The 144,179-nt window shown below is 38.2% G+C and overlaps 3 protein-coding genes and 1 long non-coding RNA gene across 8 annotated transcripts in view; 1 reads left to right on the forward strand and 3 right to left on the reverse strand.

Annotated features, from left to right (window-relative positions):
- Positions 1-3,151: 3,151 nt before the first annotated feature.
- On the reverse strand, positions 3,152-6,150 carry LOC308683582. Its single transcript, XR_014029263.1, has 5 exons — positions 6,029-6,150; positions 5,207-5,301; positions 5,075-5,123; positions 4,804-4,954; positions 3,152-4,163 (listed from the first exon to the last, which is right to left on the reverse strand). It is a non-coding gene; the product is annotated as an uncharacterized lncRNA (long non-coding RNA).
- A 9,305-nt stretch (positions 6,151-15,455) lies between these two features.
- On the reverse strand, positions 15,456-60,612 carry gnaz (guanine nucleotide binding protein (G protein), alpha z polypeptide). Of its 2 annotated transcripts, none has more exons than XM_081354078.1 (3): positions 60,311-60,612; positions 34,123-35,430; positions 15,456-20,307 (listed from the first exon to the last, which is right to left on the reverse strand). In XM_081354078.1, exons 2-3 carry the CDS (start codon positions 34,843-34,845, stop codon positions 19,963-19,965), a joined length of 1,068 nt encoding a protein of 355 aa, XP_081210204.1. In that variant the 5' UTR covers positions 34,846-35,430; positions 60,311-60,612; the 3' UTR covers positions 15,456-19,962. The 2 variants fall into 2 exon arrangements, with proteins under 2 accessions (XP_081210204.1, XP_081210205.1); XM_081354079.1 differs by lacking the exon at positions 60,311-60,612 and adding an exon at positions 36,404-36,569.
- Positions 60,613-78,496: 17,884 nt separating this feature from the next.
- Positions 78,497-117,452, forward strand: sppl3 (signal peptide peptidase 3). The gene is made up of 10 exons (XM_081354077.1): positions 78,497-79,049; positions 98,646-98,723; positions 100,438-100,529; positions 105,534-105,653; positions 105,787-105,865; positions 108,060-108,172; positions 108,321-108,427; positions 109,501-109,855; positions 110,484-110,593; positions 114,306-117,452. Exons 1-10 carry the CDS (start codon positions 79,027-79,029, stop codon positions 114,375-114,377), a joined length of 1,149 nt encoding a protein of 382 aa, XP_081210203.1. The 5' UTR covers positions 78,497-79,026; the 3' UTR covers positions 114,378-117,452.
- A 16,673-nt stretch (positions 117,453-134,125) lies between these two features.
- The window catches only part of LOC308683576 (cytosolic purine 5'-nucleotidase-like), an 18,940-nt gene continuing 8,886 nt past the window's right edge, over positions 134,126-144,179 (reverse strand). For 2 of the 4 annotated variants that reach the window (XM_081354074.1, XM_081354076.1), the window contains 12 exons: positions 143,715-143,808; positions 143,335-143,388; positions 143,114-143,197; positions 142,944-142,985; positions 142,724-142,825; positions 141,526-141,592; positions 141,241-141,411; positions 141,091-141,142; positions 135,852-135,912; positions 135,505-135,681; positions 135,191-135,277; positions 134,163-135,026 (listed from right to left, as the gene is read on the reverse strand). In XM_081354074.1, coding sequence (XP_081210200.1) covers positions 134,943-135,026; positions 135,191-135,277; positions 135,505-135,681; positions 135,852-135,912; positions 141,091-141,142; positions 141,241-141,411; positions 141,526-141,592; positions 142,724-142,825; positions 142,944-142,985; positions 143,114-143,197; positions 143,335-143,388; positions 143,715-143,808 — 1,075 coding nt within the window. In that variant the 3' untranslated portion in view covers positions 134,163-134,942. Of the gene's footprint in view, positions 135,027-135,190; positions 135,278-135,504; positions 135,682-135,851; positions 135,913-136,262; positions 136,332-141,090; positions 141,143-141,240; positions 141,412-141,525; positions 141,593-142,723; positions 142,826-142,943; positions 142,986-143,113; positions 143,198-143,334; positions 143,389-143,714; positions 143,809-144,179 lie in introns of all 4 variants that reach the window. The other 2 variants (XM_081354073.1, XM_081354075.1) reach the window with 2 other exon arrangements.

The following is a 144,179-nucleotide window of genomic DNA, read 5'->3' on the forward strand; positions in this document are numbered from 1 at the left end:
ATGATAATATCAGAAACTCTCAGTAATGGTGTTCAGTTCGAGTCGGACAATAATGCCTACAGAGTCAGAGTGCTGTATAGAGATGAAACGGGTATAGTTTAGTAGTTTAATTACGGTTATTATAACGTATTTGTCATCTGCTTGTATGTAGGCTATCCATTATTTATTAATAGCCTACAAGTCTGCTGTCTGAATGATGATCAAACATATACTGATGAGTTTAATAAAGTTTATTGTACATCACACAAAAGATGAAGCGTCAGTTTTACTTCAGAAAATCACCGTAACAGCTGAGTAAACACAGTAAGTTATTAGAAGTGCGCAAGTACATAAACGAATTTCGGGAATTCGGGAATTACGAGTTGAGGGAGCATTCCTGTGGGCGGAGGTTAGTCAAAACACGGTTTTAATGACGTCATTAAAGAAGGAAGTAGAGGGACGTAGTCCAAACGGGCCGTTCGATGTAGTCAACTTCTGTTAAATAAAATATCTCGCTTGGCATTGAACTTTGAGCTTTATAATTTTACAGATATTATTTATACTCTCACAACAACATTGCACACTAACTAAAGTTTGAAACATGGGATCACGAAGAACGGGACCTTTAAACATTTCTTTTGGAATGTTATTTTTAATGTTAATGTTAAAAATGTTATTTTTAAATTTAGAGTTTACACTTTTCACCGGACAAGTCACAGAAAACACACAACAGTAGGATTCAGTTTATGGCACTTCTCATTCATTTTTGTATCTCCAAACAGTGGCTGTCCGAAATTGCCTTCTTAAATATGGAACTATTTGAGGGGTCAGCCATTTGAAGTGGTGTCCGAAACCAGTGGATGTTATCGAGTGCACTCATTCAAACCAATATAACGACTGCACAACCGTTACTGTACCAGAACAGCACGCTCAACGGCTTGAGAATACCCATAATGCACTGTGAGAGTCGAGCCAAATGAATTCCCGCGTCTGACCAGAAGATGGCGCCCGCAGATGAATCAGCTGCCTATCATCCTCTATCACCACGGTTGTCAAACTGGGGTACGCGTACCCCCAGGGGTACGTGGACTGATTTCAGGGGGTACGCGATATAGGGCTGTGCCGGTAATCTTGACAAACGCGCCACCGCGGTGGCTGAGTATTAAGTAGAAATAGAACCGACGCCTATTTTTCACGCGACACGCAAGCGTCTTGGAAGCGTTTCCAAGCAAAATTGAATAGGAAAAGGAACATTTTGACACGAATACATATTAATAAATGTCATGTTGATGTTTGAAAGTGTCTGGGGTTTGACAAAAATGCAAATATAAATGCAATTTAAAAAGATACTACCGGCGGTGGTTTGCCAAAAATATGAATGCTGTTTTACATTAATATTATGACACACAAAGCTTTGTTTACAAAAGAAATAATAGGTTAGCATTAGCAATTAAATGTTATATCGCAGCCATGGAAAAGTTTGAATTCATGACGAATGAGAGAGTTGTGCGTGAGCCCATAAACTTAAGCTTTTTCGGCTTTGAATTCTGGTTTGCGATCTGGTCACCCGATTATTAGTGAATTTAAAAATATTCCATTAGTTATTCCTTATAGAAAGCTTGAATTGTCTACTTTTAAACAAAACAATTCAAAACGAAAATAAACCGACTACATATCCGTATGAAGTGCATTTCTCTCTATAGGCGCGTTCACTGTGCGAAGATAACGAGTCAGCATCGTCAACTTCATCTTTGCAGCCCGACACTGACACAAAAAAATAAACACTTTATTAATAACTATTCAAATGTCTCATTCCTATATTTGACACATTCATAATCATTACTTTTGCCGGCTCTTTGTGAGAGCTGTTATGTGCGTTATTGGCAGCGTCACCCTCTGGTTACATGAACGCATCTCCACCGCATCAGCACCAGAACATGGAGATTTTATTTTAGAGAATGATCGCACAACAGACATTAGAACATTAGATATTCTATAATTAAATCAACTAATCGAATATTCAAAAATCGTGACTCAACCCTGCATGGAATCTCTTGTTTCTTTTCCCATATCTTCACTCGCGTCTCACCCATTTCCAAAGGGGATGAGGCATAAAGTTTCTTCCTTTGTTCGCTTTTAGGTCAATTATTTTCGTATTCTTTACTGTGTTAAAGTAGAAAAACGCTGTAGGACAGATAGCCTACATTTTTACTTGTACGTCAAATTCTTTTTAACTCAGTTTAATTGGTAAGGCGCGTCAAGTTCATTTGTAAAGCGCGTTTCACACGCGCGGGTGATTTTAGTTTGGCTTTCTCTGGCAGCGCGCAAACATAGCCTAAATGCCTTGCCCTTGTGGAAGATAGAATTCGCTCTTCATACCTTTTACAAGTAGAAAACATGAAGATATCAGAAAATAGATCGATGGTCTCTTTCCTGCTCGTGTCCCACATCCCTCTCAAAGAGCTGAGCGTTAGGCTGTATCACGCGTCTTTGTGTGGAAATTTTAACGAAAGTTTTTATTTATTTATATATATTTTTTAAAATAGATTCAACTTTATTATATTATGTAAGTTACCAGTATTTACTGATATGTATTTCAATGCTTTACAGGCTTTAGTGTGTTGTTTCTTCGTTTTTTTTTATTTATTTTTTTTTATTTCAAAACAACGTCCTGCGACCACCGCAACACCGCCGGTATTTGGGTCCATACCGCGGTGGTAAAAAAACTGCCACCGTCACAGCCCTAGGCTATATCATATGTTGACTTTTGATTAGATTTGTATCATTTGTTTATGATTCTATTCACTGTTCTCGACAAAATTGATAAAAAAATAAATATAATAATAATAAAAAAAACTTGTTGTTAACAATTGGTGGTGTTGGGGGTACTCCGGAAGATCTATAATGTCTCAGGGGGTACATGCACTCAAAAAAAAAATTCATTGGATGAACATGATTTTATCATGCCACCTATATTCCATCTAAACAAACCAAGTTAAGTCAACCAACCTTTATCATATTATTTGAACACAAAATAGATGTGTTGGTTAAACATGATATTAACATTTCCATTAAACTCATTTTAATCTTTTTTGAGTTACATGTTCATTCTTAGTTAATTTAGTGAGATTACTTTGAGTGTACAAAAAAAACACAGAAAACATGCAAACAATTTAAAAAAAAAATTTTTTTAATTGGGCTTTAACATGCACCAGTTAAGTCTGAACTGCTTTCTTCACTTTAAGTATCCCATTCATCTGAGTGTTTGTAACATGATATATAAGAAACATTTAGCTAACAAAATCTTGGCTCTTGAGAAAACTGATCCCCAAGCAACGCTTGCAGGACTTTAACGCCCCTTTTTTCTTAACACTTCTAAAAATTAAGCAATTTTAACACTTTCCTTTTTGGGAATTTGTAAGGTAGACCACGGCCTGATACAGAAAAATGTTACATTTGAAAATAAACATGAATTTAACAAACAATTGTGAGTAACAATTTGAGCTGTAAAATAATAATAAAAAAAGATTGTCTGATGAAATACTGGTGTATATATAAAACATAAAAATAAATAAATACATACCTTAAAAAAATAAAAACCTTACAGCAGCTTGCTGTGATGAAATCACATGAAAATTATTTTGATAATTCTAAATTACCAGTGTAGCTTATGTTCCTTCACATCTTAAAAATTAAGCCATTTTAATAATACCCATTTTGGGAATTTGTAAGTGTAAACCTTGGCCTTGACACACACACACAAAAAAAGTAAAATTTTAACAAACATGAATTTATAGCAAGTGTGTAACAACTGCTCCAGTCAGTTGTCCCTTTGTTAAAACACTGTTGTAGTCTCAGTCCATCTTTTTCAAGCTCACTTACTCCAAAAGCTTGTTTTTGAGGAACTGTGCCTTGGATGATAACATCTGTCCATTTAGATTTAGAAAGATCTTCTGCAAGACTTCAAAAGTGCATTTGAGCTCTGGTGGGTAACTCAGGTTCAAACAGTATATCAGTCCAAATAACAGAGCACAAGCCTGACTATTCAAGTCACTGAGCACTTCCACACCTTCAAGGACACCAATGTCTGCTGGGTCATCGTTAGGCAGCGCTCCCTCCTTCAGTATGACATACACTCCTATCACAGTTTGCTCCATGGTACTTTGTGACTCAAATTCTGAATCCTGTGGGATAAGAGCACAAGCAAAAATTAGCTCAAATATTTATTACAAGAAATGCACACTTAAACACTCACTGGCCACTTTATTAGGTAAACCTGTAAAGTAAACTTCAATCCAATACAGGAGCTCTGCTGTGAATCCTACATTTACAAGGTTATAATTATTCAGTTTTTAAGATGAAACTGTCAGAAAGGTGATAATTCTACTGTTTATTATTGAGGTCACAGTGGGTGCTGGAGTATAATGTGGTGCATTATATTATAAGATTGTAATAATTTATTTGGCCACCATATTTAAAATAAATTAGGTGGCTAAAACATTAGAACCACTTTGGAATATAATGCACTGCAATAAAACAAAAGCATACATGTACAGTTTCTGATGCCATTTTTTTTAAATGCAAATTAGGCCCCTTGAGAGCTCAACCGATTTGAATAAAAAAATATTTGTTTTCGTGCATCAACCAATTCACATATGAACTGTGTACCATCAGTTTCCTATAAATAAACAATTTGTCCAGCTCAGTTATTTGACAAAGTTAAGTGTTCTCTCAAGTCACATGTTTGTTGTAGCAAATAGGGGAAAACACGGCCCAAGTACAGATTCAATGGGCTTTTAAAACTGTATTTTCTTATCAACTCACCAAATATGCCTTCACTAGTTTTTCAGGGTCTTCATTCAAGTAGGTGCACAGAGACTTGATGACACAGGCTCTTCGGGTATGTATAGTGTCATTCTGTGGGGTGGGGACAAGATTAACTCAAACTTCAGTGGCGGCACAGCTTAAGAGTACTCTTTGGGAAGAAAATGCATTGAGAATGACTATTAAATATACACAATTTAAATATACACAAACATAATGATTGTCGTTTCCAAAACAATGGTGTAGTTTATAATGCTTAAGCAATTTGTACCTACAACTCTCCTTTGTAACACACTGCCTGCACTGCCAAATAAACGTCACTGAAAGAGAAAGAAAAGGAAAGGTCAGTAATCAAGGATAGTTAGTTATACATTATATGTGAGTGTTAAGAAAAACTACTTACATGTAATTAAGGTGAGGTTCACACCAGAAGAGCATGGGGACAGCTTTATATTGTGATGTATTTCATCTTTTGTATGAAGAAAAGAATAATTTTCGCTGTAAAAAAAGTAAAGAAAAAAAGTGTATAAGACTGACTTCAAAAAATGGGCCAAAGAAAATACCACTACTGGCTGCTGTTACTAAATATAAAGTTTTACTTATATTAATAAGTATATTCCATAAATAAAACATGTATACCTATTCAATCATAACTTTAACTGCCATTTATTAGGACACTTCAAATATGGTCGACTGCATCATAGATTTTACTTGACAATTTTTGCACACTGTAATCAATAAGCTGGGTAGCATTAAGTAACATGTTTGAAAAGACAGAAATGGCTAGATACAGAACGTTTAAATTAATATTTTGCTGATATACATACATGAAGGCCAGGCCAACATAAAAATGGCACATTACGCTAACGTTAACGTTAGCTAACGTTACATTAACTTACAAACAGAAAAAAAAAACGGGGAAAAAACGGGTGTATGATGTTTTCGACTCTGACGTCTGCATTCAATTTATCTCCTGTTTTACCCTCCCATTGTTGGGGTAGAGTTATATTTGCTGAAAATCAGCGAAAAAAATTGCTAGAGTTGCCATGATATTCCCCTTTAACGTTAAGGTGAAACTCGTATCGACAAAGACACAGAATTGAACCAACACATGTGCTTCAAGTCTGGGAAAATAGGCCTGCTTAGAAACATCGCAACAGTGTCTAATAACTTAGTTTTATCCCACAGTAATAATTACAAATAGGTACATATATCAGGTACTTACCCTCAATATCAAGGATGCAGAACGATTAACGTTAGACCGCTCACAAAACGTCAGGAATTTCAGCCTTCTCCACAGTACATTTGAGCCCGGCCGCGTGTCCCCGAACTTCCCGCCGCAGTACTGAGCATGCGCAGTGTGACTCACCAGAGAGAATTGTTGATATGAAGCGCCTCAATCTCATTGAATCAACAAGTGCAGATCTATTTCATTCAATTATTTCTTAATTTAGTTCCAACTAACAAGAATGAATCATTTAACACAAGTAAACTCGTTATATTCTTATTAATCAGACATATTTTTATTTAGCAAATCAAGCAAGTGGCTAGTTGAGTTTTTTGAGTGTGCCTGTTAAAAGTTTGGGAACCACTGCTCTATCAGAATCATCCATCCATTTTCCAAACTGTATAAAAAACATAATAAATAACTTTTTAATTGATTATTAAATTGTTTGATTAAGTTTCGTACATAGTTTCCATGACAGAGCTAATATAAATCTATTAATTTTACTACTGGAGCTGCCAGTTTGCTAAGTTTCAAATACCTATTAAACAGCAAGCACAAAGCGGCACTCAGTGTGCGAATTCACTTACTCGTTTTCATTCACTCCTTCGGGTGGACTATATTAGTGGAGTAATGTAGGGAACAGTGAATGGGGTTATAGGGGGCGATTTCAAGCACAGCCAGTGATTGACTGTTGCAACAGCTCCGAATGAATTAACTTCAATGATATCAAGGCTGTAATGTGATTGGTTAGTCTTTCTCCAATGGTAGAGCTGTGGACCCTGCTATCTCCCAATAATAAGACTCTGTTAGAACAACACCAGAGTAAATAATGTCACCTTTATTTATAAAAAGCTTTATACAATACAGATTGTTTCAAGGCAGCTTACAGTAATAACAGGAAAGTAATGATTCATCTGATGCAAACACAAGTTAATTTCGGCTGTAAAGCAGTTCTAAAAGAAACAGTGTCATTGTTCAGCTTGAAGTCAGTTCAGAGTTGATTCGGTTCCGTTGTAAAGATCATCAATTGTTAAATTAGTTCATTTAATCTAAAGCAGTTCTGCAGAACAACAATGATGCCATCGTTCAGTTCAGCTCTCAACTTCTCATCCAATAGTGTCAGTCAAATCAATAATATTGTTGAGTATAAGAACCAGCCAACATCAGGATAGTCGCACTACATTTGTACACTAGGGGAGCTTTACACCGTGTCCAGACGTGAATAAGTCGAAGTAGGCTACATTGAAAAGTGTCATGATATTTCTGTCTTGACAGTTCTAGCTTTTTAACATTTGAAATGAAAAGCTTTTGTGGATCGTACCAAATTAAACAGAACAATCTGCTGATTCATGATAGTCTTGACATTTTTGGTTTATGGCCAGTAGGGGAGAGCAGGGTCAAAAGTAGCCTACCATTTTTGATGGAGATGATGTTTTAGACAGAGATATATTTTTGCTGTGGTCAGTCACTCACAAGTGTGGTCTATCAGTACCAGGTGGTATTTTGTAAAGAACGACTTTAGTATAATTTCACTTTTATTTGAACTTAAGACTGCTCATGTTACTTCCGACCCCGTCAGTTGGGACGAAAGTAACACAACAATATACAAGCCAGATTTGTTATTGGCCTAAATATACCCGAGTATGACCTTGTTAACATGTAACTGCAAACATATTTTGGCCTTTATCTTTGCAAAAAAATTCTTAGTTTACATTTTCAGTTAAATTTCAGTTTCATCAAATGTTTCAAAAGTAGCCAAACCTAACAGTACAAACTTGAATTGTTTAGAATATTTTTTTATTGGCAATGTCAATCCATTTTATAAAACTTATTTTTTAACAGTATGAAAAATAAAATTAAACATACGCTACTATAAACATCTCAACATAATGTAACAATAGTCATGTTTCCATCCAGCTGTTTTTATGCATAAATTTAAAATGTGCTTAAAAACATCTGGATGGAAACCCTGCAAATTCACAGGTGGAGGAGGAAAAGCTAAGGCATGGCTAAAACCTAAATGTGACTAGGGTAAATGGAAACAGTTTGAGTGAAAGAAATGGTGACACAGAAATCAGCTGATTTAAATGTGACTTCTTAAAGGAACACTCCACCGTTTTTTGAAATAGGGCTTATTCACCTTCTTTCCTACATTTAGATAGGTGGGCAAATGCATTTTTGTCTCAGTGCATGCATTGTTTTAGTTTGACGAGGGTCGGCGCTAGCTTAGCTTAGCATAATGAATGGAATCCTTTGTTGCCAGCTAGCATGTCCTGAAGCCGCCTTTCCACTGCAAACGACAAACGACAGCCGTCGGACCGGAAGTCATTCATTTCCAATGGAGAGTCGTACGGGAGCTGCGGGGAGTTCCGATCATATGCGTATGCGGAAAATTCGGATCCGATTTGAGCTTCGGATGCGTTGAAATATCTGAACTTCTGCGGCTAGACCGTATGCGACCGGTCGACCGGATGTGATATATTATAATCAAAACTATGAGCGCGAAGCTAGAATTACCAATATTTTAATACTTTAATGTAAACGCTATTCCTGCAAAATGACGGTTATTAATAATTATGGCTGAAAAAATATTTGTATAATTATTAAATCAATATTTATATTGATTAGCTCTATAAAATCGACTGTTTTTTATATTAGATGCATTGAGGGTCATTCGTTTTGTGTGGATATATTCATGCATGCATTACATTCATTAACATCATTCATTGTGAATAGCCGAGGGTAACGGTTGCTTCACGACCAATTTCAAAGTTCCGTGCGACTGACACCAGGGGGCGAAATGCGACAATCGAATGCGAATGTCGTGCGCAGTGGAAAGGCGGCTTTGCGAAAGGCTACGGACGGTTTCTATCCGAAAATCCCAACGGAAGTTAGCGTTGCTATGGTACTGATAAACAAACCTGGATTCTTAACTTTTAATAAAATAAATAATGATTTTATAACGATTAGTTGTCATGTAATTTTTTTATTTTCATGATGTTTTAACGTTATTAGGGCAGTTAATACAATTAAATAATTCAATATTTAAATATACTCGCTTCCGAGGCTTCCGCCCACTGATCTATATAATGACATATATATATATCTATCTATCTATACGTGTCCCAAGTTTAGTATAATATATATATAATGTGATTCTATATAGATCAGTGCTTCCGACGCTTTTCACCGTTGTGTACGACATCCGCTGGGGGCGTATTGCGTATTACGGAGCTGATTTCAACTGCCAATGTGAAGGCGGCGTTATCAACGCGATACCACACTTCCGCAGAACCGGTTAGTACAGCTTATGTAGGTGTTAAATAAACAGTTATGGAAACTTAGATATTAAAGTTTAAGACATTACTACAGTACAGTCCATGTTTGTGTGTGCGAGAGAGGGGGTATGATTAATTAATAGTCTGATTTTCTATAGGCTATCATAATATAGGATATATATATATATATATATATATATATATAAATATATATATATGTGTAAAAAGTTTGGAAACATTACGATTTTTTTATATTTTTGTAAGAAGTCTCTAATGCTTATAAAGGCTGTGTTTATTTGATCAAAAATACAGAAAACAAAAACAGTAATGTTGTGAAATGTTATTACAACTTAAAATAATAGTTTTCTATTTGAATATACTTTATTCCTGTGATGCAAAGCTGAATTTTCAGCATCATTACTCCAGTCTTCAGTGTCACATGTGACATCCAGTCTATCACATCTTTAGAAATCATTCTAATATTCTGATTTATTATGAGTGTTGGAAACAGTTCTGCTGCCTAATATATTTGAGATGAATAAAAGGTTAAAAAGAACTGCATTTATTCAAAATAAAAAAATATTTTCTAATAATATAAATCTTCTTTACTATCACTTTTTATCAATTTAACACAGCCTTGCTGAATAAAGGTATTGATTTATTTAAAAAAAAGAAAGAAAAAATATTATTAACCCCAAATTACTGACCAGTAGTGTATATTGTTGTTACAAAAGATTTCTATTTTTAAAACATTTGCTTCTTTTTTTTTCTTTTCTTTTTTTTACTTTTTATTTATCAAAGTATCCTAAAAAAGTATCACAGGCTATGAAAAAATATTAAGCAGCAGAACTGTTTCCAACTTTGATAATGAATCATCATATTAGAATGATTTCTAAAGGATCATGTGATAGACTGGAGTTATGATCCTGAAAATTCAGCTTTGCATCACAGAAATAAATGATAATTTAAAGTATAATAAATTGAAAACTAATTATTTTAAATTGTAATAATCACAATATTACATTTTTTTTTTCAGTATTTTTGATCAAATAAATGCAGGCTTGATGAGAAGAAGAAACTTTTTTCAAAAACATTAAAAATAGTAATGTTTCCAAACTTTTGACCTGTACTGTATATATATATATATATAGGGGAGACTGGGGATGGTTGGGCATGATATCTCTGCGCCCAAGTAGCAGTGCTTCGACCGTGCTTCCCCCTAATATAGTCCCAAGTCAATATCTGCATAGGAAATCGCCTAGTGTTAATCTGCATAGCTATTTGTACTTGTTGTGAATACGCAGGCCACAAGAAGTAATTAGGTGGTTTTTTTTATTTTTTATATCACTTTTACTCAGGCGGCGTAAGGCCTTGATATCGCGGCGCCACTTCGCGGTCACTACCGTGGAGGCTCGAGGCTCAAGACGTCGGCGCCATATTGAGAGTGGGACACTGGTGGTTTCACTACAATGGAAGAGGGTGAAGGTGCGTCGTCCATCTTTTTTCACAGTCTATGGTATGGACACACGCTCGCACACAAACATGTTGTCAACGCTGCTCTGACGATTTTATAATTAAAATAATTTAACAAATTAAAAGCTTGGCCTACATGACATTTCTCACTAGCGAGGTAGATAAACTCGAGCTTTATTAGCATGACTGTGTATCACAATGTAGCCAAAAATGTAACATTAACATATTAATAAAACAAACAAACAAAATATATATGTAGCTAGTAAATAAAATCCATCTTAATAAATTAATAAAGCGGGTCTCTCTAGAGAGTTAACCGTCTCTGACATTGTGAATGGCTTAGGCTACATATATTTTGCAGCTGTGCTATCATCTTCTCCAAGTGTGAAGGGCATTTTATTTTAGGCTACATATATTTTGCAGCTGTGCTATCATCTTCTCCAAGTGTGAAGGGCATTTTCTCAGTATCACTCAGTTCAATGAATGATGGAATTTCAAATCTGGGCAGAAAAATTTCTTTTACATTGATATATTTAGTACAGATGAGTTACAGATAAGTTACAGACCATCAGTACAGATAAGGGACCGCATTGTGAGTTTATAGCATAACAACCTCCAAGCCTTTTCGCTCAGTGTTATGACAGCCAGACCTAAGTGTCCCAAAGCACTGCTGTCGATGCCCAGATAACTGTAGCTAGTGCTGTGCTGCAGGACCTGGTCTTTATAAGTGAACTGGTGTTTGTTTCCCTGAGATCTGGCCTTCTTCTGGAACACCATGACTCTGTTTTTTTCCAGATTGACTGTCAGGGCCCAGTCCTGACAGTACTCTTCCAGCAGGGACAGGCTCTGCTGAAGGCCCTCAGGTGTGCGGGACTGGACAGCAGGACCAGATCATCCGCGTACAGCAGACCCCTGACCTCTGACCTGTGTGTGGTGTAGAGTGAGGCCGGGGACAGTAGAGCGCTCCAGCGCTGAAGCCAGATCATTGATGTAGATGTTGAATAGAGTCGGACTCAAACTGCAGCCCTGCCTCACTCCACGTCCCTCCTCTCTCTAACTGCATTAGGCCCTGATCACACAGAACGTGTTTTTCAGGTTTGAAAACGCGAGGCGCACCACACTGCCTTTTTTTGTTGAATTGTTTTAATTTAGAAAAGAGCAGTGTGCGGAGATGTTATGTTGCTACGCAACCACCGAAACAGCTGTCCTGTCAGTCTAATCAATGATTATAGCGCGAGCGCTGTTGTATTTTTTTTTCCAACTTCAGGCGCTCAGAGCGCTCCTACAAAACACGAGGCGCAGCAGGCGGTTAAAACGTGAGACGCCCGGGGCGCATAAACAGCACGCAAAACACTCACTGCCAATTGAAAACTATTTTAAAAAGGTGCCTCTCACTGCAAAAAAAACGTGTTCTGTGTGATCAGGGCCTTAAGTCTGCTATCAATAGCTCAAGCCTCCATTACTAGCTCTAAAATGCCTTGAAATACATCATCTGAACAATGTTTTGAGGTGTGATGACCGTAGGATAAGTGGAATAATTGATTCCGGGCCATTGAATTAATGAAAAATAATGCACACCTGAGGTGTAACGGCATCACCACTCCGGGTGTGCATTATTTTTCGACCCGTCGTCAATTATTCCTTATATAGAATGCAATGTAGCCTATAATGCTATTGGTTTGTCCCATTGCATAATGCATTCAGTACTCATCGGTGTGAATGTGTGTGTAGGTAGGCTATATTTGACCTTAAGCTTTGACCTGGTAGTGGCGCGCGTTACGCTGAATGTCCTCAGGGTGGCAGCAAATCCCCTTCAGCGAGCCGAGCCCGAGCGAGAGTGCTGTGTCATGCCAAGCAAGTTAGATTGCGCTCTTCGTCCATGGTGGCTCAGGGATGGATTTGTGATATACTTGAAGAGATTTCCCCCTAGTAACCCCTTTTTTTTCACGTGTCATTTTAAAACAAGAATGAGCATTGTAGTTTTTAACACATTTAGACCAGCTGGAGAGAGTCGCAGTGTCAGTAGGCCAGGCTACTGAAGCCAAAGGTGACTAGGTTAAAAAGCTCAGTCTGGCCTGGGGTCTTATTCCATTTCACAGTCATCAATAATGATGGACAGCTTGAAAGTATGCAAAGCTAAATTGATTCATTTCTAATTTATCCTATTTGTGTCCATGCTGTGATGTAGGCTGTATTAAGATGTATTGTTAGAAAAGGCTTTGGGTTTGGATGTGCCTATATAGGCAATAAAGTGTTCAATGAACTCCCAGTTGAACGCTTTGACAACTGCAATTAACCAAGAATGCAGGCTCCGCTCAATTAAACTTGTTAGCTGGTTTGTTCACATGTTTGTTGTTACCTAAACAGACAACTGCCAACAAATACAATAGAGTAGTAATTCATGCATCTGGGAGGTTCAATGGAGTAAAAAAAGACAATCAGATGTCTTGAACATATTAATAACACCCTTGTGGACTTGTTGGAGACAGAAATTGTCTGTTTTTCTCTCACAGCCTTTTATACATACGGCAAACAAATGTGAGAGAACATTAGGGTCACTGTCTTTAATAGATTAATTACACATATCAAACTATCTTTTGTGATTAATTTATTAATGACCTGAATTTGAATCTATATTTATTATAAAATGAATTCAAAACAGATGAATCTTACTATGGGAGGACTATTTATATACTGTACTTTATTGGACATGTTCATGAGATTCATCTGTTTTGAATTCATATATATATATATACATATATATATTCGATATTGATTAATAGCGATTAACTGCATCTAATATTAAAGTTTGTAACTATATAATAGATACAGTGCGATTAAAATAACTGAGCTTTTTATTATATTTTATTTCAGTCATGTTTATATACATCATGCTAGCTGGATTGTTATGTTATCTTAAAGGTATAGCGGAGGATTTTTTACTTCCGGGTGGGTGACCTATACTATTGGTCCTCCTAATTGTCAATCATTCTGGTGAATCAATCAAACTTTTCAAAAAGTGGAGAGGGCGGGTCTTATCTAAAATTCGGAAAGATCCTCCGCTATACCTTTAATGTAGGCTGATTTTAATTGATTTTATTGACCAATAAAGTACTTTATTGACTAATAAAGTAAAACTGTATTCCAGGATTGAGAATCTAATTTGAATAATCATTGGGAATAATTTACAGAAATCCCATCTAGATGTATTACAGTAAAGGAAGATGTTAATAAAAGATGTGAACAAATCTTAATGGTCCAAAAATAGGCATCATTTCCTTTATGCAAAATATAATGAGAGCTTTGTAAACGTAAAATGTGACCTGTCTCAGTTTCAGCCAACCAGCTTTATATCAGAGTAACACATCACATATATCCCTGTGAATAATTTGAACTCTTAATCCAATTTGTTGTCAAGACTGTAAAGCTGGAAACCGATGTTTACCGTTCTGAAGAATGAGATGAAATGGAGCGCCTGGCTCCTCTGTCTCTGCAGTGTGTCCTTCCCTGCTCCTCATGACAGTCACAAGGTCTTCCATTGGCCGGCCCCCCTGCTCAGCGTTGCTGTATAGCATTCATCTGTTTATTTCTGTTTTTCAGGGCAAATGCACTCTTTCAATAATCTAGTCACATTGGTCACATGCTGTGGCATAAACCAGTATACTACAGTCTCAAGGGGGAAAACTGTCTCCTGAGTGACACGCACATTATTTCCCCCTGCCATTCTGGTTAGAAAATCATGAAATATACGTGAGTCCATCCATGTCATGCATCCTCCTTTTCAATGTTTTCATCTGCTTTAGGCTACATGTGCAATTCAAGGCCACGCCAAGAGAAACTCCAGGGCCTGAACAAGATCGGCACTTCCCACACGCCTCATAAACAATGGTGAGACATCTGATTATTATTATTATTTTTCCCAGCAAAGAAAGTGTTCAGCAGAATACAGAAATATAAATGTGTGTCTTTTAAAGCGACCTGTCCACTCCTGACAGTAACAGGTTCGTTTTCAAAAGGTTTCACAGCTGTAAGATATTCATGAAAACATTTATAAAAACAAATATTATACAAATTAGTGTTCATCCTGAAGGTCTTCTTTCCATATGCCATCTCATAGGCTATGAGTTCAACAAGTAGCATCTGAATCAGATTCCCTGAGAGTTGGTTCATGCGCGCTGGCGACCAAACCAATAACGTTTTCACAAAAGGCTGATGTTTATATGGATTTACATATCTCAGTAAATAACGAAAAACTTCAGTGGTCTTTAATCAAAGCGTGTTTCATGAAATACAGTGTTGCAAGAAAAGCGTAAATGACATTCTGGCGAATTTTGACATGTTTTGCCGATAGCCGACGAGTTTGCAACACTGATATTAATTATGAAAGGTACTTACTTTGTGGTTTATTTGTTTTTTAATCCACTTGGGACTGGTGATAAAATATGATTTTATTTATTTAAACTTTTTTGTATATTTTTTATATGACCCCTTCAGACTTTCTCCAAAGGATGGAGCTGAAGGTCAGTTTGAAACCATAGTGTATGCTCAATTCAATCTTAATCAATGTAGATTTGTAAATATATATATTTTGAGTCTGACAGTGTGAATACATCAGGAGTTGTACAGTTAGTGGCAATGAAAAACACACTTTGTGATAAAATGGAGGAGGTGGCACCCACACATGATTGAATGGCTCAGAACAACTTGAACATATTAATTCAAAATGCTTCCTTGGTACATAAACTTTTATTTTGTCAGTTCTGTATGCTGTTTTGTCCCGGTACAACAATGATAAACAATGGGCCGTGTTTGTAATGGCAACAATAAGCGGTCATCAAGGGTTTGGCCACTAATTGGGCCATTATGCCAGACCATTCCAGCCTGTCATCTTCCGTTCCGTCCATCTCTCACTCTCACAGTTCGTTTTACTACTCAGACAAACTCTCTGCAGACATAAATCAATTGAAGAATAATTTAATTGCACATTTAATTAGCATGTTGATTGCCGTGGTGCAATGCACCATAAATAAAAGCAGCGTTGAGCTTCTATTGTTGCCGGACTGATTGAGAAGACATTTCCCTGATGACCAGGGACAGTCACGCAGGAAGAAACAATTTCCTCATGGATTACATGCTATGCATCAGCCTGTAGCATATGTCATTGAATTAGAGTGATAGCACTCAAAACAATGATTTATCATGGAGGCAATATATGGCCACTCACTACAGTCATCTGAGCTGCCCCAGGTTATTGCAACATTTAATGAGGCTGATAATGTTGTTGATGCTGTGAGAACATGCATATAGAAAAAGAGGGATGCATATCGCTGACCATTTTGTTATTTTCTTGCATTAGCGGTCAGTGCTGGCAGCAAATAATTCCATGGATTATATTTTCCTACTATACGTTTTAACAGAATTAGATGCTGTTATTGTTGAAGTACAGGCAAAAAGTTAGAATTTATATAAACGGATATATATCTGCGAATATAGTGAATTTCACCACCCAAAAGAAAACCAAAAAAAAAATCAAATAAATGTTGTAAATTAAGTAATAATTAAGCATGTGTCCGGAACCTTTGATTATTATTTTTTTGTTTATGTCATAGCTTGTTTTTTTATCATGTTACTGTAAAAAAAATATATATATATATACTTTAGCGTACTACAATCATATTTATACGGACCCTTAAAAGGGACATGGTGAGGGAAAAATTATCATACATCATTGCTTTTGCATTCTCTCGCAAAAGTTTTCCTCAGTTCCTCAGAGAAATGGCAAAGTTTCTTGGGGGGAACGCAATCGTTTTTGAGAAGGAACGCAAAGTTTCTCAAGTAACAGGTTTTGTGAGGGAATGCAAAACTATTGAAATATTTTTCCTCCCATCTCATTTTTTTTTTCCAGCACCATGTCTCTTTACGTGCGTAGATTTATGTAAATACATTAGACTTTAAAATCTTTTTTATTTTTGCATTACAGTAGTATAAATTCTGAAAGGTGTTTTTAATTGTCTTAATAAATGTCAAATTTATTGTCATCAATAATAATGTCACAATGCAAAATGTCCAAATGGTTCTAAAAATAGGCTTACTTTTCTTTATTATTATTATTATTTATTTATTTTTGGGTGAAATATGACCAAGACATTTTTTGTGATTGGTTAATGCCTGTATAAAGGTTTGTATAAATATAAATATAAAATATTAGTATTACACAGAACTGTTAGATTGCATTGCAGAAAATATTATGTGTCAAACACAAGCAATTATGTGTAAGTTTGATGAGAAAGAGTTACTGAAGCCTCACTCACCCCAACACAAGAAACAAACCTACAGCACAAACAACATTTGCATAATTGTTTTTATTCACTATTATTGTTCTTTTATACTTTATTATTTATTTCTTTGTTTCTTTTTTCTTTTTTTGGTGGACATCCTGTAAAATCAATCCTGAAGCCCTTATTTGGGTTTGTTGTACATCTTCATAGCAGAACAGGAGGAGGACTGGAGTGGGTGCTGGACCCCTTTAATATGTCAATCAGCCCTACATCTTAAAAAGGGATTTCTTTTTTTTTTTCATCTTTTTTTTTCATTGTCTCACAAAGTGTACCTCATAGTATTTACACATACAGCGGACCACGTCCACTCAAAATGACACCAGGATAAAAAGATTCTGCTCTTTTATAGATATTCTTTTTCTCTTCCTCTCTTTTTCTGTTACAGACACAATTTGAGGAGTAAATCCTCTTTTAATGTTTTCGTGCTGAGTTTAGGTTGCGTTGGACATAAATGACTCGTTCTGCACATAAAACTCTCTTCAATAAATATCTCTCAGGAAGGAACAGTGAACAGTGTTTGACTTTGATATATTTTTGGAGCATGTTAGTAAAACTAAAAATATAAGAAAGCAAATTAAACTATAAATCCCAAAGTAACAAAATCATGCATATTTAATATATATATTTATATATTATATTTAATATATATATATATATATATATATACTTTTCTGTCCATAGAAACCGAAAAAGTAACATGATTGGCGGGCCTTTTTTTATTTACATTAATATTGGCACTGTTTATTTTTCTTTGAATCTGGAATGATCGTTATGAAACACGTCAATGCTCACGTCAGTGTAACACTCTCATGGAAAGAAGGACGCTTGCTATAAAAACTCTGGATTACATCCTATTTTAGGCTAAAGGAAAACAGAATAAAAAGAAACAAGAAAATAGATTGCTTCCTAGGGGTCAGACAGCCAAAAATAAACTACAGCGTGAGTGTGAGTAAAAAAGCCATTGACTCCATATTCAGATAGAGGCAGATTTCACCTTTGAAGCAAAACCAAATGACATTGTTTTGTTTTTTTGTTTTTTTCTCTCAGGATACTTTTAACCTCTCGTATACGATTATACTTTCAAATAAACGCTTTAAATCCTCCCCAAAAGCAGCATTACTTAAATCAGGCAAATCAAAGACCTTAAAAAGAAAGACAAAATTTAAAGGAATGGTTCACCTTTAAATAAAAATGTTATCGTGTACTCACCCATATGTCACTTCAAATCTATATGACTTCATATCTTCTGTGGAATTCAAATAGAGATATTTAGCAGAATGTTCATGCCGCTCTTTTCCACACAATGACAGTGAATGGTGACCAGTGGCCGTTAAGTGCCAAAAAATACCTAAAAGTACTATAAAAGCAGTCCATATAATCTGTATTCCAAGTTTTATGAAGTCATGCAATAGATTTGTGTGAGGAAAACGCTGAAATGTAAGTCGTTAATCACTGATAATCTTCTCCACTGCAGCTCTCAAATCTCATTCATGGTCACGTATATTCAAATATGGCACATCAAGACGTGTCATGACAGGTTTGACTTGCGTGTGCATCTTAACCAATTGCGATGCACCAAATTTGAGCATGTGCATATAGCTTTTATATTATATTTTATATTGAAAGTGTTACTTTTCAAAGCCATAGAAATTACAATCTTCCCTTGGTGGGCAATAAAATGGGCCAAAAATGTTATTTGCGTTGAAAGAGGAGGGACAAATAGAGACAATATAGAAACCACCAAGAAACCATTCACAATTCCCAGAATACCCTAACAACCAAATAGCAACACCTCGGCAACCACCAGGAATGAGGCAGTTTTTTGCACAAGCAAACACTCACCCATTCTTCAGATGACATAAGTTTCTCTTGTGAAAACAAAGTGCACTTAATTGTATTGAATGTGCACTTGTAGTGTACCTCAAATCTTAACTGTATATTAAAAAATATTTATGAAATTAAAGGTCACTTAAGTGCACTTTTGCATAAAGAGAGTACACTTTCATGACTAGGTTGCTTAACACACTTAAGTACACTTTTAAAAAGTACACTTTGTAATGTCAAAGTTTTACTTTAAAGTATATTTTAAATCGTGTTTAATTAATCTTTTATCTTATACTTATTTTGATGTTGATTTTAACACTAAAGCACATCTAATGCACTTGATTATTTGAACTGTAATGCGAGTGTGTATCTAGACCAGTTGCGATGCACCAAATTTTAATATGTGCATATGGTCATATTCCTTAATAATAAGCACACAAGTCATAATTTATGGTACTTTTATGGTTTCACCATTCACTGTTGTTGTATGGAAAAGAGAAGCGTGAACATTCTGCTAAACATGTGCATAGAAGAAAGTAGTAAGTCATACAGGTTGGAAATGAGAAGAGTAAGTGAAGACTTTTTGTCTTTTTTTGGGTGAACTATCCCTTTCATGTATGGTATCTTTATTCCTGCTGTTTCTAAGGGAAGAGAGGAGCAGGTATATCTTTTTCCAGTGTTTCCATGTTAAACGTGCTTAACTGATCCCAAAGTCCGTTGTGTGTGAACAAACTTAACGATGCATGTGTGTGTGTGTGTGTCTACATAGTCATACAGTATGTTCAGTGCAAACACATTTATACCGACCTTGTTAAATCCTTCTTGACCTTTACGTTTTTGACATTGATAAATCTAGCAGGATGGCAGCATGTAGCCCTTTCCTCTGGGCCTCATCTGAGTTTACAGTTTCAACAAGCGTTTTTGAGGGCGCCCGGATCGATCGACAGGTGAGCCTCATCGTTCGCCAAAGGGTTTTACTTTTGCCGCGCCTGTCGCCCCTCTCCCCCGTCCCCTCGTCCTAGCACAATCCAATGTACTTGAGATTGTTTTGGATGATCACGTCCGTCACCGCGTCAAACACAAACTGGATGTTGCTGGTGTCAGTGGCGCAAGTGAAGTGCGAGTAGATTTCCTTGGTCTCCTTGTTGCGGTTGAGGTCCTCGAACTGCCTTTGCACGTACACGGCCGCCTCCTCGTAGGTGTTCTGGCCCTTGTAGTCAGCGAAGCAGACCGTCAGCGGAATACGCTTGATCTTCTCGGCCAGCAGGTCCTTCTTGTTGAGGAAGAGGATGAGCGAGGTATTGGTGAACCAGTTGTTGTTGCAGATGGAATCGAACAAACGCAGGCTCTCCGCCATACGGCTCTGTTGGAAAACCGAAGACGAGAAATGGTTAGTTGGAGCGCTAACAAAAGGATCTGGCTCCCTCGTAGGGGAAAACCTCTGAAGTTGATGAAATCAGTGGCCTTTAACCTTGAAGAGAGCAAACAGGGTAACATATTAAGTTCCCAGAGACACTCTAGATCTAGATGAAGGGCTGAATGTCAAAAGAGATGACCCAATATTAGGACAACAAATCACTATAGCGGGGTCATTCATTGTGGCAACAGGGGACAAATGATGTGGTTTAACTCCCACAAACGCGCTTTTTACTAATGCATACTTAGGGATTTGAACATGCCTCTAACCTGAAGTATTATCTAGCACTGTTTGTGCTATACAGACATGAAGGATACCTCAAATTGCGTGGCTTGTTGAGGGAAAGTGTGCTATTACTTTACTAAGCCATCAGAATTATGCAAAAATAGTGCATTGAAAGAGAAACCTGAGGAACAATAATCTCGTATATACTCTTTTGCCAGTAAGTAACTATCCAAAACACCCCAGAAACCAACAACATTTCTGCAGGTGACCTTGGTCACACTTCAGATTAGAGTCCAATTTTCACTATTAACTAACTATTAACTACGACTTTTGCCTCATTAAACTTCTAATTTCTGCTTATTAATTATTAGTAAGGTAGTTGTTAAGTTTAGGTATTGGGTAGGATTAAGGGATGTAGAATAAGGTCATGCAGAATGAGGCATTAATATGTGCTTTATAAGTACAAATAAACAGCCAATATCCTAGTAATATGCATGCAATTAAGAAACTAGTTAATAGTGAGAATTCGACCCTAAAGTGTTACTGTTACCTTTACAAGTTCATTCATGAATCAGTGAATCATTCTTGTCTTCCCTTGTAAAAAAAGTGTGCAATTGTAATGTACAAATCTTGAACATATATAGAGTTGAAAAACTAATAAACAGATAAAATAATAATAATGACATAAGTCCATTAAACTGTACTTAAAGAGAGTACACATTCATGACTGTTTCTTGACACTCATGTACACTTTAAAAAGGGAAAACATTTGAAAACATATTCAGTTTGCACATAAATATTTATATGCATATTTTAAAGTATATTATTTCCATATAGAATTTATATGCTAAAGTGAATGCTTAAGTGCATTTTCTCAAAGTTTTTCAACTTATTTTTTTCCCATTCTAACATACATAGTAGCCTCTTATTTGAATGTTGACACATACCCTTATCTGAAACATGATTGGGTAACAAGAGAACCAGCTTTCTGAGTACTGAGTATGCTCAATCTTCTGTCAATATTTAGTTAGATAAAACAGGGCCATAACATGACTTATTGAAAATAATTGTCGCTTTCTGCAAAGATGAAACATTAACTAAACATTAAATACATTCAAAAATAAGATTAAAACCCGCGCACCACAAAATCCCTAAGAGAAACAACAAGCAAAAGCAGCTCACAGAATCATGTCGGTTTCAGCAGGCATCATATGGCCGACTGAAGTTATTAACCTCCATTTCTCTAGCCCACTCTGAGTTCCCTATCTAATTCAATTAGTCACCTGCCCATGTTCAATTACCTTGCTGTGTTTGCCAGGGTAATGCCCATAAAACAAAGGCAGAGGACAGGATGTAAATAACACCCGTGAAATGCCCAGAACCATTTTGCTGGCGACATCAGTGGAGCCTTTTACGATACCATCATCCATCCAAGTAATGCATTTTAATCCCCGAACATGTGCTTTCTGCAGATATTTCAAAGGTTATAGTGTTTACTAAACATAATTTATTGCATAATCTACTTTAGCTACATAGGTAAGACTATATGACCACATTAAGTCTACTAGAAGTCAAAGTAAGTATAATTGCAAACATATATATATACTATATATATATATATATATATATACAGTGAGGAAAATAAGTATTTGAACACCCTGCTATTTTGCAAGTTCTCCCACTTGGAAATCATGGAGGGGTCTGAAATTGTCATCGTAGGTGCATGTCTACTGTGAGAGACATAATCTAAAAAAAAAAAATCCAGAAATCACAATATATGATTTTTTAACTATTTATTTGTATGATACAGCTGCAAATAAGTATTTGAACACCTGTCTATCAGCTAGAATTCTGACCCTCAAAGACCTGTTAGTCTGCCTTTAAAATGTCCACCTCCACTCCATTTATTATCCTAAATTAGATGCACCTGTTTGAGGTCGTTAGCTGCATAAAGACACCTGTCCACCCCATACAATCAGTAAGAATCCAACTACTGACATGGCCCACACCAAAGAGCTGTCCAAAGACACTAGAGACAAAATTGTACACCTCCACAAGGCTGGAAAGGGCTACGGGGAAATTGCCAAGCAGCTTGGTGAAAAAAGGTCCACTGTTGGAGCAATCATTAGAAAATGGAAGAAGCTAAACATGACTGTCAATCTCCCTCGGACTGGGGCTCCATGCAAGATCTCACCTCGTGGGGTCTCAATGATCCTAAGAAAGGTGAGAAATCAGCCCAGAACTACACGGGAGGAGCTGGTCAATGACCTGAAAAGAGCTGGGACCACCATTTCCAAGGTTACTGTTGGTAATACACTAAGACGTCATGGTTTGAAATCATGCATGGCATGGAAGGTTCCCCTGCTTAAACCAGCACATGTCAAGGCCCGTCTTAAGTTTGCCAATGACCATTTGGATGATCCAGAGGAGTCATGGGAGAAAGTCATGTGGTCAGATGAGACCAAAATAGAACTTTTTGGTCATAATTCCACTAAACTGAATGATGAGTACCATCCCAAGAACACCATCCCTACTGTGAAGCATGGGGGTGGTAGCATCATGCTTTGTGGGTGTTTTTCTGCACATGGGACAGGGCGACTGCACTGTATTAAGGAGAGGATGATCGGGGCCATGTATTGCGAGATTTTGGGGAACAACCTCCTTCCCTCAGTTAGAGCATTGAAGATGGGTCGAGGCTGGGTCTTCCAACATGACAATGACCCGAAGCACACAGCCAGGATAACCAAGGAGTGGCTCTGTAAGAAGCATATCAAGGTTCTGGTGTGGCCTAGCCAGTCTCCAGACCTAAACCCAATAGAGAATCTTTGGAGGGAGCTCAAACTCCGTGTTTCTCAGCGACAGCCCAGAAACCTGACTGAGGAAACGTTTGACCTCTGTAATTGCAAACAAAGGCTACTGTACCAAATATTAACATTGATTTCCTCAGGTGTTCAAATACTTATTTGCAGCTGTATCATACAAATAAATAGTTAAAAAAATCATACATTGTGATTTCTGGATTTTTTTTTTGGATTATGTCTCTCACAGTGGACATGCACCTACGATGACAATTTCAGACCCCTCTGAAATTAAGGGGTCTGAATGGGAGTGGGAGAACTTGCAAAATAGCAGGGTGTTCAAATACTTATTTTCCTCACTGTATATATATATATCGATTAATTATCGATTATCCCGAGTGCATAGCGTTTACCACATTTTGTGTAAGTAGAGTGTGTGCGGGTGGATCCACCCTTCCACCCCCTCCCACAGTGCGAGCTGCAGTGGTTTCGGGCACGTGGTTAGGACAAGCAGCTTGTGACTGAGGGAGGAATCTGATATGAAGACTGGGCCGCTGTTTGAAAGGTTACACAAAACATCATCGTGCTTTGAGCAAATCACAAGATCATCAACAAGAGAGTGAAAGTGGGTTTCACAGAGAGATTAGTAAAATCTGTGAATGTGAAGACGATGGAGGAATAGTTGCTATGATGAAGAAAATAGAAAGACCTCATCACTGGGACTCTTTCATCAATTTTGTCTCCTTCTTTTGCCTTAGTGCAGCACCCAGGTTATTCCTGCTGGTCCTGGAGCAACATTCCTATTGGTGGATGGGAATGTTGGTCCAGGACCAGCAGGAAAAACGTTAGGGTTTAAGGTTTCTTTAAACTTTGTCAAGGATCCTCAAATATGGCGATTCCCTTGTGTAGGAGGACATGAAGACATAAAGAATGTTAAACTTTGGGTAAAACGCTGCGCTCATCACTGTCACTTTTTACCCTGCCGTCCAATCACAGTGGAGGAGGGGACAAATACAACGCCGACCAATTGCCACATCCTGCTTGTACAATGGCAACAGATGACAACCACAAGCATAAGAACGGAACAAAATAATTTAAAACAAGAGTCACTGCAAACTTTACATTGTATTGATTTTTTATATAGAAACAAAACGGAAATAAACTATCAGTGAAATGAGATAGTAACACTTCTGCCGATATTCCATATCTTAGCAATCAGAGTGTCTCAAATGGAAAAAAAAATGCCTACAACTAGGCGTTTTCAGCAGGGCGCCTAGCATTTTCAGCTGGCCAAAAACGCTTTGGAGTCCTTTCTTTGTGGGCTGTGCAAATTCTTCTAGCCCTCTGCCTCCCCAGCACCACCTGCCTAAATCTGCTACAGGAGGTCTCCCTCTCTCTGGCAGCAGCAGTAGCATGTGTCCCTTACTTTTATGTTCTAAGCATTTAGCAGAAGTACTTGCTCTGCTGCAGAGTAGCAGATCTAGACTGCCATGACCAAACCAACCCGCACCCCCCACCCAGAAGGCGGATTTCAACCAAGGGGATCCTGACACCCCATTTCAACCAAGGGGGACAACATCATTTTAGCTACCTGCTTTTAGGTTAGGATTAGGGTTAAGGCTTTTCTTTGACAGGAATTTTGTAGAAAAAAAAGAAAAAATGTTGCATAATTGGAAAAAGAATATCATACTCTTTCGAAATATTTCATTGGCTTTTTTGGTGACGTAGGGCAGGAAGTGACAATGGGCTGAGATATCTTGTAGTGTGAGTAATCCTCCATGACATTGTAATGTAATCTTAAAAAATAGTGCACACAAATCTGATTATATAAAAAAAAAAAAATGTTGTAAACACAGATAAACATTTGTCCGTAACGCCTAGCTGGCTGACAGACTGTGAGGGGCTGCGATTGCGCCTGAGTGTACTCATATTCCTGCAGAGAGAGGCCCTCGAATGACCAATTGCGCTCTCTGATATCAGGTCACACCATTAGCCAAGCGTCCCTGCAGATCTTAAGGTGTCCATTAAGCAATCGGGCAGCCCAGGGGATGGGGTGGAAGTGCTTTGTTAAAGCTCTGGGTGTTTCCAACTACAGCCTTCTCCAGAGCCAATTGTGGGAGCGATGGAAGGAGAAGAGAGAGAGAGAGAGAGAAAGAAAGAGAAAAGGAGGCAGGGAGCCAGCGGGAGGGGTACCCCCGCCGAGACACACGGCGCAGCGTGACGCCTGGCCTCTCCCTGCGCACTCCAGACACAAGCCTTCATTAGGCTTAAATATTAATAAGGAGGTTCAACAGTGTATTAATGCTTTGTTTCCTGTAAATAAGAACTGTTGAATTGAGACGTCTCGCTCCAGAAAATCCATTTCGTAGAAGCTGAGTGAAAACGACTCCTGTCTAGTCCTCTAATAGCCCCATCAGCAATGAGAGAGAGAGCTGTAAAGTACATTTACACCATACCTGCTCGTAATTGCCACACTTTGCATCTCACATTTGTCTCTGTTCTCTTTATCCCGCCCTGCTCCCATTTCCTTTGTTGAAGATTAGAACATTATACAAAGTTTAGTTGTATTTGAACGTAGAAGCACCCCTAGTTATCGGTTCATTTTTTAAATTATTATCAGAAATACAATCCAGGGCTCACTGGAAAAACGTGGCTGTGGCTACATCTCTGCAAAATGATACAAGTGACGCTAAAAGCATGTTCAGTTTTATCCAAAACAGATGAACGTGAAGCGCTTTGTTACGTTGGTTTTAGTACATATCGTGGCAGTTCAGAAATAAAATGTCCGGTGAGTGGCACTAAATGGTCAATGCTCTTTTGCATTTGAAGATAACACCTACACTAAACCCTACCATAAACATAACCGATAGTGTTAAGCAAAGCAAATGTAAAGAGATAAAATCGCATTTGCTGAAGCAACCATGCTATCTTAGCTTTCCTCTAAGACTTGTTTCATAGGACCTGTTGTCAACGCTCCACATTGCTATGCTGTACCTAGGGTGACCAGACGTCCCGAAATCTAAGCTGTTGTCCCGAATCCCGAATCCGGCCCTAATTGTCCCGAAAATTATACTAAAGCAAATTCTTGAGTAGTTATTGTCTGATAAAACATTAAAAACTGTCCGTGGAGGTTGAGTCGTCCTGCAGCCAGCCCCCGCCGGCTGCTCATTGGCTGCAGCATCTTTTTTTTTTTTGTCTTTTTTTGAAGTTCTACAAAGATACTGTAGGCGCGAATTATAATGCATTGATAAGCGAGCGCGAGATGTCGCAGCCGCGAGGACAGTGAATGTGCAGGCAGCCAGTAAAGGATTTATTGATTGGTCGCGGCACTGTGTGCCAAAAAAAACTTCGGCCTAATGTCTGATGTTGGGTTACACAAAGCAAATCATATACACAATTATTTAGTTTTCTTATTTAATGACCAACAATTTCGTCATAATAATAATTTTGGCATAAGGCTTATTAGACTATAGCCTGAAATGTCTGATTTACACACTGTTAAAACAGTCTCTTTTTTTTTTGGTCATAATGACATTTGAGTTCATGATTTTAATGTTGTTTTTTTGTGGCAGACTAAATATTAATGACAGACTGTTGATCTTTGAATAAAAATATGTTTGGTTCAGGTGTGAAAATTCATTTTATTATAGGCTATGTAGTCTAATATCATAGTAGGACTACCCCAAAACCTCCCCAAACTACACTACTACTACACAACTACCCCCCCCCCCCCCCCCCGTCCCGAATTTCAGCCAATCTCATCTGGTCACCCTAGCTGTACCAGATGAGATAGCAAGCCGCTACGTCATAAAAGCTGCACATATATGTGATGCAAATGCCAAAATGTATAAGTCTACAAATGATATGGTAAAAGTGTTTTGAGGTCATGACGACAGTATTGCTCAAGGAACCGTATGAAAATAAGTATTTCTTAAGGCCAATTCACACCGCACAGACAAACACCAACAAACACGATTGTTGGGTTTTGTTGGATCGGTGTGTTACCCATGTCAGCATCTGTTGGCGTTGGTCAGGATTTGTTTTCACCTGACTGAACATGTTCAGTCAGTGTTTGTTGGTGTCTGTTGGGGCAGTTTGAATTATTGAATTATTTGAGTTATTGAGTGATTTTTCATAGAATTCTAAATCCAACAGCTAACTTATTTATTGATGTTTGTTTGTGCAGTGTTAATTTGACCTTTAATAGATAATCTGCCTCTGTAATCATTATTTTTGTTGAAAGGAATAAAAGTTGTTGGTGTTTAAAGCCACTAGTGTTTATTTTTGGGTACATTTTTAGAGTGTCGCAAAAATGTAGGTAGAGGTGCGTTTTTCCAATGAGCCTATGTTATGTTGAAGAATTGTTAGCATTTTCATAAAAATGTATGAAAGTAGGAAACATGGAGCTCACTCTGAAGCTTTTTTTTTTTTTTTTAACTCAGTATCAAAACTGGTTACCAACTTCATGTTTTTCCAATCGAGTCGATTCAGCTAATGGGACTAACATGGTTAGCTTCAAAGCTTCATTTAATGCATAGCGGCTAAGCTGCCTGTGTAGCTACGAATGTTTTCACTGACATCCTTGTTTATCAGTAATTGAAAGGCATGAGTCAGTGTGTCTGAGGCATCCTTCAACATTACTGGCAATGGCTGCATTATAATGTATCAAAATTCAAATTCAGAACTAGATTTGCCCTGTGTGATTTCAGGTTGCTGTCAGAATGCTAATTAAACTCACCAAGAAATCAAAATGTACAATTCTCATTTATGACATGTATCTCAATTTATGGGATACTGCAGGATTTATTGTAAATTATTTAACTGTACACATCATTGTGTATTCATAATTTTCTTAAATTCTCTGAAGACATATTTACTGGTGTGAGGGCGAGGCAACCTGTCACTTATGAGATCGACCAATAGCAAACCACAACCACATCCAATCAACTCCACATGGACAAAATCAAAACATTTTTTGCCCTACATTTTTTTTTTTCTTGTTTGAGAAGCAGTTTCATACAGATATATGGCAAAATAGGGAAGAAACGATATGAAAACTAGTATATATATAGTATATATAGTATACTAGTATATATAACTACTATATATATTTTTTTTAGTATATTCCCATGCAGTTGCAAAGGTGTTATTTTTTGAAATTGTTAAAAAAGGAAGTTAAAACTGTAGTCTTTCCTTTACAAGTCACACATTTTAGGGTATTTTTCATGTTGCACAAACAATGTGGGACGAGTTACACACTAAAGTTTAAAGGTTTGTTCAAATCACTAGTTAACCCAAAATTCTGTCATCACTTAATAATCCTCATGTTGTTACAATCCTGTATGACCTTCTTTCTTCTGTGGAACACAGAAGATATTCATTAAGATATTTTTTCATTAAGCTATTTTGAAGAATGCTGGGAAACCAAACAATCCTTTGCTTTTCAGTGTATGGACAAAAAACACTGAGAAATCTTTCAAAATATATTTTTGTGTTCAGTAGAAAAAAGAAAGTCATACTGATTTACAATAACATCAGAGCAAATAAATGATAACAGAATAAAAAAACTGGTAAAAAAAAAAAAATCAGACCAAAAAAAGAAAAAGAAACTAATGTGCCTCAGTGGCTGGTGTCACACACATAAGGCGAGAGATGGTAGATGTCCTCCATCAATGAACTTCATCAAAGCCGATATATGGCCAAGCATCCCTCCCGTGACCCAGATCTTGAGTCTCTCTCCAACTCCTCCCAGCCAACTGGCACCGGAGCTGCATTGCTTTGACTGACTATTGCGCAATGCAGTTCCTCGCGCTGTCCTTCTCAGCACACGTTCTCCGCCGCTTGCACGAGCACACGTCTACCCTCTCTCCGGTTGCCGAGCACCATGTAAACCCCCCTCTCCCGGTCACAGCTCATTGTCAACAGCACAGGATTAGGAGCGTTTGACTGCTCTGTTGCTTGGCAATGGTTGCCATGGAAACCTTTTTTAAGGGAGGGTTGGGTCAAAAAGGAATGTAGAAAGAAATATTGAAAGGGGGAAAAGAAGATGAAATGTGTCGTGCCACAAAATTGACAACTGTTGCTTGAAGTCCCCAGCAGAATTAGATGATTGTGAATCGCAATTGAAAAGTTACATCTGCGCCGTTGAATTACTGAAAAGCTTTTGTAACAGATGTGCAGGAATATGCGTGGGGGACTGTGGGGACATTACAGCAGAAAGGATTTTTTTTAATAAAAGATAATTCAATTGTAAAATTGCTTTCATTAGGTAAAAATGGCTTGAAAGTATACTCTTGCCAGTATTTCTTGGTCAATTATGGTCTGCAAAGCTTTAGTCAGCTTTGCGAGCTTTAGCACACTAGAGACGCCAGGCATTACAGGATGGTGCAAATCATTAGGTGGGATTTTAATGTGGTAACTGAAATTTAGTAGAATTCTGGTCAACGACAATCTATAAAATATCACTCCACTAAAAGGGATAGTTCAGACAAAAATTACAATTCTTTCATTAATTACTCGCCCTCATGTCGTTTCAAATCCGTAAGACTTTCGTTCATCTTCAGAACACAAATGAAGATCTTTTTAACGAAACAGCTTTTTGCAAAGCTCATGACAGCTGGAAATGAAACTTTCAAGAGTGAGGATACATAGATAATTTATTATGTGGGGAAGGTACTGAGTGTTTGCAGTGTTATGGAAAACTTGCCTTGGAACATCTTACAAACATGTTTCATGCGGCCAGGGGCATCATGTAGCTATTTTTTAATTATTTATTTTTTGAGGGGGCAGCAGTGTTGGCTCACATCGTGCCCGAGGCAAAATAAGACATGACCAAAGACAATACTTTTATAGTAGTTTTATACTTTACTAGAATATAATAAGATAGTATAAGACCTGGGTTCAAACTTATATAAATACAGTATATATTACATTTTAAATATATAAAAAAAGGCTATTCAACAACTGTGACTTTTTTTTCCATTCAAAATCCACTTGGCTCAAAAATCTGTTTGAGTGAGCATGACACTTCTGCCTGTTGCTGTATTTTCATTCTGGTTTAATATGCTGCGTTAACCAGACGTTTTAGAGTCCTGTTTTCCTGTATAATGATTGCATTCAACAGTCCTATATACAGTACAGTAGTGTCTGTCTAGACACATTACTGTAGTGCAAAAGCTTTTAGTGTCACTAGCCCAACCCTGCCATCTTAGTCAACATTGTCTATTTAACACACAAGTCACCAAGATTTTCTCCTATTATCAACATTCAGAGCATCATCGCTCTACTTATAATGCTCGTGTTTCTCCCTATGGCTGACAACCCATTCAGACAGACTTTCTTAAGACCATGGAGCATTGCTTAAAACCCTTCTCTGCCACTCCGACTCAATCATTCGGTGACTGCGCTGATCCCACTTGCCTTATCCGACGCATGCCAGTGAGTGAATTCGCAGGGCGAGGGGTGTCATTTTAGAAATTCTGCTCTGTACTGGCAGAACCAGAGGAGATTGGCAGCACTCAAGCTGCAGCACATGTGGGCCAGTTCAGAGATGAGTGCTTATTGAGTAATCTCATTCAGAGGCTCACCCCAGACCCTGGAGCTCAAACACACACTCCTCTAGCTGTTAACGTATGTTTACGAACGTTGTCTGGGCCTGTGTAGCCCAGATTTTCCATGAGCCTTTCCTAGATGGTCAAGGAGAACAAAAAACTTATTAGCATAGCAACAACATCTGTCCTATCAGCAAGGGAAAAAAGACCTGATATATCATATTCATTCACTGTCTCTCTTAAAATCAACATTAAATGACATTAGCCAGCTATTTTACTTCCGTAATATAACGTTCCTGAAACAGGATATTCAGTATATTCAAACCCTAAAGCTAATCGATGGATCATTCAGAATACTGTAAAACCAGGAACTTGTGTTATGAAAGAACAATACATTTTGATATCATGTTGACTTTAAAGCCAAAGAAAACATTTGACATTTGATCCAAATATGGCATGAAAATGAGCAACACACTTTGTAAACAGGTGCGGCTAGAGCTAATAAATTATATTTGCAGATGACCTCAGGCTATCTCTAACTGCTGCGATGGTTTTCAACTAGATAAAATGGCAAATCTGAAAAAGCTACAGGAGGAGATCCGCCCTTCCCCCTTCAACATATTCCTTTTTGCCACTCCCCTAGCAAGTCACTAAATCCTTGCTTCACTTTCCTCACTTCCTCTTTGATTTGTTAGTTCCTTTTTGTTTCAAACTTTCCAGCAGAAGACACACAAAACTTCCCTGACCCCCATCACATCAGTGATTTTCCCCAGTGCTAAATCTGATCATTCTCGCGGGTACACCCTGACACCTTGCACTGTGAACTCAATTATCACTTCTGTACATCCCCCCCCCTCCCCTCCCCTCCCCACAAGACTCGCAGAACACTTTTATTTTTAACTCCCCAACGCTAATTGATATTCCAGGCTAATGCACTACTTGGAAGTTCTTGTTGTGAGTCGAGGGAAAAGGTTTAATGTAGCGCACATAGGTAGCCTATGCAGTTTTGGACTCACTGATAAGCAATTAGCTTAAGCACATGGAGAGAAAATATATGCAGTTAGGCGACTGTTTATAAAAGTTAATTCCAAATCTTAATCACTGATCTATATAAATGATTGGATTGCTCGTTGCGTTCTAAACTGTCATCAGGCGGTGAAGCCACCGGAAGTGTTCGAGCGGCCATCTTACGATTCCCTAACGACAGAGGGCATCATTGACTTGCAGCCAAAACATTGATCTAAAATCACCCGATTTGCAGCGTATCAGTCGCACATGATTAGTTTTAAAGATGTAGGCTATGTACAGTAATTGATACTTTGAACGTTATCTGTAATGTTTATGGTATTTTCAGGCAGGATGAGCAATATATATAAATCGTTAAGATTAGTGTGTCTACTCCACACTGCCGTCAAGTCACCTTCATTTATATAGCGCTTTTAACAATATGGACTGTTTCAAAGCAGCTTTAAAAGCCGACACAGGTAACTGAACTAACACAAAATAGATTTATTTATGCACGCATTTATGCAGGAAATATTAAGCATGAAGGGAAATTTCCGACTTTAAACCAATAACCATTTAAAAGTTTAGGCCGTTTGCGTTGTAGGAATGTACAGGGAGACTTCAGATATAAAAAACGCTGACTCGTTACTGTATGTTGTCTCATTAAAATCAGATGATTTCCTATTAATTCAATAGAATGTGATGGAACATTAGGGAATACCAATATGACGGTATGGTGGCTTCACATTTTATGATGTCATCATGAGTAATCCAGTCATTTATATAGATTAGTGGTCTTAACACAAACACACCTTTAATTAACGTCAGAGGCAATTACAATCAGGTTTACTCTGTAAATATAATTTGTAATTAATTCATGGGGAGCCTGCTGAAAAAAACCTTGCTTAGAAAAGCCTAAGCTAATTTGCCGTGGTCTCCCAGTAGTCTGGGATGCATTTCCCAAATACATTGTTAGCCAACTAATTATGGTCGCAAGTTCAGTAATTACCAAAATAGTTCAACGATTAAGTGTTTCCCAAAATCAACGAACATTTGCAAACTGCATCGCAAAGTTGTTTACAGCTCACAACCTGCAGTTAGAAGCATAGTTTCTTGTTAGTATGGTTGGAAAGATGGATGCGTGAAAAAGTTACTATGGATTTGGGAAACAGCTATGACTAGCTAGTTAATTCTCCAACTATGTAGTTGTCTCCAACTACATACTATGGTAGTTAGGCAGGGAGTTATGTCACTGAACAGGAAACGCACTACTGGTTAAGCTGGTGTTTAGTTGGGAGGCAAGGTGATCTCCCAGTCTGACCCTCTGATAAGGGCCCAAAACCCCTCTAAGACTAGCCAACAAACCAGCTTCAACAGGCTGGGAGAGCTGCTAAGACCGACAATACAGCTTAGACTGGTTAAGATGGTAAACCACCTAGCATTGTCTTTCTGATGAAGCTAGATGACCAAAGAGAGATGGTTTTTTGAACAAAAATAATTTGTTACATTTATATAGCGCTTTTCTGGGTACTCAAAGCGCTTCACATATGGAAGGGAGAATCTCCTCAACCACCACCAATGTGCAGCATCACCTGGATGATGCGACGGCAGCCATATTATGCCAGAACGCCCACCACACACCAGCTTATTGGTGTAGATAAGACAGTGAGATGAAGCCAATCAGTTTATATTGGGATGATTAGGGGGCCATGATGGACAGAGGCCAATGGGCAAATTTGGCCAGAATGCAGGGGTTAAACCCCTACTCTTTTTTCCGAAGGACATCCTGGGATTTTTAATGACCACAGAGATTTAGGACCTCGGTTTAACGTATCATCCGAAGGACGGTGCTCTTTTGACAGTACAGTGTCCCCATCAGTCTTGATGGTTAAGCTAGTTTAGTCCCCAACTGGTAAGGACATCAGTGTTTAAAACACAACAAGCTATTCTGGTCTTAAGCAGGGTGTTGTTAGTTCTCTAAATAGCTTCAATGTAACTGAAAGTTTCTGTGCTACAGGAAATGTGGAAGTGAGCTGATAAAAAGCACTTGTCTGTCAGTGCCACGGACAGGATGAATGTATTGTAAAGATGTATGCAGCCCATTGCGGATAACATTGGTTTCATGTGTTAGTGCATTATCTCGCTGCACCAATGACCCGAATACAAAATTGGGCTCTCCTTACCGTCTGGTTGTCTTCATAAAGCTTGAGGTCATAGCCACTGAGCTCCACACAGAATATAATGGCAGTCACACCCTCAAAACAGTGGATCCACTTCTTCCTTTCTGAACGCTGGCCACCCACGTCCACCATTTTGAAGGTGAGCTCCTTGAAGGTGAATTTGTTCTCAACAATGCCAGTGGTCATGTCACGAGAGCGCAGAATGTCCTCTACGGTTGGGATGTACTCTGGCGCAGAAATGCGGTCCAGGTCGTTTAGATAATAGGCTGTATTGTCCTCTAGATGGTACTCATTAGAGCGGCAGAAACACTCCTGGACCCCTGGATCGGCCCACAAGCGCTTCATCACCCCCAGGAGCTCTGGTGTGATCTCGCCCTTGCTCTCAGCAGGCCCGGTGAGGGCAAAGAGTTGCACTGCGTCGTAAGCTCGATCGGGGTTGTGGAAGTCGATCTTCAAGGTGGCGAGGGCACGGATGATACGGGTGAGTGAGTCGATGGCGTTGTAGAGGATGAGGGGCTTGTATTCCTTGCATGCCTCCAGGTTGAAGCCTCCACTGTGGATGATCTTCATCTGCTTCACAATGGTGCTCTTGCCAGAGTTGCTAGTGCCGAGCAGCAGAAGTTTGATCTCACGCCGCTGCCGCTGGCTTTCTGAGCGGAGATGTCGATCTATACGTCGTGAGCGCCGGGCGGCCTCCTTCTCCTCCGAACTCTGCCGGCACCCCATGGTTGACTGCACCTGGACTTGAGCTGGTAATCCCAGGGAGTGAGAGAGATAAAAAGTATGCAATGTAAACAATATATGTTGATATAGTTGAGCGGAGACTAGAGGAAGCTTTTTCTGGAAACCTGTGTCAGATTGGTGTTAGACAACTTGCATTGTTCAAATCTACAGTTTATGATTTTTTTCCAAGGGTTGATTTTTGGCGTACAATGCTACCATGACATGGTGGAAGACCCACTCAGGCCCTGGCATAAGGGCATTTGCCTTTGAGATCCCAAGGACTTAGGGTTCATATCAGGGGACTCTCTCCCCTGAGCACGGCGGGCTTTAAGTGGACTTGTCAATGTTCATCGAGAGAAAGTCGAAATCGTAAAATTCCTTCACTCTCCTCCCTCATGGCGTCCAGTGTGCTTCCCTGTGTTTCTGTGACTGATTCATCTGTAGACAACTCCTACCTCCTTTAATTTTCTTCAGACACTTTGCAACCGATGGAATGTCAGACCTGTGTTTTTGTGGACTGTTTTAGGCGACTGTGTACTAGATCGTCCTGCTTACATAAGCCAGTGAGGCAGCTAAAGGCCCACGTTCCTGCAGGTAAAAAAAAAAAAGAGAGACATTAGTAATCATGAAACAGAAAGGAGGGCAAGTAAATGGGAGAATTCTAAGAAGAAAGTTTCCATCAGAGAGAGATTAAACCTTCCTAAACCTTCTTGACTGGACGATGCTCTCACAAAATTAAGCATTAATCAGTTAACAGTTCTTCACTTTCTTAACTTGATGTCTAACAACATGATACATGCATTCACAAACATGTTTTACCTTCATAAATGTGACATTTCTGAGTAAATCAGAATGTACAATGAGAAAAAAGACTTTATTTTGTCCAAAAGGAATTGATTGGATTGTGAGAAGTTGTGCATTGTGCATTCCTGAATGAAACACTGCTGGCACCCACTTTTGAGGAGACTTTTTGACCAGGGCACGAAAGCTGAAGGTAAAGTTCGCTAACAAGAGCTCCTAAATGCATCCCAATGATTACACTTCTATCGTTATTTGTTATTATTGCTGTAACTTGAAATATATTAATTTTAACTGGAATAAAATTTGTTTTACCTACAGCAGTGCCCTAAAATAAAGTCTACTGTAAAAAAAGGTTACTGTGGCTACATGGCCTTGATTATGTGAGACAAAAACCTAAGTTGTTTCATACAAAGACAATCTTTTTTAGTAACCTTATTATGAAAGTAATAGGGTCAATTTTGATTTATTTTTGACTTTGACTTGTTGAAAATTTGACTTGCTGACTTGCTTTTCAACAAACAAATAGACTTGAATTACACATGCAGAATAACAAATGTACATGTGCACTCATCACAAACTCAAAAATCACACCAATTGCTTTCAAATAACTGAGTACACTCAAGCAAAAGATGAACAGACATGATAATTATCACAGTCAGCCTCTGTTAGCACTGCAATATACATTTGCTACACACTTCTGCTTTCTCATATACACTCACACACACCTCAGATCTTGGTATATATCTATCTAAAATCTAACCTCCATGGTAAACCTGTCCCATCACGCACTCCTTTGTCATCTGCATCTCTCTGCGACCATAGATTCAGGTCTGCCAAGGAGGTGATCCAGCACACAAAGCCCACAAACACATTTGTTCTCAAACAGAATCCACACATACGCACACAAGCAGAGGCAAGCAGGGTGTGAAACGGAAACAGATGTGAGATGAATGTCCTTCCCTGAAGCAAAAGGTACCGCCCATTTTACTCTCCCTTTTCCCAAGCCTCAACCACTGAGCTAACTGATAGCAGGTGGACTGCTTATTTACTGTCATGGTGGAAAATAACTGGCTCAGACCAACAGGTGCTTTACTACGACTCATTCCAGTGTACTAAATGTAACAAACTCCTTTAGGAAACGGTTTATAATTGTAAAGCAGGGCTCAACAATAAGAGTATTTTCGGCTGGTCAGTATTTTTACCTACACATTTTTACATTCACTGGCCCCACCATTTAAATTTTTTTTTAAAATGTTTTATTTCATTTAACACAGATAAAAAATCTATAAAATCTATTAATTATATTATGTTTAGCAATCCCATTAAAGGCATAGTTACCCTAAAAATGAAAAAGAAGTCATCGTTTTCTCGCCCTGGTGTTCTAATGCCGTTCTTTCCTTTTTGGACCACAAAAGGAGTATTTTTTTTAAATGTCCCGCTCACACTTGTCCGTATAATGGGAGTGAATAGTGACCAGAATTAAGCTTTTAAAAAATATGCATAAGGATCACAGAATGATCCTATGTGACACGCGTCATATATTTTAAGTGTTCTGGGGTATACAACAGGGTTTGATGGAAAAACAAACCGAAATGTAATGGATTAATTGACGAAAATCCTGACCTTTGCTGTTGGTCTTCTATGCATGTCTGCGCGTACACTCTATTAGCGCGGTAATAGAATAGACACTCTATTGCAAGTTGTGAGAAATCAAGATTAATAAAACTCCTAGAAATCTCAAAAAAGTATCTGTACTTCTTCACTGAGATAAATATCTTCGAACCAACTCCAGTTGTCTGACAGTCAGAATGGCAGTTGACAGATGTGAACATGATAACGACTTGTTGCGATGAGCACAACAGATATATTCACCTCAGAGAAGAAGGTACATGGGTTGTATTTCAAGTCGCGTTTTTATTCATCTTGATTTCTCACGACTTGTGTGCTTATTTTCTTCGCCGCTAATAGTTTAATTTTGTTTAATTGTTTAATTTTGTTTTTCCTTAAACCTTATCGGATATGCCCAGAACACTTGGAATTTGCAGCATGTCTTGCATGGGATCATTCTTTGATACTTTGGCTTCTTTTTAAAGCTTGATGCTGGTTGTATGGACGAGCGCGAACGGGACATTTTTTTTTTTTTTTTCTCATTTTGTGGTCCAAAAAAGAAAGAAGAGCATATATGGCATTAGAACAACACCGTTGGGAGTAAATGATGACATAATTTTCATTTTAGGCTATTTTTATCTTTTTTTTTAAATGGATAAAAAGTAGAAATGCAATTAATGGTGATTCTTCAAATGCTGTAAAAATAATAAATTATAAAAATAATAATACATCAAGTTTATTTTTAAAGATGCTACATTTTAAAATTCAATCCGGTTTAGTCAAACACTCACAGTTAACCACACCAAAATCCTTACCAGTCTTTTTTTTCACTTCCTTACATAACACCTCGTTCTTCTGTCTGACACCATTTCAATGTATCATGCCATCCATTATTAAAAGCATCCCAGCAAACAATATATGGATAAAAGGACTCTTAATATGATGTGACCCCTAAAACAATTCATAATGAAATATGTGCTTTCAAGGGGAGTAGATGAGCTCTAAAGGTGATCTGCTAAAACAGAAGTGCCTGAGGGACAGCATAATAAATGGATGCTCTTTGTGACAGGCCGTGTGCTATTGGCGGTGTAACAAATGTGAAATCACGCCATGGCCTAGTTTCGGCTGAGAGATTACATTTCCTAGACTGATCGCACAGAGAGAAAATACATCTCCAAGATCTGTCACAGACAGAATCCTGCTCTTAGAAAGATTATTGCACAAATATGTGTGGCAAGATTTGACAGGGAAAAGACACAGCAAAATACAACGCACACAAAGGAAGATATATGGAGGGACAGGATGATTCAAAAGATGTTTCAAAAATCACGTCAAACTAGTTCAAGTTCACCTAGTTGTTCTGAGTTTGCACTCCGAATACAGTTCACTTTTTTTTGTCCGGTGAAATTTTTTAAAGCATTAGAGACACCAACCCCTTAACTTTTTTTTGGGAGAACTATTATAATAAATGTTCGTTTAACACAGAATAACTAACAAGTTTATAAAACATCAAATATTTGCTCCGATCTCGGAGGACTTGAGGCCTTCCAACAGACTCATGACAAATCATAACTATTTTATGTTTTCACAAATTCATAAGAATTGCTACCATCTCATTCATATGTTTTTGTATGATCTGCTTATGCCCAATTTTTTCTAAATTCTAACATTTTCATACTAAAATAGTTATAGTTATGCTTTCTAATGAAATCCAGTTAGTATGTATATCCAGTCATTTAATATAAAAAAAGTTTTAACTGTAACCTATTTTGTCTTACCAAAAACATATTTTTGTTTTAGCTGGATCCGACTTCTTGTTACCACATGATTTACAAAAAATGTAACATTCCCTAACATTGTGAAACCCAAGAAGGGACATCACGTGGAAGTGATCACTTTCTGCAGCATGATGGGAAGACAAGTGAATGATCTTTCTCAATTACTACAAATATTGTATACTGCACTAATATGGCTTAACCTTTAACCCTGTTACCCAAGTTATTTGAAGAAAAATTTAAAATTTAAAATTTCTTTTTATTTATTTATGAGAGACAGTTTATCGGGGGTAAAAACTAGCTAGCCCTTATTAGGGCTTTTCACACTTGAAATAGTGTACCCTGCTTCATTCTAAACCCAGGGTAAATGGCATCCTTGGTTATTTTGCTTCACGTTTCACAATGATAATAATTTATCTGGGGTTAACAGTTAATCCTGGGATTTCATAAAATGTCATTTCACACTGTCGATTCCTAAACACAGGGTTAACATCCTTATTTGCATATTTGTGGTGTCAGTGTTACTGATTGGACGAACACCGCACGCAAGATGTTTACATAAAGGCTTTAGCATTGCACATCCTCGTATTATAGATAGCCTTTACTATCAAGTTTATACTGAATGGACATTTTGGACTATAATGGTATGAATGAAAGCTCTCTTCTTCACTCCAATTGTTACGTTTTCTGTCAGCATTTGACATTTTTTCTCTGAAGTTGCTTTTTATATACAATGTGCAGTGTTTCCGTGACCGTCTAAAGCAAGTGAATATGAGGCACGTGATTGGTTGTTGATTGCTAAGCATCTAGATGTAACATTCTAACACCCCATCATTTCATACTGTACAAGTTTGGCACCGCATTACAGGGTTAACAGCGCAAAAGCTGTTTCAGTGCAAAAAAGTTTCATAGCCCCTGGATTAAAAGCGATTCTCATTCATTTCTATGGTATCCGCAAACAGTGATTGACTGTCACAGTTTTGAAAGAACTTCAGTGACGTCAAGGCTGTAATGTGATTGATTATCAAGACACAAGTGATCCAAGATGACATTACGCTTTCTCCAATGGTTGAGCCGTGGACCCTGCTATATCCCATTAATAAAACCATCTCTGGCCAAGGTCATGGGTTTGATTCCCAGGGGATGAATTGAAGAAATGTATAGCTTGAATGTAATTTATGTCACTTCAGATAAAAGCATCTGCCAAATGCATACATGTAAATGTAAAATTAATAGAAAATAAAACAGCTCATGCAGTATTTGAAGATATTTGAAAAAAGGGCCCTATTTTGTTCCCTGTTTGTGGAAAGTGCCATAAATATTAAAAATATGCTTGATCTCATTTTTGCATTTCTTCCAATTCAGCATTGCATCAGTCAAACGGTGACGCTTTTAGAGCTAATACCATTTTAGATAATTACTTGAGGCAATTAGAGTATATTTATGATAGTTGATTATTCTGCTAAATGTAATGGCTGTTTGAGACGAAGGATGACAGCTGGAATGGTTGAGAAATAGAATGTGCCTGACCAAGTCTTGTTTCACCACTTCCGCTTCCGTAACAAGACCCTGCTTGGATGTCTAAAATAACACTGTCGCTTGACGTAAGTATCAGTCAAAACAGTAACCTAGAAACCAAACATTATGCTTGCGATGCTTGGTTCTGTGTATCAGAAATGCATTGGCAATGTGTATCAAAAATGTGTCTTAAGGCTGTGACCAAATGTGTGAGTGAATGGAGAATGACAGAGGTCTCACGGTTAAGTCAGACTCATGTTTTCTCATGAGCACTGAGGTAATCTGACCCCACCGGCTCCCTTTCGCCTCCAGAGATTAGCTGCTGTCAGCCCCACATATTTCCTGATATTAATGCACTCATAATTATATAGATTATTCAAAAATGACTCAGTGTCATACTATTGTGAAATATGTTTGAGTTTTGCAGTTTTATGAAATGAACAAGAGAAAATTAACACAACTAGTTTGAAACCCATTTTCCTATATAATCTTACACTCTTATAGGGGTGTGTGATAATGACAAAAATGATATCTCAATATTTTCTGCCATTTTGTTAATGATAGTTAGACAATGTTTATTTAGTGTGTTATTGTGCTGGTACCTTGGCAAGTTTAGTAGCGGGAAGCTTTAGCGGACGCCGTCGCCTCGGGAGGAGCTTTATCGGTTAACTTTAGCGGCGACGTCGCCTTGGGAGGAGCTTTAGCGGTCGACGTCGCCTCTGTAGGAACTTTAGCGGCGACGTCGCCTTGGGAGGAGCTTTAGTGGTCGGCGCCGCCTCTGTAGGAACTTTAGCGGCGCCGGCGACTTGGGAGGAGCTTTAGCGGTCGACGTCGCCTCTGTAGGAACTTTAGCGGCGACGTCGCCTTGGGAGGAGCTTTAGTGGTCGGCGCCGCCTCTGTAGGAACTTTAGCGGCGCCGGCGCCTTGGGAGGAGCTTTAGTGGTCGACGTCGCCTCTGGAGGAGCTTTAGCGGTCGACGTCGCCTCGGGAGGAGCTTTAGCGGTCGACGCCGCCTCGGGAGGAGCTTTAGCGGTCGACGTCGCCTCGGGAGGAGCTTTAGCGGTCGACGTCACCTCTGGAGGAGCTTTAGCGGTCGACGTCGCCTCTGGAGGAGCTTTAGCGGTCGACGTCGCCTTGGGAGGAGCTTTAGCGGTCGACGTCGCCTCTGGAGGAGCTTTAGCGGTCGACGTCGCCTTGGGAGGAGCTTTAGCGGTCGACGTCGCCTCGGGAGGAGCTTTAGCGGTCGACGTCGCCTCGGGAGGAGCTTTATCGGTCGACGTCGCCTCGGTAGGAGCTTTAGCGGTCGACGCCGCCTCTGGAGGAACTTTAGCGGACGTCGTCGCATCGGGAGGAGCTTTATCGGTCGACGTCGCCTCAGGAGGAGCTTTATCGGTCGATGTCGCCTCAGGAGGAGCTTTAGCGGCCGACGTCGCCTCGGGAGGAGCTTTAGCGGCCGACGTTGCCTCGGGAGGGGCTTTAGCATCGATGTCGCCTCTGGAGGAACTTTAGTGGCCGAGGTCGCCTCGGGAGGAGCTTTAGTGGACGCCGTCACCTCGGGAGGAGCTTTAGCGGACGTCGTCACCTCGGGAGAAGCTTTAGCGGACGTCGTCACCTCGGGAGGGGCTTTAGTGGACGCCGTCGCCTCGGGAGGAGCTTTAGTGGACGCCGTCACCTCGGGAGGAGCTTTAGCGGACGTCGTCACCTCGGGAGAAGCTTTAGCGGACGCCGTCGCCTCAGGAGGAGCTTTAGTGGACGCCGTCGCCTCGGGAGGAGCTTTAGTGGACGCCGTCACCTCGGGAGGAGCTTTAGCGGACGTCGTCACCTCGGGAGGGGCTTTAGCATCGACGTCGCCTCTGGAGGAACTTTAGTGGCCGACGTCGCCTCGGGAGAAGCTTTAGCGGACGTCGTCACCTCGGGAGGGGCTTTAGCATCGACGTCGCCTCTGGAGGATCTTTAGCGGTTGACATCGCCTCGGGAGAAGCTTTAGCGGACGTCGTCGCCTCGGGAGGAGCTTTAGCGGTCGACGTCACCTCGGGAGGGGCTTTAGCATCGACGTCGCCTCTGGAGGAACTTTAGTGGCCGGCGTCGCCTTGGGAGAAGCTTTAGCGGACGCCGTCGCCTCAGGAGAAGCTTTAGCGGACGTCGTCGCCTCGGGAGGGGCTTTAGCATCGCCGTCGCCTCTGGAGGAACTTTTGCGGACGTCGTCGCCTCGGGAGGGACTTTAGCATTGACGTCGCCTCGGGAAGAGCTTTAGCGGACGTCGTCGCCTCGGGAGGAGCTTTAGCGGTCGACGTCGCCTCGGGAGGGGCTTTAGCATCGACGTTGCCTCTGGAGGAACTTTAGTGGCCGGCGTCGGCTCGGGAGGAGCTTTAGCGGACGTCGTCGCCTCGGAAGGGGCTTTAGCATCGATGTAGCCTCTGGAGGAACTTTATCGGACATCGTCGCCTCGGAGGGGCTTTAGCGTCGACGTTGCCTCGGGAGGAGCTTTAGCTGTAGCTAGAGCTGTTTTTTTTTTTTCGTTGGGAATTGACTGAATCATAAATTGATTGACACATACTTTGTTGATACTGACTGTTCCACTGATTTCTGAAGTCTGAAACAAATGAATGTCTGTGTACCTGTCAGATGAATGCATTTCGAGGAACATTGAGGACATATTGTTTTATTGAGTTGGTCACCCATGTGACCCTGGCCACAACTGACTACTCCCTTTCCCCAGAACAAACCCAGCTTTGTGCAATAAAAATAGATTGTTATATAACACGCAATGGCATCTCTGTCTTATTGATGAATGCTTGTGCTATGTAAGGCTGCCTGCCACTTGTAACTCTCTGGGATACAATCTTGGCCCAACTCATATATGTCTGACAAATATCACATACATTTCACAGAGCAGGAAACCTGTGTCAAATTAAGTGAACTATGGTTATTGTATGATGATGCACAGATTTGAAAGAACTTCTTGGGATCTTTGTTTTTGCTCAATTCAAAGTCAAGTCACATCTATGTAGCCCTTCAGACAATACAGATAGTTTCAAAGAAGCTTCACATTAATAAACAGGAAAAACGGTTAATTCTGTAAAATGTATAAATTATAAAACAAATTCTATTTCAGTTTTAAGTATAGCTCTACAGAAAATAATAGTGTCATTTTAGTTCAACGTTGTTTAAATTCCGTTCAATAACGACATTTATGTTGCAAAGTTAATCAATTATGAACTGAGTTCAATTCAGCAGCTGTTTTCCTGTTGGTGAATCAAATCAATTGGCAAATATCAATTAATGCATTGTTTTATGAAGAGTAAACAACATTTTTTCTAATTGAATATCCTATTTCACTCAGAAATATGTCCCATTATGGAAGTAAAATGGGTTGCAAATGGAAATACGGTAGACTCTGTTACACTGTTGACTCTGTTACAGTACAATACATGCATCTGTTAGGTAAAAGTTTAAGTATCTCATTAAGTATTAAGTAACTCATGTCTAACAATTTATAATTGTTGCACTGATTTGATTTTAATTCATTGTGATTTAAAAAAAAAATTATATCATGTCTACATAAAATTATTTTTAATTCTACATATATTTCGCAATGTGAAAAAAATCTCTTTACTGTTGTTTATAAATTTAATCAATATAAATATATTTTGTTTATTTACTTTGCATTACATTCATGCATTTAGCAGATGCTTCTATCCAAAGCGACTAACATTGCATTCCATGTACACTTTTTTTTTTATCAGTTCTTGCTTTCCCTGGGAATCAAACCTATGACCTTGGCATTGCTAGTGTCATGCTCTAATGACTGAGAAGACATTATGATGATAAATGAGATTTGTTTTCACATTATGATGCACATTTTAAAGGAAAAGTGCTTAAAGTTTAAGAAAAGAAATGGGGTAAAATATAATCTTCAAAAATACACCCAACCAAGTATGCAATATTTGTTCACACAAACAATCACAAACTTATGTCCTTTCCCCTCCCCTATATAAAGTAAAATGCCCCAGAGAGTTCAGCCCTGTGTTGTGGACGGCTTGACGTCAGTCCCTTCCCCCCTCCACCCACCCTTCGTCACTTTGGTATTCTGGCACACTATTGAGGGAGGTTTGCTGTCTATATATCACACCACTGTCTTTCCTCCACAATGACTCATGCCCCAGTTACAGACACTAACTGATTACAGTGCAGAGTAATTTGAGAATAGTTATACAGAAACCATACAGTATCCCAGTTCAATGAAATAGACTCATAAATCTTAGCACATCTCATATTTCTGCATTATTAATAAGGCATCATGGAAAAGGAAACCACATTCACTAGAGAGAGCGAAGTGGCTGAGCATTCCTGAGGTAAAACGACTGCTGATATTTGTTGTGTCAAATGTAAAAGTCTAAAGAATTAATGTGTCTGATATAAATTCTACAGCTATTAATCCACTCCATGCTAAGCTACTTCTCAAATCGTGCATCAGGATAGGTGTCTTTTTGACTATTGAGTTACAACAGAAAAAGTCCTGGGTTACTGTGTCAGTGGGCAGTTGAGACCACACACCAACCAGAACAGATGCAGCCTTTGATCACGTTGACAACAGTGAACAATCATACAATTCACTGAACGATGTTAAAATCAGATACCATTTCCCTTAATTTGTCCTCTTGGTTTCAACCATCCGTCACAAGAACAATCATTGTTTCAGGAGATGTGTATCAGAGGGGAATTTGTGATGCCTCACAACCGCTGTTGCAATAGTTTTTAAGTGCCGTTGGGGAGAATTTCCTGTTGTGCTGTTCATTTTTTGCTTCTTTTGTTTCTCATCTTTGGATTGAAGACACAGGGTTTCAATTTGGCCAGCGGAGAACTCTTGAGTTGCATTGTGTGACGTCAGAGCGTTTGATGGAACACTCATGACTCAAATCAGCCATTTAATTGTTCTTGAGAATTCCAGCGCAGTTCACTTTACAAGTGAGTGCAGAAAAATAGCTTTTATAGAAAAATCACATGTACAATGTTTTTCAGTTGAATTGTTTCTCGAATAGAGTGATGGAAATAAAATGAAGAGCATATAGGCCACAAACTTACACATAACTAGGGCTGTATTTTAACTGTGATCATGATTTGCTTCTCTCGATTAATTAAGCATATAAGTCTGCAATATTGGCCCACTGGTTATAGAGAGCTCCAGGGATGATGTAGTTTTGTAGACCAACCCTGGAAGTTCACATCATCATGGTTCCCTCGACAAAAACCCAATATGATTTTTCCATTAGCTTTTGGATTATTGCAGATGACAATCTCTGTGACAAAAGTTTATGATACTTACATTTTGTTCATCATGATAATCGTCACAAATGAACAAAACTTTTATGAATTTTGAAGTGTAAATACAATCACCAAATGTATAACTAAACTATAAACGAAATACACAATAGTCGCACAACATCAACATCACCATAACTAAGTTTCTGACAACTCTTTCATTCTTTGTTTAAAAACATTTCCCGTGAAAAATTTGTTTACTATAGTTTGCAAGAGTGAGATTATAAACTGTGAAAACGGACTAGTGAGTAGATGTTTACTTGTTCAGCACGATGACGTTTAATGTTCCGCCAACCTCTGTAGTCCCATTAAGTGGCTTATCAACAAGAAAAGTTAAAGCTTTAAAACTTTAAAACCGGTGTTTAAATCCCCAATTCAGAGTCTCATTTTTTCTTTTTTTGGGGGGAATTTATACATTTTCCGAAATTCAAAATAGTAGTATGCGCAAAGAATAAACAAAAATCGGCACACTGCCACTACTGCTCCCAAAAATGTACTTATTCAAATTTGCAATGTCGAGCATTCGGGTTGAAACATTCCACATTTTAATAAATGGATTTTTGGGAGCAATAGTGGCAGTGTGCCAATTTTTGTTTATTCTTTATACATTTTCTGCTCAGTGTTTTACTTAATCTTTCCAACCTGGCAACCATGCACGCATGATCTCTTTGCTGATGATCTGAAAACACCAACAAAAATGTATGAACAATCTCCATTGTGATATTCTGTTCATACAGCCAGTATGCGTTCCTTCACGAGGCCGATTGTGCTGTTTGCTGTGATTAAATCTGTGATCAAACCTTCTTACTGACAAACTGACAAATCCAAACACGAGTCTTTTGTGATTCGCTGTGATTCGAATCTTGCTTACGATTGTAGTAAGTTGCTGCAAAGTCTTTTTGTTGTTTTAATAGAAAAACATGACCAAAATTAGGAAGGCTGAAATACACTACATTACTTTTTTACAGATTTTTGTACTGATTTGCCGTCTGGACAAGTCGACTCTAGTTGCCAAAAGAAAGAGCCAGCCTGAAGATTTTGAGTAGTCAGAGTTGACTGATATTGAAGATATTGGACATCCATCCATCATAAAAGTAATCCATATGGCCAGGGGGTTAATAAAGGCCTTCTGAAGCGAAGCAATGTGTTGTTGTAAGGAAAATTATCCATACTTATAACTTTATAAACTATTCACTGGCTTCCGGTAATGGCCGTAGGGCCATAAAAGTGACCTCTGACCCGAAGTGATATTCCTCTGACTTTTTCTCTTTTGTAATGTCTCTCAGCCATCTCTCTTTCTACAGTCTTTCTTCAAATCTCCCTCTTGCTCACTCTCTCTCCTCCCCCATCATGGAGCCCCCTACTGCTGATTGGCTACAAGTGTCTTGTGCTGCTCAGTTCAATCCACTTTCAACAGCATTTCTCAGAAATCGCTTACTGCACCTTTAACACTACAGAGCCCCTTGTGGCAAATGGCAAATGTTAGCAACAAAATACCCCTCCAGATAGTTTTGCCATAGTCTGTAGTTAGTTTTTTCTTTCCTGTAGCTCAAACAGTAGAGCATTGGCGCTTACAACGCCAAGGTCAAGGGTAGTGCTGCACAATTAATCATATCGCTGTCGCAATCGCGATGTCAAGCCTATGCGATTATATGACGCAAAATGTTGCGATTTTATGAAATAAATAAATTTGGGCTTAAATTAAATAAAGAACAAATGGAACAGAGCAAATTACTCACTGCACTTGACTAAATAACTTTTGTAGCTTTAATAAGGATTAGTGTATATTTCATTTATAAATTATGCAGTGCAGACTGTTTGATAACTTTATTCAAAACTTTATATATGTCCTAGGCCTACCTGTTAGACAGTAAGGGCACAGGTAAATATGACATTTATTTTTTACTATTGTACTATTGAGACAAATAACAAGTTTATAACAAAGATGTCAATATTTAATTTTGAAAAAAATATTTTAATTTGAAAAAAGTGCATTTAGTTGTTGTTTCTAGTTTGAGTTGAGAAATACACATTTCCACATTATCACTAATCCGTGTGTGCAATTTACTTGAGAACCAAGCAAGTTGACTCATGAAACCATTTGTTTATTATATCGCAATCGCATATCGCAATCGCAGTATGACATTTTCCCCAAATCGTGCAGCCCTAGTCATGGGTTCGATTCCCAGGGAAAGAACTGATAAGAATGTAAATGTGTTTGGATAAAAGCGTCTGCCAAATGCATATATGTTAATGTAAATCACAGAATGTGTGCCTACAGACCAACTAGCTTATCGATTTTTAATCTAATCGATAAGCTACGGTCAAAAGTTTGCGTTTTCAGGCCCCCAAAATGCTGTTGTAGTGTAAATGTATGGCCAAAATGCATACAAAGTTTTCTGTTTTGTAAACGCCCCCCTTAGTTAGAAAGCTAATGAAATCTCCTTAATGTAACTAAATCAACTAGACCACTAATTCATGCAAGAAACTTTAAGTAATATTGTGATGAAAACTGACAGAAAAGTTTTTCAAAGTGGCAGTGCAAACAATAATTTCAATGTCAGGGATGGCTCATTATGAGCAAACGGATGTCACAATATGAACTTTCAACACAGAAAGTACACTAAACCCATGAAGGCCGCTAACGCTCCAGAAGCAGCACACACACACAGCATGACTTGTCAGCTTTTAAAGATTGCCACAGTTGTAACAACAATTACAGCTAATGATTCTGATGCAACACATTCGACACTGCGCTAGTGCCAGAGCTATGAAGCAATAAAAGGACTGCTTTCTTTAATGATTTATACATAAAACATAAAATCAATCAAATAAAGAACTAGGCATGAGCTAATGCACTTGTGGAACTCTGTCACTTTAGCATGTGATTAACACTGACTGATTAACACTGTCATGGTCATTAAATCACCATGTATTGTTACACCCACTCGGACGCAACTGATCTAATCACTATTCTAGTCTGATACCACGGACATTTTGACCAAAGGGGCAAGTGAGACACAGCCTTCAAAAAAAAGTCACGTGAAAGGAGGCGTGTTGCTGTGATTGGCTAATTACCCCTTATCATGCTTGAAACTTGGTCCACTTATTGGCCTTAAGTGACAAGTCATCTAATTTTTAATTAAACCTGCTCCTTGATACATTTTAGCATCAATAGGTGTTTTTACAGAAGATTTAATGACTAACTACCCAAACAAAAGAATATGAGCAGAATTAAAATGACGTTTTAATTTAATTTTATATTGCTTGAGACTTGATGAGACTTTGATGTAACTTTGATTTAAAAAAAAAATAGTATAGTATAAAACAAAATTATAATCTTGGAAGTAAATGCTGTTCCTTTAAACCAGAAACTGTCTAAACGAATGTAACATGAATTTATACTGGACTACTAAACTAAGTGCAGACCGGGAAATCTGCCTGCTCATTTCCTAAATATGAATCCTTAATCTACGAATGATTCAAATACTCACAATTTTCCTGGAAAGTTATCGTGTCAGTCTCGTTGAACCAGGTAGATCTTCTGGTGACTTTGACGTCAGCTTCCCATATGCTAATAATTTCTGGTTTGAATGCCTCTGAAACAGCTATCAATGAACCAAAAAGGATAAACCAAACCAAACGGTGGGTTTTGAAAAACAGAAATGACAAAAACTGAAACATCAGATGGAAGTGAGATGTAACTGTCACTGGGTTTTTTCTGAGAATGTTTTCTGAGATTTGAGACGTAGATTGCAAAAATGATGGCTAACGTACAGTGTTCCAGCTCAGACAGGAATCAGCGTTCTCTTTTTGGAGTTCTGACTCATTGGTGATGTACAGGAACCTGCCTACGTCAGAAACAATTTAGATGTAGGTCGCAGACTAAGAGAAATCCAGCATGCTGCATTTAAAGCCTTGCATTATGCAAGACATCTGATGTGGCCCAAATAGCATCATTATAATATTTTGGAGTAATATTCATCCAAAAATCATATACTCACCCTAATGTTATGGTTCACTAAAAGGAGATGTTAGGCAGGATGTCTTGTCCATATAATGACAGTGAATGGTGACAAGGGGCTGTCAATGTTAAAAAAAGACCCAAAAAAACAATCATGAGTCCAGCCCAAATGACTCTATTCAAAATCTTATGAAGCCATACAATAGATTTGTGTGAGGAAAGACAGGAGTACTCAAAATAATCTTCTTTGACAGGTCTCAAATAAAAAAAAAAAATAGTCATGAAATAATTTGGGCCCATAAATTAAGATTTCAATCCCATGACTTATTCATTTGATGCAACAATATATGTGAACATTAATGAGATTTGAGAGCTGCAACAGACAAGATTATCAGTGAATAATGACTTCTATCATCTTTTTTGTCCTTTTTTTTGTGAGATAGTCTTTGGTCCCCATTCACATCATTTTATGGAAAAGAGCAACACTCTGCTAAATTTCTCCTTTTGTGCTCCATGAAGACCAACAACAACAACAACAACAACAACAAAAATACACAGGTTTGGAATGGCATGAGGGTGAGTGAATTATGATTTGTGTGTGAACTTTTTCTTTAAGGCCATGTCTGGTGGGTTACCAGTACAACCTATTATTACATTCCTTTATGCCCTTTCTATCACAGATTCTGTTTAATTTCCTTTCTTTTTGCTATGACAAGATACTAGGCCTTCCAGGGAACAATTGCTTAGACTTGAGTCACGTCCAGCCCAAGTACTGGATCAAAGAGATTGAGGCCCTTTACTGTAAGTAATAGCGCTTAGAAGATTTTAATTATGACAGGTTGTGAAGATTGTGACAGAGTGTGAGGTGAAGAAGTGAGACAAAGCTTTATGAGAATGAATTAGGAGACACAGCGTCGGGTTATCAGGTTAAAGTCGTTCTGCATTATGACTAATTACTAAATCAGTCAAGGTCAGAGTTTTTCCTCTTATCTTCGTCTGAAGTCACAGTATCTCAATAAACCACTGAGCTTCACTGAAAGCTCAATTAGTTATATGTCTATATTTAAGCAAAGCTCCTCAACTTTAGAAAGTCCAGGGGCCACGGAGCAAGAACATTTCAGCCTCAAATAAAAGTTACTTGCAAGTTAGCTCTGTGGTGTCTAACCAGAATATTATACTGTGAGTGCAGCCAGATCTCATGAGAAAATGTAACTATTTTATGAGGTGGCAACTTCATATGAATTCATACAATGTGATTCGTATGGAAACGTAACATTTTTTGAAAAAGAAATCATCTAAGCATGCATAAAGGTGTAAATAATGAATTGTGTCTCTATGACAATGGAATAATGTATTGTTTTTTTATTTTTTATTTATGTTTGCGACAAACAATGCAGTTCATTGTGTCACTCACCACTTTCTAACTATTTTATGCTTTGGCTAATTGGTGGCTAATTCATGTGAATTCTTACAATATCAGTTGTACGTTTTCTTGCGATCTGCTTACGCCCAACTGAGGGTTAAGATTAGAGGTGGACTGTCATGCTTAAGTTTTTTTTTTTCTGAAAACCGAATCGCATTGTACGAAATTACCACCTTGTAAAATAGTTCTGTTTTCTCATGAGATCGGGTTGCACCCGCAGCACAATATGCTAGATAGTTACCATGCAGCTAACTTGCAACTTTTATTTATTTGCCAAAAGCATTTGGCAATCTGTGAATGTTAATTTTGGCCTCTGGCCAAGGTCTTTAAAAAGGTTTTTATGCGCTCTACGGAAAATACAAAAAGGAGTGAAGCGTGGTGGAAAGTAGCATATTTAACATGTTTATGAAGTTCAGAGTATTCCAGGCATATGCGTTTCATCACGTCTGAATGAAGGGATCGTATGCATTGGAAATGAGTGTGGGGGCGTCACATGATGAGCTTCAAACAATCACATTTGTCTAAAGCTTTGTACACTCATGGCCCAAAACCGACCCAAGATGTCTTGCTCAAAGGACACAGCTTTGTTGTACCACAGTGCAAACATCAGGAGAAACAATGAGTGGCAGTGTTTCAGTCAATAGCGGCCCCAAAACAGAGGACTTTTGATTTGGCTGGGGCCGGCGTAGATGGTGGGCGACTGTATAGCAGATCTGTTTTTGTCATAAAGGGTCCCATGAGAGGTAGGGGCATGGCCTGGCCCCTATTAAAAGTGTTGTTTTCAGTCACATGTGCTTCTTGCCCTGACAATGCATGTCTGTGTACTGTGAATGTTTTTGCATAGCTGCTAATGGGAACCGTCTATATAGGGGAAACCAGACTGAAGAGGGAGAAATGGTGTACCAACTATTGGTTGGACTTTAAGTTCTGAGCCTAACAGTCTGTGTTTGTCCACAACCTTTTCACCTCAGCTGCTGTCAAATAAAGGAAAACAAAGAGGTCTGACCAAGCTCAAGAGCGACATGTTGCTAATCTTTCTTCGAGCACTGCTTTGGTTGTGTGTAATGTTCAAATTCAGGCTTTGATAAGATATGAGCCATTTTGAGGCACAGCAGGTTTCTGAAGGAAGGGGTCGGTTTATCTCTGTGCTAGCCCTAGCTGCTGCACTTAGCTGGGGTGTGATTTCACTACTCACTGTAAACACAGACCGTGAGGGGGAGTATCGGCACAAAACTGTCCAGAATGATGCTTATGAAAGGTTGTCAGACGAGAATGTACCTGACTTTGAAGGAACGTGCAACACTTGCCCTATCGATACAAGTTATAGCATAATGATGATTACAATCACGTTGCCAATACATTATTTTAAAGGGGATCTATAATGCAAAATTCACTTTTACATGGTGTTTGAACATAAATATGTGTCGGCAGTGTGTGTGCACAACCACCCTATAATGGTAAAAATCCACCCAAACCTCTTTTTTTAAATCCCCATAAATCATAAGCAGTGTCTCAAAACAAGGGCTGAATCCTGGCTTTCTGTTGGTCACTGCAGAAAATTCACGGGACCTCAACTCAATGCAAAAATATGTGTGGGGAAATCTTTCGTCCACACGTGAAATTCCAGATCATGTGGATTCCTATCGAAATGGCATGATTTTACCCATGAAAATTGGCCCACCAGTGGTAAATGGCTGATATGATCTTTTATTCTATATTATGATGTACATCTACAGTAAGTAAAACAGATGGTTCTATCTGGTTGTTGATTGGATGGAGGCAGATCTGAATGTGAGCTTACGGTTGATTGTAAGAAAGGGACGGGGTAAAAGTGGACTTAATAAATGGAAAAGGGCGGCATATGTCAACAAAGAGAAGTCTGAGGGTTCACCAGAAGATCCATTTATGGCATATTGATTCAAAATTACATCAAAACAAAAGAAAAATCAAAACACTTGCATGGATGAATCGTTCACAATAAGATCTAACATGCATTTAGAAAATAGGGTGGATTTCTAATTCACGCTGACTCCGGAAACCAGTGAAAAATATTGATGACTCCTCTTGCACTACACAGATTTTTATCTAATCAAATGCTCTCTAGAATGTGAATGTCCCTCCCCCAATACCACATGCAACCGACTAGCAAGCAGAAAGTCATGTTACCGCTGTGACATTGCTAAAGCCTAGGGAGAGGAGTTGTTAACATGTCCCACCACAACTTCCTGTTTCAATAGGAACATGCAACACAGGAAATATAAGACTACACATGTTAAACAATTTCATGTGGTCTTTAACTTGTATTGAACCTGGAATATTCCCCTATGCACAAAACATAACTGTAGCAGGATGCTAGCACAGCAGTTTGACTATCATCTAGCTTTAATAGTTCAGGCAGCCTATTTATTTGACAACATTGGTAAGGTTAGACTTACTCAAACCCTACGCATCCTGTGGAGCATCCTTGTATTCGTCTGCATGGTCATAACAGCGGTCATATGACTGAAGGAGAGCTCATGGGGTGGTGGCACCCCTCCACCTACCCCTCAGTCATATGACCGCTGTTACGGCCACGCAGAAGAATACAATGATGCTCTGTGCATAATGAGAACAGAAAAGATGACCCTCTTAGCTCATCTATGCTCGGTCACACACACACAAATACTGTAGGACAGTTCTTGCAGCAGTCCCAGAAGAAAATTGCATCGCTCAGAGGTGCTCTTTCATAGTCCGGGAGACTTAATGGAGTTATGATTCATTTAAGCATCAACTGCTAAGTCTATTATCCATTAAGTCGCCTTAATTTGCTTAGAAATAAGGCAGGAATAAATTAAATTTATTGGAAAATGGAATTTATGCAAATAAGATGCAAATTGTTTACACACAGTAAGAATATGATGGCACCTGCAGTGTATATAACATTACAGAAATATTTGTAAAAAAAAATGCATTAATTATGCAAGTAAAAATGGGGGGGGGGGTATTAGGAAGCAGGAGACTTAGTAAAATATTCAATATTTTCTAGAGATTTGTGATTGCTTTCCTATCAGGTGTGATGGCAATACTTAGCAATTAGATCAGGGTTTCTCAATCCATTCATACAAATGGCATAATCCCTAACTGTATAATCTGTATGAAAATACCTCTCAGCTCATCAAACTCTGACTGATACATTAAAATCTGCTTTATGTCATTGAAGTTGGATGCGGTTCACGTAAGCGGAAAATGTGATTAAATGACCGCACGTGTATAACTTCATCTAAATAAATTGAGAATAAGCCAGTTGATATGCTGGATTTTATAATCGAACATGTCATTATGATGCATTACATTATTATGTGATTTTTTGTTAAACCATTGTTTAATTCAGGTATTGTTAAAGCTTCTAAAACCACTTCCCTTGGTGGCGTGTGCACACAAAAACGATGCAAACACCTCAGAGTCCCTCTCCCCGTACCTGCTGACCTAGATAAGAGTACGTGCCTCCTCTTCCTGCCAAGTGCCATTTCCGAGTGATAGAGCCAGACAGTCGCATACAGCCACGCTTGACCAATGGCTCATCCATGCTCACCTTTACACCTTTAGTTTCAAAACATCATGCGTGTAACACTTGCAAATGAGCTTCTATTTTTCAAAGTAAATTCAGTCTATGTTTAAATACTTTCACCTATTCCAGTTTAATATGTAGTGATGACTATAAGTAAGCCATTCGTAGGTTGATGTACCTGAAAAATTTAAGAACTGGCTCTGTTTCTCTATTCCGACCAGCCCAATGTAGCAACAGCTCAACCAATGGAGGAAATCTGGGGGAGGGGCTATCTGTTTGTCCAACCAGTGGCAGAAGTGAGAGTGTTCAGGAAACATACTGTTTCATTTTGCAAAAAGTATGAATATTTACATAATCCTTTTTTTTTACCTTCTCTAAAATAATAGGCTACTAATACAAATATTTTTTAGTTTAATTTTAGTTTAAAATGCATCATTTTTAATTACATGGTGACAAATACATTTTGATAAAAGTACAAACATTCCATGTAGTTTCTCACTTAATGAGAGCATAAAATTAGTCTTGAAACATATATAATAGAAAAAAAATAGCATGTCACACTGCTCTCACACATCTTTGTTAACATTAATAAAAATACAATACACTTTTAAATCATTTTAGCTCAGGTAAATATTAACAATTCTTGATTTTAATAATGTATTAGTAAATGTAATTAACTAGACTAAAAAATGCTTTGAAAGTATTTAAATTCATGTAAATATAAGATAAAACATAATATATTCTATCTACTGCAAATAAAGTCCAAAATAACATTGTTTCTAAAAGCCAAAACAGAACATGTCTTTTCAGTTCTCGAAACTACTTCCTTCTGCACATTTTAACACAGTATTATGAAACCTTTTCTTTGTGATATGCAAAACTGCGCCGTGGAACAAACTGCTGATAACGACTGTACACAAAAGCCAATACCGAGTTGACTCATCAGGAGAAATGTGATCTTGACTACAGAATTAACAGTCGGATCCATTTCATCCTGCTGATGTCATGACAACTATACTTTTGTGCCAAATCACTTTGCTTTGTAAATGAACACGCATAAAGGTGCAATAAGTAAACATGTAAAGGTAATACGGATACAAACTTAACATGAATGGGAGGGTGGCATCATTTAAAATGTCAAGTTTATACAGTTACCTTGCGTCTTTTGACTTGTAACCTTAAGTAACCAACCAGAACACTCTGGCAATCATCTCTGAAACAACATGCTAAGAACCACTCAGAACACCTATACAAGTGTACAATGTTTATCGCGTATGATCACCAAGAATATATCCTTGTTCAAATGGGAATGGCATAAGCAGGGCCTGTTTGTTTAGTTCACAGTAACATGAGGTCAAGCCTGTGCCACTTATGGCAACAAATTGGGCAACTTTTCTTCCAGACCGAATGAGCATAAGCTCCTGGCTTTACTTTGAATCTTCTAACACTCTTCTTACAATCTTTAAACCTTAACAGAACCCACTTCAGACTTGGATGTGACTTATATCATATAGAATTCCACAGTTCTTCTTATAAGCAGACCTCTTGGTTATAGCTAATGGCTGGTTTCAATTCAACAAAAGGCCTCTCTCACATGTGTTTCTATAAAACAAGGGCCTGGTCACCTCTTGATCCCAAACTTGTCAGAGTGTTGGATTTTCCATGCTCTCACTGAGAAAAGCCCTTTCAGTCCACTTCACCGAGTAGCTACTCCAATTCTAGCCAATCTATATCAGAAGACAAGTCTTGCACAGTATGAACGCTGCATTTTTTCAATATGATATCTCTGAAAGAGGAACTCCTGCTGAAAGGAGAGCTTATTATTTGTCATATGTGGGATTGGAATGATCAATCAGAACCTTCATGTTGTTCCAAACCCGTATGAGTTTATTCCATGGAACACAAAAACGAAACATTTGAAAAAATGCACTGGTCACATTATTTCCTTGAAATTACAATGAATGGGGACTAAAATCTCAAAAAGGATGCAAAAGTGCACTATATTATTTGAAGTTATTTGAAGTCTTTACAGGTTTGTAGTACTGATGTCCGAATGGATCACTCTGTTGAGTCAGATCTTTTTATGAATCAATTGGCCCAGTTCATAAAAACAGAATAATTCAGTCAACATTCATTGTAAGGTACATGTAAAACAGCAACATGGTCTTCAGAATTCCATCTTTTGTTTAAAAAAAAGAAATTTTCATATTTTCACGAGGGTGAGTTATGACTGCAAAGTTTAATGTAAAAAAAAAAATGTAATTTGTGCACAAAAGCCCTATGCCCAACTATGCCATTAGTTCCAAAATCGCATGCTCTTTTAAGTAGGTACTTATTTTGAATAATCCATCGCATGCACACTTAAGAATCTCTCTGGAAGTAGTAGGTCATCCAGAGACTTTTTGCCTACTGTTTTATGAGTACTGTGAATTCAAACATACTACTCTTGTCACATACTATTTTTTGCCTACTGTATATGTAGCGATTTCGGATGCAGTCATTGACTGTTTTTTAAATCATTTTCAGATAGCCCCGCCCCAAACTGACACCATTGGTTGAGCCACTGTTTCTATGTCAAAACGGCCACGTAAGTGGACTTTCTATGTGAAAGTACCACGTGTTACCATTTTCTGGTAAATCAACCTATTCTGCATATTCTATGCACATTAAACTGGGATAAAAGACATTATTTTACCAAATTACACACATCATCTTTAAGGACATAATGATGATAAATTCAGAAAGACTGACCGACTTCCTGAGTGTAGATTTAGCATGCTTGTAACATGCTGCACATTTGAGCTATTAAATAATCACCATTCGCTTTAAGCACTGTTGATGATCTGACTAATCCGCAAACCTTTAAAAATGTCACACATTTTACTGCAAAACAGTCAGGAATCATAAACAACACATCAGGAAGGATAAATAAAACTAATTACTGTTTTAATAAGCATACCCGTTAGAAACTGTATCCTCAATGGCAGATGTGTGATTTGTCCTGAGCATTAATGAACAGCTGGCTATCAGAGCATGTAAGGTCACCAGCGAGGTGTTTTGCCAAACCACTACTGTGGTGCCAAAAACTGGTTATGATCATTCAAGCATTCTCTCTGAAAGCAGCATGTGTATATTTTGGCATTTCCCTTTCAAGAATGTTCCTATCAATGTTGAACCTTGACTAGAATTTCTTTCTCCCGATTATTTTCATGCATCCCATTTTTGTCTTTTAAGCATACTCTCAATAACAAGGGCAGAATTATTTAGTCTCCATCAGACTTATGTAGTGTGACGCCACAATTGAAACACTCCAGTGAACACTTCGGTGACAGAAGCATGTTGAATAATAAATGTGACTTTCTTTTGTAAAATATGAATTAAAATTAAATTTGTGTGCATGCCGTGCTTTGCTATCAAAGCAGCAAGCTCAGGTATTTTTAAAACATGACCCAAATGCATAACAATCCGTCGTTCTGTGCTTTAGATGGTTTTGTTTACAGCATAATTTCGGTTCACAGTTAAATGAGCTACCTGGCAATCAAGTGAAGTTTATTTTTAACCATCATTTGAGACTGAGCTTTCATTGTGATCATGTTGTTGTTGACGTTTATAGTGTTTGAATATCACTGATATTGATGCCTGTGTTTTGACAATGCATGACTTTCCTCGCATTCTTATAAGCAAATATGGAGCAGTATTAAAATGAGGGTGTGCCTCCCATAACGGCCATCATTTCAGATGACAGCACAGGATGTACAAATATTAACTGGTTCTTAGCTGATGTTGCACAACCATCCTGCAGTTTGGTCAGTTTGTGGGTTGTGTGTGTGTGTGGGGGGGGGAGCGCTGGCAGTATCTGCTCATCTTTGCATGGTCTGTGTTTTCCTGTCTTTATGAGTAACACAGCATCTTTACTGTATTAGCACTCTATTGAGCAACACCGGTGCTACTATGCTGTAATGAAATGAACTTAGCTAGCATAACTGCTCGCTGGCCTTGCCAAACCTCCCCAGAGGAAAATCATACTGCTCAACGGTTGCTCTGTTATAGCTCAGGAATTCTCAGCTACATTTAATTTAATGTAGATGTTTCTCCTAAAATTCGGAGAAACGAAAACGCACTCTTAAAATTAAAGGTCGTTTATTGGCATCTGTGGTATCATAAACCTTTCTATTTCACAAAGAGTGTAGAAAAAGGTTCTTTAGATTATTAATACTAAAAAAAAAGAGATTATTTTAAGCACTGTTGATTAAAAAAAATTATGGTATCGCTTTGAAAAACCCCTTTAGGAACTTTCTATTTTAACAGAGTGTAAGAATTGTAAGAGCAATGATGTCAATGTGGATACCATAGCTCAAATTATTCGGTATAAGAGGAATGTGATGAGAAATAATTGCGTTTATATCGAAACTTCTGACTTTGGCATCTAGGCACAGCGTCTGAGACACTGCTGAGAAACTCTCTACATGCCAGAGTCTTTTACTCTAGAGAAGCAAACTCTCTTTACTCACGAGAGGCAATTTGCTTTTCCTTTAATCTCATTGCTATTTAGGAGAAACAATCGAGATTTTAATGAGACTTCATTTGTATTGGGTCCGTGGGCCTCCCCGTACATCCGTTCCCTTGCTTGTGGCGGGTTCTCGCAAACCCTCTTAGGATATATTTTATCTTTCTCTCTCCTTTCATTTTTTTGTACTGCATCATCCTCCGCCCCTCTGCCCCTACTATCTCTCCACCATTATACCCCCACCCCAGCCACCTAACCCCTCCCTGTGCAGGTTCCCTCGCACACATGCACACACAACCCTGTCACTAGGCTACACTGCCCTCCGCTGCCCTAATAACAATCCCAGGAATTTTAGACAGGGCAAAAATGCTTCAAATGACATTTACTGGGGAAGGGAAGGGGGCCTGCCGACGGGGGAACCGCGAACCCGCCTTTGGCACACGCAAACACATCAACGGCGATCAATGGGGAGCAAACGCGTCGTTGTTTAACGTTGGGGCAGTGGGAGTCAAAGATCAGCAGGAGGTATGGCCGAAAGGAGAATATTGACACGGGCTTTTGCTCCACTGCCAGGAGAAACAGCAGCCCTGTCTTTACACAGGGTGTGCACCTAATTCAGCTCCTTCCATATTCACCAGCCAGCAGAGCGTGGCATGAACACACTACACCTAGTGCACTGCTCCATTTGAGATTCAATAATATGTGACCAATTAACATTGCACAAGCTGAATCACTAGGTACAATACGTGGGCAAGAAACTGAAGATGCTTAGTCCTTAAACATACACTCGTGAACCAATCCAGGACTCATGGGGGCTGCTTTGGCATCATCCCTGAGCATCACCTCACAGAGATGGAGGAAAATACCATTCTCCTGCCCGAGCTACTAAACACGGTCACATTCCCAAGCCAAAAACAAAACCCAAGGACACTACCAGGGAAGCTAGCCTTGGTGTAACAACAGGAATAAGGGTGTGTGGAAGGAAGGGAAAATATTTCCTCACCGTTTCACCGCTTGCCGTCCATTCACCAGCAACACTGCAGACAAACATTCGCTTGGGAGGCAGAGGGAGCGCGCGATCCGTCCCCTTAGTCCTGAATCACCAACATCCTCAGATCCGTCTGAATCTCCTCTCACACATGCACTCATTCACTGTCGCTCTTTCGTTGTGTCGTGCTCTCTCCTCCTCTTATAATTGTCGGTGTGCTATTTCCCCTCTTGTTAGCTCCAAGGCAGTTAAGAGACACTGCAGCGATGGGGGAGGAGGGTGTGTGCGTCTGTGCGTATGTATGTGTGCTTGTGTTCAAGTGTGTTCGTTCGTGAGTGAGGGAGTATGAGAGCAAAGAGGGAGGAGTCAGTGGGGATAGAGGAGAAGAGGGGGAAAACAGCTAGTAGGATTAAATCCTGAGGAGAAAGAGAAAGCAGAGCGGGGTACAGAGAGATTTCTGGAGGAGAAAATGCAAGCCGTATCGCAAAGAACGACGGGTGTGAATTCTCTGTGTGCATGCGAGATCTGGCAGATGTTCTGCAGCCCTGCTGGTTTGCTCTGCTAGCTGCAAGAGTTGGTCCACAGCAGGGTTGGTTGCGATTCATTGATGGCTGAAAGAGCTTGTAGGAAAATGATACAGAGCGAGAGATAGAGGCAAAGGAGGGAGTCGAAGAGGAGAGAGGAGATGACGGCAAGGGACCAGAGGGGGTTGGATAATGCTGTAATATGTTGCTTCTGTGCCAACTGTTTCTGTGACAGAATGACCACTTCCTCTGCAGCCATTGGTCCCCTGCTTATACGGATAGATGTGCTGACAAATAAAACATCCAGCAGTGGCTCGTGGGTGATTGGAGCATGCTCCCCATCCCGCCCCCCTGTTGAAGCAACAAGATTCTGCCTCACCCCAGGCAGCTGAGGACCACATCCAGTGCGTTTGCGCCTTGCATCCCAAACAACGCCTCATGGACACTAACATGCACGTGTTTGGTTGCACTACACGTTCAGAGAGGTGTAGCGAACATAAAGGTGCAACCTAAAGTACATTTCAGTTTGGGAAAGAAATTTCTGCAGTCTAAAGATTTCTCTTGCTATAAGAAAAAATCAGTAGTCTTTGATTGCTTAATGTGACATAATTACTTATAATTGCCTTTGCGATGAATCTTAGCCCTCAAAATGGTATCTTTGAACCTCATTTACCACTAAAAATGAATTAATTTAATTAAGTAATTTAAGGGTACATTACTAATCTAAGTTACAAAGTTGTCCCTTTAAGGGTACTGCCCATGCAGTGACAAGCTGTTGTACCCCTAAAAGGTAACGTTTTTGCACAACAGTGTATCATACAATCTGACAAATCACAACACATGCAGTTATTCTCATGGGTTTTCTACTTACATGGTGGTCTTTTTGTTAGTCTCTTTTGTATGTGACTGTCTTCGGTCATGTGTGAGCATCAGTGGATGATTAATGAACAAACTCTGACATCTGATCAGATTGTGACGCTGCCCTATTGCTTCCCTTGTGTACAGCTGTCAAACATGCCCAACGCCAGGCAAAGGCAACATGATTTCCCTTCAGAATAATACACTAAAGGAAACATGAAATATGTAAATTAAATATCATTGACCATACCATTCTTCCTCCTAATACCTAAACTGTAAGGCCTTGCATGTATTTTTTGGTGGAAAATGCAAGCACACAATGCATTACAATAAGCTCAGTGGGAAAAAAACCCACATCCAAATTAGATAGACATGACATAAATGTTGATGTAAAAATTTAGTTAATTTTAAATATCAACAAAAAATAGTTTTATTTAATTATAAATGTACTATTTTAACAACGTTTTGTGTTTTTGCTCATTGCTGTTGCTCAGAGTACCACACTGTTAGCAAAAGCAATATGCTAATGCAAGCTATTGTATTTGTACACTGACCATACTGGAAAGACATGTGTGAAACTTAAAAGTGTAGATATTCTGAATTAAAGTCTATCGGGTGCAAAAGGCATCACGTAAACAAATAAAGGCATCAGTGTTGAAAGAAAACAGCTACTTAACCACTCAGGACATATAATAAAAGTGGTGGTGGTGGAGATCGGCGTGAAATGTTTACATTGCATGGACCTGAACATCACAGCCATGATCAGTTTGTGTGGGATTAAAACTACAACTGTTCTACTGCAATCATTAGTGGTAGTAAAGTAATACACATCAAATATATACATCAAACAAAATCGAAGAACGAACTGTTGTGGCATAATTTCAAACTAAATCAGGCCAAATGTTTAGCTGCATCCGAAATCGCATACTTATATAGTACTCATAAAACAGTTTAGGCAAAAAGTAACCAGATGACCTGCTACATCCGACCTACTTACTATCCCATGAGGCCACATGAGAGGATTTGTGAATGGCAGTGAAATGACGCAAGTGACGCTAGTAGGTCACATGATAATAACAACATGGCGACTGTAGTACGTCCGGATTAAATTCATACTCCACACACAGGGCTTGACATTAACACCTGCCAAATGCGGGTGGATTTCAAAAGTGGTGTGTAACGCAGTCACGCCTACTAGACACTTTGGCAGGTTGAGTTTTATATATAATATATATACACTTTTCAATTGTAGTGTTTTAAAAAGGCATCTGACATAATAAACTAAGTGCAATGTAGTAGCAGAAAACATGGATTTTTCGATATACATTGATATTGAAATTTCTGAACCGCTTCCAACACTCATTTTCCGCAGAATAGATAATAATTTTATATAGTTCTTTTCTAGGTACTCAAAGCGCTTTACATTGGAAGGGAGAATCTCCTCAACCACCACCAATGTGCAGCATCACCTGGATGATGCGATGGCAGCCATATTGCGCCAGAACGCCCACCACACACCAGCTTATTGGTGGATATTAGACAGAGATATGAAGCCAATCAGTTTATATTGGGATGATTAGGGGGCCATGATGGAAAGAGGTCAATGGGCAAATTTGGGCAGGATGCCGGGGTTAAACCCCTACTCTTTTTCCAAAGGACAGATGAGAGGATTTTTAATGACCACAGAGAGTCTAGACCTCGGTTTAACGTATCATCTGAAGGATGGTGCTCTTTGACAGTATAGTGTCCCCATCACTTTTACTGGGGTGTTAGGAGGACCCACACAGACCACAGGGTGAGCGCCCCCTGCTGGCCTCTCTAACACCTCTTCCAGTAGCAACCTGGTTTTCCCAGGAGGTCTCCCATTCAGGTGCTGACCAGGCTCCGCCCTGCTTAACTTCAGTGGGCAACCAGTCTTGGGCTACAGGGTGATATGGCTGCTGGCCTACACGATACACGATACCAGCTGCGCTTTCTTTCTATCATCTCTCCAACAGCGAGTTGACACACAAACCCGCCTCCTCTCACTCACTCGTTTCATTTGCTCAGGATAAATATTGTTGGTGTTACGGGGCTTGAATTTCGGCACGTATTGTGCATGATTTTACTCATTCCCGCAGATTTTGTGCACATACCCAAAGCGCGCACACATAAAGCCGCCTCTCAGTACTAAATTGAGTTCTTTTTCGCTGCTTATTGCGCATAAACAGTCCAACACACACAAGATAATTTCAAATGGCGAGTATTCACGTAAACACAGTCAGTTATGTTTTAAGTGAACGCAAACAGTTGAGAAAGAAAAAGCATGGGTAACAGTATAATAGATCAGTGCGCCATGACTTAGTGACAGCAGCCTATTATCAGGTATATTAAATTATGAGATCATTTTAAGAAATATCTGTATGGCCAGTTTTCCGCATGGTAAAAGTACTTTGCTGTGAGCATATCAGGGCCTTAAGAATAAGGAGCTGTAATGTTTTGTAACAAGCCAAGTACATGTTGCTGGGCATGTATACTTGTCTTCTGGGTGCGAATTGATGCTACATTTCTATAAACAGCTCTCCTGTGGGAGGAGTGATGTGTGTGCAGTCTGTCCATGCAGGCAAAAGGAAAAGTCTGGCATATGAAAAATGCTGTGCAAACCATCATGTCACACAACAGTGTCGGATTGGCCCTCGCATCTCCATGAGAGAGCAGGTAACATGAGTTTATGTAGCCTACATCATAAGTGTCTTATTGCTTGAATACAGCATTTCATCTGATCTCACAAGGCATGAAAATTCATGTGGGCCACATTTTCATATGTGTATATATATTATTTTTTTTCAATCACATTTAAAAAGAAACCGCTTGCCTAATCTGCTCATGCACGCTGGGATGCAATTCACAATAACTGTCTTTGCACGGATATTACTAAAGGTTCAGTTCCAATTGGTTAAGCATTTTATTTAATTAGAGCTATTCAAGACCCATGTGTTCAGTTGCTTGCACCATGTTTAATAGCTTTCAGTGCATTACAGCTGCACAAGCACAACCCTAATGAACCTGTGGTTGTGCTGTGTGCAGGACAGTGCACTGAAAGGGTTTCGGGGGAAATAGATGTCACAGACACAGACGAAAGACTTGACCTCAGACTTTTGTCTTATCAGTTCGAAACAAGCAAAGAACGACATTGTCGAGAAATATCTGTTTTGTAGTTCCAAAACATTATCGTCAAGGTACATTGTACAAATATGACATTAGTGGCACAAATATTATGAAAACAGATGTTTTATAAAGTATTATCAATGTAAGATTAGCCTAGCATGGAGCCTATAGAATGTGGTTATATGCCACTAAAATTCAAGATATCAGGGCAAAAATGCCCCTGTATGAGTATTTGTCTCATTTATTTCATGATATAGTCAGTCAAGCAACATCACACGAGTAACGAGCGCAATATCACATGAGTCCTGTTTTGTCCCGAATAGCACGAGTGCAAATGTAATAACCTACTGATTTTATACAACAGTTAAAAAAAAAATAATATTGTGACATATTTTAGAAACACAATATTGTCTGCTTTTGCCAAAGAAAATATTACTTATAAAGCCAGAGCAGAACTCTTGTGCGTCTTCGGGCGACACACAGCGGTGTTTTGTTTCTCAACGAGTCTGCGTTTTAAGCGAATCAATAGGGTGAACCAATGATTCAATGGCCCATTCATAAAGAGAGCCATTTTACTTTATTCCTGACTGAATCAATCATTTAAACGAATCAAATGAATGAATAAATAAATGACTCAATGACTTACTCATTTACCGCCAACTACTGCCATTTTGTTTGAACAAATCAAATGCATGAATGACTCAATTACTTGCTCATTTTGGTTTCATATTTAGAGTATCATTTCATTAATTTTTGCTTTTCATTTTTCCATACTAATAAAAAACCCAGTATACCAGGTATAGTTCACCCAACATTTTTTTATTGTGTCATAATTTACTCACCCTCAATTGAATATATATATATATATATATATATCCATCCATCCATCCATCCATCCATCCATCCATCCATCTTCTTCCGCTTATCTGGGACCGGGTCACGGAGGCAGCATCTAAGCAGAGACATCTAAACCAGACTTCCCTCTCCTTAGACACTTCCTCCAGCTCTTCTGGGGGAATACCGAGCCGGGAGACATAATCCCTCCAGCGTGTCCTAGGTCTTCCTCAAGGTCTCTTCCCAGTGGGACATGCCCGGAACACCTCCCCGGGAAGGCGTCCAGGAGGCATCCGGAACAGATGCCCGAGCCACATCAGCTGACCCCTCTCGATGTGGAGGAACAGTGGCTCTACTCTGAGCTCCTCACCCTATCTCTAAGTGAGAGTAGGAATGTAGATCGACTGGTAAATCGAGAGCTTCACCTTGCAGCTCAGCTCCTTCTTCACCACGACAGAACAGTACATGGACCGCATTACTGCAGAAGCTGCACTGATCCGTCTGTCGATCTCCCATTCCATCCTTCCCTCACTCGTGAACAAGACCCCAAGATCCTTGAACTCCTCCACTTGAGGCAGGAACTCTCCACCAGCCTGAAGCGGGCAAGCCACCCTTTTCCGACTGAGAATATTCATATTCTGATATATATATATATATATATATATATATATATATATATATATATATATATATATATATATATATATATATGTGTGTGTGTGTGTGTTACCCGGCAAAGTGTGTAATCCGGCATTCTATAGAATGCCTAGGTAATGTATAGAATTAGGTAATGTATTTTTGCCAAAAACCATCAGGCATATTCTATACATTGCCTAGGCATTCTATACAATATCAGGATTTCACACTTTGCCGGTAACATATATATTAGAGCAGCTCACTATAAATTAGAGACATAATATATATATATATATATATATATATATATATATATATATATATATATATATATATATATATATATATATATATATATATATATATATAGTGTTTTAAGATTTTCAGCCCCTTGTTAAGTGGAAAGTGTTATTCTGGCAAAAACAGATGTTGTATTTAGTATTAATGATCTATAACAGAGACAAAATGCTTAGTGTAGCAATATTTTCAAGCGGTCAATGGCTTACTGTCATTGCACTATCCCATGCGTTTATAATTTTGTTCTCGGGTTTTAACACATTTCACAACTATTGTACTAAGCATATCTGCATTCAGCATTTGATTCCACATAATTATAGCAGTCTCTATCCCTCTGTTTGTCTGTCTCTCATTCTCCATCTTCCCCCTCTCTCTTTCTGCCTGTCTCCACGCCTCTCTCGCTGCTTCCTGTCTCCCTAATCCGTAATCCTGTGAAAATCGCTCAGGCGAAACAGGGCGGCTTTGATCAGGCTCTTATATCAACGGTGGCTTCGGTGTCAGCTCACCCGGATTCCACAGAACCCTGGAGCCCAGGCACAGCAGTTCATCAACGCCCAGACACCATCATCCTAAATGATGCATCACAACCTGCCACTGGATTTTTCATTATTAAACAGGCTCATTTAGGGGATACTGCTATGTAAAGATCCCAAAAGAAAAATCACATGACGAGTACAGATCAAGACCCTTGCAAATGCCAAATGCGTACTCAACATATATTATTCACATCAGGGTTATTATAGTTAACTGAAACTAAAACTAACTAAAGCCATTAAAAAAACTATAATACTATCTCAGTGATTTTGAAATAACACTGATTCAAATCATAGAGAATTGCGGAGAAGAATCAGAAACACCCTAGCTCACGCTAAATGCTACATTTAGTGAAGAGCATCTGCGATAAATTTATTTGATTTAATTTCGAAGGAATATTCCAGTTCAACAAGTTAAGCTCAAGTGACAGAACTCGTATGTTGATTTTCTTTTCTTTCCTAAAATATGGTTTACAAGAGGAAGGGTAAATGTTACAATTCTCAGTGCTTCAATAGTAGAGGCACAAAATGTAAACGGCATGATTTCAGTGTGAAAAAAAAATGTTTACCAACCTTTTATGTGTACATTTTCAACTTTATCACCATGACAATGTTATTAAAACGGCCACAAAAATACTGTTTACAAAAAATGTTTCAACAGAAAAAATGATGTAGTGCTTTTATAAAATTACAAATAATCTTCACATTTCTGATTGAAATCCACCAAAAAATTTGCCCCATTCACTTGCATTGTAAGTGCCTCAATATAAAAAGAGCAGAAATTAAACTCCCCCTGTAGTCAATCATTTTAACCCTTAAAACTCAACTTTGATCACCAAAATTACATATTTGAGCGTTTTTTTTCTTCGTGCCTTAAAATAGCTTGAATGTAACTCTACACCGTTGCTTCATTTAGTATACGTGGTTCTATGTATATGCAAATTAGCCCCGCCTCCACTCACTCACAACAGCTCAGAGATCCACTCGTCGATGATCATACGTTGACGTGATTGATTATAAGGTAGTTTGTGACATCAGAAACACCAGCAATTTCTAACCGTGTTTTTGAGAGGCTGTTTGCACGACACCGTTTTCAACTAAAAACGTAAAACTTTTTATGCGTTTTGGCCGTTCGTTTACACGACAACAGCGTTTTGGGTGCCTGAAAGCGCAAAATGTTGGAAACGGGTTTCAAAGTGCAAGTTTTTGAAAACGGTCTCCATGTAAACTATAAAAACGCGAATTTCTGAAGACGATGACGTCATGCACATGCGTATTACGTGTTCAGTCTATAGTGTTTCATCGCCATCTAATGGCCTGGCAGCGGAATACAGCTTTTATAGTCGTTTTCACGGATCCATGTGAATGGGGATCGTTTTGACAATGGTGTCCTCAAGGGAAAAACCTCTCCGTTTTAAGCATATCCTTGACGTGTAAATGTACCCTGAGTCTGTCTTTGGTTCAGTGACTTATGAATTTGCACATGGTTTGTCTTAAAGCATATTAAAAACACCACATAGACATATAAACAACAATAAAGCTTGATTTTCACCACAGGGGAACTTTAAGGTTAAGATGAAAGGGACAAGTCAGATTTTTTTAATTAGCAATCTACATTAAAATCTGTTGATTGAGCTTATCTTGTATTGAACCAGTAATATTCTTTTAATATGTATGTGCTGAAGCAGCAGGTGTGGCGGTTTGTTTTGCACTGCAGTTCTCAAACCCTCTGCGCGTCTGCTGTTGAGGAGCTTTGCTGGCCCAGGGGATGCAGACTTTCCACACAGTGACATCTCATACCCTGACGGGTAACCAGGGTGTCCATTAGACATGTACAGAAACTTTAAACTCAAGGGAAGAGATCTTAGCTAACCCAGACATCTTATCTTGTGAGTTAAGCATAGTATTGGGTTTGTTGTGTGTCAAAGGAATCTGTTTTATGTCAACAGTCCAGTAAGGTTTAAGTGACCTGAGCTTTACTGACCTGAAAAGCTCAGTAAAGCTCATTTACATTATATATATTATGCATGAATCATTTGCCCTCAGTTTCACACATTCGTTCTAGCAGAATAAAGGTTTTTGAGAAATGTTTTTCTTGCATGTGGTCTTTTTTTTATTAATTCCACTTGGTTTTGCAGGTGCATGCAATCTGTAATCAGGTGCTTTGTATCAGTATGGTGCGTGAGCATAGGTGCACCCCAGCTCACAGGAAGTAGAGCATCTGATAGTCAACCACCTCGAGGGGCCTCTATCTCCTTCATCTCTTTCTGCAGTTTCAGACTCTAATAGTGATCAGTTCCCATCACCTCTGTTTTTTCCGTTTAATGCTGAAACCAGATTGACAGCGGTGCAAGCGAGCTAATGGGAACGGATGTCCAATTAAGCCTGTTGATTCAGATGAGGATCATTAGTCTTCACATTGTCAGCGGGCTATAAAAGAAATCCCTTATTTAAGCCATGATAAGGAAAGGTTCACTCTCTCCCCGGTTATGACCTAGATAGCATGCCACAGCTAACACATTACTCTCCTTTATTCTTAACCATGCACTCACTTTCACTTTGTCTATATAACACATTTGTGTCTATATTGCTGCACCACAAACAGAAAACAGAATAAAAATAGATGAATAAATAAAAGTTGGGATGAAAGGAAAATTCACCCTTTACCTATTTTCTAAATGCGTATTATTGTGAACAATCAATTCGTGCAACTAAAGACCGATGATAAACAGACCTATTGACCTCATCAAGTCAGAACTTACGATGCCAGATTCACAAATGAATCACTCATTTGATTTAGTTTTTTTTCTGTATATTCCATAAGTCAAATTTGTAATGGAAAGTTCTTATTTACTGTTATTTACTTATTACTGTTTGTTGTCAACAAAAGAGAAGTCGCTATGAAATCAAAAGTTTTATGGAATATTGCAGTATTTATTGTAAATTATTTATCCGTGCAAATTCATGTGTCCTTGTAATCTTTAATCAATATAACTTCAGGACTTCCCCTCCCTCTTGCAGCTCATCTCTTCTCTTCTCTGATGACGTGTTTACTAGCGCGAGGGCGGGGCAACCTGTCACTCACATGAGATCGTCCAATAGCAAACCACAACCATGCGACCATTCAATCAATTCCCCATGGACAAAATAAAATCCCGTCTTACATTTTTTCTTGTTCCAGAAGCTGTTTCACTCGGATATACAGTGGGATGAACAAGTATTTGATACACTGCCGATTTTGCAGGTTTTCCTACTTACAAAGCATGTAGAAGTCTGCCATTTTTATCATAGGTACTCTTCAACTGTGAGAGATGGAATCTAAAATCCAGAAAATCACATTTTCGCAATTAATTTGCATTTTATTGCATGACATAAGTATTTGATCATCTACCAACCAGTAAGAATTCCGACTCTCACAGACCTGTTAGTTTTTCTTTAAGAAGCCCTCCGGTTCTCCACTCATTACCTGTATTAACTGCACCTGTTTGAACTCGTTACCTGCATAAAAGACCTGTCCACACATTCAATCAAACAGACTCCAACCTCTCCACAATGGCCAAGACCAGAGAGCTGTGTAAGGACATCAGGGCTAAAATTGTAGACCTGCACAAGGCTGGGATGGGCTACAGGACAATAGGCAAGCAGCTTGGTGAGAAGGCAACAACTGTTGGTGCAATTATTAGAAAATGGAAGAAGTTCAAGATGACGATCAATCTCCCTCGGTCTGGGGCACCATGCAAGATCTCACCTCGTGGGGCATCAATGATCATGAGGAAGGTGAGGGATCAGCCCAGAACTACACGGCAGGACCTGGTCAATGACCTGAAGAGAGCTGGGACCACAGTCTCAAAGAAAACCATTAGTAAAACACTACACCATCATGGATTAAAATCCTGCAGCACACGCAAGGTCCCCCTGCTCAAGCCAGCGCATAGCCAGGCCCGTCTGAAGTTTGCCAATGACCATCTGGATGATCCAAAGGAGGAATGGGAGAAGGTCATGTGGTCTGATAAGACAAAAATAGAGCTTTTTGGTCTAAACTCCACTCGCCGTGTTTGGAGGAAGAAGAAGGATGAGTACAACCCCAAGAACACCATCCCAACCGTGAAGCATGGAGGTGGAAACATCATTCTTTGGGGATGCTTTTCTGCAAAGGGGACACGACGACTGCACCGTATTGAGGGGAGGATGGATGGGGCCATGTATCGAGAGATCTTGGCCAACAACCTCCTTCCCTCAGTAAGAGCATTGAAGATGGATCGTGGCTGGGTCTTCCAGCATGACAACGACCCAAAACACACAGCCAGGGCAACTAAAGAGTGGCTCCGTAAGAAGCATCTCAAGGTCCTGGAGTGGCCTAGCCAGTCTCCAGACCTGAACCCAATAGAAAATCTTTGGAGGGAGCTGAAAGTCTGTAATGCCGAGCGACGGCCCCGAAACCTGAAGGATCTGGAGTAGGTCTGTATGGAGGAGTGGGCCAGAATCCCTGCTGCAGTGTGTGCAAACCTGGTCAAGAACTACAGGAAACGTATGATCTCTGTATGATCTTGCAAACAAAGGTTTCTGTACCAAATATTAAGTTCTGCTTTTCTGATGTATCAAATACTTATGTCATGCAATAAAATGCAAATAAATTACTTAAAAATCATACAATGAGATTTTCTGGATTTTTGTTTTAGATTCGGTCACTCAGTTGAAGAGTACCTATGATAAAAATTACAGACTTCTACATGCTTTGTAAGTGGGAAAACCTGCAAAATCGGCAGTGTATCAAATACTTGTTCTCCCCACTGTACGTCACAATAAGAAAAAAAGACTATCAAAACTTCCCTTTTTACGCAGACTTTAAAGGGGTGTTATAATGCCCTTTTCACAAGATGTAAAATAAGTATTTGATGTCCCCAGAGTGTGTATGTGAAGTTTTAGCTCAAAATACCCCACAGATATTTTTATATGCATGTTAAAGTTGTCACTTTTTGAGGGTTTGTCCCTTTAAATGCAAATGAGCTGCTGCTCCTGACACAGTGGGCGGAGCTTCAAGAGCTTGTGTCCTTTTACCTCACACATGCACTGAAAATTTCAAAAACTTTTAGGCTTTTATGTTCAAACCGGTTCAATGATGGAGAGACTCAAGAAGAAGTGACAACATGTAGAAGCAACAGGACATTTCTGAATGGTTAGTTGATGAATTTATGTATACATAAATCTTATGTGTAGTTATCTTCTAGTCATTGATTAGTATATTCTGTCATGATAATCTATAAATTGTGTTCCCGGGGGCGGGGTTTATGTAAATTTTAGGGTTAGTGATTTCACTAACCCTGGAGGAATGTCATTTGTTGTAGTCCTTAAAAGCAAATATCTCCCTTTGCTTTAAACTTTGAGCGTTGTAACTTTGCAGATGTTGTTTATGCTCAAACAGCAACATTACACACTAACTAAAATTAAAAAAGTGAAATCATAATCAACCTCCCCTTTAAGGGCTCTCTGCGGTTTTCTGCCAAATCAAAAGCTCAATGTTAACTGTTTGAAAATGAATAGGATGTACTGTAAAATAAAATGATAATGATTATGATGAGTGGAATTAGTATTATTATATTTTTCTTAAATACTCTTTTTTTTTATTTTACAGTGAAATATTACAATAGTAATATTTCTTATTATGTTTAATACTTCTTTTATTTGGTGATAATATTAGTATTATTGTTAATATTAATAGCAATATTTATTATTATTCACAAATGTTGGGGTCAAATTGTGAAGCCCTACAAACAAGCACAGCAACAAGAGTAAAAAAAAAAGATTTTTTTTTTTATCAGAAATACCGCAATTAATTTTTCTCCAAATAATGTAGCCCTGCTTACACTGTCCTACATTATCTTTAACATCTTTGTCTCTCAAAAAAAATGGCATGCCCCTTTAAGAAATCTGCATTGAGTAAGAAATTATTCTAGTTACAATAGAAACATCAAAACCATCATCAACAACAACAACAACAACAACAAAAAATCGTTTTGATTAAATTACTAATATGATGCACTTGATAGGTTGTGTGAATATATTTAGGACAATGATGATCATTGAATTCACTGGTCACTGATGCTTGATTTTCTCAATCTCTTTCACTGGCATGCCATCTAGTGGTTATGCATGATACTAGGCATGAGAGCAATAGGCGTGTTTTATACACAATAAATGTCTCAAAAGATGTCAAAACCTAAGCAGTTTTAATAAACAATATTAAACTATCACACAATATAATGTGTTGCATGCACTCTGTCAAGCATTCAGGGGGCTGTAAAAATGCTAGGACTTTCCAAACAAACAAGTCTGAAGCAAGAAGCTTTAAAAGGTGTGTTGTTACTTTTCTAAAAGACTGCAATTACAATTTTTAACTGGATGATAGAACAGTTGAACACCGTAACAACCACATATAAACGCCATTACAGCTTCCCAGTACAACCTAGCAGCAGGACAACAATAGGTTAAAAAACACTTAACCATAGCAAAGCCCAGGCAACCACCTATCAAACCTTAAAATTGTAGCAGTGAGTTTTAAATGGGCAAATAATAAGGTTATACTCTCAGCAGCACTACAAATGATACCATAAATAAAAATCAATGTGCCGCTGACACTGGGCAGCTCCTTTATAAGCAACTGTTGTGGTTACAAGGGCAGATTGGGAATAATCTCTGGGAACAACAGCTCCTTGCAGATTTTTGTAATCCCAGGCTGAAGCCCCCCCAGGGGTGGGATTTATCTGACTCCTCTCTATAACTTACAAAGACCCTGCCGTTGAGCTCTTTTACACTCTTGAGCTTCTGGACTGTGACAAAAGAACAATGGTGTGCCCTTTCCTGTAGTTTTGGCTTCTGTATTAGCAGGAGATTGCCATTGTATCCTCTTATTGATTGAGTCACTGATAAAGTACCCAATGCACAAAACATTTTCAGGAAAGGTCAGCCGTAATTGGTACACCATCTGTGTAGTATAACCTCTGCCATACAAATAAACCCAGAACCAAACTCAAGGTAAAAACTTCCAGTGACCCTTGCCAAAAAATGCTATTCAAATGAAATAACTAAATTGTAAATAACTAAATATACTGTACATGATTTTTACAATGGTGATCAAAAAACTAAAATGAAAAAAAAAACTAAAATGACTGTTTAGTATAAAAAAGTATAAAAAAAGTGTTGATACATGAGCATGAATTTTGGCCTGGACTCCTTGGTAGATTTATATATCAATGGGATTATTCCAGGATACATGAAATGAAAAAAATAACAAGATTTTTGAAATAGAGACTCTACATAAGAAACCAACAGAAAGAAGAAAATGATTTGGATCAAAACTGAACAATATAGTGGAAAACACTGTCATGTTCACTGTGTCAACTGAAGCATGTCTTATTAAACATAAACAAAAAAATGCCTGAATGCAATATGTGGCCCCTTTTGTGTGATGAATAAAGAATGTGATGCTTGCAATTTATTTTACAACCTACTATTTACTATTAAATAAATAACATTAAATCACATTTAATAGTAGGCTACCTATATGCAAATACATAAAAAATCAATAATATGTGTAAGCAAGTGTACGTCTGTATTAATATTCCTATACTAATATTGATTGAAAATTAGGCCTAAATGTAAAAATAATAATTTCACATGGACATGCACACCTTAATTGAGGAATTTCTGGAAAACTACACATACTACATATACATATGAATACCCCTTATACACACACACACACACACACACACACACACACACTATATATATATATATATATATATATATATATATATATATATATATATATATATATATATATATATATATATACACTGTGTATATATATATATATATACAGGGCTTGGCATTAAAACCCACCAAATGCAGGTGGATTTCAACAATGAATTTATTTTATTTATTTTATCTGAAATAATATGTGCAATGAAGTGTTATCAAAAATATAGATTTTTCAATACATATCAATATTGAAATATCTGAAACGCTTCCAAACCCATTTTCCACAGAATATACGATAGCAGCTGTGCTTTCTCGCTCTCCGACAGCGAGTTGACACACAAACCCGCCTCCTCTCACTCAATCGGTTCATTTGCTCTGGATGAATACTGTTGGTGTTACAGGGCCAGAATTTCGGTGTGGGATTGCGTGTATTGTTCATAATTTTACTCATCCCCTCAGATTTTGTGCTCGCACACCCAAAGTGTGGCACATAAAGCCGCCTCTCGGTACTAAATTGAGTTCTTTTTCACTGCTTATATATTGTGCTTAAACAGTCAAATACGCACAAAATAATGACAAAACGTCCATCTTGGCGAGTATTCACGTACGTTCAGTTATGTTTTAAGTGAACGTAAACACGTATGTGCAAGTTAACAGTGTAATGGATCTGTGCGTCCCTTCTTAAAGTGACAGCAGCCTAATATTCCTGCTGCCAACTTATAAGATGATATTAAAATATTTATATGCCAGTTTTCCCCATGATATCTATGTTAAAACTGTGGCCAGTGAAAATGTTGAGTGGCTAGTAACTTTGGCAAACCACAAGCCACAGTGTCTGGTGAGCAAAAAGTTAATGTCAAGCCCTGATAATAATATAATATAATTATAACTTCGCTCTCCAAAGCCACTCCTCCTCCAAAACACATGAAAATGTACAGTGGTGAAAAGAAGTACGGATCATTTTACTGACTCAGATCTTTGAATCTCGTTCATTAAAATGAGCAAATCATTTTTCAAGTAATATCGTTCATTTCAGCAGAATATATTTAAAATGTTAATAGGCAAATTCTCCAACACATCTACTTACATTTCGAATAAAAGAAAAAACTACATTGCAAGGCCAAGGCCAAATTATGAGAAACAGAAATGATTCATTCATTGCTTAGCTGGGTCTTCAGGCTAGGCAGTCAGTTAGTTTACTTCACCTCCAAACCTGAGTCATTCGCTCTTTTGTTCTTTCATTCGTTCTCTCGGGAGGTGAACTAATTATTTCTCTTTCCGGTACAGACAGCATAGCCTCTATGGGGCTGTCACGGGATGAACGAACGACTCGGACCCGAACCCAAAGACTCGCAAAGTGAACTAATCATTTTTGTTTCCTGTACAGAACCTATAGGATGTTGAGCATGCGCAGTCAACACAAAATGAATGAATCTCTGAGACAACTTGTTGCTACCTAGTCAAAATGAAAAAAAAAAAAAGTCATGTTCAACCCATCATTAGTGTACAGCAGGGAGCAAACAAAAGCGTCATGAGAGACGGCGTTAAACTACCTCATGTCTCAAAGCACATAACATTACAATAATAATAAACATAAACAACCTATAGAGAGCCGACCTGTACCACCTGACTGCTGCAGATTCATTTCAGTGTTGATAGTGTTGCCATTGAAACGCATTGATTCAAGTCACGAACTGCTCCGAGTATAACGTCACAGGTTTCCATATCTTCCAAAATACAGTTATGGCGTGAACGCAGCATTGGCCCAGTTTACATATTAATAAGTTTACATGGTATTAAGATGCGTTTTGGTCGATCGGTTCACAAGTGGACGAGGCTAAATACAGGTGTAAACGGTGTCTAAAACGTTTTGAGCTTGCCACTTTTGACCACTTCCAGAGGTAGTTCAAAATGCATTAGACCGGATTGCTTTCGTAGTGTAAACGCTCATGTGGTCGAATGTGTACGAACAGCCACAAAAGACCACCAACTCTACGCCTACTGACTTAATGCGTAAACATTATGGGAAGCACGCAAGCCGACAGGATTTAAACTTTGTCAGCTAAAGACCTAAGTTTGGTTTGAAGCCAAAAAAATGTACCAAGCACAATGTTCTCTCACCATTCCTGATTTCTCACACGCACTCACAGCGTTCAGCGTGATCTTGCATCTATCAGAGCAGAAACGAAAGCAGCTGCTCTCCGTATGTTTTTCCGTTGTCTCCGGGCGCGTTCATATGTAAATTGCGCGAGTTTATTTTGTCCATTAGACCGAAAGATCTGAAAAGAAACATACATTTACCTGCCCATAGCCTCCCCTCAAAGAAATCAGGACAGAAGTGGTTAAAAGAGAACAAATGATATGGGTTAAAACACCTGGTGTAAACGGGAATGTGTCTCCCTCCCTTGTCTACTTGTGATCCGATTGACCAAAACGCATCTTAATACCAGGTGTAAACAGGGCCATAAGCTCGTTGTTGTGGTTCAGGAGAAAAAGTAAACGGTGGCTGCTGTTTCGGTTGCGATGCTCAGTGACTGACGTCTGTTTACAACTCTGCATAGCAGATCGAATGCAATGACTGGACAAACATTTGATGGTCCAATATATTTCGTGACGGAACATCGGAAACAATGATGTGTTCTGGGCTAAATGTGCTCGTTGTATGTGCATAGCCTATATATGATGGTATTTTGACCAGCTGAGAACTCGTGAAGAGCTTATAAAATGTGTAAAGGAGTCAAAACAGTGGCAAGAATCCCTCTGTCACACACACAAACGATCTGCAGCGAGGAGTCGCGGATCTGATGCCTGTACCGAACTGTGATGGGCAACATTGCTACTATGGCGGGGAAAAACAGGTATACTTGAGCATTCTGTCCTTTTTAGGGTCTCATCTTGTGACATCATGTCCTTTTTTTGTTCCTTTTACATGTCTTTAATCCGTGTTGCGTCCCACAATTCAAACCACATCAGAGTTAATTTTGGAAGTGGACCGAGACCCATCTTTTCAGTGGTCTCGCTCTGCCTGTTTGGTGGCACCAGGGTTCGGATGGCAGCGTTCACACTTATTCAAATAGAGTGTGAACACATCCCTTAACTTACTGATTGCTATCATGGTGTGAAGAGACTTTCAACTAGCATAACAAAAAATGTTTCTGGAACAAATTGTCTACCCTGCCTTTAAATGCTGCTAAAAAGCTTACACTGTTGGCGAGTTCCATTGTGACACCATGTGCTCAGCCTCAGTGCACTGTATATTTTTAGCGTTGTTGGCAAGACTTTAAGTTATGTGTAGAAACTGACTTTTAAAAAAGAAACTTAGCTTGAGAAATGATAAATGGAGTAAAAATCTGTGACAACTAGCCCTGGTCTCCGCTAGAAAAACAGCAAGCCAAAAGTTAGATGATGACAAGGAAACCAGTATGTTCATATAGAGTGGTTGTATTTACATTCAGAAATTTACATAGCCTACATTTACACAGAAAATTAAACAAAGAGATTGTCTTTTTTTATCATGGACTCCGACAGCTAATTATATGCAGCTCCATGTCCTTGTCCGTTTCAAATGTAGGCCTAGTACTATATTATTTCAGCTAAGCCAGTTTTGAGAAGCATGTCAAGCCGAAACTGCAATACTGCATGTCACCTAGTGGCAGAGCCTGTCCCTTCAGTCTCATCTGTGTGGGCAAAGCCGTGCACGCGCACTTCTCTGGTAGGGGCGACAGTCGCGCGCTCGCCATAGAAAACAAAGCTATCCGTGCGCTTCCATTACAGCTATCGGGGCAAACCCAGCACACAGCTCTCCCACTCTATCTCTCTCTCTGCATGCACACCCAAGATGGGTTTGCAGCTCATTTGAGGGCCTTTGAAAGCGGGGCCTGTTGTGAGGACAGACAGCCAGCCAGCTGAAGTCAGCGAAACGTTTCGTTTTTTTCCCCTGGACTGCTTTTGTTTCTTAGCCTCGGCTAGCAGCACAGCCACAATCATTGTCATTTCTGCTGCGAGCTGCTGAAGGAAACACATCGCCATGTTGTTATCGGAGGGGGCTCAGTGAAGAAGGCGAATACCGTGAGCGTGTGGAGGAGATAATCTCGTCTTTTGAGCCGAACCTCAGTCCGCAGCCGCTGCCTGACTGACTGACATGGCGGAGCAGAGCTACTCCTGGTGAGTGCCAGCAAATATAACCATTCAGACACAAAACACCGACATTTCACCCGCTTTAACCCACACATATAACCACTGTCAGCGCCTGAAAGGTGTGATTTTACCTCAGTCTTTGCCGTTAACACGGCTGCACTACGCTCCGGTGAAGGTTCGAGGCGTATTTTGGGTCTAATGTAGCCGATTAGCTCTCTTATATACGGGATTGGTGTTTTAATCTCAACCGCCGTTAGACCAGCATTCATTTCATTTATTTTATCTCACAAATGATTTGCAAGATTTATGCTATTAAAAATACGTATTTCCCGTCGTGTGTATGTGTTTATTTGTAATACGGTTGATTCAGTGGAGGCACAAAGGGAAATGCAGTGCGCTAACGTGCTAACACGACCAATTCAACGTGAAACATTATTAAATCCATAAAATTTCATTGATTTTATCATTATTTCATCGTTTCTCGTCTGAACCAGTGGCCGGTAATCGTAGATTGGGCCGTGGTTGCGGTGCTTTAGCTCATTAGCTGCTCTAATCCTGTCTTTAAGGAAGAGAGCTGTGTGTATGTAAGAAATAGGCTGTGTTTTAAAAATCTAGTGAGCTGACTTTATAGACAACCGGTTCGGGCGTCATAAACGCACGTGAAACGTTCCAAATGTGATGCGGATATGATGCCCTGAAATGCTCTCTGGGTAGGCAGCACACTAGGGTTTGAAACAAGGCCGAGATGTGTAAACAAGATATTCAACTCATTGTGAACTCAGATGTCTTCATTTTAACTCTCTCCAGCTCACGCATGACGTAGCTTCTCTTAGTTAATATGAATGACAGCATGTGCCTCATTCTTTGACTCTTTCAGGACAGGAATTGATATATCTGGAGATAGACTGCTAATTTGGTGGTCCATATGAGAAGTTTTGTTTTGGGCCTGTATTGAGATTTTGAAAGTCTTTTGCAAAAATATGCACATAATTTGCACCCTTATATGCATAATATGTGTAATATTCAGAATATAAAATCGTTAATATAAAAAAAGTGTATAGATAGATAATGTGTGTATATGTGTATTAGATTAAATGCCGATTATTTACAATATTTTCATTTTGGTTTATGGCTGTAAGTGGATAGGACAAATGTGGCATGTTCATAAATAGTGTTCAGAAGTTTATCATTGCCTTATTTTTTGTATTTATATTACAAATAGTGAAGTTTGTACATCAGTAGCTTATACTGATTGAAGATGATTTCTGTTATTTTTGTCAGATAAATTTCACTCATCTAGTTATCCTATGCCTGGTTGATGAAATGGACTTTCCAGGAAGTTTGACTGGCGTGTAGGTGTTCATAACCGTCTGCATCTCTAATGCCTCGGCTGCGCGGCATTCAGTGACTTTTGTTTGCCTGAACAGTCGTGGTATTGTTCAGTTGGAGTTGTCGGACAGCAAAGCACTTTGATTTGCCTATAATTGTTTATTTAGCAGCTCTTTAATGAAGTAGTTTAAGTAAATGCACACTTGACGTTATCAGTGTCTGTCACACTGACTAAAGCCCTATTCGGATGGGACTAGTTTAACATGAAGAGGTGGGGTAAAGGAATAATTACCAGAGCTTCTCTGTGATTTTAGTCCCGTCTGAATGTGCCATATCAGTAATCATTACGGACAATGTCAGTAAAGATTACGGTAACTTTTACCTTCTGTAAAAACGTCCGGAAAAATGACCTCAGGTAATACTAATCCCATGCGAATAGACCCGCTGTAAATATGTACGTAAATATTCCTGTCATTTCCTGTTTAAAATTAGTTTTCCGCATTTTTTCAAGTATGGAGACGCTTGAAAAAGCATTCAGTTGCATTCTAGACGCTGGGACAAGTCTGTGGCAAAACTATTCAGATCAGAAAGAAGATCGAAAGAACTTGTTAGAGGCACGAAACTTCTTTTAGCGTTAGGTAAGTGCCTTTTACCAACACAATCCAATCTGAAGTTAATTTATACAACATTCGACCGGACATAACTGTTTTATATATATAAATATAGGTTATGTGTGTTTGCGGAGGTGATATCAGGATGCAACGTAATATGCACATGACGACAAGAGGGTGACAGCGATACGTAAATCGAATTACCCCTCCCACTTCTGTTAGTTTTACGTAGATATCCAGTCCACTTTTAGACCAGCACTTGCAAACTTCCCTAAGCACTTCCCCTCTGGGGAATCCCTGCCGCCATTTTGAAAGGCGTTTTACTTCGTGAAGTGGAAGAGGGAAGTTTATATGGACAGACCCTCGTTCCCTCGATTTTGACCGAGGGAGCGAGTCTGCTTCAAATGTACACTTCAGGCACCTATATGTCCCACAATGCAACACGATTGTGACGTCACCGCATATCTCGTCTAATCACCACCACACAGACAACTTTATGATATATTAATTATAGTTTTTTAAATTTAAAACAACCCAAACACACCTATAAACATTTGGATGCTGCATTAAACAAATTCTTAAAGGGAAAAAAATGTAAATAATAAATCAACTCCATAGCTGATTCCAAGTGATCAAGGGCTTAGGACGTTCCAGTTCAGCCCTTTGCAGTTTCCGGCAGTAGTGGGCACTCGCAATGACGTACATCCCAGTGAACGAGACGGAGGGAAGTTAGCGAGTGAAGGGCATGACAATTTTGGACTGGAACGCAGCACTTGTCCCATGCAAATTGACCCTTCGCAGGGAGCTTGATTGACAGGTGATCTGACCAATCATACTTAGCCATCCACCATTTTGTCCGACAAAGCAGTCAGGAGAGTTAGTAGATTAACATGGGAGGATTTGAACTTGAAAAACGGAGTTTACTGACGCCTTTCCGTGGTTAAAACAACATTCCTTCTTATGTTTGTTCATGTTTATTTGAGGCTATAAATTAACTAGAAGGAAGAGATGATCGGTTCACGAGCAGCTTTAACTGATGCTCTACAGCGATCTGTCACGACACATTAAAGAGCCACAAAACGGTATTTATTGTTTAAATTTCTTTTAAAAAATGAGCGAATTTGAAAGGTGAGACTTTGTTTAATATGTTTAATATCAAACGTAACCGAAAAGTAACCTGGTCTGTCCTGTCTGTCAGCGTGTTGTCAGTCTCCTCTCTGCTCTGCGATGTATTTTTCACTGCGTGAGAACATGGTGTGGTGTGAGAACGGCGTAGCTTGTCTGACATAGCGACAGTAACTAAGGGGGGCGGGTCTTTGCGAACGGTCAATTGGCCATTAATATTACAGACGTCCTGTGGTAAAACTACATTACTCCATCTACCCTTGCAAAGTTAATCCCGCCCGAATAGGGCTTTAGACAAATAGTTTGCATATGAACAAGTAGGCCCTACACTAATCCATTTAAAAGAGTAATAGCAACTAAGCAAATCTTTTGTCTTTAATAGGCTATGGTATTCATTCTCATGAAATAGGTTTAGTCCTACTTCAAACATTAATATTCAAAATGCATTAGCTTAGCATGTAGAAGTGCACTTGGTTGATCTTTAAAATGTTAGTTCTGCATAACCAATCTGCCTAGTATACGTCTATAATCCGTAGCTTAACAAATGTCTTCAAACGTCTAATTCATTCATAACTAATGCTCCAGCAACACAAACTGTGACACCAGGGCAGTAGGCCATTAAAGGTATAGCGGAGGATCTTTCTGAATTTTAGATAAGACCCGCCCTCTCCACTTTTTGAAAAGTTTGATTGATTCACCAGAATGATTGACAATTAGGGCCAATAGTATAGGTCACCCACCCAGAAGTAAAAAATCTTCCGCTATACCTTTAACTTTAGTTGACCATTTTTGCCTCTAAATGACATTTCAACTTATCTGCTTAATTTGATATACAGACATCCAAGGTCTTAAGATGTGCTTTGGAAGGAAATTGCATTGAGAAGTGGAATAAGTTGGCTAGTTTTTTAATTCTTGCACTTTGTCTAGTTTTTAGAACCCGCTAAATGTTAACCAGTGTTGTAATCAGTGTGGTAAAATACATTTTTTTAGCCACCAGCCACAGTGGCTATATTAAGGCTGCCAATAAGATGCATGAAATACGGCTGACATGAAGAAAAGTGTAAAAACTCTTCACATGCGTGTGTTCTCGGTGTGCAAGTTGATGACTTTTGTCATCTGTCTACAAGATATAATAAAATGTTTCTTCAAGCATGCATTTTTGTTTCTACACATCAGGTTTCTTATTTATAGGTCACCTACCACAGTGGCTGGCAGATGAGGAAATGTACACGCCACAGCACTGCTGTTATACTAAGTGAAATTGTCATTAAAGGATCAGCCATAATGACATGCCCCCAACATTTCGTGTAATGCCTTTATCATTAGCTTATAATATGATAAAATGGGTCTTTTTAAAAGTGTTGATAGTTGGGGCTGGATATTAACACAAATTTCACAATTCGATTCAATATACTATAGATTCATTTCTGTAAATATACTGTACATGATGTCAGCTTCTTTTTTTTTTTTTTTAAGATTATCGCAAGTAATGCCTTAAACCAGCGGTGTCCAATCCTGCTCCTGGAGGGCCACTGTCCTGCAGAGTTCAGCTCCAACCCCAATTAAACACACCTGAACCAGCAAATCAAGCTCTTACTGGGCATTCTAGAAACTTCCAGGCATATGAGTTGAGGCAAGTTGGAGCTAAACTGAGTGACCGAGTTTGGTCATCCCTGCCTTATGGCACTTTTCCACTGCATGGTATGCAGGGCTCCAGACTAACTGTTTTTACTAGGAGCGCTGTAGCCCCTAACTGAACATTTTTAGGAGCACACCTTAAATCAACCTGCAATGCAGTTAGTCACATTTTGACTGTATTACTGACAAATGCCTTAAGACTTAATGTACAGAATTACAATGTGCAGTTTTATTTTAACTTCACAGGGGCTCCAGATTAACATTTAAGGGCAGCAGCACCAGAGCCATTAAGAAAGTGGAAAGTATTTGGTAGCACTGTGTGAGTTTAATTTGAGGCGTAGATAAAATTAACTTTAATTATCATTCATATGTCTTAATTTTAATTCAACAGCAAAACGAGTGGAAAAAATACATATTAGGAAGTGTCATTTGACATTTCGTTTCACATTTGATGCTGGGCAACGTTGTGGTTGTGCCAGCGTGACCTATATAAAATTTTGGTAGCACTGGCACAGAAGCCCTGTATGGCTCGGTTTGCTTTTCCATTGCAGTTTAGTACTGCTTCAAAGTGGGTGTGATCATAGACTGATCGTTATAGTTGCGCCGCCTCTACTGCCGTGACATAATCTTAAAGGTGACACTAACAAACGCACGGGACCAATGGAGCACATCAATGGAAGGGTGTTCTTGATTCTCGGCATGTTGATATTTTTCACTGCAAGACGAAGTTTGTTTGTTCGGGTTTGGTGTCTTGTGTCGCAAATCTAATGACGCTAGTAGTGAGGATTCTCTCTGACCAATCAGTAATCTGCAATGTTTACACGTCACATTTTAGTATCGTTTCGGCTTGCTTGGAACCTGAGCTGTGCCATGCAGTGGAAAACTAGACCGTGAAGCTTGTCAGTTGGTATTTTTTCATGATGGATTTATTTAAACATGCATTAAATATTAAAGAACAGCTTAAGTAACAATATAATTAATATGAAACACTTGTGTATATTTAGCAAAATGCTCCTCTCCAGAATTCAAGCTAACTATTCAGCTATAATCATTAATGACTTTTCTGAGGTAAATAAACTCAGCCCTATTGATAGTCTTTTGAAAGTCAACCTTAGTTTTCAGAAAGTTTGAAGAAGCCAGAATACATTTTCAGCAGTCCATGTTTCTGTCAATGAATTAACAGACACAACAAGCCGGCGGTCGGCCTTCGGGCAAAGGGAGTCCGGTTTTGAGCGTCGGCCGGCTTAGTTTTTTCGGTGTGTTTTGCACCGCTGGCTCTTGTTGGACGCCGTCTGTTTTTTTTGGGCCGATTCAGCATATTGAGAACTTTGATTGGCTGTTCAGCTTAGTGGACAAGTCAGTACACGAGAATAAAAGTGATGAAAGCGAGCAAAGAAATCAAGACGGTACAGACAGAAGGCTGTTCAAATTACTTGAGCATTCGAATGCACTGACTGGAATGAAGATGGTGATCAGCGTGATTGATGTTCAAAATGGTAAGCAAGCGCTTCTAGTTACGGTTTCCCTTTTTGAATGACAAACATAGACTATTGAAACCTGCTGATATAGACACACATTTACGTACACGCAGGTGTAGAACGCAAGTGCTTGTTGACAGTCACCTTTAGTCCTTTTGGTGTGTTCAAGCGCAGCTTATTGGCCGAAATGCAGCCGGCAAGAGGCAACAACACATCGCCCCTAGTTCTTTGACATTGGCTTGGTGTTTCCCGGGCTTTACACTGAACGTAAATTGAAACTCTTGAGTTTCCCCCAGGTCGGGACAGTGTCATTCATATCTGTCTACTTTGGCTGAAATTGAACACAAGTATTAAATTATTATTTTTATTGGCAGTGTGTTTTTTAGCCTGTATTCAAAGATTATTTTTGTGGCGATAATAGCAATAATGAAATATCTGAAAAAATCATGGAACATTACCAATGGGATATGTTGAGAAGCTTTGATAGTGAATTTGACCTTTAGTCTGCATGTTCTGGTCTGAAAGCCTTCATAAAAGTCTGTGCTAGCAATATTTGAAATTGCTAATATTTTCAGGGTCTGGCTCCTTTCTGGTTTGAAACGCCCTACTTTACACAATCTAATTCAGTCCTAATGGATAAAATCATGCAGTTTTTATTTTTTAAACACTGTTTTTGCTGAAATTCATAAAAAATAGTTTGTAAATGCATGTTGACTTCAAGTGGAAAAAGCACTTGGAATGCATTTGTTTTGGCCTGACAGAATGTGTTTAGTATAAAGATTATTTTCAGCTGTTTAGTATCCAGACAGTAGCCTTATATTTAATATGATGTGAAAGTTCAGATAGAAACATGGTTCAACTTTTTTCATGTTTATATGCCAAACTAGTGTTGTCAAAAGTACCGGTACTCCGGTACCAAGTCGGTACTGAAATTTTTAAAATGTGACGATACCAGCATTTCTGTTGTACCGGGTATATTCAGTACCCACTAATATTGCACAGACGCGCAGTTTCATTTACCTCACACACACACACGCTGAAGCACGAGTGACGCTCGCAATGTTTTCAGTCTCTGCTGCCTCACGATATGATGAAATTCATCTCCAGAGCTGCTCTGAGAGTCACTTCATGAGCATTTTACCGTTTCATTTGAGAAAAACTATCGTCATAATATCATACACGCACAGAAACTCAAAGGTCTTTGCGGCAACACATCAAAATAAAAGTTTGGTTTAACTTCAAGAAATTGGCAAATAATTATATTAGGCTACTGTACAGTAGATTTAGCTACGTCTCCATGTATTAAAAATACTACTAATAATAACATGCATGCATAGAAGGTTGCTTATTTTTCACTTGATTTTTTTATAAGCAATATTTACGTTTAAACAGCATGTAGTAGGGCTGGGAATCTCTAGGCACCTCACAATTCGATTCGATTACGATTCAGAGGGTAACGATTATCGATGCATCTTTTTTTTGTGTGTGTGTGACTACTTGGTACTTTTAAAGCAAAGTATTTATGATGACCCATAAAGAATTTACTTTCAATACTTGTCCCAACATTGCAAAGAACCAACAGGAAAATAAATGTGTGCCTGTACTAGCAGCATACTTGTAGTAAATGATTACAAACTTCAGCATATTCTGCATCTCTAGCATTTAATAATAGACTTCTAACCAACATTCTCCTGTTATTTCCAATGAGCAATATAATCCTTGAGACAAAAAAAAAAAAATATGTACCAGCAGCTCTCATACAAACATAATGCTTGTGGACTTACGCATATTCTGAATAATTAGTAACATACAAAGCTGCTCTTATACACAACTAAATAATAAAGAGTTATGACTTGAAATGTTTGCTGTATACCACAATCAAAAGTGAAAACATCTGCAGAGAGCACAGTCAAAATATATTGCATTGCACTGATACACACTGTGACTGTGGAGGGCAGTATAACGTACGTATAACAGATCGGTTTACAGCATATTGATGTGAAAACTAAACCATACAGAAAGCAGCTCTCATACAAATAATACTAAACAGGTCACAATGAAATTGGCAATTTTCCATACTAGGGTTGTCCCGATCCGATCCACGGCATCAGTATCGTGCCGATACTGGCCCAGAATGCTAGATCGGATATCGGAGGGGAGAAAAAAATATATCCGATACCTATTAGGGGTGGAACGGTACGTGTATTTGTATTGAACGTACGTTCGGTACGCGCGTCACGGTTCGGTTCATGGATTTACATGGAGAATACACGGTATAAAAATAAATAAAACTCACGTGCACATTAATTAATGTAATGCGGAACTACTGTAAGATACACGCATAGACATATGCGGGTTCTTTAGGGACACCTAATCTGTAGCCCCGCCTTAGCTCTGAACGAGTGTCTATTTCGCTTCAACGCTCGCTTTATCATTATACGCGCGCGGCGCGTCCTATTCGCTTTGGGCGCGCGAATGGATTCAAACTGTTCAAGCATCGAACTAGACGCGATAGACTTGAAATTGACGCTCTATTCGCGTTTGGTGTGAACGCAGCAAAATGAACAGGCTGCGATGTCAAGATTGCAATGCTGGAATGTGTGTGTGTGTGTGTGTGTGTGAGAGAGAGAGAGAGAGGCACGGGCGCGATCGAACAGTGGAAACATAAGAACATACTCCGTCATTTTGTTCATACAGGACATCATTAAAACTGCAAAGTGATCAGCCTACTTATATTTGTGTAAAACACATTGTGCTTTTGTCAAACTGTAAACTCTTGTAGGGCTGTAGCTATCGATTATTTTAGTAATCGAGTATTCTACTGATTATTCCATCGATTAATCGAGTAATCGGATAAAAAATTGTGGTAATAAAAATAGATCCAAGTGAACAACAGCCTTTAAAATGACTTAGCCTAAATACAAATAGGTAACACTTTACAATATGGTTCATTAGTTAACATTAGTTAACTACCTTAGTTAACATAGGCCTACTAAGAATGAAAAATACTTCTACAGCATTTATTAATCTTAGTTCATGTAAATTTCAACATTTACTAATACATTATTAAAATTAAAGGTTGTATTTGTTAACATTAATGTAGTGAACTAACATGAACAAGCAATGAACAGCTGTATTTTTATGAACAAATGTTACAGTTGGAAATGTAGCTATTGTTCATTGTTAGTTCATGTTGGTTAATACATTAACTAATGAGCCTTATTGTAAAGTGTTAACCAAATATATAATAACAAGCAATAATTATTGGTTCAAATAAAGTATCAAAATAATCATATGGGTTTTATTGAACAACACTAAAAATACAGCATGTAAAATATATGATAACTAATAAACATTACATTTAATTCAAATGTCAACTTAATCTTTCATATTTGGTCACTTCTGGACGATAGAAATGCAACAGTCGCTGTAATTTTTTTAACAAGAACATGTGCACGTCAAAACATGCAAGCTCAGTGCAAGGGTTAAACTTTTATTTTGAAATTGCGATGGACAACAATTCGCATATGAGAATATATGCGAATGAATATATTCAGAAACATACTTATGTGGTCTCCTGTTTTGACGTAGATTTATAAATGAGCTGCGTTTCGAATCTTGTGAAACGGCGCACACTGCGTGCAGATGAACGATATAAGCCACACAAACTCACAGCACGCAGAGATGGAGTTTGAGAAACCCGAGATTCTCCACGCATAAATTATGACATTGCAACTATGAAACACGCGTCCGATGTTTTGCGTTCCCAAATGCACATTATTAGAAAAAACCTAAACAAACAGCACATGCAGAGACTGAGTGTGTGTAGAGCAGCATTTACTGTGAACGGAGCTGAGGTACTTTAACACAATCTGCACGCATGTAAATAATTAAAGCATCGTGCTTCTCTGTGGGAGAAAAAAAAACAGCGCATATATTTTTTTTAACTGAATCAAAGCCAGTTAAACTGATTTATTTAACTGATTTCACAATATTATGATTGTAAATATACCGCGTAGCCTTAGAAAACGGTGTAATAATGCAGTTCATGGATTCTCGTCTGTGGAACGCGCCACTTCCGGTATTTTGCCGGTTACTCGACACGGGTAAATTGCAATCGAGGATTTTTAAAAATCGAGTACTCGACTTTAATCCAGGAATCGTTACAGCCCTAAACTCTTGTCAAACTGTAACCTACAACTGTCACCCAACCAAAATCACACACACGCTGTTTAAAAGCAAAAATTATCTCATCTTTTGGACATTCATCATATTGCATTGGTTTTCATTTCTTGTCCTCAAACAGAGCACTAATTTATTTTTAAGTTACACATTCTACATTGATTAAAAAAAATCAAATGTGTTTTTAATGGTAGTATTACTTTATACAGAAATAAATTATTTATAATTCAGATGAGGATAACATTAAAATTTTAAGGAAACAAATATATTGATTTGAAATATAGCAAATTAATTTTAAATTCATTCAGGTACAATTACCAAACATATCTCAGGGTCTTTTGAATAAAGGGTGGCAGTCTTTCATTATCAACTGTTGTTGTGGACTATATACTGGAGAAGTATTTGTTCTCCATTTGATTGAGATGTTTTTATGTGGCTAATAGGGCTGCAACAAACGACTATTTTGATAATCGACTAATCTGACGATTATTAGAACGATTAATCGACTATTCATCGATTATTTCAACCGACTAATCAGTACGTTTGGAACGATTATTCAGCCTTTTCAATTAGTTAAAACACTGAGTTATACATATTCTAACTATAATATAAAAAAATCACTTCAGCTTTTGAAATGGTTGTTTTAATGAACTTTGAGCAACTAAACAGGTCATTCTCTTTAAGTTTTCAGATTTATGTCCAAATCAAATCACACACAAATGCTCTCTAAGCAACATTGGTAAAATATTCTGTTCTCTTTAAATAGAAAAAAATAAACAAAAAACTGCAAACAATTATTATAAGAATATTTTTTTTTTTAAATTGATATGACAATTGAGCTGAGATGACAGAGACATTCTCATTCACAATTTTTTATAATTTACAGTATAAAAAATTAACTGACATGATATTCTTCATAACATCTCCTTTTGTAAGTCTTCATGAATATGTAACAAAATACAGGCAAGGGATAATACTGTAATAACGTTACCTAATAGAGCTACAATAATAAAAACAGCCCTGACTCCTAAGCTCGATCAAGCTTTATTCTATGCAAAAATAAATCATCACATTAGTGTAATTATATTATTATTGTTAATATTATTGCTATTATTAGTAGTATTGCATTCTCTAAAAAGAGATTTACTGCTAGTTATTTAGCTTCAGCTGGAGAATATTCACCTCTCACCGGCTCGTCTCGTGCCGGGTTTTTCCTCTTTAAGTGTTTTAACATGCATGTTGTGCTCCCGTGAAAAGCAAGTTCCGCCTTGCATGTATTGCATACGACAGCATTCTTGGTTTGCAGTTTTGTGAAACTTTACACACCTTGCTAGTTCGGATTCGTTTGCACTCCGTCATAATTCGCGCTGTGTTTTCTTCTACCGCAATAGCATTTGTAACGGCTGCATTACACTCTAGCGCTACAGCGCCGTAGCGGTCAAATCGCGATATTGCAGGCCCTTACATTAGGTCACGTGGGATCAAACGACTACTCGACAACAAAGATATTTGTCGACAATTTTTTATTGTCGACGTTGTCGACAATGTCGACTAATCGTTTCAGCCCTAGTGGCTAATTGAGCAAAGTGCTTCCATATATTTTATTATTAGTATTAGTTCAAGAATAAAATAAAAATATCGGATTGATATCGGTATCGGCAAATAGCCAAAGCTGTGGCATCGGTGTCGTATCGGAAGTGAAAAAGTGGTATTGAGGACATCCCTATTCCATACGTTAGTTTTTACGAAGAGGGTGGCGTTCGAGTCTGGCGCTCAGCCATCATGCGTCTCTCTTATGTGCGCGCCACAGTCTGTCCGCGCACTGCACGTCCGCTTTAGAGTTCCGCCTTTTGCGTTTCGTCAATTTTACGTTATTAGAAAAATATATATTTTTTTTTAGAAAACCGATTTGACATTTGTGTATCGATTCAGAATCGTCCACGTCTGCATCGCGATGCATCTAAGAGTAATTTTTTTCCCCCTAGCATGTAGCCTTCAATGCTTATGTATTATTTACTTGTGATTACCGTATTATTTACTTATGATTACCGTCATAAATAAAGCCATTGAACTGAATTTAATTTTTTTGAATAGTAAAATAAAATAGAAAAATAGTTCCGACAGATTTTGCTGTGGTACCGAAATTGGTACAGAGAACCGTAAAATTTTAATGGTATCTGTACTGACTACTGGAATTTTGGTATTGTGACATCCCTTGAGACAAAAGTCATAAAGTGACTTTAACTAGTGGTAATCTAATTGTGAAAGATGTGGACTGACAGCTGAGTGGTTTAAGCCTCAAGCAAAGCACTTAACCCTAGATTAGTCCAGGGTGACTGGAGTTGCTTTTACTGTAAATCAGACACAAAAAGCCACTAAAAAATGTCGTAATGAATGAGGTGCCAACGTGAACTTCAACGCATTAAACAGTTAATAGTTTAAGATAACTATGATATACCTCTAGATAACCCCCCCCCCCCCCCCCCAAAAGAAAAAAGCCCTGTCATTTTACTAATCCAGAGCTGTCCATTTCTAATAATGGCATATTGTTGTTTCACTGAATTGTTCACGGGGATGTCAGGTTTTATATAGCCTATTTATTACAGCAAACAGCCGTGATATAAATGATCATATTGCAGTATATCGGGCCCCGGACATTTTCCTATCGAAAATACTAAGTACTATATCATTGAATCACATTTAAGAGCAAGCAAAATCAATGCAGAAACCTATATACTGTGCCAAGTACAGGATATTGTGTAGTAAACCAGAGCAGTTTTTACCACCACACCTTAATGGCCTATTCGATTATTGGCCCTACTGGCGTTTTGCTGACAGTTTTGTTAGCATGAATGACAGGATTTTCATGAATTAGCTAAAAGTGCTTCTAGGGAAATGTTGTCTTGAAGGGTGTGCTAGGCTTTAGTGCTGCTTGTCCCCAACTAATACATGATGTTCATGGTATTCAAATTTGTGTAAATCTTAAGGTATGGGCGGTCATGTGTCACTGTGAAAGATAAATGAGGTAGTGATATCCAGAGAGGGAAATGCCTGCTCTTGAAAGCTGTGGCATGGTGCCACTTCTGCCAATCTACTGGCAATAGGCTGTTAATTCATTCAGACCTGCGTGTGCTAAGTGAGCAATCTGACTCGGAGAAGAATGAATTGGACCCTGATGTTGAATATGCAGCAAATAGCTTTTAAAAGAAATGGACTTGAATTGTAGTGGGAAATGTCTTTGTTTCTGCTTGCATTTGTAATCTTTTTTGATTTACACTGGTTTCTTTTTCTTCCTTGGCCTAAGTAGTGTTCTCCATTGTAGAGAACAGACAATTAATTTTATGAATTATAAACAATGATTAACTAGATTATTGTAGAAAGTAGATCTGTGCATTAAGGTTTGCAGTGTAACTGTAATAGACCTGAAATTGTTTTGTAATTACTTTTCCTTTAATCTTTTAATGCAATATTTACTTAATTGAACAATATTTGAAGACTATGTGCTAATGTTTTAATGTATTATTTACTTATAATTATTAACAGCATTAATAATTAACTAATTTCATTTAATATTTTTATTTTCAAATGGTTAAATAAATAATACTATTAAAATAAAAGGGTTTTGCTATGGTACCAAGAACTGAATTTGTGTGTGTGTGTCTATGTGTGTGTGTGTGTGTGTGTGTGTGTAATATATTTAATAATAATAATAATCAATAAATCGTAGTATTTTGTTGCACTTTATTTTGTGATTTCACTGAATTAACACTCATAGCTCCTACAGTTTTGGCCTCTAGTGACTGTATAAGTCAGCTTTTGCTAAAATGCAATCAACAAACCAGTGTTCTGCCTCCCAACACCCCATGTATATTTACAGGGACTGTCTGTTGCAACAATCAGCCGTTAGATTAAGCGAACAGAACAGCAGCGACAGTGTCCTGAAATATCAATTGAAATGTCTGTCTGGAGTCAAATACTGAAAGTGTGTCACTGACATGAGAAGTTGCACATACCTCTTTTTTTGTGTGCAAAAGGCCTTTGTATTGCACTAGTGCAAGAATGAAGCCCGGGAGGATTCAGACCATTCAATCATGTAAATCACTGCAAGTGTAATCTAGCAGGACATGCGTCTGCAGACACCTCCTTTCGTCACTCTCTGTCCTATGAGATCACACTTTAAATGTTCATTCATTTAAATTAATAAATGAATGATCGTCTAAATAAGAATAAATAAACCAGTGTTTTCTACGAGACATGCTACTAGACCCGTCTTTCACAAAGTTTTTCTTAAGACTTTCAATTAACTTTTAAGGTCAAATTCTTAGGGCTGGGCTAAAACCTTTCAGCTAAATCTTAAACCATGTCATTTATATGTATATTTTAACAGTGGCAGTGATGCACATAACCCAACTGTAATTAGGCTTGTCACTACACCCAATTGGTATTGAAAAAAACCTTACAGATTTTATATCTACAGACTTGCATGTAATTGCATAATGAATTCTTAACTCTAATGCTATAAAATGATGTGTGAAGTACTCCTGAAAAAGGAGAGAAATAATGAAAGAAACTTCTTCAACGGTAGTTCACCGTCAATGTATGTTTTTTTTACAACAACTTGTTACAGAAACATAACAAAACTGAAAGTAGGCCTACATCTTTACAACTTCTCTTCTTCATCTGTACTCTTACAATAAAAGTCAGAATATAAACATGTCAAAGGCATGGATATGTAAATGCTCTTTCTCATTACAATACTCATTTTATAACAATACAAGTGTAGAAATGGACATTTGAAAACACAGGCATTTAAACATATTTACTAAGATTAATAATACTCCTTGTCTGTGATGGCTGAAGATTTGAAAATAAACCGTTACAATTATCAACTCAAGTTAACGGATATAAGAGGGAGCTCAATTTATTTTTTATCCATTAAAAACATATATCTAACATGTATACATTTATTACTCTTTAATTCACATAATGTGGCCGTATTTATCACATATATTCACTTTTCTCACTTATAGCATCCTAACACGCTAATCGCGATCCACTCATAACTACCGGAGGTTCAAAATACGTAGTTTTGTGTTTTATATTGTGTAGGTCTCCTGCAAGTTCTGGCTTACTGAAATACTGATCAGCTGTGGGCCCACTATTACCTGAAACTGTGTCCACTAATGCAAATTCTGTCGTTCTTATAACTTTGAGTAAAGTTAAAGGATGGAGCAAGATTTTTTAACTTTGTTACATCAAATCACGTTAGCGTTTGGCTAATGTATGCGTTATTGTTACAGTTCCTGCATGTGCACCGCAATAAATTAGAACTATACTCGTTTGTTCTTAGTATAAGGTTTGTTGTTGGACTATAAGGTTTGTTGTTGGACATACACTTGTTAATAATAATGATGGTGAGGAATCTCATAATGTAGCTCAATCTAAGTAGCGTATCACTGAGAAACGTCCTGCTCAAGTCGTCCTTGCGATGAAGCTTCGGGTTGAATAACTAGATCTTTCGATGTTTCATCATCGGACCTGGGCTCGGATTAATATGGTAAAATCGACGCCATGGTTGCTGTCTTTACAGTGCGTACAATCGCTTAGGATTGTACAGGTAAACCTGTTGTAGGAGACCTCCAAAACAAAATTAGGAGCCTTTAAAACAGCATTATAGGGGCACTTTAATCTCATAACATTATGCAATTGTTGTATAAATGCATTTATGCCAGCATGTAAAACACTTTTCTTTCATTTGCCAATATTATAACATGAACACATGTAAAAACTGTGTTCAGTTCAAATATTCATGATGTACCATTTTTTTCTGTTCACATCATTATGTAGGGGTGTGGATCTTCACTGGTCTCACGATTCAATTCTATTACTATTATCATGTCTTCTATTCGGCATCACAATGTGTTGCATCCTCACTAGGGTTGGAAATCGTAAGAAATTTTCCGGTTCCAGTTCAGCCAAACGATTCCGGTTTCGGTTCCGGTTCCCATTCAATAAAAATTATATATAAAAACTAGTAGCAAGGGGAAAATGCACAATCCTTTTGTTAATTTCTTATACTTGTCAAATGAGTTTGACTGGTAATGTCAACAAATTCAACATCTTATTTAGCAATTTATGCAAAATAATTAATTTTTCTGATGGAAAATAAACATTTCTGCATTCTCTAGGAGAATTTGGGACCTCTTCAAGCTTATTGTATCTCCAGCAGTGGAGAATACCCTCTCAGAAGGGGTAGAATATGGTTGAACACACATGTAAGACCTAGACAGGTGAAACTTGTTTTCATTTCTGGATGAATCAGTGCTCTAGCGGTTAAGAAACAGAACTGCACGCGTCTTGCGGAAGAACACTGTAGTCGGAGCTAGTTCTCTCTGTATATGTCTATGTAGCCCGAGTATAAACGCTTATTACAGACTTACGGTGGTGATTCAGGATAAGACAAAAACACAGTTTGAAAAAAGGCATTCATGATGTACTCGAGGCATACATAATGTAACGAATTATTATTATTAATTATTACTCGCTCATTATATAAATTCTGAACACAAAAAAGTTACAGACTGCAGCTTTAACAGTCGTCTTTATGAATGTTTTGAAGCATCAGATGTAATCGATACACTCGTTATTGGAAGTGACTTTCAAAAGGTGATTTACTCTATTTTGGTTTCTACCGTAGACATCAGTGTTCATACTCGAACTATAAACTTTTATCTTAATACTTCTGTGATCATTTGAATATTTGTAACACAGAAATATCAAAACTGTGTGCTTGAAAAGACTGAAAGTAAAGCTGTTTCATATATATTGACAACTGCTCTATCTGGGTCAGCGATAGCGCAAACAGATTTGAATGTTCCGGTGTGAAGTTTTTGTCATTTAGGAATAAGATCGCGTGGGTGCTTGAATCGAGATCTTTTAAAGATTAATCGTGCAGCTCTACTGTCTTTATACTCTCTCTCTGAGTTGATATCTGACGCAAAACATATACGAGTAGTGCGAGGGCTTTTCAGTGCATTCATTACTATTTTAATATTCATGAGAATATTCATATTCTATTAAAGGATAAGCTCCCAGCACTTCGCCCACACATCGCACCAGAACCATTTTCAGAAACCGAAACTTAAGAATTTCGCACGGTACCGGTATTTTTCAAAAACACTCTTGGTTCCCAACCCTAATCCTCACTTTTCAATATTACTCTTTTGTGTTTCGCCTCCCTCTGCCATTTTGCGCTAGCATGAGTGACGAATGACATCAGAGAAACGTCAGTAGGCTATGATGCAACAATTATTTCAACACCCCTACTATTATGTAGGGGTGGAACGGTGCATGTATTCGTATTGAACCGAAACGGTACGGGCGTCACGGTTCGGTGCACGAATATAGACGGAGAATACACGGTATTAAAATAAATAAAACTCGCATACAAATTAATTAATGTAATGCGGAACTACTGTTAGATACTCGGGTTCTTTAGGGACACCTGATCTGTAGCTCCGCCTTAGCTTAAGGAAAACAAATATATTGATCTGAAATTTAGCAAATTAATTTTAAATTCATTCAGCTACAATTACCAAACATATCTCAAGGTCTTTTTATTAATTTAATTAATAAAACTAATTATATAAAACTATTGTCAATGCACTACAAATAAACTGTTTTTATGCCTTTACTTTATTGATAAAACTTATGTAAAAAATACAAGGCTTAAGACATTTATTTTCCTTTGGTGGTGCAGCCTGAGACATGCACAATAAAAAAGAATTGCCTTCTACATTTTTGTTTTGCTTTTCCCTCCATTGTACCGAACCGTGATGTATGAACCGAACCGTGACTTCTGTGTACCGTTACACCCCTACTATTATGTGCACAAAACACAATACAAAGAATCTTAAAATCACAGTTAATAGAAATACCTGGTGTAACCTACAACAGGAAAACACAGAAATGACCAAAAGGATGCTCACATTGAATATGCACTCATGTTTAAACTTTAACAACAATACATTTCCGTAGACTTTAGCTTGTTTGTTTAGCTTGTCTGTTCGGATCTCTTATCAAGAGTATCACCACACACACAGGAGTAATATGCAATTACAGTGTTGCATAAGAAAATGCGAGTAGTGCTATGTAGAGTTGCTAGGGTGTTTCTGGGTGGTTGGTAGGTGGTGGCTTACTAGCCTAAATCAAAAGGGCCCACATTCAAGTCTGCATAATGTTCTGGTCTGGTCCTTTCTTCCATGCATGCCCATGCTTGCCTTTGCTAAAACCACTAATTGTGTAAATAGTCTATTTAACCTCAGTAATTGACGATAATAAAGTCAGTTTGAATGAAAATGGCTATATAACACACATTTAAGCCTTACATATGTTGTTTTCTTTCCCAGTGGTCACTTGTGATTCTGAAACATTGTGTCAGTCAGAGCTCAGTTGAGCTGTTTTATAGGGTTTTGGGGGCCAGTCGGCCCTCACAGAGCCTGCACACATTCTTCACGCCTTCCTTTGAACCCAGGCTAAGTGTCAACCCGTCACACCCACATCCTCAAACACCCCTCGCCCTCTTCGTCTCGCTTTTTGTCCTTTCTACAGTCTGGATGTACGTCTATTCTGTGTTTCCGGATCATTACGTATAGAGTCGAGGTTAGGCCTGTGTGTGACTACTAATGTGTTTTTCTTCAACCCATTTATTGTCCGTAGTAAAGCGTTTCATTTGAGGATAAGGTCAGCGTCTCATCCTACTTTTTCTTGCTTTCACTCTCCTTATTCATACATACAACATTAACGCACACAATCAAGTCTGCTGCTTTTGTTCACAGCCGCACATTATTTATCCAGCAAACAAACTTGTCTCTTGCTCGCTGTAATCATATTTTAAGAGTCTGCTTCACACACAGTGTACAGCCTGACCTCTTTCTCTAAAAGCTTGTTATTTACAAAAGGCAAGCGCAGGTCTCAAGACGCTCGGCGGAGCTCTGGGAGGATGGGAATGCCGTAACACGAGATCTTTCTCATGCACAGCTCTGTAACAACTCGACCAGGCTGAGCTTTGATTCACGTTTCACCCACACACTTGGGTCAATGGCTGATGGTGTGAATAGTGAGCACATTCAAGTGCAGGGTTTGAACCAGGAAGGGTCATACAGGGTGGCTGTCTTTGTGTCTGATGTATGACACATCTGGTACCCATCCTTTTGTTGTTGTTGTGAAAAAAAAAATAACTTCCTTTCTCCTCTCCTCAGGGCGTACTCCCTTGTGGACTCCAGCCAGGTGTCAACCTTCCTCATCTCCATCCTCCTCATCGTGTATGGCAGCTTCAGGTGAGCTCTCATCTCTTCTGCTGCAGACCTCAGGGCTCAGCTATTAGGACTGAACCACTGCTGTGTTGACACAATATGATATTTGTTGATCATGTGCATGTTTTGCATGTACAAACATAGTCATTTGGTCTTCTGATGATTTTTGAGCATTGTTTTGAGCATTGTAAAACGTCATCATGTCACCAAATATGTCGTTATTTAGCTGGCTGTCACATTAGTTTGTGTTGAAATAGCGAAAATGACTTGAAATTAAATTCTAAACTGATCAGTAATTTTTTTCAAAACAAGTTTATGAATTCATAGCAGTCACTGATGATGTAAGCTGTATAATTTCCATGCATTGCTGAAAATGAAAATAAGTTTTAGTGAAAAATAAATATATTTATATGGTAACTTCCTTTTCTTTCTCTGTAGGGAAATATATAATATACACTTTCGTTCAAAGGTGTGGAGTTGAAAAAAAAAGTAATTAATAGTTTTATTCAGCAAGGAAACATGAACTTGATAAAAAGTGACATTTTATGATGATACAAAAGATTTCTATTTCAAATAAATGCTGTTCTTTTGAACTTTCAATTCCTTAAAGAATCATGAAAAAAGGATCTTGTGACACTGAAGACTGGAGTGCTGATGCTGGAAATTCTGCTTTGATCACAGGAATAAATAAAATTAGAAAATATATAAAAATAGAAAAGGTTTTTTTAGATTGAAATAATATTTCTGTTTTTACTGTATTTTTGATCAAATGAATGCAGCCTTGGTGAGCAAAAGAGACTTCTTTCTAAGATATTAAAGAAATATTTTGAACCTGTGTGTTCACAAATATTTATTATACAGGGAATTATTTAACCCCCCCCCCCCCCCAAAAAAAAATATATATATAAAATCTCAATGTTTTTTTTTCTAGTACATGTTTTTAAAATGCTTATAAAAAGTATTGTTTTACGTAATGTAGCCGATGAACATTGTCATGACAAGTGAAAAATAATTACTTGCCTGGGTTAGCAGAAAAAAATCTACACTTGGAACCTGGACCTTTAAACATATCTATTGAATGAAGCTGTGAGGTACAGAAGTGTCGATTTTATTTTGGTCGCTCTCGTTTCAGGACTTGCTCACAAACTGCAGTGTATTATATCCACACAAATTACATTTTCAAGTCTGTAAACAGGACTTTAACACAGGCCAGAGACGGGTCATGCTGGAGGGCACAGACGTGCCAGCAGAGAAAATACTGTTCGCTCGCTGTTTGCCATGCTCGAAATATTGGAAGAAAAATTTAAATGTTTAATTGGCGGTGGGTGTAAAGAACTGACTGTCTTCAGAAAAGTTTCGATTGCATTTACTTTTCTGCTTCCCTACTTTAGAATGCCTACTTTAATAATGCTTTAAAGGAGTGTTTGTAAGTGCAGAGGAAACGCTATATCGCTGCTGTTCCATAAGCGCCACCTACTAACACAGAGATAATTTGCATAATTACACAAAGCGGTATTGGAAACTTTTACATTTGCTTGTAAAAAGTCAGCAATCATAATTGGCCATGAAAAATCATGATCGCTTTTTTTCACTATTAAAATGACTGTACTTCTGTTCCCCATAGCCTTTAATTTCTCCTCCGTCATAGGGCATAAAGCTCAGGCATCCTGGTTTTGTCCAATGTTGGTTCACTTAGGAAAAATTGTGAATTGTGGATAAACTGTGTCTGTCCACACAGGTCATTAAACATGGACTGTGAGAACCAGGAGAAGGACAAGGATGGAAACCCCACCAACCCTGGCTCCTTCAACAATGCCAACACTAACAACAGTGAGTCCTGAACTAGTTCCTTGTCATGAGCCAAGAAAGTGTTGTGGAAATACGAATACAACCTACTAAATGCGACGACTTCACCTCGGATAATTCAAGCCGCTTACAGTTGTTAATATAATAAAACAATATACTACAGCAGGGGTTTTCAAAGTCTAAGACAGTGGGCCTCCCTTTTGACACAACTTACCCAATGGCTGTTAACTCCTCACTTTTATCATTGTTTGTGTTAACATGAAAAGTGCACTTATTTTCAGAAAAATAACAATTTAACATTTTTAAAACTTAGAATAATGAAACGCTTTTAAAACATAGATTAAAATAATGAAACAAAAACAATGATGGTTCCACATCAGGGCTCCAGACTGCGACCAAATGGTCGCATTTTGCGACTAAAATTTGAGAGTGTGCGACTGAATTTTACACCCAGTCGCACATGTGCGACCAGTAATTTATTTTTTTATTTTTTCACGTTAAACGTGGAAGGGGCGCGTCAATGAATCTGAAATGTGTGGCAGGCCAATGAGTGTGAGAAGAATAGGGAATGGCCACTGTAACTGGCTAATGTGTGGAGGGGGAGGGTCCTAGAGATAATCGAGCGCGCGTAAACGTCCGTGGGAAGGAGACGGAGACAAATATCAATGTCACGGACAGACACAGTCGGATGATGATGATTCAGAGTCAGAGGTTTGTAAGGTGATAAAGGCCTGAACCCACTATTTTCGGGAAGACTGGCTACGAGAATTCAGCTGGTTGAGGTACTGTAAGGAGATGAACTCCATGAGCTGCGAATGTTGCAGTGGCTACCCCAGAACTGCGGGGAAAACGAAGTTTGCAGACAGTGCAGGCACTTCGCAGTTTAAACACTCAATCTCAGCCTCAAGCATAGAGTGTGCCGTGACATGTTAATAAATAAAAACAAAATGAAAGTGAAAAAAACTGCGCTACTCAGTACTCATTCTGCTTCACAGACCGTTTAATAGTTCGAACCAATAATAGACAGCGCAGAGCTCCTCTCGCCAGTCGCGGGCCGATCGCGATCACGCGAAACAGTTACATCGTGGAGATCCAGTGAAGAAATCCATTGAGTTCGCGACAGAATTAATAACATTGCTGCGAGATCCAGTGAGAAACATTCAGATTTGACGCAGAATTCTCTGTTATAAACCATATCAGATCAAACAGCGCTGACGTGGAAACCAGGAGAAACATGTGCAATGAGCGAACAAGCTATAGAAGGCTTTAGGTCCACAGATCAGCAACATTCACCTTGGTTTTACTGTAGTAACACTAACTGTATCTATGGTATACTGTGGTTATAACAGTAGCCTACACATATTTTTCCAGCATTTCAAAACTATATTATCATATTTAAATGTTATTTTTAATGTGTTGACCAAAACATTTTTTGTTCATCCTTTAAAGATTGTACGTATTTATAAAACTAAAAGTTTCAAGAAGTAGGGAAACTCACACTTATTTAAAAAAAAAAAAAGATAACGATTAAATTACTATTGTAAACATAGCTGCAGAGGACGCTTACTGGCTATTTTCACTCCCTAATATCTATTTTGTCACTCATTTTGCTTTTGAATTAATATTAAGACATTATGAATGATAATAATTAAAGTTAACTTTATCTATACACCTCAAATTAAGCTCAGTGTTTTGTCATCCCACAGTGCTACCAAATACTTTCTGTAGAACTTAGTGCCGCTGCCCTCAAATGTTAGTCTGGAGCCCTGTGAACTTAAAATAAAACTGCACATTGTAATTTCTGTACGTTAAGGCTATTTATTATCAAAGCATTTGTCATTAATACAGTTATTTTGGGGGGAAATGTGAATAATTGCATTGCAAGGTGATTTAAGGTGTGCCCCTAAATTTTCTGCTTGCGCTCCTAAAATTTTAAGTCAGGGGCTACAGCGCTCCTAATAAAAAAAGTTAGTCTGGAGCCCTGCACATGAAAAGAACAGATCACAGCTCATAGCTATTTAAAACTGTAAGAACTATCCATCCCAGTCAAAACAGTCAGATGATCTGTAACAGAGAGTGGGGAAAGAACTTTATGCTTAAATAATGATATCCCTACCTGAGTGAGTGGTATGCATTTGTTTCCTCGCTGCGCAGAGAAGACTAATTCGTGGTTGTAGTGACGTCAGAAATAGACGAAGGTCATCCTCCACTTGAAGACGTGAACGATATTTGTTCTTGATCAAAGTCATAGCCGAAAATCCTGATTCACACAGATAAGTTGAAACGAATGGTAAAAGTTTCCTTAGTGCTCTTTGTGTGTTCAGGAAATTTATTTTGAACAGAGAGCCAGAAATGGCCAATGGAAGAGTGTGTCGTCATTTGCTCCAGTTCGTGATTACTAGTCAGATCTATTAACGCCTCTTCGTCTTGTATAGACCGTGCGTCACTTTCTGCTGCCTTGAACTTGAATGGATTGCGAATCCACTCATCCTGGATTGTCTCGCCAGAAAAATAGTGTGAATTGCTGACACAGACCCCTCAAGTGTTCAGTGACCGGAGGCTGAATAGTAACCACTGACAGCTCTGTCTCTTTCATGAAATCAGCCCGCGTGGGAAACATGTCCAAGCATCCTTTCTCCACACGAGTGGCCCATAGATCCAGCTTTCTCCTGAACGAGAACACTTGCTCATATGCCAAAAACACATTGCCGTCTCTGCCCTGCAGTGATGTATTAAGCGTGTTGAGGCGTATGAATATGTCCAACAAATAAGCCAACCTTGCAATCCATTTCAAATTGCCCATGTGCTGCGCCGGTGGGGATTGAACATTTGACAGAAAAAGTAGTACTTCCTCACGCAAATCAAAAAGGTGTGATAGAGCTCTGCCCCGTGACAGCCAGCGGACTTAGGTGTGCAGAAGCAGCTGTTTGTAGTGCGCTCCCAATTCATCGCATAAAATGTGGAAAAGAAGAGCATTTAGAGGTCGTGCTTTAATCAGGTTGACAATTTTCACAGCTTCGTCGAGGACGCTCCGAAGATCATTTGGCATCATCTTGTCTATGGATCGTGCAGTGGGTCCACACGGCTCTCGGGACTTCCTCTTTAACCCTCGATATGAGACCACTGTGGCGGCCCGTCATTGATTTTGCCCCATCACTGCATATGCCACAGCAGCGTTCCCAGTCTATAGTGTTCTTTCTCACAAATTCGTTCAATTTGTTGAAAATCTGTTCACCTGTTGTGTGGGTGGGCAAAGGACTACTTAATAGAAACTCTCCACGTACCGCACATGTTAACAGCTGAGCACAGCTTGCCACATCGGTGGATTCGTCAAAAATTGGCCAATTGTCTGACGCTGTCTAACACTTGCTCAGAAATCGCTCCATTGTATTAATAGGCATACCTGTATTGGCGGGCTTGCCAAACAGCAGTGAATTCACAGCTACGGCATTCTGGGTGAAAAATGTTTATCTTATTTTTGTCTTATTTTTAGTATCTTTTAAATAAAAACACTTAAATATAAAAAAAATACATATAATAATTAGCTTAAACTCAATTATAGTTTAAACTAATTATTAGGCTATAATTTTTACCACTCTCCGCACCTCCCCTGGCCTGCTCTAGCGCCCCCCGGGGCAGGCGTGCCCCACACTTTGAAAACCCCTGTACTACAGTATCTCTATTGGTCTCTCTGGACAGAAAGATACATTCATGAATAAATGTATGATGTACATTTATATCTTACAGTTGATTAAAAATCTCAAGTCTTCTTCACTCTAATTGGTTATACTGTTCAAGTGACTGGTTTGTAATCGGGTTGCCCCCTATTAGTTGAACAACCGTTAGTTGGCTAGGCTTGTTTCGACCAAAAATGTTGTATAAGTCGGTTAGTCACAATAAGAAAAAAACTCCACAGAAAGTGGCGAAATCACACAGGCTGTGTGACGGACAGATCGTTAACGACAGGAAATCCAAACATTCTCCTATAATTCATCGACCTTAAATACGGCATATCACTTGAAACATGTTAGTAGTAGCAACTTTACAAGTCCACTAGCAGCACTAATGTTAACCTAGAGAAATTTGCGCTATTATTAGGAGTATAAATGTTTGTGTGGAGAGCGCCTACTGCATGACGTACAGGCGCGATCACTTGCATTTAACTTAAAATACTCCATTTTTGGTCATACAGGGAAGAGTAATGTAAAGGGTCTACTTTTATTTCTGTAAACACAATAACAGCAAAATGTTGTGCTTTTGTAAAATAATGAAAACCAGGGTTATCAGGATGCGCTTCTGCCGTCTGGGTCTTGGTGAACTTGAGCACGTCACAAAAATGAACTGAAACTCAGTGTATACTTGCCTCACAGACATATCTATAGAAAGCTTGAAATGTCTACTTATAAATTAACCAATTCAAGTGGAAAACAAACATTCTCAGATTATGTAATCCGTATGAAACTTATTAGGCGCGTCCACTACTGCGGAGATGACAGGTCAACATCGTCGACTTAATCTCTGCAGCCGAAAACACAGAAAACATTATCAATAAATAGTTTTTTCATGACACACTAATAAAAACACAAAATTACTTTTGCTGGCACGCCGTGGCAAGCTTTATGCATATGCGTTTGAGTGCTGATTAGGCTATGTATTTTATATATATAAAATTAAAGGTTCATTATTATGATTGATGGCTTATTAATGTAAACGCACGATTAGTCGACTAAGTCTAACTAATGACTGTTAGTTGTACTGTGTTAAGCACTTTTTGTGTACGTTTAAATTCTTTGTGATGTATACATGGTCTTTGACCGGAGCATCCTTAGTCTGCACTTTTCTGCACGTTCCATGTTAAAATACACTTTTGACCAATTCTAAGGCCATTGGATAAAACATTTCTATCACACTAGAAGTGGAAGGTGGAGTGCATTGTGTGATACAGTATAGCATGCAGTTGCAGTATTGTGTTAGTATGCTCTTCTGAACAGAACCTGAATCCTCTCATATGAATGTGTGTTTGCACAGGTATTCAGACCATAGACTCCACACAGGCACTGTTCCTGCCCATCGGAGCCTCAGTGTCTCTGCTCGTCATGTTTTTCTTCTTCGACTCTGTTCAGGTGGTGTTCACCATATGCACTGCAGGTACGTGCCACATGCAAACACACCAGTGACCTTCCACCGCTCCTTTCTAACACACTGACCTAGTTTATACGCTGCGCTGTAGCATGCTTGAGTAATATTTACCTAATTGTTTCTGCTTGTTTTTCCTCAACAGTTCTAGCCACCATCGCTTTTGCATTCCTCCTGCTGCCGATGTGCCAGTATCTGACCAGACCTTGCTCCCCACAGAACAAGTAAGAAATGTTTACGCGCTCATCAGAGTGGTTTGCCTTTTAAATGCCGTTACCGGAGTTCACGTCAACAAACCATGTCTTATTGGGATTCAGATTATTCAGATAAAAATCGATTGTGACATTCACTCAGGAAAGCCATTGAGTTAATTGTCCCTCATTAGCATGTCTTTATAATGTCTAATGATGAATGGCTGATGACAACTTTTTATTAATAATAGTAAAGATGTAGATATAATTTATTTCTACATTTAATTTAATGTTGTTTAAAATAAAGGGATAGTTCACCCAACAATTAAAATTGTCATCAATTACTCACCCTCTAATGTCGTTCTAAACCCGTAAGACTTTCATTCATCTTCAGAACACAGATTATCTATTTGATGAATTCTGAGAGCTTTCTGTCCCTCCATTGACAGCTACGCAACTACCACTTTCAAGCCCCAGAAAGGTAGCAAAGGCATCAATAAACTAATCCATGTTACTCCAGTGGTTTAACCTCATGAACCTTTATGAAGCAACGCAAACCCCCCCATCAGACAATTAACACTTTATGTACAGAATATTATTCTCCAACACGTTTACGAGAGCATCAGGACGCATGCGTGTTTTGGCGTGAGAGGAGACTTTCTTAATAATATTAATATATTGTAAATTAAGTTGGTAAGTTATGTTTTTTGCACTAACAAAGTACCCTTAAAAGTAAAGTAAAGTAAAGTAAAAGTAAACGCTTCATTAAAGCTACCCATGTGATTCCAGTGGTTTAACCTCAACTTTATGATGTCTTTACTACATTTCTGAGGCTTGAAAGTGGTAGTTGTGTAGACTGTCAATGGAGGGATAGAAAGCTCATATTTCATCAAAAATGTCTTTATTTGTGTTCCGAAGATTAACAAAAGTCTTAAAGGTTTGGAATGACATGAGTAAATGATGACAGAATTTTAATTTTAATTTAACCATTTAAATGTAGATAATGAAAATCAGAGGTCTTCGACCCTGTTCCTGGGGACCCACTGTCCTGCAAAGTTCATTTCCAACCTTCTTCAGCACAGCTGCATATGTATTTTCATATGTATTTTCATATGCATGTCGAGTTTATTCCCATATAACTGTTAGTTCCCAAGGAAAGTTTTCACCTTTAAAAATTCTCTACATTTTGCAACCCTACATGTGGATGCCTTTTCATATTCCCATCCCAACTTCTATAGTGTGTCATTTAGAAGACTTAATTTTGTCCCAAGGTTATGCATCAACACTGTTACCATCATAACTATCTCTTGCTAAAATAATGCATTATTCCAAATATCAATCTTGTGATACTATTCCAGTAACAAATGTCAAAAGGAAGAAACGAGTATGAACAAATAAACATTTTATTTGACCACTTTATTTTAAATTAAGTTTGTCAGAAGCGAACACTGTCAGTGTCATAAATTTGCGTAGGTTTGAATAGCGCAGATCTGAAATATTTCTTTGTTTCTACATCATTTGTCAAAATCCTAAACTTTTCATTTCCAGGTGTTAATGTGAAAAAAGTTATCTCAGACATAAAAATATTTTTTATGTACACTGGGGTCTATGTTTAGCTTTAAGGGTGGTCACGCATTGCTTTTTTTTAGATTAGTGGATGAATAAATAGACAACAGGGCAAAATCAAAGATTAGAAAGGGCTACTTTTTATAAAAAAAATTCCTGTGTTTTTAGACTTTATTCAAGCTGTAAAACTAAATGTATCTTGCAGCACAAATTGAAGTCAGTATGTACATCAATGACAGTTTAGGAGAAATTGTACATACACTCATAGAAAACAATGTGTTTGAATTTTAAACATGGCGCGGCGCTTCTCATCTGGTGTGTGAACCCCTTTAATGTCCAATGCAATTTATTAACACTTGATCGTTTTAGTTTTTTTGCCTGATAGAATTCTCCAACTCGTACAAAATCGGCTTTTAAAATCACCTTTTTGAAACCGACAATGCTCGTGTTTGTTCGTAGGGATTCGTCGTGCGGCTTCACTCAATCTCACAATGTAATCTAGAATCTTTTCTTTTTTTTTTGCTCTGGGTGGAACAATCCTCTTGTGTGTTAATGGACAACAGTGTTGGAAATCAGATGCTGGGGTGTGAAAAAGAGCCTCATGTCCCAGCCAGGCGATGTGTGGTTGGTAGTGTATTCAGCATGTCTCTTTTGTCTCCAGGATCTCGTTCGGCTGCTGTGGCCGATTCACGTTGGCGGAGCTGCTGTCTTTTTCTCTCTCTGTCTTGCTGGTTCTCATCTGGGTGCTGACAGGCCACTGGCTGCTCATGGATGGTGCGTCAGCATGCTGTTACTCTGTGTTTGTTTGTGTGTGTGTGTGTAGGAAGATAATGTAAACGTGTCCTCTGGCTTACCCATTACCACCTTTTCTGTATGGAGTGCTGTTATTTTGCTCTGAATATTATGTTGTTGTTTCCTGCAGCGCTTGCCATGGGTCTCTGTGTGGCCATGATCGCGTTTGTGCGGCTGCCTAGTCTCAAGGTGTCATGCCTGCTGCTGTCAGGCCTCCTCATCTATGATGTCTTCTGGGTAAGCAATTAATGCAGCAAGTCATACTGGTCCCGAGGGATTTAAATCTTTAAATCGTACCATGAGTCATTTAATGTCACAGTATGTGCATATACACCACCAGTCTAAGGTTTAGACAAGTTTATATAAACCTGTTGATCTAAAGGCTTTTGCTTAATGTTTTTTTTTTTCAAAGTTGCCTTCGCCAGCGTTTTTTATCATTTTCACAAATATTTCATGGGCCCCAGAATATTTATATGAAGAGTGTCTGCTTCTAAACAAACAAACAATGTAATTTTTTTTTATAATCCAGTTAATTAAATAGCTCACAAGTTACTGTTGTTTTATTTATTTATTCATTAGGAACTTGAATTCAAACCAAGCAATATAATCATTCATAAAAAAATAAGCCTTTAAAACAAAAAACTCAAAACACTGAAATTAATATTATAAAATGGATAGTCCTGACTTTGTTTTAAAATATACACACTTCATTATATTCTCTATTGCTTTCTATATTAGTGTGGCAAGTGGTGGTGATTGGCAGCTGTAAAAATGACATGCTTTGTTTAGTATCAAGTTCTTCCTTGTCTTGACAGTGTAGGGAACATCCTGCTCTGTAGTTTCACATTCTTCCATGTTTCTTTGTCACCCTTACATGCAAATACTATAAAAGTGATCATGTCTATCCCATGGTATGAACTTCCGTATCACTCCACCCTACTGGTGTCATAAAACTTATTACAGCTCACGAGATTGTCACAATATATTCAAGGAATCCTGTAACGGTTTACTTATCTGCTTGCGAGTCGCCGTTTAACAGATGCTTTATTACTCAGTCAAATGCACCTGGGGTTAAGTGCCTTTTGGGTGCAAAGCTGAAACTCTTTGGCTGCCAAATTCCAGAACTGAAACCAATAGATCACACCACCCCCTTTAGTACGTGTTCCCCATCCCACCCCGGTGCTGACCGTCAAACCTTTTCGTCAGTGTGGAAAATCACTCCAAACACGCTTACACAAGCCTGACATCCCTCTCTCTCAGCGTCTTCGAACAGCAGGGCGAGCTGACTCCTCTCCCTCTCTCTCCTGTAGGTCTTTTTCTCCGCCTACATCTTCAACAGCAATGTGATGGTGAAGGTGGCCACGCAACCTGCCGACAACCCCCTCGACGTGCTCTCGCGCAAACTGCATCTGGGCCCTGGCATGGGGCGGGACGTCCCGCGCCTCTCCCTGCCCGGCAAACTGGTGTTCCCGAGCTCCACCGGGAGCCACTTCTCCATGCTGGGCATCGGTGATATCGTCATGCCGGGTCTGCTGCTGTGTTTCGTGCTCCGATACGACAACTATAAGAAGCAGGCCTCTGGAGAAGTGCCCGGGACTGCCAACGTGTCCGGCCGCATGCAGCGGGTCTCCTACTTCCACTGCACCCTCATTGGTTACTTTGTTGGTGCGTGTCACAATGCTATCATCCAAACAAGTCAAGTCAAGTTTATTTATATAGCGCTTTTCACAATACAGATTGTATCAAAGCAGCTTCCCAGTATTAAATTAAAATAATACATCAAAGTTTGTTTCTAGTGGAAAACGTCCACGTTTGGTAATGCTGATCAATAGTATTGTTGATTGATTAATTAAATTAAATATCCCCAACTGAGCAAGCCAAAGGCAACAGTGGCAAACACACCCTCCTATTAAGATTGTGATTTGCATTGTGATTAATAACAGAATAATTTATCAATATATTTGAAATCTGATCAGTTTATCTGTCTGTTATCTATCAGTCTATCATCTCTTTATCTATCTATCTGTGCGCTGATAAGTTGGAACGACTCATTATTAGAGTCATTTGTTGGTCAGTTGGTCAACCTATGCTGTTTGTGTTGTGTGATTCCGATTAACTCGTAAGAGTCATTTGTTTGGGAGCAGTTGGACTACTCTGGTTGCGCTGTTCATCTCCGATTCACTGTAAAGCTAGCGTATTCTCTCTGCAAGCGGACTACACTGGTTGCGCTGCATGTAATTGTATTGACTGTGTCGCTGTGGATGTTTGATGGCTCTCTCTCTTCCACTCTCAGGTCTGTTGACGGCGACGGTGGCTTCTCGTATTCACCGCGCGGCCCAGCCTGCCCTCCTGTACCTGGTGCCCTTCACCCTGCTGCCTCTGCTCACCATGGCCTACCTGAAGGTACGTCAGCATGCGGCGACACCTGGAAGTCCAGAGGGACGCGAGATGCCTCATTTCTAATAACGACCAAACGGTGTCAACTTCATTTCGTGGAATCGCCATTTACTCACTTTCTCAGAAACAATGCAGAAGTCTACATGGTGTCGTTGTCCGGTTATTTGAGCAGGGTGTGTGCCGTATCCGTAGCACTGCGCTGCATTATTTATGCGCTAGCACATGTACGTCAGTGCGGGTACTCCGCATTCCTTCTATTGAGGCATCAGTTGTAGGCCGGTTTTTATTGTGGCAGATGTTTTGTTCTGCATGTGTTGCAACATAATCTGATCAGTTCTGTGTAGTGCCGTCACCATAGCAACAGCCTCACTTTTCCATGGAAACAAACAATTGTGGGAACGATTCTGCACACGGTAGCTGAAATGCTGTTACAGTAGCTACATGGAGCTTGACCAGCTTGGACTTGGTTCATGACATTGTCCAAACGTTCATTAAATGCTAAACCCAAACCGTTCATGTTGAGTCATATGCATGGCACATTATTTTAGTCCATTGTACATGTGCTTAAAATACTATGCTTTTTCATGTCAAGGTATGCCATAGTACTTGTTGGACGTGTGATAACCATCAAGAACATGAAATCTTTTGCTTTGAAATCTTTTAAAGCATGTTGCGTGTGCCAAAAAACAGAAGTAGGCAGAGCAAATTAGCATTAGAAGAAATTTGATTCGAAACCCATCTTCTCAAAAAGGAAGCTGTGTTTTTCCATGTTGGTGTCTTATCTAAAGTGTGTGTGTGTGTGTGTGTGTGTGTGTGTGTGTGTGTGTGTGTGTAGCACAATGTATTGTCCTGTATTCTAATTGGTATAAGTGATGTTTTTAATATGACTGTGTGTGTGTAGATGGGTCTGTGTGTCTGGATTGGTGTGTGGGGGGGTGTGGATGGATGTGTGTGTGTTGGTGGGTGGGGGAGTGTGTGTGTGACCTTCATGGACTGAAAAGGCGTGTAATCATTGATGTAAGAACCACCACACAGGTTTGTGCTGTTTTCGGCAGCGCTTCTGCACAATTGAACATATTATTGAAACCTTTCTGACTCTTAAAAGCGATATTGATTGCTGTGCAAAGACAATAGAGAAGGTGAGGCAAAGTAAGCGTGTGTGTGTGCTTGTTGACAAAAATTGTGTTTACGAAAGTGAATGGGCGTTAACAACAAGAGGACGTAATTATGGTGTGTGTAAATTGATCTGCACAGGTTTGTGCTGTTTTTAATTTGCATATTTGTTGAAGAAAAAACGTTGATGGGAGCATAAATACTGGAATGCACAAGCCTCTTGTAACTCTGGATATAACGCATTTAAGTGTACTGTGCAAAATGTCACAATTATCTGTAACTTCCTGTAATGCTGCTGCACACCCACTGACATTTACTTTAATAATCTGTGGCAGTACGTTTGTGAGCTGTGGCGTGTGTGTGTGTGTGTGTGTGTGTGTGTGTGTGTGTGTGTGTGTGTGTGTGTGTGTGTGTGTGTGTGTGTGTGTGTGTGTGTGTGTGTGTGTGTGTGTGTGTGTGTGTGTGTGTGTGTGTGTGTGTGTGTGTGTGTGTGTGTGTGCACTCCAGATAATGGTGGACACTGGGACATTGTTTTGTTGTGAAAGGATGTTTTTATCACATGCATGAGTCCGTTCACATAGACCATTTATTTAATGTACTTTATTCATCTAATTAAACATTTCAGCCCAGATATAGCAGATGAGAAATTATATTTTTAAATGCTACTTATTATATACAATATATTTACAAGTAAGATAAAAAAAAAGTTAAGTTACTAAACCAAAAACATTAAGGAACTTTACTATTGAATTTTATTCTATTTTTTACTTGAACAATATCATTTCTTATACATATTTCATTGCATAAGTCTGTTTTATTTACTTTTTTGTGCATTAAAAAATAATTATTGACCTATTCAACAAAATAAATAATTTAATTGGCTATTATTATTATTATTATTACTATTACATCTACAAAAATAACAATAAAATATGAATCTATTAATTTTTTTGAATAGGTTGACAAAAATGTGGAAAATGTTTAACTTGATCTAGACTAATGCAATTAAAGTGTATAATTTATAATAACTAAAAGTTAGTTAATTAAAAATAATAATAATTTAAAATTATTTATTACTGCTGTTTATTATCATTATTACCTTTATTTTTATTTATTAATAAAAAACAAAAACAAAACGTATTGACCATTGAGAGAGAAGCTTGTATTAATGTTACGTCTTTGTCATATGACATCACTTTCAGTAGGGCTGTCACTAATCATATTTGGTTCAAATAAAGTATAAAAAGCAGTAATCAGTTTTATAGAACAAAACTCTTAAAATACATCAAAATATATAATACAACCAATCATCTTATGTCCATTATGTATAATAACAAACGTCTGCAGAGGGCGCCAGCGGCCTGGTGTTACACTTTACAGCAGATCAAATCCTTTAATTCAAATGTTTACTTAATCTTTCATATTTGGCCGCATCCTATGGCCACTGTCATTTCTTGAACAAGAATACGTGGACATCAATACATCAAAACATTTATTTTGAAATTGCGATGAACAGTTTGCATATTTAGAAAGATATTGATGTATTCTCCTGTGTTGGCGTATAGGTTTATAAATGGTTGATGCATATTGCGTTCCCAGATGAGCAACCCAAAACTCACAGCATATGCAGAGAGGGAGTTTGAGACGCACTTTACACATGTAAATAACAGTTCATGTGGAGGAGCATTTACTGGGAACACGCATTTAATCAAATGCAGTATATTAAAGGAATACTCCACCGTCTTTTCATATTAAACTATGTTATTCCCTTAACTAAGACGAGTTGATACATACCTCTCTCGTCTCAGTGCGTGCACTCAATCGCTCTGGCGCGCGGCGAAACTTTGTTCACTCAGTTCATTCAATACGGGCCAAGCAGAGAAGCTACTAAACACCTCCACGTTTTCCCTATTTAAACACAGTTACTCGCGTAGTGTAACTCGACCTAGGACGGTGACACAAAACAAAACGTTGCACTTTTCTAAGCGTGTAAAATGGATAACTATATTGTATAGCGGAATACCATAGCAAGTGCTTGTAAGCACTTCGTCTTGGCGGAGTAATATCTTCACCAGAGGGAGCGGGGGCCGGTGAGAGGATTTTTCACGAATGAAGATATTACTCCGCCAAGTCGAAGTGCTCATAAGCGGTTGCTGTGGTATTCCGCCATACAATATAGTTATCCATTTTACATGCTTAGAAAAGCGCAACGTTTTGTTTTGTGTCACCGTCCTAGGTCGAGTTACACTACGCGAGTAACTGTGTTTAAATAGGGAAAACGTGGAGGTGTTTAGTAGCTTCTCTGCTTGGCCCGTATTGAATGAACTGAGTGAACAAAGTTTCGCCGCGCGCCAGAGCGATTGAGTGCACGCACTGAGACGAGAGAGGTATGTATCAACTCGTCTTAGTTAAGGGAATAGCATAGTTTAATATGAAAAGACGGTGGAGTATTCCTTTAAACCCGCAGTGTATTTATTTATTCAATCAAATCACAGCCTTGGTTAATTCACGATAGCGTTGCACTGGAATCGAATGGAGGAATGGTGACAGCCCTAACGCTCAGTGTGAGTGTGTGTTAATTGTTTGCGTGTCCGCCGCTCCACAGGGGGACCTGCGGCGCATGTGGTCCGAGCCTTTCCACACCAAGGCCAGCAGCACACGCTTCCTGGAGGTATGATGCTGCCCTGACCAGCACAGGGAACCGGAGAGAGAGAGAGAGAGAAGGAGAGAGAGGTCGGAAGAGAGGAACTGCACTCGTCTTCTCGTCATCCCTCATTCCTGTTGTCATCCTCCAGTCAGCGGATGAACAGACGTACGCGGACTTCACTGCCAGATGGATTCATGCGCTCCACACGTCTCTATCCTACTACAGTTTCTGTCTCTCTTTTTCTCTTCTTTAACTCTTTTCTTTCTCGGCTCCATTCGTCACGACATCTCTCTCTCTTTCTCTCTTTTTCTATCCCATCACCCCTTTCCTGTTCTACTGAACTCAGCCACACTTTACCGGATCAGTCTTTGTCTGGACGTGACCGGAGCCCCTTTGAGCTCCAAGTGTGTTTCCATTTGTACCGTTTGGCACCATTATGGATTTACAGACTGACATTTCTTTAATATTTACTGCTCTAAGCGAACTGTGGATGAGGAACATAGAGCTTGGGATGACGATGACCCTGTAAGGGACCAGCACACATTAGAGGACAGCGTTGTTTTCCCCCCTTCCTTCCTTCATTCTCTCTTCCTCTGATAATACCCCACCCGCATCCACCCGCCCGTCTCCCTCTCTAACCACCCCTCCTTCCTTCGCAGAAACATGTATTTTATTTAGAAAGATTTTATTCTTGGCATATACAGAAATGATACATTATAAATTGTGGGGGGCGTACAGCTCTATGTATATATGTGTACACATGTATTAGGGGTTATCATGTCGAGGTGTGCGTGAGATCGCGTGCGTGTGCGAACAAGGGCAAGGGCTTTTAGATCCTAACGGAGTCATAAATGAAACAAATATGTTTGTTTCCTTTCTTTTCCCCCTATAAATGAGTCTAAGAGCTCAGCCTAGATCACTTTTTTTTGCGTGATGTACACATCCTCTTCCATGAAACATCACACGTGGACCGCTTGTGTAAGTCGGCCATCGGAGAGAAGGGAGTGCTTGTGTTTATGTATGAATGTATGCCATTACCTCCATGGGCTCTGGATGGACCACTGAAGATGAACTCTGTCACGCTCCTGGAGGGAATCTTTAAGGATTGTACTAAGCTCTGTTATTTAAGGCCGAGTTTTTTTTTGTTTGTTTTTTTTTTTTCTCCACTAGTATTTCAAGCATTAATTTGTTTTGTTTGTAGTCATTCCTTCAACACAATTGGCTCCGTAATGTTGAAACTGGAATCGAGGAGCGAGTTCTGTGGGATTGAGTGTGTGTGTGTGTGTGTGTGTGTGTGTAATGTTGTAGAAAATAATGCATTTTGCTGGCTCAGTCTCTTGAGGTTTGCTTTTTTTGTTTCTTTTCTCTTTTTTTACCTGTTGTTACCTGTTTTTTAATCTGTTAGTCGTCTGGCCTTGCATGTCAGTTGTACAGCGTGTCGTTCTTCAAAGCTGCGTTTTTAGGGCAAGCGCGTTAGTGCGACACTCTGAAACTGAGACGCAGACACGGGGTCGTGGACAAACAGTCGCACAAGATAATTCATTAAACGGAGAAGGGGCAGCAAGTCCGGACCGCTCTGACCCCCGCGGCCGGCGCGGACCTCGCGCAAACTTTGGCAGTGTGTTGCCTGAATATTCAATATGAACATTTGCCTGGCATTGGGACACAGTAAACCTGAGCATCACGGACGTTGTTTTACCCACAAGCCTCCTCACTGTCCCTCTGCCACCCTTATAGACATTACAAGAAAAAAAGAGAACAATATAAATGACGATCATGGTGATTGCATTTAAAAAATAAATGCAAATGTTAATTTTTTTATGGACGATTGCTTTTGTTTTGTTTTTTTGTTTGATCCCATTGTTTGTATTTCTCAACTCTCCCATTTAATGCTGTGGTTTTTCATTTTGTACTTTGATCTTTTTTTCTTTTCTCTTTTTCTCCATCGTCCTCCCTGCCTGTAGAGGGCACTAAGCTCTGTTTGGCTGTCAACATTAACAGCCGAAAGGATTCTGTATAAAAATTTGAATAAATAAATTAAAAGGTGTAGTGAAATGTGGATCCAAATGAGCTGTACTGAAAGCATTGCAGCTCTCATAACCTTTCTTCTCCTCAGTCAGGATTCTGCTGTAAATAAACATGACTCTAACTGTATGTTCAAGTGGTCTCCTTTCCAAGTGCAGCAACGAGACATTGCAATTATTATTTAGTGACTTGTTATTATGGTATCATCATTTTATTGTGGGTTAGGGATCTGAGCAAACCTGGCACAATTTACAAGTATTGATGATGTTAATCTTGCAATGTTTGTTCTACAAAAATGAATGATTCCTTAAATTATCTTTACTTTTTTTTTTCTGGCCAACAATAAAATGGCCCAAATTGCATAGAGGTGCATTGAAAGAGGGGACATCATGTGAGCCATACCTACATAACATGGCTGAGCTCCATAATCACCGATAGCATTCTGATGACGAAAGGCAGATGGAGGCCTGGAAGTGAAGAGCAGAATGGACGAGATGGAGGAAAGTCTGCACTGTGCTGGTTTAGAAAGGTATAAACGGAAAAATCACAACAAATGTTGGACGTGAACCTTATGTTATGAAGAGGAGCGATTTTTGTAGAGATGGAGAATGTGAAGCTGCTGTGTTGAGGTCTGGTCTGGTTTGCTCTGCCTTTCTGCTGGTGAGTTTATGGCAGTAATCAGTGTTGGGGTGTAATGCAGTAACATGAGATATGTAATCAGATTACTTTTTTCAAGTAACTAGTAAAGTAACATATTACTTTTAAATTTACAACAAAATATGTAACTTTTTCAAATAAGTAACACAAGTTATTCCATTTATTGACTGGCAGTTCTCCTGTCCCCATGTTGAGACAAATCGTAAGTTCGCAGGCATTGAGTTCGCTGTGTAAACATGATGGTTATTGTAGTTTTAGAATAAATGTGAGCCGCCATTTATTCATCTATGCAATAATTAAATATATTAAAGTGAACACAAATATACTTTATGTATTTAATCTCACTTTATTAACCAATGCCTTTGCTGCTGACCTTCAGTGACCCACTTCAACCATAACAATAAACAAAAATGACTTAAGATAAACATCACATTTGTGTTTCTTTTCTTTTTTTAATTGCTGAAGTCTGGAACTTTCCTCTCCTGCTTACTATTCTTCAATCCAGAATGGATATGCTGGAAAAAAAATTACTGTACAGGTAAAACACTACTGTACAGGCGTGAATTTGCATTTATTTCAGCCTGAGGCTTATTTTCACTTTTGGTGTGAAAGGGCCTTTATTGCGGAAAAAAATAGGCCTTTTACTTTTTTTGTTGTTATTAAAATACAAATAAGTAAGCCTTGCCAAGGTGAGTAAAAGTAGCCTAATGCAAAAGTAACGCATTTCTTTCCATAAGAAGTAACTATAACGCAATTATTTTATTTTATTTTGGTTGTCATTTGTTGAAAAAAAATATATATATAAAAAAAATACAGTGTGTCATTGTCTGTCCGTTGAATGTGATCCTCTGAATTGTACACTTTTTTTTATTTAGGCCTGTTTGGACTTTTCTACCATATGGCTGAAGCAGCAGTGTGACTATTTTCACGGTAACCAGATCAACATTGTGAACGGAATTCTACAAAACTTCAGTGAAAACATCAAATGATTAAGCACTAGAGTAAAATAGCTTCTCTTGCCTGCAAACGATACCACGAAGAGTGAGAATTTTTAACCAGCCAAAACGGTAAGCACAGTTATCCGTTTTAATTTCAGTATCAGCAGAGGCAAAACACCATTAAACTTTTTAAGTTAAAAACGATTAATTTTTTTAAAAATCATTTTTAGCATTTTTAACACCTTGTGTCTTGGTTTGATCGATTTGAGCAACCATAAACAACGCAAAACGTGCATTTTGAGTTTGTGATGGAGCTTCCTGCCCTCTATCTGGATTTCGTTGTGGTGAAAGTTGTGGGAAATATTATCACATGAGGCATATATTCAAATTCAGTCTTCATTTAAAAATGTGTGTGAGTTTTTGCCCGCTATAAGATCCTCATAATTCACAAATGTTAAGTAGGCTATGATTCCCAGTAGGAGAGAAACAATATTATAGGCTATCATCGTCATTGACGTTTTCCAAAGAAATTAATTACGCCGTTTTTGTTGTTGTTGTTGTTTTGTTGTTTTTTCTCTTTAATTGTATGCCCGTATATAAATAGGCTACTATTTGAATGTTTGTAGTGCAGTCCTGATGGCAAAGGGTTTCTGTTATATGGTCCAAGCTGGTCGTTAGCCTAGTTCTACTAAGACTGTGGCTTAAGAACTAGTTTGACTAACAGGCAACAATGGGGCAGTCCGGCTAACCTTTCACATGTAAATTAGACCGATTTTGTAACTGACCTTAAGAAGTTAGGACCAATCTTTGAAAAAACATTGTATGACTAACTTTTAAGACTAGTCTAATCCGTTTATGCAACCTGCGACAGCTGACATTTGTTCCTAGTCCAGGATGGTCTTTCAGCTAATTACTTGTCTAAAGTTCTCATTATTATGGTTTAGAAGTCCTTAAAATATGCCATCTAAGTTCTGTTGAATAGTCACACACATTGGAAGCTCTTTCATGAAGTTCACTTTGCGTCCATAAGGTGGCACTGTAACCTCACTGAAGCTGACTGTTAGATATGCATAATATCTGTGGTTACAACAGCTGCCGCCGTTATTTTATGATTATGTGGACATTTCTGTTTATTTCATAGCATTAGTACTAGAATAAGTATAATTAGATAAGATTGTAGTAGTGATAAACCAAACTTAAATATGGAAAATAAAAACCAATAGGCCTTTTGTGTTGAGATTATTTATAACCTATACAATTCCTAAATGAATACGAAAAAATCTTTTCTAATATGCTTCTAAAACGCCTATCTGGAGTTAATAATTAACTGTTCAATTTATTGTCGCGTGACCGCTGGTTTGTGACGTCACTTCTTCTCCTTTGAGGGAAAATGGCCGCTCATTCATGTGATGCGCGAGCGCTGAATCAGCTTGTGCTGTAAACACAAGAGAGGCTTACTGAGCTCTGCTGACTTCTCTCTAACACACCAGTGTTCGTGTAAAAAGATTAACAAGAAGATGAGTGGGGGCTAGTCTAAAGTTACTTTATACAGCTCAAATCATCTGGCTTTCCAAAAAAGACTTGGAATATAGCTTTTTGATTGAGCTTTTGATGTTGACTTTTTGAGAAGAATCAATGTCTTAACATGTCTCTGCATAGTGAGGAGAAAATGTTTTAACATAACATAGAAATGACACATTAGGCTAGGCTACACTTTAAGTTTCATATTAACATTGTAAAAACAGACATCTGGAAAAAACGAACAACTGAACACAAAATATGAAAGATAATGTAAAACCAGTTTGTGTAGCCGATATAATTTATGTTTTGTATCATATTTGATACACTAGAAATTGTTAATTGCCTTACAAGAGCTATTCCTACTTGATTTAACCCATAAAACTAGTTTTGTTGGTATAATTTAATGTAGGCTATTCAATGTGAAAGTTATGCTTACGTTTACTTGATAAAAAGCCGTACAGATTTCACTGCAAAAAGATGAACCATGACCTGAAAGTGGATGTTTAATTATACTAAAAAGCCTTTTACTTACTAAAAAACTATCAAGAGTTCTTAGGAAAGAATGTATCGAATATGATACAGTAGCCTAGTCATTGTAGGGTTAATCAGCTTGCCTTCAGGGCATCAGGGTTGTGGGTGAGGGGGGTTACTGGGGGTCGATAAGGTCAAGCAAGTGTTAGAGAGACGCTAGGGCTGAGGAATTTCTAGGGTCCACCCCTGTTCACGCATTGGCCAGTGCACCCAAAGGCTCGAAAGTCCCGTGGCCGTGCAGGATTCCATTGGGACGGTGTGGATTGTAGCATGCTATCTGTGGGGGAAAAAATGGTTGCGTTGCAGACGGGGAGTGTGTTGAATGGAAAGAGCAGCAATGTCATTTACACACACTTATTCACTTTAGATAAACAAGCAAGTGCAATGTTAAATGGCAGGAAGACAATGAGTGTGTCCCGTAGACTAGAGCCTGAGATTTGTAGCAGTGCCAGTTTGTTTGCTTCTATGCTTTACACGCAAGTGGCGTACTTCATAAAATAGTTGATTATTGCACAGCCATGCATCTTGAAAAACACATTTCTGCAAAAAAAAAAAAAGAAAAAAAGGCTAATGTTAACTAAACTAATTTGATGATGCAGAGTTAAAAAAAAAATCAATAAAAAAACTTTTCGCAAAGTACGCTTTTCCCCCCCACAAAATAAGAACATTTTTAATTTATATGTATTAGCAGTGCTAAATTACTTACATATTGTAGTCAGTTACAAATGACAAAAATTGTAGTTATCTGATTACTTTTAGATTACTTTTTGACCTAACTCGTTTATCACATTGATTTGAATACGATCATTTTGGACCATGTTGATATAAAAGTACAAAGAGAAAGAAAATATATTCCATTTGTTATGGACCCCAAACTGTGGTTCATAAAGGAACTGCAGGAGGTTTGGGAGTTTAATAAAAAGCTAATAAGTAATTGTATAATTAAAACATTTTTAAATAAATATATTTTTTAATAAAAACAATAAAAATAACACTTTTTAAACTAAACAATTGTATTTATTTTTTACCTGCAGGTCCTGTGACCATTAACTGACCTCAGAAAACCGTGAACTTAATCTTATTTATTATTATGATTGACTTAAGTTTATTATGAACCTAACTTAATCTCAGTATTTCAAGTAAATATATTAGGTCAAAGAGCTTCAGCTGACAAAAAAAGTTGAGGATTCCCTACATTGCATGTTAATATGAAATGATGTAAATTTATGCATTTAATGTGTATGAAAGACAAAAGCCTTCCAAAGACAGTTATACTTAAAAGTGATAATGCAAATAATAATGTGTTTGTCAGGATTAGATATGCATTGAGAAAACACTTTTTAAAAGATTTCTGATTTGTGTAAATCCAGTGATCAAATACTGTAGATCTCAGTTTTTTATTGAAAGTCACATGACTAGTGGCTGGCCTGAATGCAGTTCTAAAAACCTGAAGACCTTCTGAAATATGGCCTTTTTTATTTTTAGAGAATGTAATAGATAGAAAAGAAGTAGTAGGTAGAAGAAATGACTTATGAATAATTTTATTTTGAGAATAACATGTAATCAATAAAAAAAGTAACTGTAGCCTGATTACGAGTATTTTACTTACTAAACATACGTATTAAACATGATATAATCTAATTACAAGTACTTTTTGGGGGGGAAACTGATTTCTTAATCCAGATTACATGTAATCAGTTACTACCCAGCTCTGTATATCAGCTTTAATGCACTTAAGTCAAATGTCATTAAAAGTTTAGTTTTTATTGACAAACAGAAGCATTCAAAATGCATAATTTAACTTACAATCTGAAAAATTGTGAAAAAAAAGAGAAAAAAAATACTCCATTTAATGGCAAAGAACTACATAAACATTTTGTCACTGTCACTGTTTGGATGTGAGCGCAAAACATTGCCAGAAACTGGGTCAGACTGGCCATAATTCTAATCTTGGAATCAGGATTAATGTGGAAATCGGCTGAGAATTGTAAAAAGTGAACAGTTGGATCAACTTAAAAAATTACTTCAATTGGTAACACCTAAAGAAATTAAGTTTTCTCAACTTAAATTATCACATTTTTCACGCTAAAACGTTGAGAAAACTTAATTTCTTTAGGTGTTACCAATTGAAGTAATTTTTTAAGTTGATCCAACTGTTCACTTTTTACAGTGTATAGTTGTAACCTGGTTCAGAGGAAGAGAGGAATCATGTCTCTATAACACAAGACTTCTTCATCTACTAATGCACATCACATTTTGTGAGAAAGTTAGACATGCTAGTGTGAAACAGACACTATTTTTAGAATCAGCACCACAAAATGAGTAAGATATAAGTATTGTATTTGATTCAGTGTGATGCAGGGCGATGTTATGGGTTATCTTTAAAGTAACAGCTCGACCCTCAGGGCTTGTTTGAATAAGGTCTGCTCAGGCTCCCTATAGCCCGTCGCCCTTTGACCCCTGTGTACATTCCGCATGTATTCTGTGAAATGAAGTGAGGAATTCCTCTGAAGTTTAGTTAATGGATTGGAGGAGCTACTGAGGAACACATGCTGGACCTCAGGCTCTCACAGAGCACGGATGTGTTGAAGGTCATGTGAAACCCAATGCTTTTGAGGAAGTTGATGCATAAGGTGGCCATTGGAAATGTATATTTTAGGTGTAACTGTAACTGAAGGTGTAACTCACCGTTTCTAAATCAGAATCACAATTATAAACAATGTTGGATGGTTGTCGCATTAAAAGAATAAAATAATAGCTTTTTGAAAAAAAAATTTGACATACATTTTGAACTACATTTATAGTATAAATTATAATATATACATTAGACCTATATTACGTTTATTATTATACAGTTTATTGTTGGTTGGTTGTCACATTAAAAGAATAAAAAAAAAATAGCTTTTTGAAAAATAATGTTGACATACATTTTGAACTCTCTCTCTCTCTATATATATATATATATAGTATAAATTATAATATATACATTAGACCTATATTACATTTATTATTATACAGTTTATTGATTATTTTATATTAAGTACCAATATTCCAGACATCTATAACAATGCTGTTTAATATAATAATATAATATAAAAGCCCAACATTTACACTGCACAACCAAAGCGAACTAGTTATAGGTAAAAGGTAAAAGAGTAATTAAAGGTAAAAGAGTAATTAAAAAATATGAAAAAATAATTACAACCTAAAAAAAAAACATTGTCAGAAATTAAACGAATTTATTCAGCAAGTAAATATGACAGAATAGATATTTATAATGTTATTATATTACAAAATATTGCTATTTTAAATATATACCGTTCTTTTGATCTTTCTATTCATCAAAGAATCCTGGGAATAAATATATATCATGGTTTCCACAAAAATATTAAGCAACACAAACCGTTTTCAACGTTGATAATAATATAAGCACAAAATCAGAATATTAGAATGATGACGGATCATGTGACACTGAAGACTGAACGCTGAAAATACAGCTTTGATCACAGGAATAAATTACATTTTAAGACATATTCATACAGAAAAGTGATATTTTAAATTGTAAAAATATTTCACTTTTTTATTGTTTTTTGATCAAATAAATGTAGCCTTGGTCAGCATAACTTAAACATTAACAAATTACCAGCCCCAAAATTTGAATAGCAGTGAATAAGCATATCAAAAGAATGGGCGAAATGCTGTTTAAAATAGTTTTAGTATGTCACACACCAGAGGATGTCGATAACATGGCACTTGGAAGCATATTCATAGCTGATTTCTGAATAAATCATTATTTGTTCCTATTAATTTTATTAAATGCTACAGAAATCGAATTATTAGTTCATAAGTGTGTTGATTTTCCTCTGAAATATTACGTCAACCATTGTTAATGGCTTTAGGCAATGAGGAACAGAGTGTGAGGTAGTGTAGGAAGGTAAACTTCCTTGTCATGGGTGTTCACACCTCTAAAGCTCTGGATGCGTGTGGAAACCCCCTCCAGAAAGCATGATGGAAACTCCTCGCCCTGCTCTGGTCCGCCACACACACAGCTGGAATGCGGGGCATGCGCTAACTCGGGGTGGAAAGGGTAGACAGCGCTTCTTAAGGCAAAACGGGGGAGAAAAGTGGAGGTGGGGTCTCAACTCTCAACTCCAAAAAAGAGTGGGATCCGCATCCCATCGTCCATGTCACCTCCCACTGTGATGGCGATAGAAGAAGCTAATCCGTTAACCTTCTGTTGGGCTCAGGGAAATGATCAATGACTATATCACTGCTGAGAGAGAGGGAGAGAGGCTTGGGATGGAGGAGAAGAGGGTAGGCAGGAAAGGTTAAAGGGCAGAGGAAGAGGAAGAGGGGAGGAACATTTTTGGAGGAAGGGAATTGGAGGGGGGGGGGGGGGAGAAAGAACAATAATAAAACTTTACCTCCCAGGTCTGAAGGATCTCGAATTCTCTCAGGTATGAGCGCTGACCATCATCCAGGATGCAATTAAAACCAATTAAAAGATGGGAATCAAATAATAATCTAACAGTCAAAATGTTGCTTTAAAAATCAAAACATAACAGTTTCTGTGAACATTCGTTATTCTTTTTTAAATTGAAATAAATGTAGAAAATGTTTTTTTTTTTTTTTTTTTTCCTGAATGATCTAAACTAAACTCTTTTATTAAATTACAAAACTGTAGCCTATAAACATGTTTTTGTCTTTTTGAGGATCTGGCAAGAATTAAAAATTCAATTAATATCATGAGAACCCTGATTTTTTTTTATATTTTAGGTATTGAAAACACAACTAAAGTACATGTTCTCACATTAATTATCTTAGCTATTTATTAAATCAATCCCCTGAAGAGAGACGCATATATGAGGACAAATGTAAAATTACAGTTTGACTCCAGAGAAATGTAAAATAGCTTCTCTACCAAAGGAAATCTCTTTAAAACTGTGTTATTTAATTATAAATGTCTGTATTTACTATTTGAATTTGAATCATGGTAATCAATTACATAAAAAATCATTTTATTTCATGTAGATTGTGTCTGTGTAAATCTGTTTGTGTGTGTGTGTGTTACAAATAATTAATACCATATTTATTATACATTTGTAATCAAAAAAGCCTATCTTTCGTACCGTGAAATCCATTAAAAATAATTCGTTATGTGAATCGTTTAAATACACTTTTCTAAATCATTCCTTGAGAATTACGTCAGCTGCAATTTTGTTGTTAATTCTCTGAATATTTTACATATCAAACTGTGAATAACATGTATAGGTTTAATAAAGTATTTTAGAGAAATATTTACTTTTATTTCCTTCACGAGATTTGTTTCCTATATTGTATATTATGTTTTCAAACATGTTGTTATTAAATACAAGTATAAGGACAAATGAACCTGGTTTTTGAATTAGAATAATGATTTCTTTTAACTCTTTTTGTTCTTTCCAAAATCATTACAAATACAAAATACATTTCCACTGACCTTTTTAATAACATGAATCAATCTATATTTTTTATCAATTTATCGCACTTTTCCAAACAAACCAATGAAACAAATGAAAATAACTGAATTCAAATTAATAGTAAGGCTACTTTTACAGTTACATGACAAAAAATATTTGTTTCACTTTTTGTTTCACAATTTTCTCTGTCAATATTCTACAAAGAAACAACATGCATGACTGTTGACTTGTGGATGTTTTTGAGTTGCACATCAACCCTTGAACAACATGATAACCTTATAACCTAAAGAGAATCAACCTACAGAACATATACATTTTTTCTGTCAAAACTAGTGTATGAATTCAAATGATATGCAGAATGCAACATGCTGAAATTAGTCATTAATGGTTTACAATACAAATGTTATTTACACTGTAAAATATTTACATTTTTAAGTACAATCAACTTGGGTTTTTAATTATTTCAACTTAAGGTGAATCTATAACATAAAAAAAAGATGAAAATTGCTTAACTTATTTTGATGAGTTAAAGCAATGGAAAAACAAATGTTGTCATCACTTATTGATCATGTAATTTTTTACAGTGTATAAATGCATTTTTTTATTTATTAAAAACGTCAAAACAGTGTGCCTTGTTGAAAAGCTACGGATAATGTGTGGTAAAACAAAAAGGCGAGGTGTATCTCTGTTAGTTATCATCTCAAATGGCCAACTGAAAGACAGGCAGAACATCCCTTCTAGTTTTCCTCGCAGCCTGTTGAATGCATTGCCCACATCAAACACTTTAAACAGAGTAAGCGCACAATCAGATCCCTTCAGATTGGGGGACAGAGAGAGGGGCGGGGGGGAAATGGGCCCTTTCTCACCAAACAATACCATTATTTCAGCTCCCTTGGCCAAGAATGCCACATTTCACAGCCCACTACCCTCCTCCAGATGTCAATCAAAGCTCACTGGCGACTCAAGCTCCTCCCAGGACCGGCCCACCACTGTGGCCACGCCCACAAAATCTGACCGCTTCCTCTGATCCATCTTCCATGATCTGTTTTATGGTTGCCTCATAAGAGAAATATATATAAAAGTGGTTTCAACAATTTAAAGTAATTAGTTAAAATGTATATTTTCAGACATCTGTGCAGTTTTGCTCGGTAAACCGCCAAATAAAAAAAAAATTGTAATTAGTAAGTTATTAAAGTAAACACCAAATATTTACATATGTAAATAGGCCTACACTGTAAAAAGTAATAGGCCTAAGTTATGACAATATATGTTTTAACATTGCGGTGGCTCATCAAAATAAGTTATGCAATTTTCAACCTTTTTTATGTTATACAAGATTCAACTCATTTATTTAAGTCAGTTTAGTGTAATTTAAGTTGAAATGACTTAAACATCCAAGTTGATTGTGCTTAAAAATGTAACTTTTTTTTACAGTGTATGTGAATAAAATGTATAGGTTTTCAGCATACCTTTTCTAAAAATAAATAAAATAAAAAATAAAAAAGGTTTAAAGACTCCTGTTCTGATCACAGTTATAGCCATTATGAAATGTATAAATGTAGGCTATTTTCGTTTTATTTCATCGTTATACTTTGATTAATTTGATATTAAAATACTTTAAAGATGTGAATCAGCTACATATTCATAAAGTAATCTTAATAATACATAAAAACAAACATATTGTGTGGGCTGCTTCATATGTTAGGTTGTTATGAAATGTCATCTCTCAAAGGGTAAAATTTAATTACACAGCTCTGGTCATGTGACTATTTACGTGAAAACTATTCACATGAAATCAAAACAGTAAGAATTTTTACTTAGTTCACAGTGGTGTGAACTAGGCCTATAAACAACTCTTTAAACCTAACCAACCATATTAAGTAACTCAAAATAGTATCGTTTTGCATTAAAACCGTTAATAGTCCATGAAGTTAATACAAAATGGAAACGAGATATGATTGTCGTATAATGTGTGTTTCAGCAGTAGTTTCACCCGGGATAGGCGGACGGCGGCGATGGGAAATTTGTGAATGAGACAGTGCGACGCGTATTTGTTGTTCAATTAAATTATGCAGCGACAGTATCCGTTTTGCGTCCAATCACATCACGAGTCAGAGCGCCGAGGAGCTGAGAATTCAACCAATGGCGCATCGCACGGCAGAGACTAGCGCAGCAGCAGACCAATCAGCGCCGCGCATGCAAATGAAGCATTTGCTCCGGCTGGATCTGAATGTCAACTAGTCAAAGATGGAGTCTGACGCTGGATGTCCGCGAGGCCGCGCGTCTTTACATTCGCTCGTTTATTTCGCTGAACCGCGCGATAAGATTTTAACTTTGCGCTCTCGAAAACGGAGAGTCTTTAAACATTGACCATTTGAAAAAGGACAGGAGAAGAAGACGTTCAGGTTTTGCACCTTTTACTCAACTTTTCCTCTTCTCTCCCTCTTCGTTTTTTTTTCTCTGACACGGAGTGTCCCTCCCTTGGTTCGCTGCCATTCATGAATTTGGGGTTCACGATGTGCTCTTCATGCATTTGGGATGATTGGGCGGAAATGGCGGGAGCTGTGGGGCGTAAAGGAGAGTTTGGATGGATGGGACCAATCCACTCGCCTCATTTTCATGCGCATCAGGACCGTGTGCCATCAAACCCTGGGTACGAGATCTTTTCTGTGGTCTGCAGCGTTTATGCGCGTAATGTTTGCTGTCTGAGAAAACAGAGAAGCCTGAATGAATTGCCACTATTTAAATGCACGCGCTGATAGTGTGATCAGGTACGAATCACCCTTTTAAACGTATGAATGTGAGGTTATGTAAACACCACCGTTATTGAATGTAAATTCGTTTGTCTGCTGAAGTTTAGTTGGTCTAGTGATGCTTTACATTTAATCCGAATCAAAACAAACACGAGAAAGTGTCAATTCGACGCTTAATTCGACTTCATATTTATTATTAACTGGATCAGAGTGCATCTAATGAGAATATAAATTGTTGTATAATTAATGAAGGTTGGATAGTAATTCGGAAAGTTTGTAACGGTTATCAACAAGTCTTTGAAAATGTTAATGCGAATCAAGCAAACTGTTAAAGTGTTTAATTACTTGTATAGCTCTCACCACTGTAAATCAACACATTTAAATGTGTCTTTTTAAGAAAAAAAAAGTCGCTTTATAATTTCCTAAACGTAGGGTTCCCACTGTCCTGGAAAACCAAATATCAGGGAATTTCAAAAGTAGCCTAATTTCCAGGCCTGGAAAAGTCGTGGAAATTTCTGTAGTCAGTATAAAGTTTAATTATGCCCAGTTATACAAAAGTATTTTAAGCAAGAGAAACACTCTAATGTTGTGTCTGTAATAATAAATAATAATAATAAAAAATCCTAATTCAGTCTTCATAAAAGGTTTGAAAAGTCATTGACAAATTATGGAAATTCACTGGGAAAGTAAATTCACTGAAAGTGTGGGAAACCTGAATTAAAATCATTTTTTTGCTTTTGTTTTCTTTTTTAAAGTTTGTTTCGATTTCACTTCATCTTATGTAACTATCAAGGTCTCAATTTTTCAGGAATACTATTCTCTCTGTTCTAAACATGTCAGAAGTCCTGACATATTTCCAAGACACTCCCGGAGGATCAGACAGACATCTGTTTTAAAAGATAGATTTTTATTTAATTCTACGATTAAAACAAAAACACTAAAGTTGTTTTCATTGTAAAGCAGAGCCTCACAGAGAAAAAAGAAACAGATGTGGAAAAAAATGTGCTTTCAGTGGTAAAATGTTACTGTAAAATTTTGCTTTTAATTCCCCATGCCTTCTTAAATTTGTTTAGCCGGTGTTTATTGTTGCTGTCTTTAGATTAATTATTTGGTTATACAAGTAATACTTTGAAGCAGAACTGAACTGTTCAGAGTTCACTGCTCTTTCCTTTGATTCTTTATAACCAAAGCGCATGAAATCTATATAAATCGAGCACACAGGAATCTGAATGCAATGTGATTGATCAAACATGATGAGGGAATTGTGATATTGACTATGACTTGTCCATTGCCCTTTTTCTGTTGTACTACTGGCCAATCAGAAGAGCAGTGCAATATTAAAAGGGCATTGGCTGATAGAACAGAGACCTCCACCTCCCTCTCTTTCCTTCACCTCTCACCCCTCTCTGGTTTGACATTATTTAACATGTGGAGCTACAGTCAGTACACAGGCCTGGAAACCTGCAAAAGCACATTTATTTATTTATTTATTTTTGCTTATTGAATAGCACATATTTTCGCTTATTATGTCACATTTATATATATTATAAAATTATTATTATTTTATAATTAAATAATATTGTTTTTATTTGTAGTTATTGTGGCTGCATTTTATATATTGCATAAATTATTATTATATACTTTCTATTGCATATATATATAAATAAGCAAAAGGCCTGTTAGGAATGTAAAATAATTTTTTTTGTGTATGTTTGACAAACTTGCTTTGAATCAGTTTAATGAAAGTACTATTTTTGCTTATTACATATCATATATATATATATATATATATATATATATATATATATATATATATAATTGGAAGCAATTTATCTGTAAATAAATTGCAAATAATATATATATATATAATTTTATTAACATTTATGTTTTCTTGTTTTTTTTGTGGCTGTATTTTAATTATTTTTTCTAAATATTCTTATTGTTGTATTGTTTTGTTGTATAATATTGTCTTTATTTGTTTATAGTTGTTGCTGCATTTTATTTATTCATATATATATATATATATATATATATGCATATAGAATATAACTTGTTTGTGAAATTGGAAGTCATTTGGACATTATTATTATTCTTGTGTTCTATCTCTCTCTCTGAAATACTTGTGATGAGTGTGTGGCCGCAGTGGTTGTCCAGAGAAGATGGCTGTCCTCTGTCCATGTGCTGATGTGCTGAGGTCAGCTGCTCTGACGATGTTGCACTACTGTACCATCCATTCTAGCAGTGCAATAGTATTGTCATAGCATTTAGCCTCTGATATGCTCAACGGTCACGGAACGCTCCGAAACAAGTGCCGGATTGCTCAGGTTGTCCCCTTACGTTACCCTGCAACTGTAACCGGTGTAACAAACATGTTTGATCAATAAAATCGCCTCTTTTTCGACTTAAAACTGAGTTCAGCCGTCATTTGTTTTGGCGACCACGCCATTTTGGCTCGGTTATCGCGGCCCTGCGTCAGGCTAAGTTTGGAGCTGAAGGGCCGAAATAAAGGTGCACGGTCGGACCCTCCCTTGTCGCAGGTTAGCGGGGGAAGGGAATGTTTTCAGAGGAATGCAGGGAGGCAAGTCCAGTTGTGAGTATAGGGGTGGGGGATGGTCAGGAGAGGGGCCCAGGACTGCTAAACGTGTCTCTCGGCATTTCTGAGACAGTCCTTAACATAACTGAGCGAATCAACCCTATAGGGGCGAGTCGCTACACACAAGGTGTCTGTACTTGCCCCGTATCCATACTAATATGCTGCTGTTGACTTGAAGTGCAGAATACTAAAGCTTAGGTTACTCCATTAACATAAACTCACTAGAAACTCGACACGTTAAGGCTGTAAACGTGCTATCAGCTCTGAAAATGTTCCTCAAAGTCGTTGCACCGAAGTAGCACACTTTTAGGAATACGCCTGGGATTAAATGCGAACCCTGTTTATCCATGGGGGTGGTGAACTGAGCGACGGGAGCACCTCAAATACTTCAGTAGCGAACGCGACTTGTCGGGGCACGTTTGCAAAGGTTGCTGGGAAATAGTGGAATGTGAGGAATGGGATATGATGTGTCTGTGGTTCTCGGGACACACCGTCACAGGGAGCTTTCGCTTCTCACAAGCAGGTCGCCTGCAGTGTGATGGCACACCGCTTGATTATGGAGAAAAAACATGCATTTATGAGAGTGTTTGGCTAATACCAGTTACGCCTCGTTTCAACTCGGCGTTTGTACTGTTAGACATGACGTAACAAGTTAATTACTGCTGAATTGCACTCTAGTGTTTGTGCTTATGGAGTTTCATTTGAAGGTCACTCAAAAAGGGTCAAACACCACTTGAGTTAAACAATTGAGTGTGTTATTAACGCTTCATTAACTCGCCTCATCTCAGGCCTAAGGATATGAAACTGGCCATATCTGGGGTCTTGTGGGAACTATGAAATTCGTGATGTAGTAACTTCATTTTACAGCAAACTTGAATGTGGTTAGATGGGTCTGTTTGAAATTGAGTAGATCCCATTAAACCTTCAAAGAGCACAGGAATAGCAAGTACACTAGACGTCCTCCTCGACACATTGGGATTTATTTAGGGGAAACCCGTTTTATCCATCATTATTACTGATCAAAGCCTTCAATGTCTTCTGTTGGAGACCTCATTATCTAATTGTATTCATTAGGACCCTTTCCAGGAAAATGAAAAAAGTGTCAGAAATACTTAAATAAAAAGCAAGTACAAATGTTGGTCATTATACGAGTTTCATTTTATATTCATTTTATATTGGTTTTGCGATTTGTGCAATCCTGTTGGCAGTTTAAATCCCTGATTTGTGTGGTTTTGCCATTTTCTTATACATTTTTTATTAGGTCTGCTTTACAATTTTTATTTTGACAGACTCGTGTTCCTGTAAGTTAAAGAAAAATATTTGTGTGATCATTTTCCTTGTAATAACTTGAATGGTTGAAGCTTGACAAATAACACTTGTTCTATAACCCTTCTTAGTTAAACTTTACTTCATATCCAACAACTTAAATTTAAAAATCTAGTAATCTGTTCAATTTGCATATGCTTTTGTTACTCAAAAAACAGTTAAAGAGTTTTTAAGGCGGGGCAACTCTTAATAGAATTTTCACTAATTTTACAGTGTAAAAACAAATTTATTCAGTTTGCTTACTTAAAACTCGTTGCCTTAATTCAATTTAGTAATTCTATCAAGTATATATTAAAAGTGGTCCTTACTTATTTTGAATTGTTAACTAAATTGTATCTGCGACCTGAGGAACAGTGTACTCCCAGAATGCATTGTGGCATGAATAAATTAAGCAATTGCTTTGACAATTTCATTTGCCGTCTTGTGTCAGTATTAGCACAATAAAGACAGAAAATAAAGTTGTTTTGCAATGTTCAGAGTCTTATTCATTTAAAAATAAATTGATTGCATGCTGAATGTCGATGTATGTGTGTGACTCAAGCAATGTTGATTGCAAGATATATTTCTATGGGGATCACAATTACATTTTTGATGTTTCACAATATGGTGTTTATGATTTTTGTTAGCAATATAATTATAATAGACCATAATTCAACATGAAATAGTGATTTAATGAGAAGTTGGGTCAGCTTTAAAAAAAAACCCTACTTATTAGGTTACTTCTCTTCCTTTGAAACCAAAAATATTATAGTAATATAAATGAAGTTGCCAATGGTGACCATAATGGTTAAGTTTGGTTAAGTTAAGGTTAACAATTAAGTTAAATCAACTTCAATTTATGAAGTCAACTTATGTGATAAGGTTCTCTCAAAATTTCCAAGGCAACTTAGGAGAAAGATCACTGCAGGAAATGAGCGAAAATTATATTAAGAATCGCCCTGCCTCAAACTCTTTTGCTTGATAACCAATCAAGTAATCTTAATTTGGGTTTTCTGAGTTACAAAGGCATATATGAAATGTACATATTAAGTATTAATTGTACAATTAAGTTAAACAAATTGTTGGACATTAAGTAGCCAAAGATAACTAAGAAGGGCTAGTTAGAACAAATGTTAGGTTTTAATTTGGGGTGGGGTGATATTATTTCATGATAATGTTATTTCGTTGTAAGGACTGTTACTTAAATCATGTAACAGGGTGCTAAATTGTTTTTAGGAAAATAAAATCTGTTCAGTAAAATATTGTAGGCTACATTAATGAATTTAGTGTCAAAATAATGTTTGATGTATAAGATTCAGGCATGAAGGTCAAGAGAAGGTTCAGGTTAAACAAGATATCAAATCATCACGACAAAAACACGCGATTTGTGCCTCTATGCTTGAGACAAAAAGTCACATGACATTCATTGGCATGCATGCACTAATGTAGGCTACTTATGGATTAATTAAAATGCTTTGTTTCCAACAACATGCTATTCTTTGAGTTTTATCGTAGGCTAAGTAGGCTAGCCTGTGCTTGATTTACACAGTAAATTAGGCTATAACCTGCATACCTTTACACGTGCTACATTTTATGATAATCATTTTAAATATATTTTAATCAATATCTGATGCATGAAATTATGTTAATCTGGTGGTTTTATGGTCGTTTGAAGAAGAAAAGGTAGGCTGTATAGGCCTTGTTCGCCAGGTTATAGCCTAGTTGTTCTCAGGTCGACGCAGCGGAAATCAAAAGAAAATAGCGCGAAATCTTGATGTTTGAACATAATAGCGGTGTGAGGTATAAATAAGCGGTTTATACATAGGCAGGGCATGTGGTCTAATTTTCTAATCATGCTCTAACAGAAGTTATGATGGTTATGATAAAATGAAAGATCTCCATTTAAGTCGCGCGCACAGACTAGTCTTTGCCGCCATCTTACGGACAACAAACAGAGATTCTCCCGAAGATGTCCGAATTAGTTAATTTACTCGTTATTGATTAAAAGGTTTTTTATTTGTTTATTTATTTTTACTGCATTTAATCTCCTGTTTTCATGAACATGCCGTTTCAGTACACTTCCTCAACCTCTTTATGGCATATTAAAAATCTCATTCAGCAATTAAAGGCTCCCATGCATGCAGAGACAAAGTTTAACTCCATACAATTGGAAATCGTGAAAACTTTCACATGTGGCTGAAGTAAATCAAATTAGAAATAAATATGACAACAGAATAAGTCTAAAATAAAGCTCTTTAATTATGTCAATTCATTATACTTATGAAAAACCTAAAAGCATAAACAATAAATATAGCATATAAAATATATATGTATTAAATCAGTCATGGGGCAGAATAGAACAGTTTTAAAGTTACTTTCTAGATTAAGTTACTACAAACATCAATGTCTGCATTAGTAGGCTATATAATGTATATAAACAAAAGTAAATAAACATTTCACAAATGAGACAAAAGGCTAGATACTTTATCAAAGCTCTTAATTACGAACACAAAATAAACATAATATAAAAGTTTTATAAAATGGTTAAATAATGATTTTACACTTGCTTTACAAATAATAACAAAACAGCTGTTAACATAAACCATATGACATGCAAACTTAGCAAATTCCTTTTAATTACAAATTTCTGCCAGAATCATACTTAAGCTAAACTGCAAATCAACCACACAAGCGCTTCTGTGTATCAATACACAGTTTTAAGGCAGGAATGGAAACTGAGAAAGTACAACATACACGTTAAATAAAAAGTTCATATTTACAGCAATGATAATAATAATAAAAAACATCAGTCCTCATATTTCTGTGGATGAAGCTGGGTTATTTCGGGCACAATTATCATCTTGTCCGCAGTTGCCATCGTCGCACTCACACTGCCGCTGTGTGCAAAAGATGTAAATCAAAACAAAAACATGGGAAAACAATACTGTTACATTTAAAACATTGATGCAAATTACGATGTTTAAGAGTAATACATTTTAGGAATATAACAAAACATTTATAATTATTATATAAAAAGTGAAAGTGAGAGTGCCATTCAAACCTTGATGTGTGTGCTTCTGAGCATGTGCTCTGGCAGCTCTGTGATCTGCTCTTTGGTCTGAGACTCCACAGCGGCCTCGTGTGGCAACTGTTATGAGTGACACAACATTCATTCAACACACACAAGGAATTTTGACAAAAATATCAGCACCTATTTTTTTTTTTTCGAAATTTAGTAGTCTTGAAATAGTACTATAAATAGTTTATTTAAAAATATATCATATTTATTTACTATAATTATTACAATTATATTATCATTTTATAACATCTTTATTAAATATTATTTATAATTATTAACTATATTGGAGAGCGTACCAGGACGTGGGGGGCCCTGAAGAGGTAGCTGAAGGGGTAGTTTAAGAGGTTGAGGCAGGTGGTGGAGTATATATCCGCATAGCGCAGTAACTGACTGGCGAAGAGGGTTTTTGTGGAACCACAGCGTAAAAGACTGCCCATTTTCCCATAGCACAGATCCATGCCGTATGTCACCATCTGTAATGCATATCGAAAAAATGCTATGTTACAGTAAGGATATACAATTTTAAGAAACGCAAAATTCTGAATATTTTTTGAATGAAGATAATCCACAAAACAGGTTAGATGTGAAAATATCAAGGTAAATGATGTGTGGCAAACATGCTGAGGTGATCCTGAGAACTCACCTTTATCCTGCTCTGAATCGCACTAATATCCGGGCTCTCTTGACTTCCACTGTCCAAATGCCTGATGGGATAAAATGAGAGGTCAGCTGAAAAGTTCAATGTCATTCAGTGTTAACCCTCTGGTGCTCTTTAGTCACTTTTGATCATAAAATAGTTTTTATGTTTTACTTCATCGGAATGGTCCAATGTTGGGGAAAGTTACAATTTTGCATTACTTTTTTAAAATGCAACTTGCGTTGCTTAGTTACTTTTTACGGAGAGTAATGCGTTACGTTACTTATGTGTTCCATTCCCTCTTCTGGGCTCGGCTTGCTTGTTTGTTTTTTAATAACAAAGAAAAAACAAATGAGCCTCAGGCTGAAGGAAATGCAAATTCACGCCTGTTCAGTAGAGGGCGCAGCTCAAACAAACCTTTCATTTGTGCTGCCATTCTGGATTGCAGAAGAATAGGACTCAGGAGAAGAAAGTTCATCACTCTTACTTAAAAACAACAACAACAAAAGAAACACAAATGTGATGTTTGACTAAAGTTAGTTCTGTCTATGACTATGGTTGAATTGGATCATCGAAGGTCAGCAGAAAAGACGCACACAACGCTGCTGCACTCGCGATTTCTCTCAACATGGGGACAGGAGAGGTGTCAGTCAATATATGGGGAAAAACTTATTTGAAAAAGTAAATTTTGTTATAAATTTACAAGTAATGTCTTACTTTATAGTTACTTAAAGTAATCTGATTACATAACTCACATTACTTGTAATGTGTTACCCCCAACACGGGAAGGGTATGACACTTTGTGACTATTGTGGCACTTGCAATGTGAACACACAAGGCTTGTTCGATCAAAGTACTGCGAGAGGGATTAGAGAGCAGACGGCTCCATATGCTTTTGCATTGTGCTTGCGGTATTTTGATGTCATGCACCGATGGGTCTGTGCAGCTCCGCTTCAAGTCGAACAAGCCTACACACACACACACACACAAATCACGGACATGATTTAAAAAAGGTTAAATTGTCCTAAAAAAGTAGGGCACTTCTTAGTACTCCTCACAGTCAAAAAAGATCGCTTTATATGATGAACACATTGAATTTAGGCTTTTATTCACATATGGCCATTGATCAGTGAACATAAACAGACGCTCAACGGAACATGCTTCACGCGCAAGAACAAACCTCATTGGTTCTTGCTGAAGCTCAAACGTGCTGCGTAACACAAGAATGAACCTCATTGGTTCTTGCTGAAGCTCAAACGCGCTGCGTAACACGAGAATGAACCTCATTGGTTCTTGCAGAAGCTCAAACGTGCTGCGTAACACAAGAATGAACCTCATTGGTTCTTGCGGAAGCTCAAATGTGCTGCGTAACACGAGAATGAACCTCATTGGTTCTTGCGGAAGCTCAAATGTGCTGCGTAACACGAGAATGAACCTCATTGGTTCTTGCAGAAGCTCAAATGTGCTGCGTAACACGAGAATGAACCTCATTGGTTCTTGCAGAAGCTCAAATGTGCTGCGTAACACGAGAATGAACCTCATTGGTTCTTGCAGAAGCTCAAATGTGCTGCGTAACACGAGAATGAACCTCATTGGTTCTTGCTGAAGCTCAAACGCGCTGCGTAACACAAGAATGAACCTCATTGGTTCTTGCTGAAGCTCAAACGTGCTGCGTAACACGAGAATGAACCTCATTGGTTCTTGCGGAAGCTCAAACGTGCTGCGTAACACAAGAATGAACCTCATTGGTTCTTGCGGAAGCTCAAATGTGCTGCGTAACACAAGAATGAACCTCATTGGTTCTTGCGGAAGCTCAAATGTGCTGCGTAACACAAGAATGAACCTCATTGGTTCTTGCAGAAGCTCAAATGTGCTGCGTAACACAAGAATGAACCTCATTGGTTCTTGCAGAAGCTCAAATGTGCTGCGTAACACGAGAATGAACCTCATTGGTTCTTGCAGAAGCTCAAATGTGCTGCGTAACACAAGAATGAACCTCATTGGTTCTTGCAGAAGCTCAAATGTGCTGCGTAACACGAGAATGAACCTCATTGGTTCTTGCGGAAGCTCAAATGTGCTGCGTAACACGAGAATGAACCTCATTGGTTCTTGCAGAAGCTCAAATGTGCTGCGTAACACGAGAATGAACCTCATTGGTTCTTGCGGAAGCTCAAATGTGCTGCGTAACACGAGAATGAACCTCATTGGTTCTTGCAGAAGCTCAAATGTGCTGCGTAACACAAGAATGAACCTCATTGGTTCTTGCAGAAGCTCAAATGTGCTGCGTAACACGAGAATGAACCTCATTGGTTCTTGCTGAAGCTCAAACGCGCTGCGTAACACGAGAATGAACCTCATTGGTTCTTGCGGAAGCTCAAACGCGCTGCGTAACACGAGAATGAACCTCATTGGTTCTTGCTGAAGCTCAAACGTGCTGCGTAACACAAGAATGAACCTCATTGGTTCTTGCTGAAGCTCAAACGCGCTGCGTAACACGAGAATGAACCTCATTGGTTCTTGCTGAAGCTCAAACGCGCTGCGTAACACGAGAATGAACCTCATTGGTTCTTGCGGAAGCTCAAATGTGCTGCGTAACACAAGAATGAACCTCATTGGTTCTTGCTGAAGCTCAAACGCGCTGCGTAACACGAGAATGAACCTCATTGGTTCTTGCTGAAGCTCAAACGTGCTGCGTAACACAAGAATGAACCTCATTGGTTCTTGCAGAAGCTCAAATGTGCTGCGTAACACGAGAATGAACCTCATTGGTTCTTGCAGAAGCTCAAATGTGCTGCGTAACACGAGAATGAACCTCATTGGTTCTTGCAGAAGCTCAAATGTGCTGCGTAACACAAGAATGAACCTCATTGGTTCTTGCAGAAGCTCAAATGTGCTGCGTAACACAAGAATGAACCTCATTGGTTCTTGCGGAAGCTCAAACGCGCTGCGTAACACAAGAATGAACCTCATTGGTTCTTGCGGAAGCTCAAACGTGCTGCGTAACACGAGAATGAACCTCATTGGTTCTTGCTGAAGCTCAAACGCGCTGCGTAACACGAGAATGAACCTCATTGGTTCTTGCGGAAGCTCAAACGTGCTGCGTAACACAAGAATGAACCTCATTGGTTCTTGCGGAAGCTCAAACGTGCTGCGTAACACGAGAATGAACCTCATTGGTTCTTGCGGAAGCTCAAACGCGCTGCGTAACACGAGAATGAACCTCATTGGTTCTTGCGGAAGCTCAAACGCGCTGCGTAACACGAGAATGAACCTCATTGGTTCTTGCGGAAGCTCAAACGTGCTGCGTAACACAAGAATGAACCTCATTGGTTCTTGCGGAAGCTCAAACGTGCTGCGTAACACGAGAATGAACCTCATTGGTTCTTGCGGAAGCTCAAACGCGCTGCGTAACACGAGAATGAACCTCATTGGTTCTTGCTGAAGCTCAAATGTGCTGCGTAACACAAGAATGAACCTCATTGGTTCTTGCGGAAGCTCAAACGCGCTGCGTAACACGAGAATGAACCTCATTGGTTCTTGCGGAAGCTCAAACGCGCTGCGTAACACGAGAATGAACCTCATTGGTTCTTGCTGAAGCTCAAATGTGCTGCGTAACACGAGAATGAACCTCATTGGTTCTTGCTGAAGCTCAAATGTGCTGCGTAACACGAGAATGAACCTCATTGGTTCTTGCAGAAGCTCAAACGTGCTGCGTAACACAAGAATGAACCTCATTGGTTCTTGCAGAAGCTCAAACGCGCTGCGTAACACGAGAATGAACCTCATTGGTTCTTGCAGAAGCTCAAATGTGCTGCGTAACACGAGAATGAACCTCATTGGTTCTTGCTGAAGCTCAAATGTGCTGCGTAACACGAGAATGAACCTCATTGGTTCTTGCTGAAGCTCAAACGTGCTGCGTAACACGAGAATGAACCTCATTGGTTCTTGCTGAAGCTCAAACGTGCTGCGTAACACGAGAATGAACCTCATTGGTTCTTGCTGAAGCTCAAACGTGCTGCGTAACACGAGAATGAACCTCATTGGTTCTTGCTGAAGCTCAAATGTGCTGCGTAACACAAGAATGAACCTCATTGGTTCTTGCGGAAGCTCAAACGCGCTGCGTAACACGAGAATGAACCTCATTGGTTCTTGCTGAAGCTCAAACGTGCTGCGTAACACGAGAATGAACCTCATTGGTTCTTGCAGAAGCTCAAACGTGCTGCGTAACACGAGAATGAACCTCATTGGTTCTTGCAGAAGCTCAAATGTGCTGCGTAACACAAGAATGAACCTCATTGGTTCTTGCAGAAGCTCAAATGTGCTGCGTAACACAAGAATGAACCTCATTGGTTCTTGCTGAAGCTCAAACGCGCTGCGTAACACGAGAATGAACCTCATTGGTTCTCACACGTCCAGGGAACTCACTTCCGTTTACCACAACTGATGTGTGTGGATGAATGTTTAAATGTGAATTAAAGGTCAATTCTCTTCAGGAAATTTGAACTGCTCAATTCATATGGATACGATATCTTTATGAACTTTTTGAAGCGTCAAAGAGTCAGTTGTGTAGCTTTCTATGGAGGAACAGAAAGCTCCCAGATTTCATTAAGAAAATAAATTTATTCATTTATGTTCTGAAGATGAAAGACAGTCTTTTTCTTTCATCCTTTCATCAAAGTCTTTTTTTACAGGTTTGGAACGAAGGGTGAGTAAATGATGATTATTTTTGGGTGAACTATCTCTTAAAGGGAACATAACAATTATTGAAAAATAAATAAATAAATGGGTATGGATTAATAAACTGTATTTAAAAAAATTGTGGAAATAAATGGAGCATGCTTGTTGCATTAATATTACTTGGTGCCATTCCCTCAAAATACAAAATATTAAATAAATAAAATTACTGAACAAAAATATATTACATTGATTTTACTGGGGGGGAAACACTGTAACATTTGAGGTGTTCGGCCCAATTTTGACCCCTAAATGAGGAGAACCAGATTAATGTTTGTTTGTGAGCGTTTCAGCTTTAGTACCCCAAAAAGGTAAAAAAGAGAGACTTGATTTATGCAATAAAAGCCTAAATAAAATAAAATTAATGATTAACCTAATTAATTTGAACTAACAACACTAGATTGTATGTGAAGTCTGTGCACAGAAAAGCACGAATATCGAGTCCTGTACTGCCATCTATCCATCATGCCTAGTATTGCACTGATTCTGGCAGAGAAAGACCCACACTTACTGATATAACTCTGCAAGGAAGATGTCAAGATGTCTTAACTCCTCAAACATACCTATAAAAAGACACAAGAGACAGTATTTTTAGCCTCTAGCAGTCAACTTTGCAAATCCATTCTTTATCAAATGGCGAAAATGAAAGGGTGTTATTTACTGGTTTTTTCTTTCCACACATGCAGCTCCTTCACAAGCTCAGGAACCACCAGGAAAGTCTTCCAGCCCTGGCGTTTCTTTGACTTGAGAATATCCCCAAAGATGTGATCCCCCACATAGAGGATGTCTTTGCCCTTAACATCCAGCAAATCACAGACAATATCAGAAGATCCTAAGAAAGGGGTTGAAGAATAACTGACATAAGCAAAGGTAGTGTCTTCATGCAAGCCTAGCAAACAGATCATGAAGATGATGAGAACAACATGTGAATCTCCTCTGGCATTACCTCCAGAATACACTGTCCCGTGCTGGAGGTCTCCAGTGTATGTGCCAACACGCAGTTTACCAGTGACCTACATCAGGGAATGATCAGAAGTTTAGTTCAATCCAAGCTCAAGCAAGACGGTTCCTGATATTTCATTGAACATGAAGTGCCTTAATGTTTATAAAAATATACAGTGTACAATGCAATTTATTTATTTACTGCCATTCAAATGTTTGGGGTCTGTAAGATTTTAACGTTTTTAAAGAAGTCTCTTATGCTCACCATTTATTTGATTTAAAATACAGTAAAAACAGCAATATTGTAAAATATTATTTCAATTTAAAATAACTGTTCCCGTTTTGGAAATATTATAAAATGTAATTTATTCCTGTGATGCAAAGCTGAATTTTCAGCATCATTACTCCAGTCTGCAGTGTCACATGATCCTTCAGAAATCATTTGCTGCTCAAGAAAAAAATTCTTATTATTATAGATGTTGATATTTTTGTGGAAACTGATACTGTGAAGTTTTTTATGATTAAAATATAAATATTATTATTATTACACACAATGTTAATGACAAACATGCACAACTATATTGGAACATGTACTATACAGTGAGAATCATCTTGTCTGGGACACATTTTTGTTAAATCGGCATATATAAAAGTAAATATTAGGTTACACTTTATTTTAAGGTGTCCTTGTTACAATGTAATAATACATTTAAGTGCTGGGCATAATATTAATTAACATGTTAGAGTTTGGTTTAGGGTTAGTGGCATGTAATTATGCATAATTTATAGTTATTACTATAGTAACTACATGTAACTTTTAAAAAGGTCACTGTAAAATAGTGTTACCACATATTATGTCACTGAGAACAAGACTTTTCAATTCACTAAAAAGAGAAATGTGGGGAAATGTATAGTAATGTAAATGTAAAGTCATTTCTATATCCAATGCCTAATGTTTGTATTTGTTTACAATTTGTTTTTGTTTTTCTGGATTTGTGGTAAAATAGGAGCTAGATGTGTTCCTGACAGTCTTAAGATTCACCCATAGTCTCACTGTTATTAAATCATTGGGTATAGCAGCTAACTTTTACATCAAAAACCCCTTATTTTTGCCTGAATGAATGGTTAATTTAAAAGAGAGTACAGCTTTTGATTCCCATATGAATAGTAGCAGTGCACCCCACCAGACACCAGGAACCCACCGTGTCGACCTGTCGCAATACTGTCCCTCCTGCGAAGAACATGGGCTTCCTAGTGTCCACCACCACCAGGTCAAAGTAGGAGCGCCAGGGTTTCTTGGGGCTCTAGACAACATGAAACATTTCAGAATTTGTATATCTGTATGTGTGCAAACAATATTTCAGAGCAAATGATACTAAGTAGTATTTTTTGTGTCAGTCAGAGAGCACTCGTGCCGCTCACCTTAGAGCCAGCCGGGGTATCCAGTAAGTACTTCATAATAGCCTAATTTGAGAAAAGACGTAATACAGCGTGATTAAAATCCAATTATGAATATTAATGATAGCCTGTAATGATATGCAACCTGTCCGTGGCAGTGTAAATAATTTCTAGGGGGCTGGCGCTCTCCTTACCTCAGTGTAATTGAAGTCGCTGTTGGTGGCCAGGAACACTTTGGCGACCTCTTTAATGCGGCTCAGTAACACAGGAAGACGAGGCTAAGCAGAATCATATGTATATAAGTCTTTAAGCACATGCAAATCTATAATATAATCTATAATCATCATGATGATGATTAGCATACAAAATGTTTCTCTCAGGCAATTTGAGAAAATAAAAAAAAATGATTACTTACATCTTTAATCACGTACTTGTCCAGGTTCTTCAGTGTTCGTTCCTTCAGAATGCCCTAAAAAAGACAAATATAATAATGACTGTAATGTGTGTATGCCTGAATATTCAGCATTAATCATCAATTGCAGAGGACAACTCTATATGTATATATATGAATGGATTCTGATTGGCTGTCAATGTCTTTATCGCTCATCAATTGAGAAAAATCGTTCTGAAAGTGATTCCAACGATAGCGTTTCTCTGTGTGATTATTGTTATAGTTGTGGACTTCCCTATTCTCATAGAATTAGAATGATAATTAAAACTTTATAGTTATCGTCCTCTGCGTGATCGGCCCTTTATAATCTACACAAAAATGTTAGTGAAAATGGTCAAGTTTACCGTGTCGTGAAGGTGATCCATGGCGTCCCTCACGTCCTGAAACATGCTTCTGTGTGACATGAACAAGTCACCGTGTTTGAACCCTTTCAGGCAACTAAGTGGGAGAGGAAAAGTGAGACAGATTTTAGAAATTGTTTGAGCATCTTTTAAAGTGCCCCTATTATGCTAATTTAAAGGTTCCTAATTTAGTTTTGGAGGTCTCCTACAATAGGTTTACATGCATCCAAGGTCAAAAAACACTTTCACTTTGTCATAATATACATTGCAGCATAACCTATTTTCTTACAGTGTCTGAAAAGAATTCTATCTTTCTAAACCCCTCCTTCCTGATAGCCTCTGCTCTGATTGGTCAGACGGTCCAGTCTGTCGTGATTGGTCTACTCTGCTCTGATTGGTCCGACGGTCCAAGCTGTTGTGATCGGTCTACTCTGCTCTGATTGGTCCGACGGTCCAGGCTGTTGTGAT

The sequence above is a fragment of the Scardinius erythrophthalmus genome (assembly GCF_964197995.2).
Source record: "Scardinius erythrophthalmus genome assembly, chromosome: 23".
NCBI lineage: Eukaryota > Metazoa > Chordata > Actinopteri > Cypriniformes > Leuciscidae > Scardinius > Scardinius erythrophthalmus.

Bases quoted from the DNA above. Each gene is read 5' to 3' on its own strand.
- gnaz (XM_081354078.1), bottom strand. From the start codon at position 34,845: ATGGGGTGCCGGCAGAGTTCGGAGGAGAAGGAGGCCGCCCGGCGCTCA. The intron at 20,308-34,122 runs GTAAGGAGAGCC...GTTTTCCAACAG, and splicing joins TTTATGAAGACAACCAGACG to AGCCGTATGGCGGAGAGCCT.
- sppl3 (XM_081354077.1), top strand. From the start codon at position 79,027: ATGGCGGAGCAGAGCTACTCCTG. The intron at 79,050-98,645 runs GTGAGTGCCAGC...TCCTCTCCTCAG, and splicing joins GCGGAGCAGAGCTACTCCTG to GGCGTACTCCCTTGTGGACT. The intron at 109,856-110,483 runs GTGCGTGTCACA...TTCCACTCTCAG, and splicing joins CCTCATTGGTTACTTTGTTG to GTCTGTTGACGGCGACGGTG.